Source organism: Pelecanus crispus, chromosome 2, assembly GCF_030463565.1.
Source record: "Pelecanus crispus isolate bPelCri1 chromosome 2, bPelCri1.pri, whole genome shotgun sequence".
NCBI classification, from domain to species: domain Eukaryota; kingdom Metazoa; phylum Chordata; class Aves; order Pelecaniformes; family Pelecanidae; genus Pelecanus; species Pelecanus crispus.
The window spans coordinates 59,859,927-60,003,467 of NC_134644.1; the positions used below are offsets into that span (position 1 = coordinate 59,859,927).

The 143,541-nt window shown below is 42.6% G+C and overlaps 3 protein-coding genes across 8 annotated transcripts; 2 read left to right on the forward strand and 1 right to left on the reverse strand.

Moving 5' to 3' along the window:
* Positions 1 to 381: 381 nt before the first annotated feature.
* Positions 382 to 25,999, forward strand: STK17A (serine/threonine kinase 17a). The gene is made up of 7 exons (XM_075728242.1): positions 382 to 572; positions 8,744 to 8,956; positions 15,981 to 16,125; positions 22,858 to 22,984; positions 23,715 to 23,763; positions 23,883 to 24,062; positions 24,884 to 25,999. Exons 1-7 carry the CDS (start codon positions 382 to 384, stop codon positions 25,215 to 25,217), a joined length of 1,239 nt encoding a protein of 412 aa, XP_075584357.1. The 3' UTR covers positions 25,218 to 25,999.
* A 9,332-nt stretch (positions 26,000 to 35,331) lies between these two features.
* COA1 (cytochrome c oxidase assembly factor 1) lies at positions 35,332 to 59,727 on the reverse strand. Of its 2 annotated transcripts, none has more exons than XM_075728244.1 (5): positions 59,598 to 59,727; positions 43,336 to 43,438; positions 40,280 to 40,431; positions 38,295 to 38,371; positions 35,332 to 35,637 (listed from the first exon to the last, which is right to left on the reverse strand). In XM_075728244.1, the coding sequence occupies exons 2-5, from the start codon at positions 43,427 to 43,429 to the stop codon at positions 35,550 to 35,552; spliced, it is 411 nt and encodes a 136-aa protein (XP_075584359.1). In that variant the 5' UTR covers positions 43,430 to 43,438; positions 59,598 to 59,727; the 3' UTR covers positions 35,332 to 35,549. The 2 variants fall into 2 exon arrangements, with proteins under 2 accessions (XP_075584359.1, XP_075584358.1); XM_075728243.1 differs by lacking the exon at positions 59,598 to 59,727 and adding an exon at positions 43,711 to 43,797.
* Positions 59,728 to 92,069: 32,342 nt separating this feature from the next.
* BLVRA (biliverdin reductase A) lies at positions 92,070 to 132,883 on the forward strand. Of its 5 annotated transcripts, XM_075705689.1 has the most exons (8): positions 92,070 to 92,183; positions 94,225 to 94,268; positions 118,675 to 118,802; positions 120,581 to 120,700; positions 121,343 to 121,440; positions 122,868 to 122,975; positions 123,712 to 123,877; positions 129,671 to 132,882. In XM_075705689.1, the coding sequence occupies exons 3-8, from the start codon at positions 118,684 to 118,686 to the stop codon at positions 129,942 to 129,944; spliced, it is 885 nt and encodes a 294-aa protein (XP_075561804.1). In that variant the 5' UTR covers positions 92,070 to 92,183; positions 94,225 to 94,268; positions 118,675 to 118,683; the 3' UTR covers positions 129,945 to 132,882. The 5 variants fall into 5 exon arrangements, with proteins under 5 accessions (XP_075561804.1, XP_075561806.1, XP_075561807.1 ...); XM_075705691.1 differs by lacking the exon at positions 94,225 to 94,268; XM_075705692.1 differs by lacking the exons at positions 92,070 to 92,183; positions 94,225 to 94,268 and adding an exon at positions 97,641 to 97,660.
* Positions 132,884 to 143,541: the final 10,658 nt, after the last annotated feature.

Genomic DNA, 143,541 nt, shown 5'->3' on the forward strand with positions numbered 1-143,541 from the left:
CGTCACTTCGCGGGAAGAGGGTCCCCCGCCCGCCCCTCGCGCCCGAGGGCCGCCAGCAGGTGGCGCTGCCCAACCGTCCCTCCGGGCGCCGCGCGGCGCCCCGCCCCCCGCTGCCCGCCCTGCCACCAAGGTGAGGCGTTAACGGGCGGGGCGCCGCGCGGCGCCCCGCCCCCCCGTCCCTTCGGCGCGGCGCGTGCTGCCCAACCGCCTTCCTCGAGCAGCGGCCGCGGCTGGCAGCTCGCCCCGGAGCCTGAGGGGAGCCCGGCCCGGCGGAGAGGCAGACCGAGGAAGGAAGGAAGGAAGGAAGGAGGGAGGGAGGAGGAGGAGGAGGAGGAGGAGGAGGAGGCGTCGTCCCCCCTGCTGAGGGAGAAGCCCCGCACCATGAGCCCCGAGGAGAAGCCGCCACCCAGCCGCTGCCGCGATGACCGGCCGCCGCCACCGCCGCTGCCACCTCAGCCCGCTCCCGGCCGAGGCCGGCGGCGAGGCGGCTTCCTGACGGAGATCCGCACGCCCATCCGCACCGAGCCCTTCCAGGAGCGGTACAGCCTCATCCCCGGCAAGGAGCTCGGCAGGTGAGCGCGCTGCGGGAGGCGTAAGGGCGGGGGGCGGCTGGCGCTGCCGCCCCGTCCCCGGGCTGCGAGTGTTCCCGCGGAGGTGGCGGAGGGAGGAGTCGTCCCGGGTCCCCCCCGGCCACCCCGCCGGCTCGACTCGCCCGAAGCGCCGAGCGCAGGGCATGTGCCCGTGGCGGAGCCTGCCGCTCGGCGGCCGGGGCGGCTCGGGGGGTATCGGTGCCTTCGCGCTGCTCTGCGTCTCCTCTCTCGCTGCCCGCCTCAGCGCGCTGCCGGCAGGCAGGCAGGTACCAGGCGTTTTCGCCTGCTGCCCCTTCCTCTGCTGCCCCGTTTGAGGAGAAGTAGATGATGGTGGGAGCGGGGAGCGAAGGGGACCACTGCCCTGTCAGAGCTAGAGCCGCCTTTAGTGGCATCCTTTGCTGGCCTCGCCCTGCCGTGGCTCAGCTCCGAGGACGTGCCCATGGCACTGGCCGGGCAGTGTTTGGCTTGGCTGGAAGGGGTGCTGGGAGGCAGCTGTTAGCGCCGCTGTACCCCAGCTGCTGGCCGCGGCTGGTTGTCCCTCCTTCTAGCGAAGAAGTCATCCTCAGCCCTGTGAAGCTGGCTGGGAAGATACTGCGCTCTTCCTTGGGAGCCGGTGTGGAGCAGAGAGTATTGCTCTAGATTTCCATTGGAGATGGGAAACCTGCCCGGTTTTTTTGTTGTTTGTTTTTTTTTTTTTCCTTGAGCTTTGTAACTTGTGACATGAGGAAAAACAAGTCTAGAGGAGACTAGTTTGTGGTAGCATATGCTTGAGAATAATCTAATGGTGAAACTTTTCAAAGAATTAAAAGGCTGGTTAAAAAACTTGGTTTTGAAAGCGACTCCACATGTAAGGTTTAATCACTGTATAATTTCAACACCTGACTGATAGCAAGCAAGGTTTGAGGCAGAAAGTCTCATTTTAAAAGGTTTTTGCATCTCAGGAACTATATATATGGAATTTCAGCACCACTAAACCAATATTTTTGTCTGAAATTGTCACTTATGAAAAGAATGAGGGTATTCTTACTCACAGTCACATGTGCTTTTAGCTAAAGAGTATTCAGATAAAAAAGATTAGATGAAATACCACAGGATACACGGCAAGATACATTCCTTAACGTATATTCTTTTGCAAGTTATGCTAGCTGGGTAGCTCAGTTCATACAAAAACAATCCCTTTGGAGCTGAAGAGGAAAGAGGAGTTTCAAAGCAAACGTAGCTGCTGTAAGTACCTCTAACAAACTTTTAGGTTGTCTAGGTGTCAGCTTAATGCTCACTTAGTAACTCTGATGTACTAATAGAAGAATACCTGTTTAAGCATAGCGGCCTAAAGCATTCACATGGGAAGCAGGTGGGAGAAACATCCCATAAAGTGAGAAAGCTTTTTTAGCATGATGTGACCACAATGTCCAGAGGCTGGAAACTGAAGGTAAGTGTAGGCTATGAAACAGCCTAAACTCTAAGCAACAGTCAAGAAGATGTAGGAACAGTGTAGCACAGGATGTCTTGGTATCACTGCTGCTCTGGGTTTTTTACTTGAAGATCAGATGACTTTTCAGAAAATATTTTGCAGTTGTGCCATGGAGTGAGAGCTTCTCTTAGAGCTGGGTGATATTTATTGGCGTAATCGGAAAACAGGCTAGATGAAGCTTCCTTTTGGCACACAAAAGTACAACTGAAACGATTAATGTTACACTATGAACAAGAATTAAGCACTACAGCAAATCTTAGTCTGCAGTTTAAACAAGTAAATCTCAGCATGGCTTTTTGTATGGAGTAATTTTTGACCAGAACTACATTTAAAGATGACCTTTGCATGAAGGTTGTGATTTTGCACTTATAGTTATGTTAAAATGAGTTCTAAGTGTTTGTCAAATTATGTGCAACAGTTGCACATAATTTGGTTCAGACTACCTTTTTGTCTCCTCAACTTCACAAATGTTTTCACTGTCTTCTCTCTTAGAATATAGAAACCTATGCATTTGAATGTGTGTGCTTGGGTTTTTATTCAACAATGTTGAATGCTTTTTTTACTACATTTTGATTAAAAAAAGTGGATACTTCAGCCATTAAAAACAATTTTTTGGTAACTCATTGTGATAAAGCATAGGTGGTAAATGGAAAGTCTCTCTGCCACTCATAACTGTCTGTAATTTTATGGATAATGTATACTTAGCAGAAATTGTTTCACTTTCATCTGTTCATAAAGTGTGTAAGTCTGTACTTATGGGTAGAGTTTATCTTTACAAAGGACTTGGTCAAATTAGCACCCAGGTATGACAGGTTTCTGTCTCAGATGAAAAGCAGTCCTTGTGCACACAACAGTCTATTTTAATTCTAAGTTGGTAGCTGAATTTGCTAATGAAAAATGTTTATACACTCTGTATTCATCCATCCTACTTCCCAGCATGAGGGAAACAATTTAAAAGCTGAACTTTAGATAGAGGTTTTGACAACAACAATATTTGTATAAATTGAGTTTAAAACTGACAGCAGGGAGAGAAAAGAAAGCAGATTTAGCACTGTTGCTGAGAGTAAGGCTGCTGTATGAACTCAGCAGGTTTGTGTGCTCTTTGGCCCCCGATCGACTCAGTCAACACAAATATGTTGAACTTACCATGGCACTTGGGGCCTCTGTTCTCTGTTCCCTTGTCACCTATGTGTGGAGGAAGGAATATGGGAAAATGTTGAGGTGGTGTAGTTCTAGCAACGCAGGGAAGGGAGGTAGTGGGGCTGCTGGCCCCTGGTGGCATGTTACAGGTGAAAGTCCTGGGGAAATATTGCTGAAAGTCATAGATGAGCCTGGGAGGAACCTGGTCACAATGTCACTGGAGGGACTTGGGAGCAAAGCCATAGGAAATCAGGCTTCATTAGTTCCGCTCACGGGGAAAAAAAATGCTTTGAGAATGCAAAGATTATGTGCTTCAAAAGGCTGCTGCCTCATTCAGTAGCTGAACAGGTATTTGCAAGTCTATTGAAATACAGCTGCTAGGAAAACCAGGTTAACTTAGGAAAAATACCAAAAACTTGGTTATAATGGCTATTCTGGAAAGGAAATTATTTTAAGTTGCTGAAGATCACATGGAAATGGCAGGGTTTTTAATGAAATGTTTTAATAAATGAAATTTTGGGCTAGTCTTCACAGCCTTATTCGTTTTACTCTCTCAAAATCAGTATGGTCTCACACAAGTCTTTGTATGTGTGATGTTTAAAATCAAACTTACCTCTGATGGATGTTTTAAGGGTGCTACTTCTCGTGAACTCACTCAGGTGTGTTTTCAGATGGCGCTACCTTGAGTTAGATTACTTTGAAGTAGTGTAACCTTTGCTGAGGACAAGACACCAATTGCTTAACTCTTCTTCCCCTAACCATCTGTGCTTAAGCCATAATTGTACTGTAAAATGGGGAACAATATATTTTGTATTACCTAGAGCTTCTTTAAAGAGTCTAGTGTAATTGTATTTAGTTGCTTTGCTCTTTTTCCTCAACAAAAAACTCCTAACTAATTGCATACAAAATATTACTAGACTCTTAGTGAATTCTTCAGCTCACCAATGGAGTATTGCACTTTTTTTTTAACATAAAACAAGCTATGTACATATTGGGAATCATCATTTGTGTACAGAAAATAATACTCCTGTTGCTAGGGCTGGGTTGGAGTAAAGCATAAGTGACTGGCCTTGCTTTCTTCTCACTTGAAGGTAAGTCACCTTAAATGATTGCTCTAAAATAAGCAGTCTTCTGCTAGCGAAATGTATGCAGTGCATACATGTAAATGTAAGTCAAGTGCAATTCAGTTGATTCTCCTCACTCCCAGTTTTTTGTTAAAGCAGACAAGCTCATTCTCCACCCAGAGCTAAGAATAACAAGTATTTTAATCATCTGAGGAGCGTGAACAGAATAAGGAAATATTCTTTATTTCTGACTAGTGACCTGGCTGTAGTTTCATGTGCAGATAACCCATGTCTTGAATTCCTCCCCGCCCCCCCCCCCCCCCCCCCCACCCCGGCATGAACTTGCTTATTCTCAGGTAGCTTTCAGTAATGTGCATCTTAGTGGTACGTGACTCTTGTACAATTTTGTGTGTCAGTAAGAATGTATATACTATCACACTTCTGTCCTCAGCTGCTCTCTGCAGTGGCACGGCTAGGGTGAAACAGTTGTGGAACTAAGTGAAAGTGGAAAAGAGGTGAAAATGAAGAGTTGCAAGTAGTTGGTTCTACCTTTTGAGAACAAATTTATGTGAGTAAATTATTCATGAACATCATGGAATCCACATACCTTGCTGTTTGGAAATAAAAAATTTTAGGGGAAAAAACCCACACTTTAGAAAAATTGTTTGATATGAGTTACTTAACAAATTGTATATAGTTTTGTGGATCTCAGAAAAGTTTTCTGCACTTTAGAAAAAGCAAATACCTTCACAGGAATTGCTCTTATTCCTGCATTTGTAACAGTGACAGGGGTTTATAGGTCACTTTAAAAATAATTATTAAAGTAAGCTTAGTTCTCTGTTCTGAGCCTATGACCACCAAAATTAACTGGTGTGACATAAACGTTCCTGCTTATCTGATCTGACATTTGACTTGTGAGTTGAGGTTTTTGCTTTAAGCCATAATGTATGCCAGATGAAACAACGCTAATTCTGTTGGCAGTCTGAAAAGATGACATTGAGCTACTTTGTAATCAGATATGATTTATCTTAAATCATAATTCTTGAATGAGACTCTTGTGAGGACTGAGAACTACTTCTAGTTTTCTATTCATATCTCCCTTCAAAGCATTTTTGTTTGTGGTTGGATGACTGGTAGTCAGTTTTTAACTTTGGAAATGCACATTGTTTCCTCTCAAAATTGTTCTTCGATGCAATGTTCTCACTGCCAGCTCTTCTCAATATAGCTGAACTAGCAATGCTCTGACCTGATACTATTTTCACTATTTAATAGATTTTTTTTTTTTAATAAGGAGTTCTGAAAAGCAGGGTTTTAAGAAAAGCAAAGATGAAGCTTCATGGAATGTGTACTTTATGGGAAAGCTTGTTTATATCTGTCTTTATCTACCATTCTGTCTCTACCAAAAAGAAATTCTTTTATCTTTTGGTTTAACCATACTGTGGACGGTATCTTTGGATCTTAGCTCTGAAATTGTCTCAGGCATGAATGTAGGTTGCTGCACAGTAATTAGTTCTCTTAGCTATAAACATCAGGTTTGTCAAGATTGATCTTTCTTGGGATTGTATTAAGAAAAGATGAGTTCTGCAGACTGTAGTTATAATAGCTCTAATTGTAGGTATGTCCATAAAGAATCCGGGAAGAATTCTTGGTCTTAAACAACTAAGAACTAGTATTTGTCAGCCAGCTGAACTCCCGTGTAACCTGTCCTTTTAATTACATGACCTATCAGGCTTCTGGCCAGCTCAGCTAAACAGGACATGTGTGGCCACACACAGTGGTGGCTCTTGCTGTTTCTTCCTGGCCCCTGAGTGCTGTCTTATTTCCATAGTGACTATGTGTGATGAATTGGCAACATTGGTACTCATTAGGCTAATTAACTTGCTTCCAGATAGATTTTGTATGTAATGCAAGACAACACTGTGCTTCTTGAAAGCTGTACTACAGAGATTTCAAACTTTTCTAAACTACTTTCTCTAGGTCCTTCACTGGCACAAGAATTAAAAGCTTTTGACTCTGCACTACAGTGACATTCAACCAGAAGAAAACTGTGCATTCAGAGACTGTTTAAGAAAAATAGACAAGGCTGAACCCAGGGGTCTAGGTTTTTGGTACAAAGGCTTAGCATCTACCAGGTATTAAAATAACTTGCTGTTAAACGGCTTATCTGTTAGTCTCTTGAGTTGTCTGTTGGGTTTTTTCTTATCAGCATAGTCGCTATTTTTTTTTTTTCCTGTGCTGGTTTTTTTTTTGGTGCTAAAAACTTCAGCAAGAATTTTAACACTTTGGATAAGTGCATAGATTTATATTGTACATGACTCATACAGATGCATGTCTTCATTTGGAATAACTTAAAATCCTTTCCACTGGCTACATAAGGAAGGTTGCTCTCAGTTGTGGTTAGATTGCAATACTGGAGGGATGTTTATACTTGTAGTTTCAACACTAATGTCACAAACTTCCTGGAAATCTACCTAAAAGAAACAGTGTCCTTGCAGTATTTTTGGGATCAGGAGCATCATTAGTGCATTCCTATGTTTCCTGATGAGTGCTCTCTATTATACACATTTGTTATTTCTTCCAGCATGGTTTTTGATAGATGTGTACCAGGCACCTAGCAGGTTGTTAGGCTTTATTTGAGGTTTTACGTGTCTGTTCCTCCTGTGGTGGTCTGTGGTAACTCTATAGCGATTAACTCATTTTATAGTGATCTTTTGACCACACCTTCCTAGTGCTACAATCGTATAATTATTTTCATGCATTTGCAAAGCAAAATTTGTCTTAACATATATATTAGTAATTAAGAACTTTCTCCCCAAAAAACTGGATTCAAGGCATTGAAAGCATATTCTTATTGTTTGTCTACCTTTACAGCCATCTGGGCTGTGCTCTGATCTAGTCTTAATACCTATTGTGCTGTAGATAATATGTGCTTATGCAAAATACTACTCCTAGAGGAATAACTGTGGCTGTATCAGTGGTTAGAAGTCAGATTATTTTAGTGAGATTGCCTAGCAAATACCCGCTTTGCGGGTGCTTATTTGACTTAATTCATTTAGACTGGATAATTTTGAAACAAATGCCTATTAAAAGTAAGCTGACCGCAAGTTCTTTTAGCAGTTACATTTCATGGAAATGTAAGTGTGGCAATAGGTTAGGAGCTGTGAGAGTGAAAACTTTGACATGAGCTGAATTAGTTAATTCTGTGAACTTCAGCTTGGAGGTAGGAGAGGCAAAACCCATGTAATTGTATTCCAAACCAGATGAGGACTCTTATTTTGGTTTCAGCAACCCTACAACAAGTCAAGAACTTAAATAAGAAGAACCTAAATAAAGATTTCCCAAGCTATTCCTGCAGCTTTGTAAGAAAAATTTTACATATAAATAAAAAAGATTGTTTTCATGAATATTATACCTGTATGATAAGAACTAAAAAAAGATTGCTATACTTCAAAGTATGAGAATTCATCGCTGCATTAGATGACAGATATTAATAGACCTTTTCAGGCTAAAAATCCGTACTGTATGAATGGAACAGAGTGGAGCAGGTGGCATGGGACTCTATTGCAAGGAAGTTCAGAGCAGACACTTCGGTCCAAAATACTGTGGGGAAAGTCTTCTGATGTAAGTGCTGCAGTGTGGTTTTAGCTAGCCTGCTGGCTTGGTGTAACTTACCAGTTGTATGTTTTGTCAGAAATGATGCTCATTAATGTGGGTTAAGCACTGTGTTCAGTTCTGCTCAGTGTGTGGTTGTATTTGCATTATCATTGTCGCAAAAATGTTGTTAGAAAGCTTGATGTTGGCTGAGCTGCTTAATTTTTTTTAAATGATCCATGTTCCTTACTTATACAGTGAGACTAAGAATAAGGGATTTTGAGAACTGTTAAACAGCAAAAAATTCTGGCTGTTATCATTTGAGACATACTATGGTGAAAATACAAAGTGCCATCTTTGAAAATGCAGAGCAGAGTCTGGATATTGCATGGCAAATGGAGCACAATTTTGAGCAGTTACTCAGTAAGAGTGCTGGTTGCTGCTGCCTTGAATATGGTGGGATACTTTAGAAAAGAATAGCTGGACAATTACCTAGGTTATTGTTACGTAGTCACAGAGAGCGTAAATTGCCTGTACGCTTTGGTTTCTGCCAGCTTTTTTAATGAAAGGTTTGAGGATACCTTAATCTTGCAAACTAGCACAGCTTGTTTATTCTGTATTTTTGAAATCCATGTTCCTTGAATTGATAGGGGTTTTTAAGCCCTTATTTTTAATGGAGGTTAAATTACATTCTGGCTTGTGATGTTCCTGACTTAAGTGTAGAGATTATTGCTCAGCAAGGTATCCTTCTAAATTTAGAACATATTTTAAATGTATTCATTAATAGTGATTTAGTTCAAGTTTCCTGTAATGTTAATCTGTAAGGGCCATACTAATGTTGTCACTAAGGGACTTAATTTTAACTTAAAATTCTTCTTTCATTTCAGAGGAAAATTTGCAGTAGTGAAGAAGTGTATCCAGAAAGACAGTGAAAGAGAGTTTGCAGCAAAATTCATGAGAAAAAGAAGAAAGGGCCAAGACTGTCGGATGGAAATAATCCATGAAATTGCAGTCCTTGAGCTGGCACAATGCAACCTTTGGGTCATTAACTTGCATGAAGTTTATGAAACTGCAACAGAGATGATTTTAGTCCTGGAATAGTAAGTACTGGTAATAATTCCTGAATAACCTTCTGCAGTATTTGCTTAAAACTAGTCATGTAAAAATACTGTGTGTCAATATGAATAATGTGAAAAGATTTTATTGCTTGCTTGTTACACTTGCTTGAGTTCAAAAAGAATTACTAAGAAAATCAGTATTACAAGAAGTTATGTGCAGTCTTGTAACTACTGCAGATTATAATAAACTTTTCCAATTATGTAGTATCTTTCAAAGCTGAACTATAATTTGTGTAGTTAAAAAAACTCTTTAGTGAAATATGAACTGTGTACACTCCCTGCTTGTAAAAGAGGAGGAGGAAAGAAGCAATGAGTATCTGTTCAAAAACTGAAGTTTATTTCCTTGACAGTGACAAAGATGGGCTGAAATCTGTTGGGGTTTTTTTACCAGTTACGAAAAAGGTATTGAAAGCAATGTCATTGTTACAAAGAAACTATCAAAACCCCCTATGATCTACAATGAAAAGCTCTCTAAATCATTATCTTTTGGGGGAAGGAAAAGTGAAAGAGGATTCAGATCTAGGATAGTTTCTTTGAAATGACATTTAACTTGTGACTCTACATTTGTCTGTGTGTTGTTAACCCCCCTTGAGTTTGTCCAGACGGGAGCTTTTGCAGCTGTTGTGACTGTTCATCTAATACTCCAGTGGCTTAGATATTTGATGTCTAGGTTCCAAGAGGCAGCTAAATGTTTGTTGCTATTGAACTCTGTTCCTGTTCAAGCTCTATGGATTTTAAATAATTAGGAGAGGAACAGTGAGGCTTGATAGTTCAGAAGTAACTTAACCCATCTGCTAAGATAAATCTAGTTTGTACAGTTCTTTTCTTCCTTCATAACAGAAATGAATGGTGAGAAATCTTGTGTCCCAATCTGATCTTGTTTAGAAGTCAAAAGAAACTGTATCTTTAAAGTTCAGTAAAATGGAATGAGACCATGTCTGCTAAGACAAACTTCCTTCTAGAATACATTTTTTCAGCTTCACTGTGCCCTTATGGAATTCATGATTTATGAAATATTCAAGTATCTGTTACAATGCAAAAGTGTGACAGAGCTTCTAGAGTTTTAATTGCTGTTATTGAAGACTCATATGCTTTAATCACTAGCAGCACAGATCTAACTAGAATACAGTCTAAATTTCTGGATCCCACAGGGATATAACACGAGTGATAGAAACCAAAACTTGATATAAGCAATGGGGTTTGTGATAATTTTAATGCAAAATTTCTAGTTTTCTCTTAGAACTCAGTTCTCTTACAACTGCAAAACATTTTTAATCCAAGGTATTAACTAGGTTGTTCAGTAGTCACCAGGCTGTTCAGTAATTAGCAACATTATTTTTTTTATATGCATCAGTCATACCTTGTTTCAGATAAATAGCTGTGCGTTAGAGTTGTAAATTACAAAAACAGTCTTTCCCTGACTTCAGCAACTCTGTCTGCATGCTTCTTTAATGTCAGCATGTTCCAGAGACGTGTTGCAACAAAACGGGTATGAATGTTACAAATTTCTGACATTCTGTATGCAGAGGATTAAAGAACTTATCTAGACTGCAAGCTTCTCTGGGGCATTCCAGTTTCTATTAAGCTTGATAGTCTGTGTGGCAGATCTTTATCTTGGGAAGGCGGAAAAACAAATACTTAATTGTTGGCCACTAACTTCAGCAGATAAAGTTTTAAAGTTTCTTGTCTTGATGTTGAATCTGTCATAAGGGGAGGGGGGCAACTAGACCTTTGCCTTCATGAAGAGAAATACTAATGTCACATGGAGTGTTGTCTTTCAAGCAGTATCCGTTTTTGACTGAAAACAAACTTAAAATTGGCCACTAACTGTTAATATTAAGTTCGGAACAATGGGAAGCAATGAGGCATTACAGTGTTGGCTTCAGCTGTAGGATAGCAAACTGGTGGCTGTCTGCATCCACCCTGACAACAGTTTCTGACTTTTCTTTGTTGGCATGAGACTTCAAACAGAGGATTTAAGTAGGAGTTGAGGGGGTAAGTAAGTCTGAAGGGGTAGTATGTAAAGCCTGGAATTCATCTGTGGGTCAGTTGTGTTTCTATACATGACTTTTTCCAATTTCTTTTGAAAGAGAGCAACAGAGCATCTGATGCTTAAGAACTGGCATTTTTTATGTGTTCCTCACCATATGTTTACACATCTATGGAAGGGATAGATAGTGGGTCGGATATTAAAGAAACCTGGATGTGTAACTTCAAAATCTAAGCTGTTAAGTGTTTTTCTGTGAAGAGCTTCTGAACTGAGTAATTACCTGCCAGGGTCTTATGTAGATATAGTAGACTTTTGTTATGGTTACTTTAAAAAAGAAAGTTGTTTTTATCATCTTGAAGACATGGTCAGGGTTTATTTGATGTACTGGATGAAGTGGTTTTTTCACCTATAGTTATTTGGACCTGGATAATGTTACTACTTATATTGTCTTGGATGTTACTTATTGTCCTACTTACTGGAGGTGTGACTGGTTAAAGTAGGAGTCTGCTGGCAGGAAACAATTCATTTGGCATGGGATTCAACAGACAGAACATGTAGCAAAACCACTGTAATCAGAAATAACTGTGTTGTTCCAATGCTTGCATCTTGTCTATAAGAGGAATTAACAAAGTTGTTCTAGATGGCAGTCTCAAATCAAGACAGGAGCTCTTCAGAAAGTTTTAGGGGACAACTTCTCAAATGGTGTTAGTGACCTTTTGTTTGTGTTTCATTCAGTTCTTGGACTGCCTGATCAGAAAGGTTAAGGCAAAAAAAAAAAAAAAGTTGCATTTGTCTGAGAACCAAGAACTTAAAAGAACAGTATCTACAACTTAATGCATTTGGATGCTTCTCTTCCCATATGTCCTCTCATCAGATATGGATTTACAGTTTTCTCAGTCTTTGGGGACATTGGTATGTTACAGTAGCCTTACACTGGAAAAATCCTCGGTAAATTCACTTGCTTGCTTACTACCTAATAGTATGCCTAGCCAAGGAAAGGGGGGTATGAGTGTCAACAGTAGTGAATGTGAACTTTGCTGATAGTGTTACAACCACCTTGGTGTGATCTTCTTCTAATATAAGCTCTGTGTACAGAAAGCAGATGAGTTTCCATTTATCTTCCAAAGATAACCCTTTCAAGAAGGGCATTTGACAGAGCACAAGATTCAGGAAGTAAATTTTTGGCCCTTGCAGACTGTATATGGTCTCACTCGGCATTTGAAATTAAGTGTATTCTAGGAATTTGTTATCTACATATCTATACTCTGAGGATTTGTACTTCTGAGTCTTTCAGAAGACTATTTTAATGTCTGATCCATTAAAGCTGGGGGAATGTTTAGTTTTTTCAGATGCACTGAAATAGATTTGTTCAATCTTTTTCTAATGATATGCTAAATGACTGTGGTAGTGTATTGTAAGTGCACTTGAAAGAAGTAGGATGCTGAATTCCATACAGTGCATTGTTAACATACGTTTAAAGAAGATAAGCAGTCTCTGCTGAATTTAAAGTCAACATAATTGTAACCAAGATTAATGCTCCAGACTTCCAACTGAACTTCTGTGTCATTTAAGCTCATAAGCAGTAATGAAATGTTAGCATGCTTTTCATTGAAGAAGAGCAGTTGGATTTCACTTGAAACTATAGCAAAGTTAATAGCACAACAGTACTTTCATAAACAAATAGCTTAAAGAATTCTGGTAGCTTTTAAGTTTGGTAAGAATTCGTATGTCTTGCATTTTTTCATACAACGAGCTAAGGGAGTGTGTACTAGAAAAATAATGTATTCTAAGTAACACTGGATTTCAAAATGTTGTGCTCTTAAATATTTCCTTATCCAATTTTTTTCAGATTAAGATGGCTTGTTTTCCTAAAGACTTTCTTGTCCTAAGGACAATTCTTTGCTTTTATCCCCTAGGAACATTTTCTGTGGAGGTGGGTGGGGGTGCCTAGTGGTTTGCAAAGTTGTTATTTCATAATGACTATTAGAAAAGCTACAGCTTAGTGGAAGATGTGTTCTCGGAGGAAAAATGGGTAAATGTTATAAACACTGGGGAACTCCTGGTCTGCATGTATACAGAAATCATACTAATGACATACCCATAGTACTTCCCTAGCAGGTATTTTAATCCCTTCTGGGTTTTGAATTCCCCCCCCCGCCGAACTCTAGCTAGGGAATACAAAACAACTGAGTTACTTGGCAAAATTTGGCATAGATGTGCAGGAGAATCATTTTGAAGTTAATTTTGACATTGTACTTCCAACCACTTGTGACTAGGTTGGCTCACAGCTATCTGACTGTTTTGCTTAAGGGAATCAATTAAGGTCACTCCCCAGCAACAATACATGAAACAGTCTTGCAGTAACAAATTTCCCCGTGTTCTTGTAAAGGGTTGCTAGTTACTTGTTTGAATATGGTAATTTTTGGATAGAGTGAATTGTCTGGAAGAAGTTGTTCTATCTGCATCCTAAATAGCAAAGTTGATTGGAAAAATTAAACATGGCATGTGAAACCACCTTTCCGTGTGAAACTTCTTTGTAAAGCTAAGTATATTTGTCTATGGTAGCTGAGAATGGCTGTTTCATAAGTCATGAAGTGGGTGTGTATGTGTAAGGGCTGTATTTGCTTGTCTTGCTCTTAAAAATGCTGATGAACCTAGGCATCTTCAGAAGTACTGGGAGGTACTTAAATACCTTTTTTTAAAAAAAAGTTTCCTGGATCGAGGGTTTTCTCCTGTCATATGGTAGTGCAGCCTCTTGATTTCAGTGATGGGACATTGTGTGCTTCCACTTTCATTGCCTTGACTTTTAACACATTTAACTTGAAGTTCTTTAAGTGTATTATTAAAATTCTAGGTAGCTTACATTTTTAGCTTGGTGCCTACTTCAATGCTAATTTGTTTATTAGTGTGACTTAATTGTAACAGGTGTCTACCAAATAGATATATAGCAAACAGGGCTTTATATGGCCCTCCCCATTGCTAATTTTTCAGCTGGGTCTATTAAAAATGAAGTGTGATCCCTGGTTGACAACAGCAATTTTAGGGTATAAATCCTATTTCACGTAGAATTAAATAGCAGAAGTACTGTTTTGCTTATTGTAAGTGGCAGAGCTATATCAGCAAAATCCCAGGGTTTTTGCTGTAAAACACGTCAGTAATTTTGGTAGTAGATCTTATCACTATATGTGCATTATAATTTACTGCTACAAGGAATTAAATTATTCTTCCAAGTAACATATTATGTCATTCTTAAAGTAGAAAGTTTTTTGATTACTGTAGACATTTTTCTGTCCCCATCTTGAAGATCAAATTTGTGTTGCTTTTTAAAAGAATTTGTTTTAAAATATTAGAATACACTATCCAGTGTCAATTTTTAAAATGTAATTAATACCTGAATCCTGTTCAAAGCTGAAATATTACTTTTTCCTTGAATTAAATAAAAATATGCCAAAGAAAGATGTGATAGAGTGTAAGGCATATGCAATTTTTCTAAAGGAATTAAGTATTAATACTCCTTTGATGAAAACTCATTTTATTCTTGAGTTCTGTCATCTTTGATACAGGATGAAGAAAAATAATTATTTAATAGACTTTTCTTTTTTAAAAAGAAAATGTTAGTTTAATAAATCAAATTGTACTTCTGTACCAGTATGCCAGCATATAGAACAGAGATACAAACTCTTTAGAAAAAGTTGACATAACCGTCTTTTAGATTCTTTTTGTTTGTAAGAAAATCCACATGGAGAATTTTAAATAACAGTAATGAGAACATCTGGGAAGGCAAAGAGTTTTTATAAACCATGAGGCATTTTAAGGTAGTAGGACTATAGCATGACAACATGAAAAATTGAGTATATTGGTGTTCTTTTTCTGGGCGTACACAATCCAAATGCACCACTTCCATAGAACTCTGATTTGCTGTTACATCCTTGTTGAATATGCCTCTCTGTCTTCTGGATTGCCTAGGTAATATAATTTATTAGAAAAGAGCAAGCAAAAGCAAAATAGATGGCTATGCATCAATAAAGATTAACGCTTGTGCAAAGTCAGGTTTGGCGTGTCACAGTTTGGGGTAACTGGAGAAGATACTGTCCTCAGGGGTTTCACCATCTTTAACTAGGGGTTGATTATAGAATTTCATGCAGAACAAAGCATGTATGTGTTGATTCCATTTATACATTGCTAAGTAGTAATTCAACAATCCATATGCAAAATGGACCCATTCTTATGCCCATTCTTGTTTTAAGATGGAGTGTCTGCTCTGCTTATTTTACCTTTGATGCTACATGGTTATGTTGTAAAACAATTTTAGTTCTCCAGAGTTGCTGCTATACAGAGATGGTACTACATGTGGCTTCAGCGTACTTTAAAAACATTCATTCCTCTGTAGTTACTGGGTTTTTTGTTACTTTGTTATTTATTTAACCATACATAAACAGATGATATGGAAGCAAGCTGAGAGTTAAAATTTTCAAAAGTATTTTCAGATGAAAGTTATTTAGAAACTTAATGCATCCCTGTATACTAGAGACTTCACAAACAATTCAATTATAAACTTTACATTTAGTCAATTGAGTATGTGCAAAGAGTTTAGTGGAGGATTGGGGGTGGAGCTGTTTTGCTTTGTGCTTACAAAGGCTTACCTTGGCCAAATTTCCATGTAGTTTCACTGGAATGGCAAAAGGCACATCTTTTATGTAAACACTGCCCTTAAACAAATGTGGCACTCATCTTACAGCATAGTCAGTAGTGTTTCCAAAATAGTCCCCAAAATTTCTGAAGTATTCATATTCTCTAACCTAAATGGCTAAGATCCTTGCTTCTCTCCAACGCTGCCAGACTGCAGAGAAGTCTTCCTAGGCTGTAAAAGCTTGCCAAATGTTTAATAATTAAAAATATCACTATTGGATGCTACCACCTGCTGATCTTGCTTACACTAAATAAAATAGTGTGAGGAGACCAAAATGGGAGCTACAACTTAGTCTTTGAAATAATAAAATTCATATTGTTCCATAGTGCTGCTGGAGGTGAAATCTTTGACCAGTGTGTGGCTGAAAGAGAGGAAGCATTTAAGGAAAAAGATGTTAAACGACTTATGAGGCAGATCTTAGAAGGAGTTTCATTCTTGCACAGAAATAATGTGGTTCATCTTGACTTAAAGGTAAGATTGTTACTGTATTTTTCTCATTAATTTCTTACCTGCTGACTTCCTTACTGGTCATATGTCATACTAATGTTAATTTGTAATTAACACAGTTTTTATCTAGTTATTCCTCGAACAATAAAATTCAACCTTGGGGATGCAGTAGGCACTAGGGTTGCAAGCCATTTGGGGAGTTTCTATGATTATGTCAAATATAAACTTCATTTGATTAAGTGAAATGCAATGAATTGAAAAGTGGATTTGTGTTGCACCTTAAATTGCAAATGAGTACTTTGGGTAAGACCTGACTCATTTTTTAAAGTGCAGTGAAACTGTCTGGGTATTACATGGCCATTGAAAAGTAGGTTTGTTTTGTATTGACTTGAGTTTTAATGAAGCAGAAGGATGGCAGAGACACTGGTAGTATAAAGTGTAATGTTTCAGAATGAAGTGTTCATACAGGACTGGTAAACACTATATTGATGTGTTAAATATATTTATAACACTTCAGTATTTTTTAAATTACTGTAAAATGTCATTTACTGCCAAACAGTTGGCCAACATCCTATTGGTATATCAATTATCATGATTTACTGGAGTAAATATTTTTTTCTTACTGAAAAATAGTTTTGACCTTAGAGAGAGAAAAGTACAGTTGCCATATATGAAATCCAGAGTATTGCTTATGGTTAAGAAGGGAGTTCAAACAGGGATCCAGAAAACTATCATCTCCCATTGGCAGCAAGCTGCAATTAATTTTCTTGAGCTTCCATCCATACACTCATGGAAGATGCAATTTGATCTCATGTTGAGGTTGAACTACTTTATTATTACTCAGTAAGGCAGTATAAAAAGTATCTTGCATTAAAATTTTTGAATTCTTTTTTACATGTCCAATTCCCATATTTACTAAGTATGTAGTAAGTCACTACATGTTTCTTCCATTCTGTTGCTGAGATCCTTACTTACTCTCAGTTGTATTTTGGCAGTAGTGCAAAGCTACCAGTAGATTCCAGTATCAAGCTGTACATACTTAATCTATAACCTAGCACATCACACGCCATTCATCAGTTAAAGCAGATGAGTAATATTTGCACACAAATACCTCACCTGCCTGGTTTCCCAAACATTTATTCAAATTATTGCTGGAATCCTTTAAAACTTTCTGTAGCCCATTGATTTAGTCATACATATAGAATATTAATAATTGTACTAAAATAATTTTTAGCCAGTGATGTGAGAGTAAGTGCTCAGAAGGCCTAAAAATGAGCAGTTAGAATTCCTTAAGTTCCAGTATGCTTACATGAGATACTCAGTGTCTCTACTATGGTTGGCCAAAAATATTTCCATTGAATTTTCTTGAAGCAAAGTGTGTAAAATTAACACATGTATTTTGTGGACAATATGTATTCATATATGTTCGTAGTTAAAGCTGTGGTGTTCCTGAGCACTATCAGCTGGGTATCTGTAATCAGAAATGTGTTGTGCTTTGACTACAGTACTTTTCTCAGTGGCAAAAGTAGACTGGGATGATGATTACAGCTTGCAGACAGGTAGCTTTTTCAAAGTTCAGAAAAAGCTTACTTAAAAACTCTTTCCAACTGATCAGAAAACTTATGTTACAAAATTGAGCATCTCCTGTCTCAGTGAAAGATCCATCATTGCTTTGCTGGCTTATAAAACTTAATTAGCAGAGCACATTATCTAGTGTTTGAGTTTAATATGTTTAGATGTTACTGCAGTGTGCAATGTGTTTTTGAAAATTGGATCTTAATAGGAGTCCTAATTACAGTATGATTACTTTCATGATATATGAGACTATTGGTCTTCTGCAAAATAAGGTTTAGGAAATTCTTCAGAATATTGGCAAATAAGGATGATTGAAACTGTAAGATTAAAAATGGTGACTTGTGAAGATTGATTGACCCACATGCCTTGCAAGACTTCAAAAAAAGGCCCATTTTTCAAGGAACTCAAAAATTGAAGTTGGGTGATGGTTTTGGCTGCATGTTTATTAACCCACTGGCCTCAAACCATCTTCTGTTGTATAATATGGCTCATGCTGCTTTACCTAGTGGCTTACAGCACCATGGAATTTACTAAATACTTAGTTTTGGGGGGAAACAGTTGGAAGACTTGTGCAAAGTGTACTGCTGGCAGGCAAGGTGTTCGCCAATCTCAAAGTTTACAAATACTTGCTAAAATGTTTTCCTTGTGCTATTAGCTTCACATTTGGGTCTCTAAAGGTTTCCCTTTCGTTTGTCTGGTACAAATACCTTTGGAAAGGTCCATCCAATGTTCCTATTTTGCACCTTCAAAAAAGTCAGGCTCTGTGCCCAGAAGAATTTAAGTCAAAATGGTTGTCAGTATGTGATTGTCAGCTTGCTGTTGTAGTTTTGTATTATAAATCTAATTAACCAGATCCATGACTCTGACAGCTAGCTTGCTTTAGCTTTTGTCCGCCCCCTTAACAGATGCAAGATTTTTCCTACGAGACTAAACACTGCAGAGCAAATGGAGTATTTTGATGTAGCTTAGCAGGGTTGCCACCTGATCATTTCTTTCCAAAAGATGGCTCTCCTGAAAGATGGTTGAAAAATGATCGGATTTTGCTATTAAAAACAAGCCATGTAATCCAGTTGTGACTTGGAGAAAGAGCAAATATAATGCTACTGAATGCAAATTAAGTATCACTTGACAGTATTGTGTTGATGCTGTTTAATTTGCAGGGTGTGCATAGATTGTAGTCACGAGTCTTTCATCTCCTCTTAATGGTGCATAAAAGCTGCAGAGTAAGGGAAGACTCCTGTCTCTGTGTTTTCATTTGCTGTTTGACTTGATCTTGGTGTTTGGTAAAAGCTTAAAGTAGTTGGGAATGGAAGAGAATTTAAAACAGTGCAGGGCTGAGGAAGGACTAGCTGCCTCTGTTATACAGTGGAGATAAGTAAAGAGCCTTACATAGCCCTGGGAGAATGACTGCTCCAAGCAGTGCTCTCCTACAGTATATATTACTCTGGCTATCCAACAGACAACTTTTCCCCTCCTTCTGTTTTGTTTTCGAGATTTTGTGTACAGTGAGGACAACTAGCAAAATCATTGTTTGAAATTGTTATGCGTGTCATTTTACACCAATATTCAGAAAGCAAACTAATGCAATGACAAAAGTGGCCTGTTACAAGAACGTTACAGATTAATTTTCTCAACCCACCAATCCAGGTGGATTAAGGTGGAATGTTTATTACACAGAAGTGTGGTATTAATAGAAGTGGAGTATTCCTTGTCTAAAGGAACACCCAGGAAACTAAGAAAAGAGTTAAAATTTAAAATAATTTTTCAAAGCAAAAGAACAGTTTAATCTGGAGTTAAAACCTTTATAGCAATTAGAGCAAAGCTGTTTATTAATAGGCAGGCATAGAGTAGCCAGGTTCTACAGAACCTGTAGATTATAGCCTTATTTCTTAATTTGAGACTTGCATTGCTTATTTTGGGGAATAAAGCGTGATGCCAGTCTAATATGTTCAGTCTTTTAGTGACTGTTGCATTTTTTCCACTTGTACACATGCACCAAAACAACCCCACCCCCAAGCAAATTCTGCTCTTACTTTTCAACTGCTTAAAGATATGGGGGTCCTTTAACTTTTTTTTTTTAGGGCAAACTTATCAGCCTACTTTAGTATCTTTACACACAATGTAGCTGGGCTATCCCAGCTGTCTGTTTTTTCCCGTTTCTGCCCATTATTCCTTGGATAATTCTTGTCTTGTCTTCTAGGGATCTGATTTTTCTTTTTTTACAGTATCATAAAATTAGATACCTAACTTAATATTGCAGGTTAAGGTGTGGCATTGATTAGTTTAAAAACATGACCTTTATTTTGCGTCCTTAGTCATATTCTTCTTGAAACCAACTAAGGATACAAGAAATATTAGGGCCAAAGGATCACAGAAACTTCTGGAATAATGGCAAATTTGCAATATACAGATTTTGCCGTTATGTAGTCAGTTTACAAGATTCCAAAACCTGCTGGCAATGTAGGGTTGAAGAGTGTCCCATTTCACTAAGTACACTTACTACAAACTACTCATGTGATTTGCAGAATAAGTTTCTAGATGAGAACAGATCTTTGTATATGTTGCCTTACTTTGGACTTTGCACTGAAGTTCATAGTGTCAAGAAAGCTATGCTCTTTTTATGTGACAGTAGTTTAGCCCAATTTAAGTGAAAAATGTAAGGCTGGTTAATATTTTCATTGGCAAATGATGTTTTTCACTGCTATTGCTCTAACATGATGATACAGGTATAACCAACATCTCAAATTCCTAAAGCCCGAGTTTCTGATTGCTGACAGTATGCCTCGCAAAATACAACTTTTTTCTTGTTTTTATAATCTTGCCAAAGGTACCTGTTTCTGGCCATGCTAACGTGATGTTGGGCTAGGCTCACGTGGCCACATCATGTGGTTTCTGTGCACATACCAATCTTGTAGTAAAGTACATCCATTCAGATTGTCCATTTAGGCAGGATTTTTTTCTTTTTATATTTTTCTTCAGTGCACAACATAAGAGGATCTAAGCTGGAACCTTTAAGCCTCACTGCAGTAGAGGGGGAGGTTTTTAAATGTTGCCATTTGACGGTTTTCTTTAGACATTTCATTACTGCTTGATGGTAAGAGTGAAAGGCTCTTTTTAGAACGGCTACCAGGAGAGCCTCTGGCCTGCATCTCTCTTGCCTTTGTGGGCTAATCAGCATTAGGCAAACCTAGATGTATTATATCAGTGGAAAAACAAGAGAGAAACAGCTTTACAGATGCAGGAAAATTATCTTCCTTTTCTTAAAGATTTAGAGTAGTTGTGTCGAGCCGAAAAATATGGTAAGTTCAAAGCTACAGCTTCTTTAAGGTTTTCATGCTTGTGTTTAGCCTGTCACTTCACTTGAACCCCATAATGATTCCTTAAAAGATGAGAACGACTGATATTTTATTATTAATTGATTTTAGGTTTATGACTCAATTTGTACTGTAGACGGGGTTTTTTCTGCATAGGTGTGTTTTGAATAAGATTGTGTTTTAAAAAAAGACAATAAAGACTTCTGGCAACTACATTATCTACTAAAATATTACAACACAGGGCTTAAGGGTTTCACAAAACATTTCCATTAAAAACTTTTCCTCGTTTAAATATAGAGAACAAATGCTTTTCTCATGCTTTCTGTTTGCCTCTTCAGAAAGTAAGTACATCTCTCACTGGGAAGAACATCTGAGAGGCTAATTAGGGAGGCATGGTCAGCATTTTTGAGTGTTTGCTTTTCTAATACAAATACAGAATAACAAATGTGAACTATAAAGCATATGGTAATGCGCAGCTCCAAAAGTCTTTGTATATCCACCAGATCCCAGTTTGTAAGCAAAAAAAGAAAAAATAAGCTGTTCTTAATACATAGATTTACAAACAGAAAATAGATTGACAACATCATGAAGTTAGTTTGAAATACCATGGTTTAACTTTGCAGGAATGAAAGAATTTGCCTATCTTTAGGTCTTGCAGCAAGGAGAACTGACCCAAGGTTTTTAAAATGTTCTTGCAAAGCTTTATTTCTGTGTTCAAAAGCAAGGCTGTTGACATGAAAGCATGCCTTCATGATTGACTAGGGGATGATGAGAGAACGGCTCAGTGATTAGGGAAAAAGTATAAATGTTGGTGTTATTCCGGTTGGATTATCAGTCGGTGGTTGCCGCGATGTTCTTGCTCTTTTGCCCTCCTCCCTTTTCAACCACCCCAATGCAAGATGATCCAGGTTCTCAGTAAATAAAGGCTTCTTCACTGTCACGGAACTTGTGCTCACCAGAGGCATGAATGTAGTGTCAACTCTCAGTATTACCATTTGGAGAAGTTAATGTTAGAACCCAATGTGATCATTGGCCTGGGGGCAGGGAGGGTCACACCTTTTTTTGGCAAGGATATGCTTCAGTTAAAAAAAAAAAAAATCTCTAAGACCTGTTGTCTAAAGTTAGTTTTCAGATTTGTTTTTCTTTAAACTGAGCTAGCAGTCAAAGTAGACGGTAAGGAACTTCTTAATGACCACAAAGTTGCTTTGAAGGATGACAGCCAAGATCTAGTGACGTCAGAGCAAACAAGTTTATCCAAAGGTGATGCTCTTAAAAACCTGTTTTTCAGGCTGCTGTATTTTTTTTAAACTGTTCTTCAGTTAGTATTCTGTAATTCAATTGTTTGTACTTTGAACAAGATTGAGGTCGGTTGCAACAGACTTTCTTTAAACAGGTGTAGTCAAAATAGTTTTATGTGTTCAGGTCTTTTAAAATGATTGGGTGTTTTTGGACACCCTTCACCAGGAGGTATTTTACACCGGCTTTTGGAAGGAAGCAAGGAGGAAAGGGGAGTTAAGAAGGTGATATGAAGGACTAAAGATACAAATATGGAGGTATTTTTATGCTATTATTAAATGATAGCTACTGGCATGTATTTTGTATGTGTTCTAAGCTAATAAAAATAGAAGTCTGATTCTCAGCTATAAACAGAAAATCCTGCCATTCTTTTTAACCTACGTGTCTCTTCAAGTTCACCTTGGAGGGGTTTACAAATAAATAAATAAATGATCCTAGGTATCATGCTTGTTATGGAATGCATTATTGCTACTCATGATCTAAAATATAATTATTTTAGATCAATATGCTATATGGTGTCATAGACATTAGATCTGGGTGATCCTGAAAGTCTCCTTCTTTTGTTTTTCAGCCCCAAAATATTCTACTAACCAGCAAGTCTCCTCTGGGAGACATTAAGATAGTAGATTTTGGCCTTTCCAGAATAATGAAGAGCAGTGAGGAACTAAGAGAAATTATGGGAACTCCAGAATATGTAGGTAAGTTGTTACTATATGAGTGATGCAGCCCTGAGGAGGGGACTGTCCAGGCTTTGGGGGAGTGAAAAGAGAAACTACCTCAATTTGGTGAATGTCAGGCTGGCTGCATAGTTACTGTGCTGAAAGATCAGATTATTACTTGGATGTGGTACTGCTATAAAAGCTAGAACTGGTCAGCTTTGCCAGTCTAATGAGTGATAATTGTGTGCTTGTGTTGAAGATGAGTACACACTTCAGATGGTTCTTGCCAGTAGCGATAACAAGTATTGGATTAAAAGTTCAGAATTACATGTCCAGTCTCTGAATGTAATATTGTAGCTTCTGGAGGTTTGTATCCATTTCATTTTTTCAAAAGCAAATCATTCCAGGCCTTGAAAATATCTTTAAGTTGTACAATATATCTTTATGGGTATGGGTTTCAGTGCTGGAATATGGAATGTTGGATATTTCTCATTTTTTCCATAAGAAATTTGTATACAGCTTCCTTTAATTGGGAAAGAGACTGGCCTGGCTTCTGAAGAAGACAACAGAAGGAAAACAATTTGTTCTACTTAAAACCAGTGAATGACAGTAATCACTTAAATAACTTGAATAGCAATATCTGTCTCAAAAGACTATCATGCTTCAAATGGCTTATTAAGTTTTACCACATACCCATTATTGCACTGTATAACTACAATGTAATGTCTGCATATGGCAAAAAAATAGAACTTTTTTTTCCTCTGACTAGCTCCTGAAATTCTGAGTTATGACCCGATCAGTACAGCAACCGACATGTGGTAAGCTGAACAAATACTTTACTGGAATGGGATTTTTAAAAACAAAACAAAAAAAACCAAACCCAAAAAAAAAACCCCAACCTAAAAAGCTGCTTTTCTGTTTTTTACTTTTACTTTAGGAGCATTGGAGTACTGGCATATGTTATGCTAACAGGGATATCACCTTTCTTAGGGGATGATAAACAAGAAACATTCTTAAATATATCTCAAATGAACGTAAGTTACTCTGGAGAAGACTTTGACCTCATATCAGAGTCTGCCGTGGATTTCATCAAAACTCTGCTGGTTAAGAAACCTGAGTAAGTAAAATACACAATTGTATATGCTAAAATGTCTGACTGGATTTATTTTAAATGTAGCAAGTGCTGGCATTTTCATTTTTAAAGTATAAGGGAACTTTGATTATTCATATTTCATTGTGCTATTACTTTTCATGTATATGAAAGGAAGTCTTCCATTTCCCTCCAAACTTGCATATTCTGAATGTGTCCAAGTGTTAGTAATTAAAACTCAAATTCCTTTCAGAAAACTATATATGAATTGTAGCATGTGGTAGAGTATACTGACTTTCTTTACAGGTACCTTGCTGATGTCTTTAAAATGAACTGTGCTTTGAGCCTTTTATTCTTGATGAGTTGGTAGAGTACCATACTCTTTTCTGGTTCACTAGTATGCTTTTCTCAATGGGCAGCAAACTGGAAATTCCAGGTCTCAAAATAGAAGAGGTGTTTTCTGTGGAACTTCACCAGTTCTTCATGGGGCATGTCAACTACTGAAATTGCCTACTGCTTGTCTGTAGGAATACTTTAAGAATGTGTCCTATATTAAAAAAAAAAACAACTGTATAAACTTCGAAAGTTGATTGGCAACATGGGAGCATAAACTGTGGTATTTAAGGACCTATGAACTCTGTTATTTTAAATGTTAGCAGTTCACCTCCTTGGGCTGCTGTTGTCCTTTTTGGTAAAAGGTAGCTGCTATCAGCACTTTTTTTTTAAGTTCTATCAGTCAGTCTTTAATACAGTCATATCCTTGGAATAATTTGTATGGATCTCTTCTGCAAGGTACTGAATTTCAAATTCATTTGGACATTTATTTTAACACTTTCCTCACTCTGCAGGGACCGGGCAACTGCTGAAGAATGTCTTCAACATCCATGGTTAGAACAAAGTGATAATCCTGCTTGCAGGGCCTGGAATAAGAGTACAGGAGGGGAGACCAGTGATGTCACCCAGAAAGATGCAGATTCTGTGTCTGAAAAATCAGTTGATGCTGAGAAGACTGAAGAGGAAGAATCAATAGTGACAGAAGAACTAATTGTAGTGGCTTCATATACGCTGGGACAATGTAGGCAGTCAGAAAAAGAAAAAGTAACTGAGCAGAAAGCCATTTCCAAACGATTTAAATTTGAGGAACCATTACTGCAAGAAATACCAGGAGAATTCATTTACTGAACTGTGTGGAGCTTCATAGCTATAACTGGAAGACAGTGTTTTCTACTAAACAAAAACATAGCCAAGCGAATTTCTGATATGCAATAAATGTTCTAGATAAAAGAAAATGTTGATAAATGGCATCCAAGGAAAATGTGCCAAGTTTTTGATTTCATGGAACAGATAAGATTTCAAATGGCTGACAGGAATTTGACAAAGATAAAAAGCTTGGTTTTGTTTGTAATTTTTATTTCTGTTTTTTTTTTGTTGCTTGATAGCAGTTTTTGTTAATTGTTCCAGTGTTCTGGAGAAGTTGACATTGGAAGTGTTTCAGTGACAGATGTCAAGAGGAGTATTTTAGGGTATGTTTTGGCATTTAATGCAAATATAATGCTGGGTTTTCCACAAACATGTTTTAGCACTCCTGACTTCAGTGGAACTATCTACTGATCTAAAAATTGTATGAGAGCAAAATTTGATCAACTGGTTTGACGTACAGATTTCAAAGTTATACTGTGTATATATTTCTTTGTTTGCATCAAGTCAAAGACCCAGACTCATCTAGCATATAGCCAAACAGTGAGCTGCGCTTCTCTAGGAAGAGATGCACATGTCCCACAGGTAAAGAACTCTGTATCAGGGAATGATTCCAGATCACAGTGGTGATACTTCTTTATTTGGGAGCACAGTAAAATCCCACTTTGGGAGCACAGTAAAATCCCCACCTCCAGAGGGTGAAGAATTTGCTTAAGTTAGTCACTCTTGAGAGCCAGAAGAGATCACTCCTGTCCCCTCCTGTGTTGGGTGAGATGTGCTAATAGAATCCAGCACAGTGTGACTGCACACTGTTGGTGAGTGGAAAAAGGAATGACAGAGGGGCTGATGTAGCTCTACTGAAGTTACTGAAGTTCTCTCCACTGACTTCACCATGTTAGATCACACAGTTTGTCCAACTAATGATAAATCAGCCCTCGATTCCACCTCCCCCAGAAGCCAGCTGGGGTTTTACTGGGAGCATGAGGTCATTGCTGCCTTCTTTCTGTTCCTCTAACCGCTGCTTTAAGGAAGAAAGAAGCATCCTTAGGCTAAATTGCGTAACCTTGTTCGATATAGCTATCAGATGAGGAAGAAGATACCGCTTCTGCAACAATGAAGCACAACTCGTACCTCATGCTTCCCAATCATTCTCCCTTAGACACTTGGAAAAACAGCATGTGTATGATGGGGCAGAGAGGGATTAGGGAGCTGTATGGATGGGTCATAGTTCTCAGTGGACATGGTCCCTCAGAGGACAAACCTGGGACCAACTGGGCATCAAAATTGACTGGTTTTTGCAATGTACAGGTCTGAGGGTCTTGGACTGAGTCCTAGTTTTCTAAGAAATCTTTCATATTGATGCTGTTCCAAAGTTAATTTTTATGTAATTGAAGTTTAGTACTATTATATTGCATACTGTTAACTATTTATTTGGTTTCCTTATGCTGTTCCTTTATAATAAACCCTAACAAAAGTTTTCTTGCTATAAAACAAGGAATAGAAACTCTTAAGCTAGTTTTTCCTTTTTTTCATGTTGCTACAGACTTTCCTCATTTCAAACGTACCAAGAATGTTCTTACTCTTTTTAGTGAACGGGAGTTCAGGGCTCTGTGCTAATATTACAGTTCCTCCTTCACACAGAAAGTAAATGGCTTACTAATAACACAAGCAGTACTGGGGTGATCTGATTAGCATTGCTGTAAGGGTGGGAGAAAAAGCGCTAGTGAAGAAGAAAACTGAACAAAAAGCAGTGTGACACTGAGCGGCACAAAGAGCATTTTTCCATAAGGCTTCATTGCAAGTGGTCTGGTTGCCTTCATGTGAAGCCACATCAGAACAATTGCACCTAAATTAAACCGTTCTCTCAGGCTTCTTCCCCTATGGAATTATGTATTGAATATTGATGTAGGTAGGGCAACTTCTCACTCCTTGAAGACCTTCATATAAGAAAACATCCAATAGTACTTGAATAATTGAGTTTGGATGTGTTTTACATTGTAATGCAGAGATGCCTTTCATACTCTGGAGAAATGAGTCATTTGCTGTTTTTTCCCTCCTGTAGACAGTAACCTGCAGGCTCCTACTGAGAAGCTGCCCTGCAGGATTTTCTGGGATGGCTCTGGCTGCCCATTAGTAGAAGTTAAAGAAGAATCTTTGACCCAACGGAGTAGTTGTGTTCTCTGGGCATTTCTGGAGGTGGACGGTAGCTGCATTACTGCATGTTTGCTGACCCTACCTACAATGCTGATCAGTTTCAGAGTTTTTAAGCATGACGGTACTCTTCATGGGCATCTTGCTTTTACTGTTCAGTCATTTGCCCAAGACAATTTGCTTGGGGGAGGCACATCAACTTACGGAATTCATTTCTGCAAGATTAAAATTTCTCCCAGCTTCTGCCACTGCCATTTTGACTTGTTTTCACATCCATACTATCTTGCTTTTACTAAGTTGAGCAAAGCACTGAGGTTGAAGCATGTTCACATCCCACCCTTACAAAACAAATCTATGTTGCCATATCTGGAGGCCCAAATGTGTAATAGCTCATGGTTGCTCAAAGCAAATAATTTGAGGGACCTAGGAGCTGTTTCAGTTCCTATTTGTAACCACAGATCATTTCTCAGGTGGGGGTTGGTACTAAAGAAAAAGAGTAGATGCTGAGCAGCATACATTTTGTCCTATATTTACTGTTTTTAACATATGACAATGAAGCTTAGCATGTATAAATGAACTATGTACTTATTACAAGGCCAGTTTCTCTTGAATTGGCTGCTTTGAGACTTCAAGTGGGCTGCATTTCTGTTTAACTTGTGCCTTAAGGTGGTTTTGTACAGTGTTTTTTAACATCATTAAGAATTTATATAAAGTTGTGAAAGTTTAATAGTATAAGTTATATACAAGGCATCTTAGATTGGCCCTATAATCGGAAAAATTGTCTGTAATGTTTAACTGCAGGACTATCGGCCAGCCCCACACACTTGAAGCTATTTCTGTTCCACTGTAAGTGTGGGTAAAGTCGTAAATGAGGTATTCTTGCCCTGCACTGTAGAAAGGGGCTCTCGAGGCTGATGTTTTTGAGAGGCTTAGTTACTAGTGAAGTAACACATTAAGACTGGGAACAAATCACTAGCTTGTGAAGAAGAGCTGTTTTTTTCTGCAGCTCCATGAATACAGAGGACCGAACGTACATATGCAGTTCATCTGAAAAGCTGCTTACGCCTTAAAGTGTTTGTGGGAAGGGGATGGTTGCGGAGAAGGGATCAACTCCTTGGACCTTGTGGGCGATGCTGTCTCAGGCCCTGCTTTCCAGACCGGGCACCTGCTGGCTGCTGCTTGCTTGAACGCAGGGGAAGCTAAAAGGAATGGAAGTGCAGATGTTCTTAGAATTGTTATTTCTACGGTTCTGATGCAAGAGATGTGAACCATATCTATAGGTGGGGTAGGTGCAGGCCTATGCCTCTGTTGCAGTTGTTGGAATAAACAGCAAATGTCTAGTTGAAAGCAAAGCCTTGCCTCCTCTTGTCTTGTTGCTACATTCACCTCTCTAAGCAAGAGGTCATAGATTTTATAGTCATTACAGTAAAAGGTCTATAAAATAATCCTTTGGGGTTGGTTTGGTTGTTTTGGTTTTTTTTTTTTTGTCCAAAGCTGAATTTGCTTTGTGATTTGTCTCATTTCTTACATCTTTCATTTGAGGGTCCCTAAATACAAAAGAAGGGTGAACTCCATCTTGCAGTCTACCAGGTGAATCTTGAGAGCTGTTTAGGTAGGAAATGCAAATAAAAATTAACTGCCTGTTCTCCACTGGTGGTGCTGGCCAGGGACAGGGAGGAAGGTGGGCTTTGCACCAAGATTTTCCATGGCTTAAGATCTCTCTTGGACATTCCAGGTGCTGTTCTGGAAGACAGTTTAACATTTTAAAGAAATGGTGCCAGTTCATTGTACTTCTGATAAGGTGTTTATTGTTTCAGGAACTTTACAATAAATGAAATCTTGTTTTCTGAACAGCTGATGGGTCTGTTGTTCTTCATGCATTGGGCAACACTTTAAAACATAATAATTTTAAAAAAAAAAAAGGTAATCTTTCTTCAAGACAGCATTACTGATTTGGAACAGAATTCCAAAAGTTACGCTAGTTTGGTACAGGATGACTGCATGGTGACTGGAATCAATAGTAAAGCTAGAGTACAGTGCTGCATTGCACACTACTGCAACTCAAACCCTTCAGTGGTTGGGGACTGTACACCTTCGCGCTTGGCTTTGAATACTAGCTAGAAATACATCGCTGGAACTGGGTTATAATATGTTAGGTGGAGTCTCCTGTTCAAATGCCCTTGCTTTTTTCCAAGGACTTCTGTAAAGTTATTTTTCTCAACACCCATATTAGCAGGATTACTGATATTTTCATTTTCTGAATTGCACATTTGTTCAATTTGTGCAGCATATATAAAATGCACCAATAATCTTTTCCACGCTAAAGCAATAGGCTTGCACTGTAGAGATCTTCACAGTACAGCATTTACAGGTGTTGAATTAAGCTGTCATTGGGATGAATAAATATAGTCATCTTATCCATGTAAATATTCCTTTTTTTTTTTTTCTTGGTGTATACTAAACCTAGAAATATATTGCCATTAAACTTAGGACTGTTAACAATTTTAGATGTCTGACAGGTGGGAAGTGACCTGCCTGAAGATGTGGGGTTTGAAAGATGGTATTTAAATGCCAAGGAATGGTGTGCAATGCAGGACAGCTATGCATCCAGGGCAGGGTGAAGCCGATGCAAATCAGCATTAATCCAGGTTTAACAAATCATGCTGAAAAGCGTGCTCCGAAGCAGTGAAACTTTAATATCCCCTCCAAGGTGTACTGTGTCCAGAACTGTGTTATTTGCCTGACGTGCGGAAAGTCAGAGCATTGACTAGATGCTGGGTGAGAAAAGTATTTCCTCTTCTATGGAAAGGCATTTCCTCTTCTAACACTGCTTAATTTCAGTAATTGTTGCTGTTACAAGACAGCTGACAACTGTATAGCTCTTTAAAAGTAAAATATTTTGGTTCCATAAAAATACAACCTGGAAGCTTTATAAAATGGGGGGGAAGTCTATTTGGGTGTGATAAAAATCTCAATTAAGAAAAGGTTCGGATTTGTCGAAGTGAAGCAGAGTGTTAGGACCACAATAGTTACTGCAAATTAGGAGAGGAAAGGGAACTTAACTACTTGAAGGGATTATCTTTTTTCCTGTAAACACAGAGACCTTAATTGCCCTGAGTCTTTGCTTGCTTGTGCAATCAGAACCACAGCTAAGCTGGTGATGCGTTGAAATCAGTGTACCCCATCTCTTCAATTAATTTGTAATCCCAGCGTACAGACTGAATTACACAGGTGCCTTTTAACTTATCCTTACAGGAAAATCTCCTGAGCTGTTGGGGTGTCACCTTACCCACTGCCACCTTCCAGTAGCACCCTGTGAGATCCAGCTGGTCTGGTTGCCTGATGGAAGTTCTTGTCATGGGCCTTACCAAGCAGAGAGGCAAAGGCTGTCTCTCAGAAGTTATTGAATAAAGGAGCTTGCTTCTAAATCTTCTAGGAAAGCTAATTAACAGAAACTGCATTAGATTGCGATTCTAGTGTTTTTATGTACTTGGTGCTATGTAAAATGAACCAACGGTGTTTAGCCAGCTGTAGAGCGTCTTCCAAAGCAACACCAAGAATGTGACAGGTCCCCACCGCTACTGGTGTTACAGGACTGCCTGGGCCATGCTGCAGGGAACGTTGTAGCACATTTTGCAGAAAACATGCGGGAAAATGATTTTGCTTTGACAAGCAGACAAGATGCAGGTAAAGGGCGAGAAAGAACTGGATGCATCCTCATTTCTAAATGGGAGGTGAATCCAAATGACTAATGTTCCCTGTGCGATGCAAGATACCTGCCCAATCTAGGAAGTGAACTGACAGGCCCGTGGGTTGGACAAAACCATATTACTACCTGGAGAAATACACTCAAAAGGGAACACATAAGCCTGCTCAGCCTTTATGAAGCTAGTGCTTTTACAACATCTGGTTTTACATAGCCCCTGTGTGCTAGTCAGGTCCAACTCAAATAGGTGCAAACATTGTAACAGTCTGCTAAGCAGTATTTGTTGTTCTTCAGTTGTAAATTAAGTTCTTGCCCTGAACAGCCTGCTGCCTTGATGGTTTCCTTGAGGGTGGTGGCTGCCTGGCAGAAGCTATTAAAATCAAACTAGGGAGTAAGAAACAAGCACGCAATCCAGCAAAGGTCATGAAGATGATGGTTGTTTTAACAACACCAACAACTGGAAAAGGAACTATGCAAATTTTCAAGCCAATTTAAAAGAAATTATTTAACATACTAAAAATGATTAAGATGATTAAAGCATTGCAGCACCTGTCAACAAGGCTGAGACACCTGGGACTGTCAGCCTGGAGAAGAGAAGGCTTGGGAGGGATCTTACCAGTGGGGGATAAATACCTGTGGGGGAAGAGTAAAGAGGATGGAGCTGGGTTCTTCTCAGTGGTGGCCAGTGGCAGGAGAAGAAGCAATGGGCTCACAGTGAAACACAGGAAATTCTGTTTAAACATAAGAACAAGCTTTTTTTTACTGTGCGGATGGTTGAATGCTGGTACAACTTGTCCGGAGGTTGTGGAGTCTCCATCCTTGGTGGTCTTCAAAGCCTGACTGGACGCAGTCCCAGGCAATCTGCTCTAGCTGACCCTGTTGTGAGTGACGCAGTTGGCCTAGATGATCTCCAGAGGCTCCTCCCGACCTTAAGCATTCTGTGATTAGAAAAGAATGGCTTTCTAAAGGAGTTTAACTGGTTTTTTAGGGTCTTTATCAAAAGATGAAGATTTTCTCAATAAAAATGAAATGATTGTCCAGACTGGTATTTAGTGACATGCAACACAACATAATTACAATTAATTAGTGCTTCAATGACCTACTAAAGTTAAATGCAACCTAATCTGCTCCAGCATACCTTAGTGGAAAAGACTGCAAGGGGCAGAGGTATGCCCAGGTGCCCTCTTGAAGTTATTTGGGCTTTCAGCAGCTGCTGGTGGTTTCGAGACCTTTGCCTTCGTCATTTTCCTGGCATGCTCCAGCTCTCTTGGCTGCACCCATGTCCTCTCTGAAAGCAGCCGCTGTGGTGTATTTAATGGGAGTCATATGGCCAAAGCAGCTTGGCACTGAATGCACCAGCTTGCTGCCTTTTTTTTTTCTCTCCTTTGAATATGTGCATCTTATAAGAGCTCAAACACAGAGAGGAAGTGGCTTCTGAGGCTCTTCAAGGTCAAGAGGTAAGAAATTCTGTGTTTACTGACTATTAAGTAGTAAAACAAAAGTAGGGATTTGAATGTGACTTTCCTCTTGTCCCACTCCAGTGATCTGCTGGCTTCCAACTCCACCTGTTGCTTTCTTCCTTCTCCAGGTTTAAAGATTTGATTTAGAGAAACATTGGTATGATATGATGATACTGCCTATTCTCACAGCTTTGATGAGCCCATGGGTTGGTTAGGATGATCAGGAGTGCCTGAAGTTAAAGGGGTGCTCTGCTAGGTCTCTAGGGGGCAAGTAAGAGACAGAATTTCTTCACAAGCTCTGCTTCCCCCAACCAAGGCAATAAAATCTCAAGTGTTTCTGGTGAGGTTTGTGTGTGGGGTATCTCCCTCAGGCTTTGGATAACCAGGGTTAGAGCCAGGCCAGGCAGTAGTATTGTGGTGCAGCAATTTGTGAAGCCAGACCAGGGATATTGTGTGTGCCAGCTCAAGAGACAGGAGTGTGGTGAGCAAGCATTGTGTTGCAGGCTGGGCTGAATGTGGCTAGGTTTCCTGGACATTTGTACATCTTGTAGCTACTACAGGTCCTAGGCTTACTAAGTGCACAGTGATGACAAAAGGCAGGTGTATGGCAGTGTGTGCTAGATACTCCTAGCACAGACATAGGGAAGGGACTGAATGGGCTGGGGTTGCTCTCCACAGCACAGATTTTTTTTTTGAGATTTGTAAGAATTCAAAGCTGCAGCTAGGGAAGTGATAATTGATGGATGTGAAGTGGTGGATTTGGCTTTTCCTTGTCAACTGTTTGATTCCTCACCAAACTTCTTCAGTGACCAAAAGCCAGAGTTGACCAAGCTCTGAGAGACTGGGTGGCCAGGAGATCTCCACATCTCCCAGGTGGTTTTCTTGCTAGGTGGGCTGCAGCAGTGTAAGGCTAATGTTTTTTAAATCACACGGTTTGTATGCTGTTTTGTAAACCAGCAGTGATTTCAATCTTAAAGCTGGGACATGCTGGCTCTCCTTGATTCATGCTAATCCTTCCCCTGGCATGGTGGGCATTCATACAGGTTGGATGAGGTCTCACAGGTGCTGTTCATCCTGGCAGCTCTTCATGAATCCCAAACTAAAGCTTATTGACTTTGGCATTTGCTCTTCAGACTTGTTCAAAAGCCACCTCACCCAGTTTGCTGGCTTATTGTCAAGCAGGAAAATGCTCACTGGTCTTTAACGATTCTTTGCTCCAGCTGTCCCTTCTCTATCTAATACTCATTACTCTTGAAAAGCTTTGCATTGCCTGTGCCTTTGGTGGATTTCTAGGACTCGGTTTTGGATGTTGGGGTGGAGGGAGGGGAAAAGGGAATTGAGTGTTGTAAGCTCTGGCCTTTCACTAGCTGCATCTTGATTAATCTGCTCTGAATAAATTCAAGATACTCTTTCTTTTGGATGTTCTTAGTGGCTTGCATATTACTTCAAGGCAGGACAGTTACTTGTGTCTCTTCACCATCTCATGCTGTTCCTTAGGCTTTGCAATTTGTTTGAATGTGCAGTTTTGGTGTGGGGGTGGAATTTGGATTGTTTGCTTATTCCTCAACTTGCTCCTGGTGACAGGCAATTCTCTACCTCTGTTTGTTGAGCTGCTGCATTGACAGAATGAAGGCACAATCAAAAGCTCTTGTTGTAGTCTGACTGAACTGTGGTAGTATCTTACCTGTTCTGCACCTCCTGAGTGCTTTCCTCCCTAAGCAGAAGTGGGAGAGTGAAGGTGCTCTCCCGAAATTGTGTCAGGCAGTGCTCTTGTGAAACAGTGGCTTCTTCTGTTGCATCGACCTTCAGTGTGAGCAGTGTGAGTAGCAAGCCTTTTCCTGGAACTCGTAAGTTACAATGAGTGGCCTCTGCTATCTCATGAGGCTTTTAATGATGTGAGGGTGCAAATCTACCTGATACGTGACTTACTGTCGTGGTTTAGCCCCAGCCAGCAACTAAGCACCATGCAGCCACTCACTCACTCCCCCTACCCCGATGGGATGGGGGAGAGAGTTGGAGGAGTAAGAGTGAGAAACACTCCTGGGTTGAGATAAGAACAGTTTAATAACTGAAATAAAATAAAGTAAAATAATCATAATAATATACAAAGCGAGTGATGCACAATGCAATTGCTCACCACCTGCCGACCGATACCCAGACAGTTCCCGAGCAGCGATCGCGGCTCCCCAGCCAACGCCCCCCCCCCCAGTTTATATACCGAGCATGATGTCATGTGGTATGGAATAGCCCTTTGGTCAGTTTGGATCAACTCTTCTGGCTGTGCCCCCTCCCAGTTTCTTGTGTACCTGGCAGAGCATGGGAAGCTGAAAAAGTCCTTGACTAGCATAAGCAGTACTCAGCAACAACTAAAAACATCAGCATGTTATCAACATTCTTCTCCTACTAAATCCAAAACACAGCACTATGCCTGCTACTAGGAAGAAAATTAACTCTATCCCAGCCGAAACCAGGACACTTACTCATTAGCAGTGGAGGGGACTGCTGCTGAGCTTCACCTTTGCTGCTTTGTCTCTCCTGCTTTAGGACACCTTGTTGAGAAATGGGGGAAAACCAAAGCAGCAAGGGAATCACTTTGAGAAGCTGACTTAGTCTTCTAGCCATGACAGAGCAGCCCAACTGTCCTGACTTTGGTCTGCAATTGTAGAAAAGCTCAGTTTCCTGGCAGTTTGTTTCTTTATTTCAAATTCATAATACCAGTACACACAGGGCATAACATATGACTCCTCTGGAACAGCAAGTCTTTTGCAATATATTTATTTTAGGCTTCTGCTGAACACATGAATAAACCAGCAAAAGAAAGAAATTATGACAATGATGAGGTCAGTCTTAGAGAGAAAATGGTCTTGAGAGCACCCACTTAAGTGAAATTGTCATTTGTGACAACTGTGTGCATTCACAGACACAGCAGGATACGTTGGATTAATGGCTCCTTCAGCACAATGGAGGTGGAGAAGCAGCTGCCTTTGATTTTTAGCCTTCTCACACACCGATGCTTTCCACCTGGGAATGGTAAACTGGAATATTCTGACCATCCCGCAGTTTCAAGGTGACATCCTGAAGGCACCAGCTGACACAAACCAAAAGAGATTTTTAACTTGTTTCAATCACTTTTGATATAGTAGTAAAGTCAGTGTAGAAGCAGCTGGCATGGAGAAACAAATCGTTCCATGCATTCATTGCTCTTAAAAATTCTCTCGTGTGTTTTAAAACTTGGTTCGCAAGTGCCAGCTTCTGAAAGCTGTTTTCCCTAATAGCATAGCACAGCTCAAATTTAAAGGGCTGGGATGCGTGTTCCTATTTGTTGCAACCCAAATAAAATCCTGCTAGCTATTTTCAGACAGGACATTCCTCCCCGCAACCCGGTGCCTTTCTTCCTCTCCGACCTGCGGGCGCATTCCTTGCTTCGCTCTTCTCCAGCCTTGGAGCCAGACTGTGTTGCTAAGGAATTATCCTGGCTTGGAGGAGTTTGAACACTGCGCAATCACTCAATGTGACTGCTGAAATCCTGATGGGGTACGAAGGTGGTTACTCGGAAAGGGGAAACTGCATTTGTTGGAAGCTGAGGGGGAGCCTTTTCCTTCCTCTAAGCTCTGCTCCAAACCCACTTCTGTGAGACTGCTCGTGCTGCTTTTCCAGCTGGGAAGGACTATTCTTCCAGGGTACTAAGACAGGAATTTTTCAAAAGCTCCTGGCACTCACCCAGCTCTGCTTTTGCGGGAATCGGTGCCAAGTACGTACAATTAGGTAATTAGGCTGCCGCACCTCTGTGTGATGGCTCTGCAGCAGGGCTCTTCCCTCACCAGCCCTCCGCCTCCCTCTGACCTGGGACAAGCAACTGCCTCGTTTAAAATAGGGCTTGAAGAAGCAACTGCTCGCTCCCTACAGCATGGCCTGGGGTCTCGGCCCTTCCCTCCACTCACTTCGGGGCAGGCAAATGTCACTTTGCAGGACTGGTGCCTCGGCTGCCCTTGCTCCTGGGCACCATCCCCATCCCTGTGCTGCCTCTGCCTTAGCAAATGCTCCCTCCCAGGTGCAAACCAGCTCACGCGCTCCTAATTTCCCTTCTTTTAAGTTGCCCTCTTTTTTTTTTTTTTTTAATAACTACATAAATAAATAACCCTTGATGGACAGCCTGCTCACTCAAGAGTCTGAAGCATTTCCATGGCTTGGGAGCCTCAACTACTTTTGCAGATAGAGCTCACCTCCCGGTGCCGTTTTACTGTGTCTGTATCGGTCTGGTTGCCTCCTGGGTCTCCACTGCAAGCACACACGTGCATGCTCAGCAGAGCCCCACCAGAATGGCCCGCTTACATGTTTGTTACTTCTCTCAGGGATTTCAGGAGCTCCTCTTTGTGGAGCAGATGGGAACAAGCTATTTTACTCTTAGTTCCTCAGCTGGGTGCAAGGACATTAAGTCCTGCCTCAAGTAGAGCTGTGCACAGGACCCCACATATAAGCCAAGATGGTTGAGTCTGACAGATCTGTCTGCCGCAAACCCTTTTACAGAAGATGCACTTTTTTTTTTCCGCTTGAGTTTGTAGATGGAAATGTGTGGAGAGCTCATTTTAAAACAAAACTCAGAGAGATTATGTACTTCAATTAATGCCGTAGTTTAACATCTTGCAGTTATCCTCACAGTAACTCAGTCAAACAGGAGTGAACTGTTATTTCCCTCCATCTGTGACAAGGGGATGAAGAGGAGTGAGGAGATGAGAGCCCAGGTGCCCAGGGAAGCGTAGGTGTGCAAGAAAGGTGGCTGGGGACCTCTGGGGGTATCTCTGGTCACGAGGTAGGAGGCCAGGTCTGGCCCTGAGCCTCTCAAGTCCCAGCCTAGTGCCTTCCTCCCATTGTTTTACACCTTACTTCCCATAGCTGTCCAGAAGAGAAATACAGTTAAGTCATGCTCATATAATTATGAAAAGAAAACATTACCATATGGCTGGTGGCAGCTGAGCAAAAATGTTGTAGCTTTGGGTTTCTAAATAGAGCTAACAGAAGTGCCTAACAAACTCTGCGAACAAGTACATGTGAGGAGGTTTGCATCTAATGAAATTTCCTCTTTTGCAATGGAAGACGGACTTTTGAATTCATGCAGTAATTCTTTGCTCAGTTCTAGGAATTGGTTTACCCATGACAAGAGAGGCTTTCAGGCTTCAGTATTACAAAAATGTAAAGTTGCTACTATATGATGTGGAGTCAGAGCATCCTTCTACTGTAATACATCTGTTCTAGCACTTTTAATTATAAAGACTGTGTTTATTGGATAGCTTGAAAAAAATCCTGCATGAATTTTAGCTCACCTTGACAGGCTCTGATGTACTGTATAAGATAATTCCCCTACTGCAATACATGATACTAGTCTACAGTTAGGACTACTATTCAACAGCCTTGTACCTTCTTGGGGAGGAGGGGTGGGAGGGGACAATATGTTGCCTTGGCTCACTGTATTTGTATATATACTGAGCTATAGTTTGTAGAACACATTTCACACAAATGAATGGCTCATGTTGTTTTGTTTGTATTCATAGGGATGAATTCAATGTATTTATCAACTAATTTACATTTTTGTCATAGTAACAGTAATAACCTTTCACAAGACCTTCAGACATGAATTTTCTCTTCCTTTGTGTGCATGATCTCAGCAACACAGATGACTAAAGCAAATATCCTGCCCCACTCTTTCCTCCTACCTCCTTCTCTCTATACATTTCTCCCAGTACGCACCATTGACGGGAGTGGTCCATCTCTGAGTTAATATAGAGGTACCCCGCTGATTTTGTTCCAGATACTGGTAACTTTATCTGCAGATGTAAAAGTATGTTAAGGAGTCAGTGAAGCATGTTACTGAAATGGATATTTACTCCTCCTACAGTCAAAGACACAACACCTCCCTTTTAACTTAAACCCTAATTTTATTTTTTTAATGTATTTCAGAGTTTCACTAAGCTTTTCAAGTGGCTAACGTGTGCATGGCTATACAAGTATGCCTGTTCTGCCACACATTAATCTCTCTCCGCTGAAAGAATGTACTGTGTTACAGCTGCAACCCCCAGGGAAAACCACTCACTCTCTGAAATATTTATGAGCAAACACCTTTCCTTACCAGAATGCATGGTGATCCAGAGGTGACCTGCACTGGGCTAGAGGTTCCCATAACCATAACAAGCCTGTAGGTTGAGATCCTCTACTGGTCAATCCATTAACATGCATCGAGGCAATGAGATGTTCAATGATTTTTCTCAGTGTCACAAATTCTACCACTCAGCTGTTTAACAAACAAAGCTAGGAGCTGCAGCACTGACCACAGCTAATTGCACCTGGTCTAACATTTGAATAAAAGAAATGTCTCAAGCATAGTGTTTGCTGGTGGTACTGCAATCACAAAGGGAAAATGCCAGGGGTTCTCCAGCTGGCTCAGTAGGCAGGAGCTAGGGATTTTGTGGAGTCAGGAAATTGATCTATGATATAATCATTAATGATGATTAACTAGTTTATTTCATGAGAACATGAATGCTCCTGAGCATGGAGAAGAAAGTTGGTGGTTTGTGTCCTGGGTGAGGTTGGCGGAAGGCAGGGTTTGACTTCACCCTGAGTCACCCGAGCAACCAGCATTCTTAAAAGGTGACACAGGAAAATGTCAGTAGGACAGGTTCTTGTCGTCTTTTCAATCAGTATAAAGAGGTTGTGCTTTTCCCCCACGTTTTTGGCCTTAGATATGTTGCCTTGTAGAATCTCTAAAACCTGGGAAATTGAGAAACCCTTTGGCCTAGGGTATCATGTGGGTGAAGCCTGGCTGGAGCAAGACGGAAAGTGGAATTTTATGAGAGTTGGTTAAAGGTTGATTTTTTTTCTTGCCCTGACAGCCCCCCTTCTGCCCCATCCCTTACTGCCCTTGCTTGGTCCCCAGGACTCAAAACTAGTCACTAGGAGGAACAAAATTATTAAAATGTGATGAGATCCCTCAGTGAGTTGCTCAGAGAGGTCACTAGGGACACTTTGTGTCACCAGCAAAACTAGGGAAGAGCAGCCTGGGTTAGCGGGTGAAAACACTGATGGCAAGTCCTCTTCAGGCAGCAATCCAGAGTGGAAGTGGACTTGTATTTGCGAGGTTTGCCTCACCCCAACCCTGGGCTGACACAAGGCAGCCTTGTGCAATATTTCAGCACCCAGCGCAGCATTCTGTAGCCACTATGTAACCCCAGTGCTCAGCCCCACGCTGGGCAACCATCCTCTGTGGCACAGACTTACAGGTGCTTTTAAAAACCATACCATTTGTGCTGTACCACAGTGTAGCTGGTGAGCAGCTATAAATCTCTGTTCTGAATAAAGCTTTAAAAACTAGCATGGGACATATCCGGGGAGAAGAGGGAGGCAGCTGCTATTTTAAAGATGGATCTTGATACATTTCTGAAAATCATTTTGTGGCTTACAGTAGCAGGAGGGAGATCGACTGACTTGGGAGGTCCCTTGGCATTCTGTGATGTGCCCATATAGCACAATGTGAACACATTGCTCTTGTTGTTCCTAGTCCCTCACATTAGAACACAGATGCTCTGGAAAGCCATTCCTCTTCCAAATCAACTGGCATCCTGCCCTACTGCTTTCCAGTGCCCTCAAGTCACTCGTGACCTGCTGAAAATCTCCTAGATGATCTCTTGTCACCCAGCGCCTTGGGAAGCCACCCTGTGATACCACCTCCCCAGCGTTACCTGTGCTCTTTCTGTGTCCACACGGTTACTCCCATCTGTCAGTCGGATGTTGTGAACTTTAAGAGGTGGGGCGCCCAGGGCTTCCAGGGCATCGGGATTGCTGTTCAATTGCTCCAAAGCCTGCTGATAATACTGGGTCCTGGCAAAGCCCTCTAGGTGAGAGAAACAGGGTAGTGAAGAGACTGTCCACTTAAAATGAAAACATAAATAAAAAAAAAAAAGAAAAGACATTTCCTCCAGGCTACCACACCCTCCCTGAAAAACACTCTGAAAATATTAATGAGGAGAAATCTGGCTAAAGGAGGAAACACACCCTTATATCAGAGAAGTAGTGCTGAGCTGTAACGTTATTCAGCTCACTTAAATGAAGAGGGCTCTGAATATAGCCTGTTCCATACTGGTATACAGTTCAGCTTATGGCTGTGTCTCCCTGCTTCTCATACGTTTGTATGTCATCTAGAAGGAACAAAAATAAAAATTTAAAAAAAAAAAGCATAAGGATGAATATCTGAAAATGTTCTGAATGTAATTCAATTTTTTTTTAAGAGGCACAGAAAATACTTTAAGAACAGAGGATATTTTGCAGATACTGGTGTGAGACAGGAACAGCTGCCGCTGCTGCGAAACTTGTTGTGGTCTTGGTACAGCTTTTCAAGTGGCAGCCCTGAAACTGCAACTCTACGTTAAAAAGGAGGGACAAAGAAGCGCCATTAGAGTTAATGGTCAAGCAGCAACAATAGCACAGTAGACTGGATGCTGCAGTGTTGGCATATGGAGGACAATTGTAGCAAATTGCTACTTATCAATGTCTGGTTACTATCTATAGTGGGGAAATGCTGTCCATTGGTGACCACTGCACAATGCAGAGCTGTGAGGCTGGAAATGTGCCGACCCTCCTTATGGAGGCAGAGACTTGCTTATAAACAGTTTTAAGGCTTGCCTGCTGAGATTTCTAGATGTGCTTCATGCCAGCCTAACTTCACTCGCTTGACATCAAGAGGGGCAGAGTTAAGCTAAGAGTGTGCATGTGTGAAAATCTTACTCTGGCAACTTTGCTCTCACCTTCCAAAGGGTTTAAAACAAGGTGTAAGGTTTATTTCCTGGTCTCTTGCCTGTTGGTATTACTCCTGGAGCGTGAGGCAGAAGGATGCTGCCCCCTCTCCCTAATTAGAGGCATCTCCTGTGAGCAGGCAGCATCCAGTTGGCACAGAAACAGCTTTGCTACGCTGCAGCCTGCCCTGGTCCTCCCTGGCCCCCTGGGCCATCCTAAGGAGCTCCAGCAAAAGTGGTTGCAGCACGTGAGCACTTTATTGCCTATGGATCATGGCAAGCAGCCACCCAAACCACGTTAAACCTATGTTGTGCTCATCCTGCAGGTTGGAGGGGATAATGGGTTCAGGTTTCCTGGTGCTCCTTCTCAGCTGTTCCTTGTTAGCATCTCGTGCAGCAGACATAAAATGCCTGACTAATCCATTTGTCCACCCATTTTCAGTAAGAGAGCTGAAAGGATGCTGGGGTTGGCTGGGGAGACTGCTCCCATGAGGAGGGTGTGGAGGTGAAGAGAATGAGTAGAAATAGGATTACCTGAGTGTTTGTACAAGCTTTCACAGAGACCACATGCATGCAAACTTTCCTTCAGCCTGAAGGAAAGGAAAGGGAAGGGAAGGGAAGCACCCCTCTCCCCCTGCTCCCACCACTATGGAAGCCACTTGCTCCTCACAAGTCCCAGTATGGGCCAGTTCTGTGCACTGGGATAACCCTGGGCACGAGCCAAGGGAGGAAGGGTCCCAGTGTGGCTCCCCTGTCTGTTGGAGGCTACAGAAGGCCATGCTCTGCAGCAGAAAGTGTCCTTTCAACAGCCCAGCTGGCTTATCCACACGTCACCGAGCTATCAGACAGCTACCGGGCAGCCACTGATATTGCAAAAGAACAAGAAGTTGTGCCACTTGATTGCACAGCTCAGTGATGCGGGGAACGAGCCCTTTAACCTTCTGTATAGCACAGGGGGTGACGACTTCTCCCCTCTCCCCCTTCCCCAAGATTTCTAGATAATAACACTGAAGGTGAAAATGAAAAAATGCTGATGTCCTTGTTAAAGACCAATTCAGTATTTTAAAGCATAACAGGATCGTATATCTGTCATGTATTCCAGAGCTTGAGGGCATGAGCTGCCTAAGATTAAAGCCTGCTTTCCAGCCTTGTCTAATTTGTTATTAATACCTGTAAAATGAAGGGGAGGCTTCAGAGCCTATCTGAGGGCTTGAGGAACAGGCTTGGGTACACTTTTCTGGCAGCATCCTCTGATATAAGGGTATGAGAAAAGCAGTATCATTTGGTAGTACCAGCAAGGGAGAGGCATAGGGGCAAGAGGCCTATAGCACCCCCCAAGAGGCAAAGACTATTTCTGGTCTGATGCTAAGTATCTAGAAACACTTTTAGAAAAACTAAATATCTACCATTTGGACTAATAATTTGGATTCTTGGCCAAAGATGTGTAGCAACTAGAGCTGTCTGTAAACAGCAGTGGCACCTGTCTAGCTTTTCTCTCCTTGTCCTGGTCTTCTCAGTGCTGAGTGCTCTTATCTGCCCTTCATTCAGGAGAAACTGATGATGTCTTAGCACTTCACAGGCGTTTTGTGTTTAAGGGCCAGCTCCACAGAGAGATAAAACTGCTAGACTTTAATACCTTCTCACAGATGGTCCTCTTTTCCTGCCCAGTTGTAAAATCTCAGTAAGAAACGAAACCTGCATTACTGCCTAAGCTTTCACTTCATCCTCACGAACCCCCCCCCCAGAAACCAGACTTTCTCCTGACCACAGCAGCCTGCTTCCTATGCAGTACCCGCCTCTGGAAATGCATGCAGCAGCGCTTGGGAGAGCAGCAGCCCTGGGGCTGAACAAAGCAGAGCCCACAGAGGCAGAACCCAGAGGCTCAGCCACGCTTCCCTTAACTTCATCTGCTTTTCACATCTTGCATGCTGCTATTTTCCCCGCTACACAAAAGCAAATGAAAAGGGCAAAGGAGAAATAAGGTTGCTAACAGCACCAAGACTCACTTTGCATAAGATTATACATCACGATGCATCCCCCGCCGCTGAACAGTCCCATGAAAACAGCCATTTGCTGCAGTTTTCTTAGAGCAGCTGGCATTTTTCCTCCCTGAAAAGAAAAAGGGAAGACATTTGTTGTAAAAGAAGAAAGCTAAAGGGTTATTTCCCCCCTCCTCTTCTTTCCTAAAAGCCCTTTCCAACCAGGCCTGAATGAAAGCACAGTGCACAGGCATCGGGCTCTTGCTCGCTGGGGCCCCACCGCGCGCCCAGAAGGAACGGTGGTGAGAACAGAGCAAACCAGGGACCCAGCCGGGTTGAATGTGTTTATTCAACTTCTTTTAGCGATGCCACCACTTTGCTAATTGCCGAGAAGAAAATGACCTCCCCGGTGTGGCCGGGGGCCAGTGCCGCAGCATATTGTCGCAGGGGCTGCCGGTGCCTGTGCGCTCGCGCGCACACTGCAAGCATTCAGGCTCCGGGGGCCGGATTTCTCTCTCGAGTAAACTCCTCTAAAGTAAACACGCTCGTGGCAGGGCTGGATTTGGCCTGGAGTGGTAAGGGACAGAGCCAAGCCAGCACTGTGCCAGCAAAGATAATGGAGCCAGGGTGTGTGTATATTCTGTTGTGTTGTTTTTCTCCCAAGCTGTGGATAAACAGGAAGGCTCTTGCAAGCTATTTTTCTTCCTTCCTGCACCACCCCAGCCCAAGCTTGCCCTTTTAATGAGTCACAATTTTGGCATTTGAATGAATGACCCAGCAGAATGAGAAACACCTCTGAGAAAGTTGATCTACTGAACAGTTCCACAGTTTGGGTAAGAGGGGGACTGTGTGGCCTGAAGAGCCTGAGCTAATGCTCCTGCCCACTGCAGGTTAGTAGGAATTGAGCTGAGTCGTCAGTGGGGCAGAGTAGCACGTTGCTTCAGGCTGTGGCAGGATGGGACTTGACCAAGCATCTGAGTATCGGCTTATGCTCTTGCTTCTCTCACAGCTGGGATGGTAGGGAGGAATGTTCTTGACAGCAATTTAAAACAAAACAAAAAATTAGCAAAAGGCTGCCCTTTTTGATGTAGGCACATAGGCATCTGAATACTTGGGAAAGCTGTATGGGATTTCTAATCCCAAAGGCTTCACATCTCGATCCTTGTGCCACGATGGTGTGACTTAAATGTTATGCTCAGCAAGAGCTGGTTAATAAACCAAGGCCCAAACCAGTTACAGAAATGTGACCTGGGCAAGGCCGTTTGAGTCCTGTTGTGAAAACCACCTCTAGCATCCATCAGGTATGCATTAGTCAGGTATTGCTCAGCCAACCACTACAGTTTAGAGAGGGTGGAGAGGCAAATGTCAGGACTCCTTCCTGTCGTGGCCGGGTCAGGGTGACATGGGCAGCCTCCCTCTGCTCACTGCTCTGCTGACATGCCCATACACCATCTCTTGCGTCCTCTAGCCCAAGGGAAATGGTAAATGCAACCCAGGTACAACTTTCATCCACTGCCCTGTTGGCACTAGCGTTCAGTCGCAATGCATGCTATCCCTTAGTTGAAGGCTTTCCTTGATTTTAAGAGCTCTTAATATTTACTGTTTAATTTACTTCAGATTTATGGATGGCTAGTAATGGTAGCAACCCAGAGAAGCACATGGCTATTACGTCTGCTTTATGCCCCCAAAATCCCCATATTGTGCCATTGGTACAGTCAGTCATCATCTCTCTCACTCCTGATCTGTTTCTCTGATGAGTTTTCTTCTTCGTTTCCCCTGGGGAACTTGAGTGGCGTGAGAAGTTGCAGCAGAGGAAGTACGAGTGTGTTTTTACAGAGAATCAGTGGCAGTCATTTCACAAGGACAGCGACAGCTTTCTGCTCGCCCGCTTGTGTTTGCAACTTTCCTTAAATTGCAATTTATAACATTATTTCCTCCCCCTCAAACTGCAAAATCTGATTAATAACAGCTTCCCATAAGATCTGTCCAGCCAGGAGGAGGATCCAACACCAACACCACGTAATGGGGAGAAAAACAAAAGGTGGTAAATCTGGAGAGCAGATCAGATATAACAGGCTGTGACCTGCGGTATTTGGTTTTGCCCCTTTCAAAGTTGCAGCCAGGCAAAATTTGCTTGGTGTGATGAAATTCAGGGTAATTGAACGCAAATGTCTGGGGGTGGGGGTGCTGCCGGCAGTTTGCTGAGTAAAAGTGGGAAGACGCGGAACTCTTGCACCAGTGAGGAGGTTTTGACCAAGGCTCAGGGGACCTGCCGAGCAAAGGGAGGAAACCAGAGGCTCTGCAACTTGCTGTCAGCAGGTTTGAGGTTTGTTAGGTCTCACAGTCTGCTCACACTCAAACAAAGGGGATGGAAAGTAAGAGGCGCTTCGTGCTGATCAGTCACATGCTCGCGCACGCTCTCATCACCGCCTCCGCTCGCAGCAGGTCAGTGGCTGCAAGTGCCCCGATGGTGCCGTGCTGAAACAGTGCCATCTGGCACGGGAGCTTGGCAGCTGAGAAATGGTGATCCCGGCAGGCACTGCTGTCCCATGCAGTGGTCCTGGCTGCTCCTGATGTGTTGCCCCTGCCTGCAGCCATCGCCCATTGCTGGTCCCACAGAGGCAAGGATGTCGGGGGCTGAGGCACACCCCGGTTGCGCAGCCTGCACCGGCTCCGCAAAGGTCGTCATTGCCATAGCAGGGAGAATATCTCTGTTGCTTGCTTTCGGTCACAGTGGAAAGCCTGCAGGCTGGACCACCCCATCCCCAGGCTAGCCCTTGATGCTCTCCTCCCACTTGTTTCTCAGCTGTTTTCCCAAGCAAGTCCTATGACAGCATGCTGCGGGAAAAGGTTCAAACCTACGCGTTTTAACAAGCTCCTCAAGACCTTGCAAACCTTCTCTTTGATCCCACAATTCCCTGTTAGCATCTAAAAGCAAGGACAGAGGTGTCCTTGGAGCCCAGTGCATCCTTCACAGGGGGGCTGCTGCTCCCCTTCTCTGCCATTGTGGTCCCTTGTGGCATTGATGTCTGGATATTGCATCCAAATCCTTGAGCATCCCTCAGCATGCAGCTGCTGCTGACTTCTGAATGATGATACTGGAGATACTAGTGGTGTCAGCTTGCGGAAGACCCAAACATAGTAAGGAGCTGTTGTCTGCAAGGACTCATCAGTAGGATTTCTGCCCTCTGGCCAAATGTCTTTGCTGCTCCCATCTGCTGCTCTGCTAAGTGCCATGGAGGTGGCTCACTAGGGAAGGGAAGCAGAGACATGCCCAGAAGTGTGCCTCCTGTCCTGGGCCTTTCTGAAAATTACTCACAGCCTGCAAAGCGTAGAGGCTATTAAAGGGAAGGGCCAAACCGCCTTGACTTCATTTGCCACAGAGGGAGTAACTGTAAGACAATGCATTCAGGAGAATCTTAATAGATACAACGTGCAATTGCCTCCTTAGGAGGCAAGTTCATGTTGCTATCTGTGGTGGAGATCTCCCCTCAGAACCTGTTATACCACTAAAAAGTATGCAAGTCAACTTGTGGAAAACCAGATTCCTTCACAGTCAGTAATTAAAAAAGCACAATTTCCAAGCTACACTGTTCTGCAAAAACATCTTTTCCCCCGTGCTATTTGCAGCGGTAAGAAAGATTAAGTGGAGATTAGCACACACAAAACCACTGAGCCTACAGTTACCAAAAGAAGAGACATTAAATCATCAGAAGTAGTGTTCTCTAAAACCAAATATTAAAGAGTAGAGCTTCCTAATAAGGGTGATGTTCATCTTGTGCCTTGAAAATAGTAAGATATGGTGGAGAAGGTAGTATTCAGGCTTGATTTTGAAACTAAGCAGGACTCAGGCAGCTAACAAGAAGATTTAACAAACCCAGAGAGGTGGAAGACTCCCAGGGTCACATGTGAAATGGTGGGTTACTGCAACAATAGAGTCTGGTTTTAATTAGACTTTGTTTTCTCCACAGAGGATCTCCTAAAAATAGGCTGGGCTGAAGAGATTCTCCCTTTTTTCAGCAAATTCAGACTTCCCGTTTTGGTCTCTGAGCTTTGTGTGGCAGAGGTTGGTCTCGAGCATCTCCACCAAAGGCAGGTAGGGGTGAAGCAAAGGTATTCTCACTAAGCCACAAATACTCATTTTATTTGCCTCAGACCCAAGCAAGGGAGCTGAGTCTGCAGTTTCTTTAGGGAAGGCACGTCCTCTTCCTTCTCCTCCTCCTGGCACTACCAAGCTCCCTCCACCAGCACCTCCAGTTTCTGGGTGCTATTGCAGACCGAACAGCAAACAATAATATTGCTCTGAAATCAGAGAGAAGCAACTCAATCCATGCAAACTCAGCCTGATCACTGCTGGCTATCTCAGTTTGGGCCACTGTATACCCACCTGGCCAAGACAACATACTGCCCGGCCACCAATACAAGCCGCTGGGAGCCTTTAAACCACTTTGAAACACTGTAGTCCTGAGGTGTCATCATGACATGCTAAATATGTGTGACAAAAGACTACTATTAAGTTAAAACCTATCAATAGGCCTGAACACTGACCTGAGCATCTAACTTCAGGGCTGGAACTGTTGCCTAACCCTTCTGCAACAAAACTCTCCTTGGGCTGGTGGGATTTGAGTCAGCTCCAGGTCCAGCTTTTCTGCAAGCCACCCAGGTAGTCACGGAAGTCACAGGAGATGAGGCAAACTACACACAAGCACAAGCACACGCTTGTATTTCACATTCTTGCTCTCTTGCCCATCCATCGATCTTGTAAGATCCATAAGGCATCTGGGTGTGAGACAATTTCTATACTAATAACATGCCAGGACAACATTTTAGAGACAGCTTCTTGACACTCACTGTCTACAAAATACCTTCATTACTGGTACTGTCACCAAAAGAGAGGACAGTACAGCAAAAGTGTTACGACAGGATCATCATTTCAGCATGTTATTTTCCTCTTTTTTTCAGAGAAATAGTCTCAAGATACTATATACCTCATTTCTGAGAAATAACAGCACAAATTCTGCCCCTGACAGCATGTTCAGAAATACCAAAGACTTTGCATGTATGATCTGCTTTCACCAAAACCTCAGAAACTTGTAGGAATGAAGTTTGCTTAATTCGGTCAAAACAGAAGTAGGAGTAATATTCCCCCCCCGCCCCGGCGCAGTGGTTCTTCTCCAGATGCACTGAAAGGGCATATTTTGGCATTTAGGGAGGTAAAATACCTTTACAGTGAGCTTTGAAATGGTCCCTTCCAGGGTCTCCTTGTGGATCGGTTCCTAGAAACGTGTAACTTGCTCCGGTTAAAATGCTTTGAAGGGACAAGTCTTTGTATGAGGAAGACTACTGGCAAGCCAGGTAACTGCGTTAAGTTTATTTTCTGCCTTTGCTGCTAGCTAATTAACAAGGAAAGTGGAACTAGTCAATAGACTGATTAAGGACCCTAAACAGCCACCTCATTCTTGTAGTTGTATCGCATCTCCTGGGACACGCTACAACGCAGGTAGCTTGCTCAGTTAGTACAAAGCCTGACATGGTGCATACAGATATTTGAGTTTCATTTCCTTTTTCTCCTCTCTTCCGCGCTCTCATTTGCACATTTCTATATATTTATATATCTTCATACATCTCTTGTACTCCACTGTCACAGACTACTACCCCACGTGCTCTTAAGCTACAGAGTCTCATCCGGTGGGCTCGCCTGTACCACGTTTCTTTTCCTCCTGCCTGCCCACCTTCAGCCCTCTACGTGCACTCTTCCCCTGCAGACTATTGCATCACCACAGTGCTGGGCAGACAGAAACAGTGGGGCCACCGTTCCTGTTGCCCGAGGAGCCTTCTCCTGCCATCCCTCAGTTTAGCCCTCTGTGAAATGGAGTCTGTCTTCCTAACTGTGGCTAATGAAGGCAGGTGCCTAAATCCTTTTTTTGCTTTTCTCCTAAGTTGCAAAGATGCTACAACCTCACTTGTTCAGTCTTTTTGAAGGCCAGGCTCCTGTGCCGGCCAGTTCAACAACCAACTCCAGATCATCCTCCAAGACAACTAGAGCTGCTCATGCTTTGTGCTGGAGTATGAGGGATATCGCAGAAAAGGCACGACTAGGGCGTGTTATTGGAGAAGCGGGATAATTATACCTACAGTGTGACCCATTTTTGCTGTTATTGGAGCATGGCGTTATAGGTTAATAATCTGTCATTAACATCCCTAATTGTATGTTTCTGTAATTAGACACCACGGGGGGGGGAGGTGTGAATGTTCTCCTTTTGTGTTTTAGAGGTGGATTGCAAAGGATTTAAGAGTAAGAATTCATAAGTAGAGTAAATGAAAAAGTTTCATCCAAGGTGCAGGAAGAAAAGAAGTAGTTTACAGTTTTAACAGTGAGTGGTTTACCTGAGAAAACTATAGGACAGCTTCTTGGCTTCCCTGCCGCCGGGAGTGAGGTCATACGTGCTGCAATCCAAGGTTCAAAAGAATTGCTCTACACTGTACCCATGCCTCCCCACAGCATGCGTCACAGCCCAGCTTCCAAATGGGCACGTTAAAAGAATCACATAAAGAAATAGCAAATATAGTCCTTTGAGTGTCTCTTGCTGTTAGGATGAGAGGGAATAGCCCTCTGTGCTTAGCAGGAGCTTAGCAAGAAGTAGACTGTCAAGCCAGGGAGGTTTTCATAGTGTGATGTGTATTTTCTGTATATAGTTTCCTAGAATAGGTTCACTGAACCTGCAAGGTTAAGTGATCAGTGAAGAGTGCCAAACCATTTCTCATGGAAAGATCAAAGAGCTTGCAATGCTTTCTGTGCAGTGGTAACTACTTGGCTCTTGCCAGTCTGTGGGCATTTATCTGTGTCCAATACATTAATTATGCCAAAGATGCTGACAAGTTCTCAAAGCCAAAAACAATGACCTATCTAAAGTCAACTTACTAAATCCCGAGATGGGGAAAAAACATCAGGAAACACAAGGAATCTGTAATAACCTTCTTGGCTAACAGGTCACATTTTACCTTGTAAAGAGAAAAGAAAATGGTCACAAAAGTTCATAGAAGTACTGCAGACGTCATTGGGCTAGAAACTGTACATGGCTATGTTAAAAGTTAGTACCTGCCTGGAAGTTTACAGTCTCCAACTCCAATCCTGATAAGGCTTATGCCTGTCTGTAGTCTTACTAGCTTCAATAATATGATCCATATGCATGCATTAAATAGGCACGTGGTAGAGAACGACCTAAAGGAACTGAATGCCAGGGGAGGCAGTCACAGGGAAAAAAATGTTTAAGGCAGGAACATAGTGTAAATCATATGATGCTTGTTCCCTTGTGTCTGCTTCCGGAAATGAGGGGGTAAAAGATGTGATCTGTTCTGCCATGATCAGCATGGAGCCCAATTTACAAAGCTTTTAAAAATATCAGCAGAGATGGGAAGGTTTGCAGCCCTAAGGCCAAGCATGTTGCTGATATAATGCCTTTTATTATATAGTATTACAGCAGTACATACTTTTGGCACTTCACAAATACCTTGCTCTTATTCATACTTCCTACCGAAAACCAAAAATAAATAAAACGCTACCCTAAATCCCCCCAGATTCTCAGATGTGGTAAGTTTATTTCAAGTGCCAGTCTTCACACCCTCCCCAGAAGGGCTCCTCCTTCAGCCAATGCTGACCCTACCCTTCTTAAACTCAAGTCCCTTTGAAATACAGCAGATCAACACTTAAAGCCTAGGGCTTTGAGGAACACTAATTACTTTCAAACATCCTGGACACCTGGATCGTTTCCAGAAGTTGGCCCTTGCCCATATGAGCAGAACTGGTTCAGTATCAGCTAAATCTGTTAACACAAATTAAGATCTGGGGAAAAAATAACCTCAAAGACTTGTGACTTTTTAATAAGTATTGAACACCAAATCAGCACAAGACCAACAGGGATTCTGACCTAGAAACTTTCTATTCCCAGAAAGGCAAAAATAAAAAAAAAAAAAGAAGTTATGATGGGAACCATTAAAAAAAGAAAGAAAATAAACTCCCACAATACTTGAAGGTTTCTGTTCAGACAGAACCGGCTTGTTAACTTATGCACAGAGCTGGGCGAAATGGAGATGGAGAGAGCAAAAGGGCGAAGGAAGTGGTGGAACCTGCCACACGGTCTGCACGTGCAGCATCTGAGTCAGACCTTTAACTTGATCTGAGGAGTAGCTACTGATTTATCCATCCACCCTTGGAAAAAGGAAACGATATGCTGGATGCTCACAAGACAGTTGGATGTGAATCAGTTTCTCTTCCAAAAATTAGTCAGGGCAAGAGGAATTTCAGAGAACAGCTGACTGCAATCCATATTTTCCTCCTCAGAACATGTGTGGGAAAAGATTTGAGGGAAAAAATCTCCCTCTGTTTAATGCTTTAAATGATGTCTCTATTTTATTCACTAAATTGTAGGTCCTTCTACAGCTCCTGTTAGGGAAGGCAGGGATTTTTTTTTCATTTTGCAGAGCTGTGGCAGAAAAATCACAGAATGACTTCACAGGAAGCCTGTGCCAGCTTGGGAACTTGGTCTCCAGCGACCTGGGCTGTGTCCCTGCCCATGCACGATCCCCTCTCTTAGGCTAAAACATATCAGCCTAGACAGGTTCAACGCAACTCCAGGGCTGTTTCCAACAGCGAACCTACATTTAGGGATACGGGGACAAGCTTCTTCTATGGAGCTACAGCGTAGGGCTTTGTCCAGCAAGGAGGTGTGACAGTCCAAGAGCCAGACAGAAGCACAAACCACACTTCTACATTCTGTTGATGGGTGAGATTTTTCAAAACATCAGGTGCTTTGTGTGTGTTCAACAGGCAATACCTTTACAGGATCACTGTTTCCTGAAAGTGCTAGGATCTTTGAAAATTAGGCTGCTTTATGGCATTTTCAAGACACACCCTCACTACTATCTTTCAAACAGGGCTGGTAACAACTTCCATTATTTCCTCATAAACTTACTGCTACCATAATCTTCAAATACTTGTTAGTGGGGTTTGTGGATCAAATGCTAGATTACCAAGGACTAAATACAATGAAATTTGACAAATGTGGCATTCACGAGACACATAGGTGTGCTGTGATCCATTAGAAAAGGAAACAGGACCAGTTAGCGGGGAACCACTGCTGCTAATGACGCTGGCTGGGATCCATGCCCACAGACTTCTTAAATTGAAGGCTGCAGAGGAAAGACTTTGCTTTTGACCACAACACACACACATTTTTCCGTTTGTTTTTGTTTTCTCATCGCATGCTACTCAGTTCTCTCTTTGTGGGAATTAGGAAGAGTGATAAAGAGATACCATCGCTTTTATACAATGTCACTCCCAGGGACCTCTGCTTAGACAGAAAAAGCCCCTACTCAGTGTTACTTCCAATTTAGCTGTGGCTTTTGCAGTTCATACAACACCAGTGCAGGCAAAGCACAAGACGGTGCTCCCAGGTTTCATAAGCAGCTGAGAGACTGACTCACTGTATCACTGTGGCTAAAACCATAAACTTAGGGTGTCTCACACATGTAAGAATAAGTGACTAAACACTTCCTGGTTCCTACTTCGCTGGCAGATAGTGACATTTAATGGCTGCAAGATGCTCTGACAGCTTACGATGTAATTTTACTTAGGTATGGAATTGCCCATGTGCAGTACACACATGTTAAGAGGCACGACAATGTGTTCCAGAAAAAAAAAAAAGTATTTTGCAGCCTGGCACAGGGCATGTTGTAGGACCAGCAGAATAATTACAGCAGCCACAGTTGGCACTTATTAGAAAACTAAAGAAGCTGTTAACAGGTCATTAATAATCTGTGACTACCTGCCTTAATAGTATTCTTCAGTCGACAGGCATGAGGGTGAGGGGGTGGAGGAAACGGTCACACCTTCTTCTAAGTCACTGTAGAAGGCTGATACCCTTATTTTTCATCACTTTGTAATCTGCTTGTTTACTTCCCTCCTGGGGTCTCTTCCGACTGGCTGTTCTCTCACTGCTAGCTCTCACACCAAAGGACTGCAAGGCTCTTGGCCAGGGAAGCCTGCAGCCACACTTCCAACAGCCTGTCCCAGGGGAAAGCCAGCCCTCTCTGCTGTGTCCAGCCTGGTAGCTGTCTCCCTGCTGTGCAGAGTTGCCTCTAAACACCTCTCCTGAGCGTGTGCTCCTACTTTTGAAGATTATTTTGTCTGTGAGGCATCCCTGTCCATTTACAACATGCTACGATTTGTTCTCTCACGTCTTGCTCCTTGCCTTCCTCGTGTAGGCAGATGGTTGGAGGAGGAGAGAAAAGCAACTTGTTTCCCTGCTTCTTCAACACACGCTCTCCAGAGCAGACAGATGCCTTAAAGTCAGATCCAGGGCATCAATTCATCTTTTGGGTTCAGCTGTAGCGTATAAAGCATTTGCTGGCTCTGGTCTAATGCTTTTTGACATTGTCAGGCCCCCTTCAGTGAACTACTGCCTTGTAACCAACTTGACAGCAAGTATTGTTCTATATTTATTAATACCGTACGTGCTATCTTCAAACTGACATGTTCCAAGGCCAGGCATCAGCTGTGCTCGGCTCTGGCTTCAAAAAAATATTCAGACAACAGCACAGACCTCCTGCTGCTAATAAGTAAATAAATAAATAAAACCATGCCTTTACCATGCTGCTGCCACACCTTTTTACCCTTTCAATCTCAATTTTGCAATAATTTTTTTTCTTTTCCCTGGGGTCTTAAAATTTGAAGTACGCACTTCCCTGCACCCTCCCCTTTTTGGCTTCTTTAGGAAAGGGCTTTTTTTTCCCCAGTCTTCTTTCAATTTATTCCTTTCCCTCTCTTTTGGATGCAAACCTAAATTCCAGAAACTTGAATCTACATAAAAGTTAATTAACTTCAGGAACTGTTTTTCCTTCTCTTTTTATTTTTATTTTTTTGGAATGCAGATTTTTCTTTTTTTACTATAGCCACTGTAATTTTCTATTATTTTTAAAATGTTCAGCTTAATGGGTTATGTTTACTTAGTCAATAAGCTGATGATGCCCATGACAGGACCAGAAGTGTTTGGTTAGCAGCAGGGAGGAAAAAAAAATCAATAACTCCAAGCATTTGGCAGCTTTGTGGGCAGGAAATCATTTGTATTCTCTGGTTTAAATCAATGACCTTCTTTTCTTTGCTGTTCCAACAGGAAATTATAAACTCTGTGAACACTATTTGCATAGTGCCTTCCGCAATACACTTGTATATGCCTAGGCAAAACAATATGTTAACCCCAGCAGTGCTTCTCTTAGGTCTTCGTTAGGGAAACCTGGGCACTTTAGCACAGAGCTTTTCAGCTGGAGGCACTTGTATTTATTAGAAGTGGAGGCAGAATAGAGCAAGATGTGAAAAGAGCTCCTTCTCCACTTCCAATGGCACCATCAAAAGATGAAGGCATTATTATTTGATAACAGGGTTGTCTAATGCAGAGTCTGAAAAAATGCCTTCTTTGTAACTTGGCAAGATGTTGTATTTTCAGCATGACAGACAGCAACTTGCTACTCTGACATTAAAGCTGCAATTGCACTTTTGTACCTTGCTTGTCAGGGTTGCTCTAATGTGCCAGGCAGGTATGGTTTGAAAGTGCTGCACCTTTGCCTGAACTCAGCTTAGCATTACAGAGTTCATGTTTGTGAAAGTTTCAGCCTCCTCTATCCTGCCCTTTTGCTAAATGCACTTAAGGAAGAAAAAGAAATTGCCACCTTGTCTTGCCATGCTGATGGGAAGCCATTCCAGGAAGGGGATGTTCTGAGAAAAGGCAGTGTTGAGCCTGGCACTGAACTTGCCTTCTAACTTCTGCTGCTGCCCACCACTGCATTAAGTCCAGTTCAGCTATTTTTTAGCATGTAGGAGAGCTGGCATTCAAGAAGACAAGCTAGTCACAAGAGATGGAGGAGGTGTGTGACCCTTTTTTCTACGTTTCCCCCATTGTGATCACAGTGCAGCCCCAAGGTCTGGGATTCTGGTCAATGGCCAGAGCTAAGTGTTACAGCTTGCAGTACCAGCAACTGGCACTGTAAAGCTCCTGGACCTAAGTACCCCTTGATGTGCTTATCTTCATCCTGTGCAGGAGAATGACATGGTAAATCAGTCTAAAAACCATGATTATAAACTCGGAAACCACCAAGGCCTCAGTAGTCTGCACTGAAATGAAATGTCATAAAATTCAGGCATCCAGATTTCTCTGCTTTGCTTTTGCACATGACAAGTCCTTTCATAGCAGTCCTCAGCATCCCTCCTGTGCTCCCAGTGCCACTGGCACAAAGCTGTAGTCATCAGGTGATACCTGAAGTATATTTATTTGTTATGTCACAGCTCTCCCTCCCTGAAACAAAAAGGATAGACATGTTACTTGGAGTGATTGAAGTGGAAGTAGTATGTAATTCTTGCACTCCTGCTTTGTTTCTATTAATTTGCCAGATGTAACATTGACCATCCTGGCCCCACAAACATTTCATTCTTTCCCACTGCAAACTCTACATGCTTGTTGGGGTCCCTTCCAGAGCTCCTGGCTGCTGGAGCACCCTTTGCATTTCTAAAATTTGCTGTTCCTGATTGAAGGGAGCCACTAAGAAAATGAGGTGCCTCACTTTCTCACTGACAAGAGACCAAAGCAGCATCACTGTATCACAGAAGGGTTGAGGTCAGAAGGGACCTATGGAAGTCACTTTGTCCAATCCCCCTGCTCAAGCAGAGTCACCTACAGCCAGTTGCCCAGGACAATGTCCAGACAGCTTTTGAGTATCTCCAAGGACGGAGAGTCCACAACCTTCCTGGGCAACTTGTGCCAGCACTTAGTCACCCTCGCAGTGAGAAAACGTTTCCTAATGTGCAGGCTGCACCTCCTGTGTTTCAGTTTGTGCCCATTGCCTCTGGTCCTGCCACTGGGCACTGCTGGAAAAGGCCTGGCTCCCTTTTCTTCACACTCTCCCTTCAGGTATTTGCATATATTGATGAGATGCCCCTTGAACCTTCTCTACTCTGAACTGTCCCAGAAAGCAGAGTGCTAAATCAAAGGATGAATTGGGTAGCTATTGCTCAGTTGACTTTCTTCTACTGAGTGGGTCAAAAGCAAACGTGCTTTTTCTTTCCCTGTTGCTTTTCTTCCCTCCCCACACATACATCTCCTAAATGTCATGCTGTCACCTTTTCCCGTTGAACACCATGTACCTGGAATCTTTCCATATCACAACAAGAAATGTTTTAATCTGGAAAGATGTGCAAATAGAATAGCTCATGCCAGAAGTATGAACTGGTTTGGTTAGTTTTAGGCTTTGGACCAATCTGCGAGTGATTTATGATTACATATGAATAAAACATAATCAGAAACTGTGGAGTGATAGTGGTGTATGTACAAAGAGGAGAGCTGCTCCTGTTACACGTGGGAACGTATGGGCCATAATCTAATTCTTTTGAGGTTGTGAAAGGTGTGCTATGTGACTAACTCATTTCACTAATATATGACAAGCCAGTTTCATAATGGAAAAAATTACTTTCCTAGATAATTTGTTTTTTAACAACTTATCATAGTTGTTACCCTCCTAAGGGTGTATATTTTCCACTATGCAGAAAACCGGTATGGAATAAAAAATGCTGACAGACCCAAAAACTGCATTTAGCTTCAAAACAGAAATTTGTGGGTTGTTGTTTTTTTAATATATATAAGCTACGGTCTTTGAGGTTTTTGCTCAGAAGACAACCATGTGTTTCATGTGGCCTCTGTTTACAAAAAGGAAAATATAATTCTTTCTGGGGAAAAGAAACTAGATTACACTGCAGGAAAAGGAGATTTAGTGCTGCAGTGTTCATGAGTACTCAGATGGAAATTCAGCTCAAGAACTCTGTACTGAATTTAGGGCACAGATTTATCAGTTTGCTCTGTTCTTGCATTGCACTTAAACGTACTGCTCTATTCATACTGAATTAAATGGGGTTTTCTGTAGAGGTAAAAAGCAAGACTCACTCTCTTTTAAGTTTAATACAGGGTAATGACTTTGCTGACTTCAGTAGCATAATTCTTGATTTATACTGCTATAAGCAAGAGTAAAGCCAGATTAGGAATGTACCTCAAAGTGACAGTATTCAGATGTGTATTTAATCTTCGTTAAATGAAACATTTGGAATAAAATGCACTATTCACTGCTCTTACCATTCTCATTGTAAGTGAACTGTGAAATAGCTTGTGGTATTTTTTTTTTAACCTTTATAACATTAGTAATGAGGACCCATAGTCTTCAAACACTACTATCCTCATGTGACGCTTCTTCAGTGTAAATCCAATCACTTTAAATGAGGTATAACCTGGTACCAGAGAAGACAGAATTGGCTAGTTTATTGTGTGTATGTACAAACAATAAGATAGCAGAAGTAGCTGATAGATATACAGAACTAAAATTTACCAGATCTGCTCCTCTGCTCAAGACTGGCACAGAAGAGGAGCAAAACTTCCTCCTTTCCTGCCCTCGATACTCAGGATCTATTAGACACACCCTCAAGTGTCTTATTTGTTCTTCTCCACTTGTGTTGGCCATTCCTTTCTAACAGGCCTTTCTCCTCCACCCAAGACAAGCAGCTAGGCAAGCAAATGGTGCTATACCCTGGCTTGGAAGTTCCTATAAGCATGGGATTTTCCCCTGGGGATATTTTGTCTGGGACGTTTTATGATGCAAAGGTCTTACTGGAAGAAAGAACTGGCCCTACAAGGTCTGGATGCCTTGCTGAGAGATGAATATTAGTTAGTATATATAATATCCAGTACTGGTGGGTAAAGTGGGAAAAGTAAGAAGAAAGCAACCAATCATTTTTACTTATGCAACAAGCTGCACTCCTCTGACTCTGTTTTCCCCCAAATCTGCTTGTTAACTATGATTCAGTATGTGCTATTTGTGCTTTATGGGACTAAGAATCTAAGACAGTTTATTGGTGAAAGTAACAACTTTCTCATTAAACATTAATGGCAATGTTTTAATCAGTCCCAGGGTTCTGGTAGAAAGTTAAGTCTTTCCTTCAATAACCAGCAGTTACAGATGCAGTAAGTGTTAATAACCTAATAGGAAGTAAACTAAGCAGGCATACATTCCATCACATAGAAAATGGATTTCATGTAGCTTTTTGATGGACTGTTCACACTTTAAACCAAAAAAGTGGTTGATTTTTAATATGGAGAGCTGGGCTGTTAGCAGCACCTAAAGCTGCAGCCCCATCATGTTGTTTACCATTTATCTCGGACCTGATGTTTAACATGCTCCCTGCTATACAATTTGAAGCTAAAAATGTCACCTGGTTTAGCGGGGAGGGGAAGAAATTCAAATGGGAGCAGCAACCATTCTCAGACTTTTAACAACTGTGCTCGGATGCCAAGAGAATAAACATAAGAAATCACGAGAGATTTAAATAGCTTTGTTTCTGATACGAGCTTTTCAAGCCACAAATGGACTTTTATAAAGAAGCAAGAGTATGCATGGCAGTTATGTGGGAATGGGAAAGGGCTGCCTATGTGAGTGTGACACCAGAAAGGATTTTAGTGGGAATAGCAAAGGAACAAAGTTTTATCAAATGCTGGCCTAAAGTCCAACTGGAGCAACCAGACAACTTTCATCTCTTTGCAAAAGGAGAGCAGACAGTTACACTGCCCTTCCTCCCCCATCTCTCTAGCCACCAAGGTTTTAGTTGGGGGAAACTTTATCTTAAATGGAGCCCAGCAAATTGCAAGGAAAACCCAAGATGAGGTTTTTGAAAGCTTGCTGTATGTTTAGGGATAGAGTTGTCACTTTGATCATTAACATCGCTTTCTGATCCTTGTTTTTCTAACCCTAGTAAAAAACAGTAGACTGCCACTTTATTCGCTTAAGTAACTGGCCAGCTTAGGAGATGTCTTCTGCACTTTCCAGTTTAGGAAGTAAACTGAAGTTGCACAAAGAAATCTTGAGCTTTTGTCATGGCCAAGAAGCAAGACTGGTTTTGGCAGTGGGCAGGACTTTTCCAGTGGTCCACTGCAGTTTTCTGGCCTCAGCACTGCTGTAACTGAGGGAGTTCTCGAAATGCAACCCAACATGAGCACAGTGCTAGTGTGTAGTAACAAGGCCCCATTTCCTGTAGTTTTAGTACAACAGGAAGAGATCTGGCAATATGAGTGTCAGCTACACAGCACTGTGCTCTAGTGATTTTTCCCCTGGCTTGGTTTAAAACAGTTGTATGATACGCTAATAACTATAATTATTTTAAAATCAATCATGCAATGGGTGCAGGCTTCTGAGGCCTGACTTACCTTACTCAGATTGAAGCTCAATATCTATGGCTTGATTTTTAGGCAGCTGAGGAAGCAGGGAGTGTTATTTGTCCTGTAAAGCACTTGGCATAACAACAGGCTTTCTCTTGCCACTCTTCCAAAACGGTGGTTCAAGATCACTATCACTTGGTAGCCTCAATCCAGCTAAAAAGCTCTCCTGACAGCTCTTATCCAGACTCCACCTAGAACAAAAGAAAAAATGCAAAGGAGTGGGTATGTAGCAGAGGCAGAGGAAGAATACTCAGACATTCCTAAGGATTCAACAGGGTCCCTTAACCTTCCACTCCAAGACAACATCTAGTGCTGTCAGTCCTACTGCCTGTCTTTTCCTTATAATCAATTTACAGTAAAGCCAGAAGTTAGCACATTATATTTTGACATGCCAGCAGACCCATCAAAAACATTAGGGATCTCCTGCAGCTTTGTCCAGCCTTATTCACAAAAACCTTATGAAAATAACCACACGCTCTTTTGCACGAAACCATGCCTGCTGGCTGTCTGAACAGTGCTAGCAGTATTTGTAAAAAGCAGGTAACAGACCATGTATTTCAGTCCTGCAACTAAATACAATTTTCATAATAGACATTCCTCCTGTACAGCTCTTCCTCTGTTGGTAATGAATAAATCTACAATAGTCCATGTGCTGGGACTTTTTGTTTACCAGTTTATCCAACTAGTCTACCTGAAAACAGATACGGTCATTCTCCTAATGGCACTTTGCGTTTACCAGTCTCTGCACATGCAGCATTTTGCTCTGTACATGCACCAGGAAGAACAAAGTAGAGGAGCTAGTGTTTTTAAAGATGAAACATTTCAGGCTGCAGCCAAGATCTTTAAATTAGTAAGCTCTGTGAGAAGTGGAATAAGAAAACCTGGGATCCTCCAGATCTGGATTTCTTGGAGTCTCCAAGGCTGACTGAGAGCACAGTTCCCTGCAGCCTCTCCCCTGCAGAGAAGATCCAGACCCTCTTCAGTACCCAACCACCTGCTTCCACAAAATTCTAATAACTTCAGTATCTCAAAGACCCTGTGCCTCTCTGTCAGATCTGTTATAACAGGGAGGGAGGTTCCCAAACTGTATATACACAGATGTGGACACATGTACAACACACATGCCAAGAAAGTCATTTCTGTAGGAAACCAGGCTGAAATATGTGCAAGTCAGTCAATACAAAGCCAGGCAATTTTCAAGACAGCTGTTAAAAAGCTTGTTAAACATTTGCTAAACTCTAGGAACTGGACTGTGTGCTTGTAACAGAACTGCATACCACGGCATCCCAACAGCAGCTTCTTGAGTACTCCCAGCATGCAGGAGTTAATGTTACAGTATCACCATGAACAGCCCCAACAGAAATGAGACTTTCATCCATTGGTCGCTCAGCCTTAATTAATAGGACACTTTTCAATTAAACTTCAATGACATCTTCTGAAAACAAGTTTTACACCTACTATATTTCTTTTGGACAAAACAGTCTGCTCAGCTGTATTCCCAGCTGTACGTTTTGTTTCTCCCAGCCTGCTGGCAGCCGCAACTACTTAGAAAGAAAGAAAGTTATGTCAACCGCTAGGATTTTCTACAGTACATATTACATCACCTTTCCTGAGAAACTTGTCTGAGCAGATCCCTTTTCTTGCTTTCTTCTTTCATAATGTCCTTCACATTCCTCTTTCAATATTTGTTGTTCTCTCTGTGGAAGCTCAGTTGCTGGCATTTTAAGGAAAGGTTACATAGCGAAAGGGTCACTAATGGAGCTTTTTTCTTCTTATCCCATGCTCCTAGAAAGAAAACTGTAGTGTGTGGCACCTTTAGAGAAAGGTTTTCCTTCAGAAAACCTACAGCATTCATTGCTGGTTTCAGAACAAGAAAAAGAATCTGGAGCATAAATTACCTTGACCATTTTAATTCTACCAGTGAAGAAGTAAGAAGGAGAAAGAGCAAAAGACAAAACAAAACAAAGACAGCAAATTATGCTCTGGTGCAAGTAGAAAGCCAGATCCTTAAATTTTACCCACACCCCTGATACTTAGGTGACTGTGCCCCTGATCAAATTGCTCTGTGCCTCTGCTTGCTTCTTTACGAGTCCTAGTCCTTATGAAATGGCCGTGGAAGTCAACAGTCATATGTCTTTCAGAATGTCCTCTAGATAAAATGTACTGATTGAAGTCTGGTCCAGAGACAACTGAAGGTGCTGGGAGCCTGCCCAATTCAGTCCACAGTCTTCAAAATAGGCAACATAAGAATGAAGTATGTTAAGTCTGGGATCAAGATTTTGAATAAGCTGGGAATGGAGCCTAGGGAAAAAAAGACAACCATTTCCAACCTTAGGTGTATAAACTTGGATGGCTTAATACACATGCTCACCAGCATAAACACATGCACACACGTGTGTGAGCTGGCACATGAGATGGCTTCTTGCTGTTTGCTTATGTGGGCTCTTTTACAGTCCCTCATTGCAGCAAGGCAGTGTGTGCAGTAGACTGGTACCGTCCCTTGTAGGGCATCAGCTCAAAAGCATGGTAAGGATGCTTATTTTGTCTAAAGCTAAATGGCTGAACATGAAGTTGGGAGGTATCTTCTATTCAAATGCAGCTCCTTCTTCTAAACACAGTAGCTCCCACATGATCTTCTTGAGTAGTATGAGTCTTTCTATACAAACAACAGAAAATCTAATTCCCAGTCTAGCAAAGGAAACACAGCTGAATGAACACTGTTAGCAAGGGCAAGCATATTACCTCCGCCTGTTCAAAAGCCCACTGAGGTTGAACAAAATCTTTTCATTAGCTGTAGTAGAGTCTTTATTACAATCCATTTGAATGATCTGTTTAGGATTAAGCATTTCTTGGAAAACACACTGCTTTTACTCCTGGAGTATTTTCCATTCCATGGGACTTGGTAACGCTTCAATTTAGCAAAATGCTGAACGATCTGTGTCATGTTTAACATCAAGTGTAACTGAAGCACCCTGTACCCGGCAGTAGTGTTCTCTGGACCTCTGTTTTTTAAGGGATCTGTGAACAATCAACAGAAAAAATGCAAGCAAGCTATTTTAATCAGGCTTAAATTTAGTACAAATAGGTCCTCATCTTTACTGGGAAACTTTTAAAGGACACAAAAAACAAACAAAAAAATAATTCAAACCCACTGTGCTTCAACAGCAAAATCATCTAAAAATTAGCTTAATCCTTTTAGGATCAGCAATCTGGGCAGATAACTAAAGCAATGGATAATAAAATAGCCAAGCACTGGGTACCCAGTTAATGCATCAGCATGCTGTTGATGGTATATAAACAATGCTAAAAGAACAGGAAATTATAAAAGCAGAAGGCAATACTTTATTTACTGTTCAGCTGGGATTACTGCTTAGGAAGTCACTAATACACATTCATAATGAATACTAGAAGTGAGCGCAGGCAGAAACTTGCCTTTTACCCAAATGAGCATGACTAGTGCTGAATGTTTCTCTTACTAATCTTTCTTAGAGCCTGAACTTCACTTCCAGAAAGGCAAGATTATTTGGGAGGTACCGTTTTCACACTTAATTGCAGAATCATACATATGGAGCTCTTCCAGGACCTCTCTGGGTTTTGGTTTCTTCTCAGCGGAAAGAACATGAAAGAGTAACAAGACCCAAAGCACCTGCTCCAAACTTGGTTTGCCGACCTGACAGTTGTGTGTTGGATTGGGAATTTCCTTCTCTTTTCTGGAAGGTAGAAAAGAAGAGGGGGGGGAAAAAAGGAAAACTAGCCCAAAGTAGTATTCTCTTGTTGTTCCCATTGATCTGTTTAGGATTTTGTCACTGGCCTCTGCCAGACCAGGAAAGGCTTCAGTGTATGAGAAACAGCACGAAGAGATCAGATTGGAAGGGGATGCACCAAACGAGTGGATGCAGTATGGGGTCCCTGGCATGGCCACACCCCTCCCATGGTACAGTGTGACCCCCCTGCTCCTTTTGACAGAAACTGCTCACAAGACCACATGAGTACTTTCCCACTTTTCCTGTCTTAGGAGTCTCAGGTGAAGAGGTAGCTGCCTCTTGCCAACCGATTGGGAAATGTTAGGCATGAGGTGTGTCTTCCAAAAGGTCTGAATCAGGATTGCAATGCCCAAGTCAGACGCCTGAAGTGAGGAGGCAGTCTCAATCCAGACTATCCTTTCCCCTTCCTGAAATGCTGAAGTCGCTGATTTTCCCACTTGCCTTTTCAGTTGCTACGGATTTCTGTTAGAAAGGGATGATACAGTAACTTAATTTCTAAAGCACCAAAAATGCTACAGTGAGACATTCAGATAACGCTACTGAGGAGCGCTTGGTGATACATACAGAAGCCCCATGTAGGATGGGCTATCACAGGTAAAACCAACTGGGTTAGTAAAAGACGGGAAGCTGTGACTTCTACAAAGAAAAGGCAGACTCAGGACAAATGAAGGGACATGAAATAGGAAGGGAACTTCTGACCATACTTTGCCCACTCCCCCTCCTTCCATTTTTACCGCTTTCCTCCCACTCCATCCCTTGTCCTCCTGCCCTTTTGCAAAAATCCAAAATGGCACTGGCCATGTTACAAGTACAGAACATTTGTCAAAGATTTGTCTCCTCCCTCTCTGCATGAACTAATCATTCGCAGCAAGCTTTCTGGGGTGATGAGTCAGTGGCACAAAGAACTGACAGATTAGATGTGGTATTTATTTTCTTCTGCTGTTTTTAAGCATGGCAGTCTCCCCCATCCACAAGCATAGAAAAAGGTGTAATCAAACATACTGCAGCTGGGAGCTTTAAGGATAATGTCTGCAAAACCTGCAGCTTCCAGTAAAAGCCTTGTATTTTTTGTATTCTTTTTTGGTACCAGGCATTGCTGGATGTTTACTCAGCGACACACTGTGTTAAAAGTTGCAACATTCATCTTTAAACATTAATTATCAAGGCATGATTGCTTCAAAAATCCACTGCCTGAGGCCAGGGCCTAGGAAGTGGAAAATGTAATTTCAGAAAGAGATGAGAACAAATGCTGAGCCTTTTAATTGCAGGTTAGTACAAATGACTAACAGTAAAGTAAAAATTGTTTGGATGTATTTTTGTTCTGAATGTCAAATTCAAAACTTAGCAGTAAGTTGCCTGGGGTTTGTTTTTTCCCCTCCACTCTTCTTTTTGTAAAAGTCAGAGAAGCTGGTGAATTTTGGAGAGGGGCAGGAAGTGCACTTCTAAAAATTCAGTTTACTAGAAAAAAAAAAAATTACTAGGTTGGAACAAAAAAGAAAGAGACAAGGCTAAACGATGCACACAAAGTCAGACAATAGTTGCAATAGTTGCTGGACAGTTACTGTGCTCATTTGGAGTTTCATTTCGGGATGAAGGCTGCAGTGATTCTCAGCATCTATCTCCACCTCCCTCAGTTCTACTGAAATCTACCTGGAATTACCAAGAGTATAACAACAGATCGGGCCTGTTTCATCACGTGTGGCAACACAAGATTAAATGCTGCTGTGACTCAACATTGCCATATTGGGTGTCCCAGCCTGAAGCCAACAGAACCATTGCAAAAGCAATGGCATCCTCACCTCCGCCCTTCAGGCCTTGCTGCTGGCAGACTGGGCACACCCCTCTGTGAGCACCTTTGCAGGGCATCAGAGGCACTTCTTTTTCCACAAGGGTAGAGAACTTGTTTATTCTAGCCCCCCCATCACTCCTCAGCGTTGGCCATGCCTGGGAGCACACAACTGATGGGAGATGTAACTCATGGTCTGGTGGGCCTGAGGCTGGTTTCTTGTGTGACCATAGGAGAAATCGCAAGGGCAGGGTCTGTGATGGTCCTAAAGTTGCAGTTAGGAACCAAAGCCCAGAGGCCAAAGAGACTCCAAATTATGACACATCTTTTCTAATGCTGACATTCACCAGGAACCTCCAGTTCTGCTTCTGGGTGTGCTCAGAAGCACTTCTGACCTCATAGCACTGAAGAACTTGGTGCCTGCCTCTCTAGGATTGAGAAATGGCATGCCACTTCACTACCAGAAGGGCCTGATCCACTAGGTGTATCCAAAACCTGCCTAACCCATCATGTTTCATCCAGAGGAGCGAAGACAAGAAGATGGTGGCGATGATAGTGCTTGTGTCCCATCTCCTCTCCTCACTTGCTTCTAACAGTTCTCTACTGAAAGCTTTTTCCCTGTGACCTGGGAGATCTGGTTTCAACACACTCCAAGTATGTTCTGTTGCTGAGTCAGTCTGCACCCTTCTGTTAAATGGGGAATAAAAGACCTTCTTTACCTCATGGCCATTCTCACCAGGTCTGTACTGCAGACCCTTGCCCACAAGCCAGTTTTTGCGGATGGCTCATGACCACACTGTTAAGTTAAGGGTTTGCTCCCCACTGAGTAGGCTGGCTGCACAGTGCTCAGCTCACGTCTCCTCTGATGACCCTGTAGCTAACAGTCGTTATTTTCTGTGCATGGGCCTGGTGGGCTTTCTTTCAGTTCAAAGTATGGAAAATACTAACAGGTGTATGCTGCAGGCCAGCAGAGCAGTGCTGTGTCAAAAACATTCCAATGCCAGAAAAAATTGTTGCGTGCTCTAGGAAAAGGACGGGTGAGGGCACAAATTATGCTATTGCCTAACCTGGAATAATGCTGAAGCACTGTCCTTCTTGAAAGAAATACATTTGGTGTCTTCCACATCTATCCAGTCTGTCTGGAGCAAACCCTGGAGTGAAGTACAGGGTTGACAGCACTCACGTTTCCCCTTGGGGATACCAACTATTTGTTCCAGAAGAGAGCTCAGACACTGACGGCTGCCTGACATACTGACCACAGGCAGTATGAATGACCAGGAAACCCGTCCCTGGAGCAAAACAGGAGTGCGCCAAGCTACTAGTACAGACACAGCATTTTTAAGCAATCACTGTTCTACTTCAATGGGGCCCATGAAGTTCAGGAGGGGTATCTCTGCTGAGCTCACTCTACTCAGACAAAGCACCAAGCAGAACATCAAAACCAAGTGAAACACAGTGCTGTACAGCAGCCCTCAGTTGGTGTGGTCAAGTAATGGCAACATTCATTTTCTCACTATTCCTCCCTCTCACACTTTCAAATAACCCAGGTTGGTGCTACATTTGTAAAGTGATGCCTGGAAGTGTGCAGGGTAAGACTGGGGCTTGCACTGTCTCCCACCCTCCCCTCCTTTGCCAGCGATCCAGTGACCAGTTTCAGTTCTGTTTTATCACAGGTTTGATGGGGAGACTGAGAGGAGTCTCCTGTGCCTCTGCCCTCTTGAATGTCACTGCTGCTCTACGGAAACCCAGCTGCCACTATGTTTCCCTGACCGCCTCTAAGATGATTGTCAAGGACAGAAAATATTAATTAAATTTTAATTAATAAATTGAATACTGTGGGGTTAATTATAGCTATTTAGATGGAGTGTATAGGATTTGGAGGTCCTACCTTCTGGTGTTTTTGCACAAAGTGTTGCCTCTTCCTCTAAGCTCTAATTAGCTGGCTTTTTTTCTAATAGCCAGTCTCCAAATGATTGCTCAGTAGCTCCCATTTTGTTCCTCAGCAGCAGTTCTCCAGCACAGCTGCTACAGAAGGGAAGCAGCCCTGCAATTTGCCTTGCAGGGAGCAGGTGATAAAGAATCTATCAGAAGTGGTGTAAACCTATAACATAAAAAAAAAGAAAAAAAACCCAAGAGGCCCAGCCCCTATCATTGTCTAGCAAGGGGACTATATAAGAAACAAAGGACATGGGCAGAAATAAGAAAGAACAGCAGCATCTGAAGCTGCTGCAAGGTCAAAAATCTTCTCTCCATATGCAGCCCTCTTGTCCAGCTGCATGTTCTGCCTTCCTGCATATGCATAATGCCAAGAGTCATCAACAGCAGACAAGCACCGGGGAAAAAGCAGGCTGTTCCACCACAAAGTCAACTGCGCAACTCGGAATAATTTCTCCTCTACTCCTTATTTTCAACCTACACGTTTCCTCCTTAGTGGTAAAACCTTTTTTAAAATTTAAATGGACTTAATTATCTGTATTTTAAAATCAGTTACTTTTAGCCACTCAGTGTATAGCTATAAAGAGCAAGGGTCCTTTCAGGACACTGTTTAACTAAAGGCACACAGTAAACACACTGTGGCCAGATATCAGGAGTTTATTCTAGCCTGCTTTTCAATTTCATGCCACTAGATGCAAACTAATAGCGCCTAAGAACCAGCACAGAAGAGAGCTTTGGGAGTTTGGGGGTTATTTTGGACATTGTTTTGTTGGGTTTTTTTGCAAAAGTGATCAACACGATCAGCAGACAGCCCACTGCCTTCCCTCAAGTATCTTGTCCTGCCCACTAGCGTTCGCAATTGAATGGCTGCCATGGAGGGAGCGGAGAGCAGTGGCTGGAGGATGAGGACTGGCAGTCATGCCGCAGCTGGCAGCTGGCCTGGTGCCTGCCTTCCCCTTCCCACCGCAGCAGCTGGCTCTGCGTGGCAGGCACAGGAGCCTGGTTTTGGTTCCTGCTGAGGTGAGATGGGGTGAAGAAAAGAGGGAAAAAAGATACTAGCAATAATGCTAGTAAGGGAAAATGGGGATAGACTGGCCAACATGGAGAGCAGGATATCCCCAAAACCCAGCATGGATCCCTGTGGTTTCTGAGGTTGGAAAACCGTTGCCTAAATTAAGAAAGCTATCTTCCATCTCAAGTAAGGAAATGTAAAAGCCAGAATCGCTCTTGCATAAAAGCCTAACTCATTTGGCTCCTCAAGCGTGCTTGAAAATTTTATCCACTCTCCTTTACAGCAAAACGGTTTCACTGCCCAGGGGTGCTGAGCTGAGGGCTCTCCAGCACCAAGGTGTCTCCTCACCCCCCACTTTGTCTGAAAGCCTTGGATTACACCGCCAAAACCCTGCTCCAGGTCTACCTTTCACAGCTGCAGAGATTCCCCTAACACAGAGAACATAAAGCACCATCTCTTCTTTTAGTGTTTAGAATTGTGTCACCTGAGAAACGCTTGCCAGCATGTGTGATAACTCAACTGCTCGCACCAATACACGCACATCTAAAAGAGCAGCAGTGCCCACGCAGCACGAGCAGCTGCTGCAAGACATCCTTTAAAAAAGCAGCCCTGAATCGTGTCTTCAGACGAGCTTTTCCCCACTTCAACAGCAAAACTGATTTTGTAATGAGAAGGTAAAGATCCCGCTGCTTAAAGCTTTTGCTCCTCCCGAGGCTCAGTTGCTTATTCAAGTGGCAAGATCCCAGTCACACCTATGATTATTGGTCACCCTCACGCCGGTCACCCGTGGGCTCAGAAGGCTGGAGCCAGGCAAGGAGAGCAAAGACTTGGCTGCAGGCTTAAAGGGCTGAGGGCCTTTAAGGAGGCTGAGCCCCCGGATTAGCGAGGCTGTTCCCAGCCGGGGCGGCGGTGCCCGCCTGGCTGGGGCCGGCCGGCAGGCGGGCAGGGAGGGCTGCCGGCAGGCCCGGGCTGCCGCTGCCACCTTCTGGACACAAGAGCAAGCGTCGTTCGCCTTCCCCTTGGGATGGAAGAACACTAAGGAAAGTGTCTTCATTTCACTCCCCAGGCCTGCTTTTTTGGTTCCCCCCGTCTTTTTAATCCGTCATCATGTAGCACAGAATTCGGGGGGGGGGGGGGGGGGGGGAGCAGCCCCAGCAGGGTGGCAGCAGCAGGACCCAAGAAGGTTGCACAGTGCATCCCACCTTCTGCAGAAAAGTGTGCACCACAAGTTTGCAAAAATGCTCCCTCCCCTTAGCATTTCCTCTTCTCCAAACATCTCTGAGAAACAGCCAAGCATGGGAGAAGTAGAGACAAGACAGTGGCACTCATCTTGTGATACCTGCGCATTTTAGGCCAGGGAGGAAGAGCAGGGGCATGCAAGGGCACCCTGGTTAACACTAGCGGCACTGTATCAGGGGCTCACAGGCTTATTAATTTCAGCAAGGACTAGCCTGTGGGGAGGGGTCTACTGGTCTTGCTGTCCATTAGCTTTAATGGCCATATGTGAATGCAGACATCACAAAGTCTTGCCATTTATGTCAATGGCAGTCATGTTCTCAGTGGGAATTGTCCTCTTTAACATCCAAACCACAAACTGTTGAGCGCGGTTACACCACAGGCATTACTGAGAGCAAGGCTAAGGTTAGAGAGGCCACCTCATTCTGAAAGAATCCCAAATTATATCTCCGTGGACAGCAGCTGCAGTTCCACCTATTTCCTATAGCTGCAGAGTGGGACCCGACCACTGTCTTCCAAGTGGCAAACTATGCATACACTCAACACAGCCTCAAAACTGGCTCGCAGAGTAAGCTTGGGAACAACTTTTAGTGCAGAGAAATGTCTCCGAGGAATGGTTTAAAGAGCACAATTAGGAGCAGCAGACCAGGAAAAGCTGTGAGGTTGAAATGTCTGACTTGGTAGAAAGCAAAAAGAAAAAAGGAGCCAAAAGGAAGAGCTATGGAGACGATGCAGAAGGCAGGCTGCAATGAAAAGTTGCCGGCTGCAGAGCGCAGCGGTGCAGGACTCCTCACTAAAGGCTTGTTCTTCTGCTCCAAACTAAGATGGAACTTAAGAAATGCGGAGTCTGAAGCTGTCATATGCTTGCAGCAGCTGCAAGCATGCAGCATCTGAAACAAAAAAGGCCTCAACTTAGTGGCAGCTTTTTTAGGGATTACGGTAACATGAGACAGTGGCAATAGAGGCAATGGGTCATATGAAGTGCACAGGTAATGAAATGTGGTCCACGATGGGAACTTAAATGTTCTAAGTATTCTATGGATGCTGCTGCACTTCTATACTGCAAATTTCCATTTCAGAGACTGGGACTCAGCAGTGATGTGGAGTCAGGCTGAAGGATCCATAAGGCAAACATACAGCAGTGGTAGGGCAATATATTTATTTCAGAAACATAAGGTACTTGAAATATTTTTTCATTACATTTATTTTAAATCTGTCAAGCCTTCACTTAATACACACATGGCTTAATGATAAATACCAACCGTGTGGCGATTAAAGCCACACCGCAGCTTTGATATTGCCGTGTTGCTATTATGCAACCCAGTTTCAGATGCTGACCCATCTAAGTTGTCAGTTTTTACACTTGGACTCCACTTGTGTTTAGTTGCTGCACAGCTGGCCCAAATATATGTACTGTTACTGCTTGTTTGTGCAATGGCTTCACTGGATTTCTTTTCATGTAGATTTATTAAAAATAGCAATAGGCTATCTTCCACAACGGTGTAATCAGAGTAACTGATGATAACAGCAGTTTACTTGTGTCAAAGCATCTAACTCCTACTGCTGTTAAGTCTCAGCTCCCATAGCTCTCCAGGAAGGATACGGACAACTCCAGCCTAAAGTAAGTTTCAGCAGGATCTGGGATTCTCAGCTCTGCAGAAAGGGATTCATAGATGCGCCTCTCTCTAGCACTGGTACTTGACAGTGTTGTATGCTTTATAACAAAGGGGGTCAGTGAAGTACTTTTACTCTCTTTGGCTACTAGACTGAGGAAATAGCAAGCTCTCTATTTATAAATTTTATAATTTCCGGCCTGTATTGATTTTAAAAGCATCTTTAGCATGCAAGCAGCTGTTTAATGCATTTTGACCCAAAAGCAGGGCATTTGCATTAGTATTCCCACTAGAACATTTGTCCTTTCGTGTCCATGCATTAAGGCCCTGTTTAAAATCTGTCCATGTCCCTAATCTCTCTGGGGAGCTTTCCCTGAATACTCAATGCTAGTCCACAGTCTGTAACAAAAGAGGGAGGGGGAAAAAAGAGAGAGAGAACAGTATTTATGCATAAAGTTCAACAGCCTTTTCACGTAAAAAACATACGCACACACAAAAGCACCTCAACTACAGAGCCTGGCATTTCCACAGCAAAGATCTGACAGCGTGTGCGGTTTTTCAAGTTAACTAATTTACAATAAGGGCATAAGGCATCTGAGCTCCAGATGCACTCATTCAGGCAGCCAAGGCCATAAATAAAATGGAAAGAATGCTCTAACATGGGTTTTACAGAGATGTGTTGAAGGTCCAGCAGATGGATTTTGCTGTCTCAGCTTTTACCTGTGTAACAAAGTAAATGCATAAAGCTGCTTACTGGCTCCTTCAATTCAAAACCTTTGCATTTGCTCCCATATGCTCCCGTGCAGATACGGCTAATTTAAACAATGAGCAAAATCCTACCCCCCAGGGAAGCTGATGGCAAAACTCCCGCTTGGCTCCAGCAGGCCCTGAGTGTTGCTCAACATAAATGCAATTGGCTGAACTTGACTAACAGCATAACCAATACTGTAATCAAATTTGTGTTTTTTCATCTATAAATTTGCCACCCTAATACTGCTCCTGGTGCTGCTGTTGCCCCACGGTTCTTGCGGAAGAGGAAAACCAGCGACACAGCTGCCGCCACCGAAACTGGGCTTGCTGTAGCCTCAGCCGATGCTGACAAGCAGCTCTCTTCCATGCAGGGGTGAGACATCCTCTCCTGAATTAGGACAACGTATCAAAACATTTTGTCATACCATTAACTTTGTTTTGCTCAATCTACGCGCTGTTCTAACACAGTTCTTATGAAGTAGAAAACTGGAATCCTGCCCTTGAAATCAGGTAGCAGAAATTTCTCATTTTCAAAAAAGTTTGCCAGTTGAGAAATTAGTTTTTTCCCCTCACACAGAGATTTCTTCATCATCCTCATCATCCATTCTAGCTTTCATAAACATCTGAGTATTCTTTCTGAAGCCAGTCTGCTGTTTGGGCAGATGGCACGGAAATTTTACAGTCCATTTCATTCCTGATGTCTACAGTTAATGCTAACTGTTAATAATGGGATACACACACGGATACATATACAAACACACAAGCATATACAGACATGCTAAGAGAAGAAAACATTTTTGACATGTTCTGATAAGGGAATTAAACTGGTGAAGGCAGATTCCTGAGCTCAACACATACTAGAAGTACGTCCCCAAAACTGTGTATTTGGCTGATTTAGGAAAAATTGTGCACTGTGAACAGCTAAGCAACGCTTCCTAGTTTAGTATTTCTGGAAAATCAATTCCTCTGTGTCTCTCTTAAACTTTACCAAAATACATCTGCTCACCTATACTACTTAGTTTTAAATATAACCATTTGGGTGGCCGTATTCAGTTTGGCGTCTGTGGATGGTCACTATTTCCCACACTTGGCTCTGATCTGCAGGTCTCAGATCCTCTTGCCAGAAATACATGTGGCAATTTAAAGGTATGTTTGACTCATTCCATTTCATAACCAGGGAATACTTTTTTCCCCTCAAGATTCTGGAGATGACAGGGAGAGGGACACCTAGCCTGGGACTCCCTAAGACCAAAGCCTGCATCAGGAAGAAGCAACACGGGCAACTCCAGGGATGGGAAGCAGAACATGCAGTATGGGGAACAGGCACCAGGGGAGTTGCCAACTAATGCATGGCTTAGCCATGGTTGGGTATGTCCTTCCAGAGCCTGCCTTAAGAAGCAACACTTGACCCAAGCCACTCTTACAACCTGGGCTCCAGTTGTCTTTCTCAGTACCTTGGCTCAGTCCCTCCCCACAGTCTCCATCCCTGCCAGCCCTCAGGAGCACCCCTGTCATGCACCCCTAGCTTCCAGTCAAAGCACTGCTTTGTAATACAGCTTAGGGAAAAGACGGAGGAGGAAGAAGAGAATAAATGTATTTGAGGACCTATGACTCAGACTAACTGGAGAATGCGCTTAAAGCAAGTTTGTTTCATCAATGGCAGTGCTCTGCTGTTTGCTTTACCCCTTTTAGACTGGGTCATCCCAATTCTTTTTCTCCATTTAATGGTGACATAACTAAGTGGCCAGGAGGAAGCTGTCTCACCTATCATAAAAGCACAGTGTGCAGTAATCACAGGAGGCTACTGTTCAAGACAAAGCCATGAATTCCACTTTTAAGAATGTGCTGGGCTGTAATTCTGAAGAACACATTTATTAGCAAACTCCTCTTTTTATAAGCCGCAAATCAAGACACAGCTCCCTTCAGCGCTCGACCGGCTTTATGAATCATGAGCCCTGCAGCACATTGCCATGAGACTTTGCTTTAGAAATAAAATTGTTTGTTCAACAGCAGAACACCCCAGTTCAGCCTTCTCTTTCCACAACTGCTCCTTAGTCTCAAACCAGAATGAAACAGCTCTGGAATCAACACATGCACTTAATGCCTTCTCAGTATCTACCAGATTCAGTATAAAAGCATCATGGTGAGTTTCTAAGGCTGACATCTGCTTAATTAAGCAACATTTCCAATATCTGGCTACTTTGCAAAACTAGGCAGCTAAGTAAAACAGGTCTAGCACAGAGTCAGTCATGTGATTTTTTTTTTTCTTTGGGGGGGGTGGGGTGCTAGAGGTTTCCCAGATATCCCTTATTTCAAAGCAGGAAAAAAAACAATGGCCAGCTCTGTACCAAACCACAGGTCAACAGATTTCAATGGTCCAAGGTTAAAATTGGCCTCCAGCTAGCTGCACAGACTTATCCCACAGGTATTAAACAGGAAACTTTTAAAGCTTAAAAATAGTTACAGTTATGTGACTTATTCTTGTAAAAGGATTTTTATCATGAAGACTAGAAGCTTTCCTCCTTTGAAACGTTTGTGTTTGACACTTCCTGTGTAGCACAGCAAGTCTGTTTTTCTCTCTTGCATGAGCTGTGGGTTGAGTTTTGTTTTGCTATTTTGTCCTTTTTTCTTTCACAAATCGAACTGTCAGCAGCATGGGAAGTAAATCTGTAACTGGGACACGTAAGAACTCTCTTCTGAGACTGCATCGCTGCCTCCAGTAAAGTCACCCTTGGAAACAAGAGCACTTGAGAATATCTTAGCACACAGTGAAAGGCTTTTTGCTATGGTTTATTTAGCTGAAAAGGAAAAATATAATTCAAGTAAAAAACCCCAGAGATTAGAGATGCTAAAAGTATGTGGTCTCTGTTGAGCTTCCTGCTACTGCAGGCCACAGCCTCTAAAGAGCACTGTGTTTGAATATCTGCTTTGGTGGGGACAACGCTTTTGGGCTGGGAGATAAACCTAGTTTTCTTGGACTGATATGAAAGCTAAACAATAATATATGTTCCTCTCCTAGTACCACAACCACTCCCAAAGCTAAGGGAGTCCAGCCCAATACCAGAGGGCCATGGTGAGCACAGCTGGTTGCTACATGAATTTCTTTAGCCTGCTATTAACTTCTTCCTCTGCTCCTTACTCACTGCCGTGTATCACAGCTAGTAGCTGTACTCTCCACATGTCCAGCCTCCATCCCCAGCAGATCCATCCCATCTGTCCCCAGATGCCACATCTAGCCACCACTTCCCAGGTGGCCCAGTTTACCTAACCTTGATCTCCTGCTGGGCCCCGGAGCCTATGTCCGCTGTCAGATGCACCGCGCTCAACCAGCCCAGCTATATAATTAGCAGCGCAGCTGCACAGCCACCAACCTGCCAGTACGCATGTGGCAGACCACTTCTTGGCAACTATTAATCATATATTGCATAAGAAACAGGCTAGTCTTTCCACTCTGGAACCGTGTAAAGGAAATAAAAGCTTTTGGCCATGCAGAAAAGTGAACAAAATGAGCGGTAATTAACTCTTATGACTACAAAGGCTAACAACTTCGGCACTTGCAAAGGGGATCAGAGGCAGCTGAGCTGAGAAAGAACTGTAGCAGAACAAGTATTTGCCTGGGAGCAAACACTGCCAGAGTGCTTATTTTAGAATGAATAGTCATGTTAGTTAACTAGAGCTAACTACTGAACAAATAGCTCACGTTACAGCATACTGAGGTACGCTAGATGCATCCTTTGATCTACTGACTGACAGACCTACTGCAGTGTTCTTTTCTTCAGAAATTGAAAAAATCTTCATAGCTGGTTCTGGTTTTTGGTACAGTCTTTTCACAGATTAATAGGAACGAAACTTGCATGAAAAAGGAACCTAAAATGGATTTACTCATTGCAGCATGAGATAGTTACATGCAGCATGAGGACGAGGTTTGCAAAGAAAAAAAGAGCAACCAAATTAGAAGTTTTTTCTGTAAATCGACACTGTGACTGTTAACCGCTTACTTGTATCTCCATCAGGACAGGCAAGCTTTGGTACACTACATGCCCTTGTCATTTCTGACCTTTTAATACAACTGCAGCCTCTCAGCATCAGGATTTGGCCTGCTGTTCAGTGGCACAGTGTAGCCTGCCACACCCTATGTGCCACTTACTTAAAATACCAGTCTGGACAATGAAATGACTGCCATGGTTTTCAAGAAGTAAGGGAAGAGAGATGTTTTTTTGGGAGTGTTTTTCAAGGCAGACAAAATTCATCCCGAAAATTACAAGTAAAATGTGTTCTGATTATCACCATGCAAGTAAACACACCTCGTTTGGAAACACACATGAATTGATGAGTAAAAGTTTTGTTTTTACATGAACTGCTTTACACTGATCATAAACTTAAGGGATTTGACAGGGATTAAAGATTCACTTGTCAGCTGCTATGTCCTTTAATAAGCTTCTTAACATCTATACTGACAGAAGCAGCATGTGCCCAATTTAGCAAACCAGGCTATCTCTGTCCAGGTTTCACTGCAGCTCTGGAGGCCTGGAAAAATGCAGTGAGTCTTCTGCCCCCTTTAGGAAAATAACCTACTAAAGAGATTTTCTTCAGACCCAGCTTTTGTGGAATGGACAATAAAAATATTAACAATTTCCAGGAGCCGCACAAAGTGTGTGTGTGGCTCTTCATGCTCTACTGAGGAGAAATTCACGTACCAAAACGCCATGTTGTGTTCTGCTATGTCCTGTTCTCATACCTCCTGCCTTAGTTCGGGTCCACAGCAAGCTTCTTCCTCAAGGCTTATTCAGCTCTGTCAGGATGGCTTGCTTGTAAAGCACCTGACAGCAGCTAGAGGTTCTCTGCCACAGGCAATGCAGCCGCTGACCGTCTAACCCAGCCAAGCCATCTTAATCCCCGTTTAGCACGCTCACCTGTAACATGGAGATGAAAAAATTCTTTCACCTTTCCAGCTAAATATTTTTCCACTTTATAATTGGTACACTCCTTAGGACAGAGGGTCAAACACATACTTATCCAGAACCAAGCACAAAGCACCCTTTTCTTTAATTCTTTGGGGTCTCTAGCTAAGAATCATCCCCTAAGATGTTAAACAGCCTTGGTTTAACAGCATTTTTAAAGTTCAAACCAACTGTGAAGCAGATCAGGCAGATTCTCACTTTGGGCCCTTAGGTTTACCTGGTTTCCATCCTCCTGTCTTTCTATGCTCTGGGCTATTCCAGGCAAGTTTCTTGCTGGTCTCTTAACTTGTTTTGTGCCATCTTACACTGCTGGAGCCATGCAAGTAAGGAACTGTAATAACAACACTAACTGCTCAGCTTTGACAGGACATAGCTATTTTTACTGGATTACTTTTCTGGCACAGCACTTAAAGCACCAAATTATTTGACACCTGTAATTTTATACTTGGAATAACACAAGGTATTCATACTTCTTTTGTAATGTAAGATAAAAGCAAACACTACATATGTTCTCATTCCAGTGCTGCTGTCTGGCAGCTATTTGCCTAAGGAAAAAAAAGTACTGTTACGTTACAGAATGTGTGGAAAAGTAAAAGCTATGGAAAAGAAATCATTAAAATAGTTAACTTATTCCCCTGCTAGCACTAGACTGCTCCCTGCAGCATGTTTCAGAGAGTTTTGTCCAGTCTGGTTTTACAAGTTTCACATTACTTTCATTTATATCTTTAATACAGCGCTGAGTCCAATGCGGTTTGGTGCTGCTTATTTTCCTTGTCTTTCAACTAGAAGACTCAGTGCTGGACCAGCTGTTCATATAGAGTCGGCTCCAAAACTACTGAAAAAAATCTGGACTCTTTCCACTGACTTCAACAGGCTTTGGATCAGGCTCACGAAAAGACGGCGAATACATTTCATGTAAGACTAAGCAGGTTACAGTCAGCAAAGTATAAAGAGGATTAGCTGTGTACAATCCAAAGGCATATTACTCTGCATGCTTCTGAAACAACTGGCTAACACACTTTCGCTTTCACAGAGAGAAAGGGCCAGATTCATTTCTGGTGCACTGCCACTAAGTCAACGCCACCATGCCAGGAACAAATCTGATCTGGAATCTACCCAGTTAGCCTCATTACAACTGGGATTTTCCTACACTGGAGGTGAGGAAATTTATTTTCTAAAAATGCAAAACCAATAAGCAAATGCTTTCTGCTTTCCAGTTGGAGTTCAGGTCTGGAGACCCGTATGGAATAAGTATCAGGACAAACACAATGGGTTTTGTCTCTTTCCTCTGTCAGGAAAGGATGGACCCTCTTTCTTCTTCAGAACCTGAAATGGGTCATATCTGGTTTAAAATACATATACTTAGACCTTCACTTTCTGTCACCAAAACAGATGGGCAGCCCCAAACTGCTAATTTGCACGTATTTTACAGAGCACTGATACTTCAACACACACCCACTGTGTACGCTTTGAGTGCATGACTTCTGAAAGCTAGAACGCCTTTTATCAGGAATTATTTTATCAGTGGGGGATTCATTCTGAACAATACAATCACATGCAGACAGTGGTGCGCAGTTATTCTTCCCACCCTTTCAGAGTTCACAGCAAACTGTGTCAGTTAGTGATGTTCTTCAGCTGCTGAGCATGCTTTAATCAACCAGAATTTTTTTTTCTGTTCCCTCTGTTCCCTGCGGACAGGGGACTTCATGGCACTGCTTTGTTGTACGATGTGTACAGTTATAACCTACGCTAAAAGTATGCCATTAATGAATGAATGCTCTGTGTGTGTGTGAAGCAGATGAGAAGAATGTTTTGATCTTCTGTGCTCCACCACTGTGGCAGACGGATGTCTAAATTGTTTTATTAATGCACTGAAGTCTTCCATCATTTCTCAAACAACGCTGAAGGAATAATCAGAATTTCATTGTGTTTTGATTTTCTGCTCTTCCAGCTCAAATCCAGCTGCATGTTACACGGTAGGGAAAAAACTGATGGTTTTTTTTTTATTATTTATTAATTTTCCAGGGGTTTGGGAGGAATATATCATGTGCTTGACTCTGAAGCAGCCAACAGAAGCTTCTCAAATTTCTGTTTAATTTCAAAGCATTTTCCACACAATATGGGAGCTGTATTTAGCTTTAGGTACAATTTCGAAACTAGTTCAAGGGAGCAAGACAAGGGATTCAAAGCTTTTTTTTGAGGATAGCTTAGAATCAGAATAAGCATGTTTAAAAAGCGTAGGGTTTCCTGAACATGATGATAGCAATGCTTTTAGCCTCCAACATATAAATAGCTGGGGAAAAACCAAATAATTCAACTGGTTTGAGGCCACAGAAGCATATTAAAGAAAGTCTATATGCAATTGCCTGTAAGACCATGATGCAGAAAATCCTTGATAACCCTTCCAAAAATATGATTGTTATGTGGTCGTGTGACAAAACCTGTGAATCCACCTAAATTTCCCCAGATTGAATGACACAGCTATAAATGACAAGGGGGAGAGAAAAACAGGCAAAGTAGGCCCTCTGTTCTGTGAAAGAAAGAAATCAAACTACTGCTCCACAGGCAGCTAAGCTGATCTAATGAGTCACTGTTGCAAAGTGCGAGGTCAAGTCTCTCTATCTCCCAGCCTCCCAGCTGCACTTGCAGGAGCTTGGGTACTCCTCTGATCTTTACCTTACATCTGTCATTTAGTCAGCTGATTTACCTTGCTATTCCAGAGAAAGCTATCCACCTTTCTGCTATTTTTCTTCCAGGCTAATAGGTCAAACTGGCTAATGGAGGCATCCAACACATGCCAGAACCAGCGCAAGGTAAGCAGCAGGATGACTAAAAGCAAGAACCACTTGCAAAGGACTGGGGACTGACACCTCTTTCTTCTGGCAGTAGCAAACTGTGAAATTGTCTTGGGGTGTCTCATGGAAGCACTGCCTTAGTGCAAGGACTTGTCATTAGAAGGGAAGGGGGAATCAAAGGGATTAGTGGAACAAGTATGGGTCCTGATTACTTGCTTTGGAGGAGTGTGGATATAAGGATGCAAACTAGAGGGGTAGGAATCCCATATGTCTGCAGAGGATTTCATGGGTAGAAAAAGTACGTGCATATGCAGCAGCTGCAGCACACCCAGGAGCCAGGGGATGTATAATCTATATGCAAATAACTGTGTAGTTCCCCCATGAAAGCACGGGGCTGACTGCACGGTCTTAGTAGCTGCACAATATGTCTACAGCAAGTCTGCCATTTCTGAATATTTCTGCACTTACTATGCATGACTGGACAGCACAGCACACACACAGAGCTGCTCCTGCTAGGCTGCTTCACGTTCTGGAACTGCAGTGCATGCTCACAATGCCTATGTCCAGAGTTTCCAGACATGCAGCAACTAGTTCAGTGTCTGCTCCCTACAGCTACTAGACATCCGGAAAGCTCAGACAAATTTATGAAGTCCTCAAAATCTGCCTAAATGTGATTTCCAGGCGGAAACAGTAAACGTGTCTGGGAAAAGGAAGCCTGCAACATCGAGAAAGTTCTTCACTACCTGTAGAAAAGCAAACATAGGACAACAGAAGTTTAGGAATGTCTGTTCTGAACTGAAGGCAGGGCTGGAGCTCAAGTCTCAGCTTCTTTACCTGTCTTCTCTACTGACTTGATTTACCATAACTCCATTTTACAACAAATTAGAGAGGACATGCTTTCACAGAAAGGAAATATGAGAAGTGTCTTGCAGTTCAGCTTCACAAACGTTCCTGTTATTGTGGTCATTACAAAAGCTGCATAAGGAACTTACTTCAGGTCTAGACACCCGTGAAGAAAATAACTGTAAACGAATAAGAGGCTATGCACTAATGTGAGAATCCACCCTTCTCTCTCCTGTATATGGCGTTGGCTTATAAAATTAATTACTTACATACCTCACAGAGATGCAATACTTAATTAATATTTGTTAAGTGCTTTGAAATTCTGATGGAAGACATCATACTAGTGTGGATTATGACTAATACAGTGTACAAGTAATGCCAATGGTGTTGCTCAAGCAGAATGCTGGAAGGGTGTGTATTCAGTTTCTCATTTAAAAAGGGGAATGGAGATGAAGAATGTCAGGAAAGCATTTTAAAACTCGGTTATCCTAAAGGAAAAGGGACAACTGGGGAGGACAGGAGCTAAAAGAGTTTTCAGAGGAATTTACAGTGCAGCGTGCATTAACTCCTGCAAAGTCAGGGAGTAAGTGCCTACAGCAAAATCCTGGCTCCAGTCAAGTACACGGAAAATGTTTCACCAACTTCAGCGAGGTGAAGATTGTTAGCTTTTCTCATAATTTCCAAGAGATGCATCCAGCATCCCATATGCAGGTTTGCGTCTTTGCACGGTTGCTTGTTTACAGTTTAGGTTCAGGAAATAACCTCATCAAGCTAGGGCATGCTCGCCATGTAAAAGCAACTGCTCAGCTTCTAATCATCTTTCTACTACATCCCACATTTGGAGTAAATCTTTCCATTCTGTTAATGAATTTGGACCTGAGCTACCTATTTAAGTTGGTGGCAAAACTCCAATTAAATGAAGCAGTGTGGAGATCACTGTAGATTTTGTAATAAAGATGGGAAGAAAACACCCTATGTTTAACAGTGGTTGTAACTCATATACACCCCTGGAGTTCAATTCATTTACTCAGAAGCCTGTGGAATTTGTAATTAATTCCTGACTGGAAAAAAAAGTAAGTAACAGAAATTCAGGCAACTTTTTTTGCAGAATTGGTCCCCCATACCTAGTAGGATAAAGACTGGGAGAAACATACTCCTGACCACTTACGGGTAAGGCAGAGTTAAAGAGCACATTTTTCAGTGAGAAGCTTTGCACCTGGGAGGCTCGAAGGAGAAAGGCTATAAAGAGTAGCAGGTGATAGGCATCAAAATTTGAGAGAAGGTACCTGGGAGCTTCTAGTATTAAAAGGATTCATTTTACAGTAGCAGTCTACAACTACTTTAGGTAGGAAACTAAGTGAAAATGTGCTAGGATACAAGTTTTGTTTGTTGTTTGTTTGTTTTGTTTTTTTTTTTTTTAAAAGGGTTGAAGCCTGTTATTTGTTGTAAATGGGGCTCTTGGTAAGCTATCACTTGCCTTTTTCCAAGTGGTGTGTGATGGCTTCCACTGAGTATCTCCTAATGCACAGGGAATCTTAAGAGGTACTATTTGTTGTAGACCATCTCTTAAGGTAGGCTTTCCAACTATGCCACATGTAGAAATGTTGTACTACAGCAAACCAGCACTTCTAAAGCAGCTTTGTGTCCATGCAATTGGCTAGACTGAATGTAATGATGAAGTTGCACATAGCAACTTTGCCTCTGCTAGTATGCTGTATCTTTCTAACTGTACTGCAGGCTCTGAAGCATGTAGCATTTTAGTTTTCTCTCAGTGCTTGTACAGCTGTGTCCACAAATGTACATATCCAGCAAAACCCAAGGAAATGTTCCTGGATGCCAGGATTAAGCTTAGATAGCTGCAGCTCTAATAACTCACATGCCGTTATCTGCTTTCTATTTAACAGAGGATTTTCATAAACTTCTTGCAGCAGCTCATGCTGTAGCTGTAAGTGCTGACAGTTGCTTTCCAGTCCTAGTGGAATAAGCAACATCATTCTTCCATCTAAACTCACTAGTCAAAATGGGTTGGTGTATGACCTACATCATGCTGCAGCTCTCTGGATCCCAAGGAGGGATGATGCTCAGGGGCCAAGGCAAAAATTTGAGCCTAAAGCTTTTACTGACTAGAAGTTAAATGCCTGATACTTGAGGTCATGTGAAAACAGTGCCATGTCACTTGTTTAGACAGATAGGCTGTGTCTCCTTCCTCTGAATACTGATTAATAACATACTTACTGGACAACCAGCCTGATGAAACATGGCAAATGTTTCTTTAGAGTCTGCCTTTATTATGGCTGGAGATAATAGTGAGCAGGCAGCATGGAGGAAAACCGAAAAGATATTCGCTATGTATTTTTGAGAGGTCTAGTTCTGCAGAGGGGCCAGAAGAAAATGAAACAGGAGATCAGAGTATGCAAGGCTGTATGTATTTAAGTCAAAGACCTTTACTTAGTGATGTCTGCATTGAGCTGACAAGACCTGAAGGACTTTTTAAGACAATACTGTTCCTCATTTTAAGACTTCAGAAAAAACACAGTGCTGCTAAATAAGGTATTTCATGGCTTGTTCTCCTCACTGTGTGTGCATCTGCATTCTCCTTGACTTTTTACCTGGCTAGCTCTGGCTTTCTGCTACTTTTTTCCCCAGTAGGCTGAACAGCAGCCCAGCAGCAATCTCTAAAAAACCACACCTACTTGAAAAGCATCTGAATTGCCTCTAAGTGCATCTAATCAAGCTTAATCACTCTTACCTAGCATGCTTTCCAGAGTAGGTTCTTGGAGTTCTCTAATCTTCTTAGATTTCTGTGCCTGGTTTTCAAGTTAGCACTACTTTCATGGTTCTCTTATGCCATGAACAGTACACAAATCCCTGCTTTACTGTTAATTTGTGTCTCTGGCAAGACTTGTATTCCTTCTACCTACAACCTGCAAAAATTAACTTGTTAGGCAGTCTAGTCACCCTGTATCTACAAATGTCTCTGCATTCTGAGAATCTTGTTATTTTCTCTTACCTCGTAAGTACCCTACATACATGTCCCAGCCTCAGGTGAATGATTTTTTGTTACATTAAAATGAATGCTGTTCAGATGAGCATGTCTTTTCAAGTAGTCTAGATCTCTGTGTCCCATCCTGTGTTTACACCTTCAATTTGTGGTGTTCATCAACACCATACAACCAGTTATAGAGACTCCTGTAGTGTGCTAAAACACTGGAAAGCATTGGCCTGAGGTCTTTTGGACTGTGTTAGACTGCTGTTGGATCAAGCTTCCCTATGGATATTCCCGTTCCTTACGGGTCTTGCTTCTGGAGGAGTTCAATATATCAATTTCTAATTATTTTAATGCTAGACTGATCTCTCTTATAATTACTGCTGGCTGTATCTACATCAGTAGTAAGTACAGCTCTGTAAATCAAAATACCTGATGCCGAGTGCTGTGTTTCCACTATGTGGGGTTTGTGTGTGTGTGTGGTTTGTTTAGACTAGATCTTGCCTGCTCTCATGGACTTTCCCACCTATGAGTTGTGGAGTGTCGGGCATTCTCCCGTGGTGCAGCCTCTGGTGGTCCATCTGAAAACCTGAAGTTCAAGTCAAAGTGCAGTACATGGAGACAATGTGCTTCAAAAGCACGCTCTTGGCTCTAACTCATTTAACACCTTCAAAGTGAGAATCTATACCAGTGCTGGAGCATAGATCAGCACCTGCCAGACAGACTGGGAGATTACTGCTGCCATTAATGAAGTTAATGCACATCTGGAGAAGGCACACAGGGACGTGGAAGATTTCTATCTCTTTGTTAGTTAATGGGAGAAGCTTACAAAGCCATTTTTCAAAGCAGACAGAGCTACAGATATGAAAAAGGAAAACATTCCCTGTTCACGTGCCTCCAGTTTGATCTATGAGAGGTCTAATAACATGATGGCAGAATCCTTTTTTAGGTAATGGATAATTGAGCTTACTATGTTTAGCACAGTGATCACATTCATAGCAGGAATGACTTTTTATTTGGTGTAGGGAGGGGTGAGAAAGGCAGGGCAAAACCCTCCAAATTATCTGCTGTGTATTGAGGATATGCAGAGTACTCTGAGACAGCTCTGGAAACATGGAGCATGTATTTTAGCTGGTGGTATGCAGTGCAATCACTTAATGAAAATATGTAAATACCAAGAAAAGCAAATTACTCTGCCCTGGGGGAAGAGGCGGGGTTTAAATACAACTGTTATTACTGCTGTGCAGTTGTTAAACAAAAAAATACCCCCACCACCCCACCAGATGAAAGTATTCTATCACTTAACTAAAGACACTCTAATACCAGAAAGCATCCCTGAAAAACACTTAAAAGCAAATATCAGTATAAGTAGCTGGTGATGCTTTTAAAGTTGCTCACAACAGGGAAAAGACTAAGAAGCAAGACTGAACTGAGACCTGGAACTGTGTTAGTAAAATTTCAAGTTTTCTTGTGTATCAGGTAACTTTTCAGAAGCACACTCCCAAATAGTTTCTGTTCCTTATGATATGCTGAGTAGAAAAAAGTGAAGACTGCATCTTCAAGATGTTCGCTCCCACACTAGCTTTATGGTCATGTAGCTGCTGCTTAATTCCAGAAACTGAGAAACAATACAGCCTTTTTCTGCAACCTCCTCAGTTATGCAAAATCACAGCTCAAAACTGTAGACTGAATCACTAACAGCATTATAGACAAATAGAAAAATCCAGCTAAGTCCCTTTTTTTCCCTTTTCCCACCCCCTCTCTTGAATATGCAAGCATTTCAAGATTAAGAGTTCACACACATCAGTTGTTGACTTCTGTTTCTGTAGCACTTATACGGTTGGGAGTCAGACAAGTGGTGAGGAGTCTGCACGAAAGTAAGCTAGAGCTGATGCAGCCTTCAGATTGGTATCTAGAGCTCCCTCCTAATTCTCAGAACAACCACAAATTGGGCTGCCACCAAATCATCCTCAGAGCTGCTTTTGAGGGCTGTGCTGCAGACCAGGTAAGGTAGTACAGGCAAATAAGAGAAACTGCTGCACAATAACAATGCTTGCATGGGGCTATGTTGTTTAACAGATAAATTGCATTCACCTGTGCTGGCTAAACTGTGGCAGGTATAAAAGAAAGGTCAAGTGCCCTAACAGCCATGTTGTTAGGGAGGGCATACCTGGGCCTGTCTCTTTGTGTGAGCTCCAACCTTAAGGTGCCTTAAGTGTAGTGAAAACAACCCCCAGCATCATCTCTTCCTCCTGCTCAATTTTATGTTGTGGTCACAGCTGCAAAGGTAAGGAAGTTGCTTTGCTCCTTTTGCTTGTCTGGCATTGAGTCAAAACCCAGAAGTTTGTATTAGAAAAGCAGCCTGGAAAGTACTGTATTAACAGACATGCAAAGCCTCTGACTTCTGGGGAATAAACAGCTTTGAAGTAAAATACATGCAGCAATAATCCATGCACGCTTCATTAATTTCAGAACTGCAACAGCAAAGTGCTACTTAGAAAAAGCTGTAAGATAGTAATGAAGGGTTTGGGGTTTATTTTCTCTTTTAATCCCAAAAGCTCCTTATCTCTATTCTCCATGTTCTTTTCATTCAATTTACAGTAGTCTAAAGCTCATCTAACAAAAAAATTACACATTAAGTTTGACTAACCTCTTTGCCTCCCATCTTGATGAGAATCCTTTCCTCCTCAGGGGAATAAATGCAACAACTTTAAAACTGCTACGTTGCTTGTTTAAGATAACTTTTCTTTGCACTTTGTGTTCAATGGGATTTGGCTGATTTTTCGATATTTCAGCACCTTAAATTATTATGTTGAGATAGTGAGGGCAGCAATTCTTGTCAAGTCTTAACTGAGACAAAATGATCGCTAGGCACTAAGCTGCCAGAAAGGCAGTATTTTGTTATCTGTGAACATGCACGCATCTTTCTCTACCACACCCCCAGTCAAGTTTGAGAACCCTTAACATGGGCTACTACACGATATGAAACATCAGTTTACTGCTCGAATTTGAGTCAAACCTTAGACTCAAAACAAAGAGTAGGTGCAGTTTAGAACTGCATTTAAGTGCAGTTGTGAGTTGCTGCTGGAAGGGGTGCTCATACCCTGTTTCCCTCCCTTCTGCTGGACTGTGCGTCTGCAGTGTATGCCATGTCTAGAAAGCCATGATGCACTGCAAAACCGACTTTCAAAAAGCCAGCTGATCCCTAAACCTGATAGAAGAGGTACAGCACGATGTACAGCTGGGTAGTGGAATAGGGCCATCTTGCTGTCGTAGCCTGCTATTACTCCAGCCTGAGCCTGGCCTAAGGGGGGAGGCTCTTTTTTTTTTTTTTTTTTTGGTTTCAACACTTCAGTTTATCAAAAACTGGCTCTAAAAGAAGCAATCCAGCCCACTCTTATACGTCATGCTACATGCCCCTTTCTTGCACTTTAAGAGTTCATGTGAATCAGCAGAAAGTAATTGAGTCAAAACCAACTAGGATGGGAGGCAAGAGGAACTAGCCTCACCAATAAGAAGGGACAGGGGAAACCTTGTCTGGCTTAGTGATGAGAGTAGTCTTAAATTGGGGAGTTTCAATTTTTAGAGAAAGAAACATAGCAATTCATAGTGTCAGAATATTAAACATGCTCAAGACAACTTGATCACTTCTCAAGTTCTACCTGAATGACAAAGCAAATCTACCTGCAGTTTTCTTACTTATGTGGATGAGCTACTGCAACTGACTTGCTTTATGCTTGCCCTGCTTCAAATTTCCGCTGCCACTGGGTTTTCCACAGCGCAGAGACCTGCAGGCCTGTGCCTGTTTTAAACTGTACCTTAGCCCAAGGGATGTTATCTGCCACAGCCCTCTGTGCCCATCGGCTGTGGGGCAGAAGCGATGGCACCCCATGCCTCCTGCACCTCAAACCCACCCACGTGGGAGCTGGCAGCACTTTCTCGGGCAGCACCGTCTCTGGAAATAGTATTTAAGAGGGTGAAACCAGCTTTACAGGAGCAGGGCTTTAGAGCAGCTTGAATATTTCTGTGGATCGGGATTTGTTTGTAGCTTGCCAGATAAATTCACCTCGCATCCCACTTCTAAAAGCAGGTGAGGCGTATTTAAAGTGCAATTACTGTTAACATGGTGCTGCTAATCGCACTGTGAGACGATGTGTGTTTTAATTACCGCACTCGTTCATCCTCTTACGGCTCTAAGGCTCCTTGCTTAGCAGGCCTGCGGCCGCCGCGCTGCACAGCTTCCCTCACCGCGATGCCACCCGGTTAGTGCCTCTGTTTCCACCCCTACCGCCTCTGCAGGTGTCTGCTGTTCTCCGCAGTCACCGCTCCCCTCACAGAGCCGCCGGACCTGCCCCGCTGCAAACCCACCCCCGCGCCCCCTTCCCGGCCCCGCGCGGGGCCCCCGACTGCCCCACAGCCCCCTCCCGCGCCGCGGCCGCCATTTTGTGCAGCGCCGAGCCCGCCGGCGGACGCGCGGGTGGGGCCTCGCTCGGGTGCCGCGCAGCCCGCGGGGAGAGGGCGGTGGGGGCCCCGCCCTGGCGGCCGTAACCGCGCCCCGGGCTCGGCTGCCCCTCCCCACTCACGGCAGCGGCGCTCGGCGGAGGGGTTCACGCGTGGGCCCTGGGGGCCGCCATTGCCGCGGCCTGCGATACCGGCGGGGCGCGGCAGGGGGCGCTGCCGGGCGGCGCGGCGAGCGGCGGAGGGGTGGGGAGGGGAGGGGAGGGGAGGGGAAGGGAAGGGAAGGGAAGGGAAGGGAAGGGAAGGGAAGGGAAGGGAAGGGAAGGTGTCGCGGAGGCGCCGGGCCCGCCTGTGCTTAAAAAAGGGGGTGTTTTCTCAGGGTGCCTCTCCTCTCTCCTCCGGGGCAGGGTTGGGGGTTTCCTCGGTCTGTGCCTCGCCCCTTTCGCCGGAGGTGGCGGGTGTCCCCCAGCCGTGGCCTCGGCTGTGGGGATGGGTTGGGGAAACCTGTGAAGAGGCGGCTGCGGTTCCCCGCCCGCTGCCATGCCAAAGCGCAGGCCGCCCCGTAACCCAAATCCTGTCGGCTCCGTACTGATAATCCAAAACACACCTGAACTTTCTGCCTTGTTCTGAGATCCGCTCTCTTTTGTGGCGTGTTATTTTTCTAGGCCAAGCCCCAAACCAAGGGACACCATAAAAACACCCTTACGCATTAACATAAAATTGAAAACCGGGACAGAATTTCTGTGTCTTTCTAGCAATCCCCAAAGAAAACCCTCTAGATCTAATCTGATGATCTGATTCCATCCACCGATACGGATATTTAACCTAATTACTGCTGTCTTTAGCTTATCCTTTTCATTCCAAACTTATCCCTCATCATTGTACCGCATCAACTGATGTCCCTGTCAGAGTTTATTTAAGCAGGCTGTCCAGAGCTGTCACTGAGCTCAGCACTTAGGCTGTAGCATTTATAAAGTGTGCGCGAGTGCTGCTAGACGACAGGATCCTGAGCCTTGCCTCTCAGTTTTGATTCATCTGAAATTAAATGATGAGTGTACCAATAATTTCAGAGTGTGCTCCGCTGCTGTTTCTTAGTGCGTCGTACCTGCTTTGATATTTATTGTATGCGCTTCCTGGCTGAGGAGTTGAATCAGGAGTTCTTCTCGGGGCTGTTGCCAAGTCATGTTTGTTCTCTTATCCAGCTTAGTTTCCAGCTTCTTATTTACACTTTTTGGCTACCATTGTGATTTAGTGGCATATTATCTGCTATTGAATTCTCCCCAATAAAACTGTTTCTTCCCATGGAGGGCTTCTAGTGGTTGCCAGTCAACTCCTATCGTCAGAATGATGATTACATTATTTTGCATTGCTTAGTTGTTCCTGACAAAATAATTGAGCAGCGAGAGGTTGCTAGGTTGTAGCTGCAGTTAATTAATACATCTGCTTCAGCTTGTAACAGTCGTCAGACTGGGGAAGGTGAGAGTGGGGAGAAACATGGCATGGAAAGACAATCAGCAGAACAAAACGATGTGCAGATATGACCAAAAAATAGACAGTGAGAAATACAGGACAAAAAAAGGGGGGGGTGGCCCAGCCTAGCGGGAGCTCTTTCTACACTCTTAAGAAGCCCTGTTAAGAGGCTGTTTTGTATGCAAAGCTGCAGGTTTTTTAACCTCTCTTTCCTCCTGCCTTTCCACTAACATCCCTTCCTTGTGGGAATCTGTTGCCTTTACCTTTAGGGGTGGTCTGACTCCTACATAGCTAATTACTCTCTGAAAAATCTATTTCATACGTTTTGGACCTGAAGAAGGATTTTGTACCAAAAACTTGTCTGCAGTTCCCAGCTGTGCCTGTGTTGGCCTAACTACCCCTGCAGGCCTTCCCCTTGTAATTTTGCAATGATGAAAGCTATATACAATATCCGTCTAATTTTGGTGAAGTTTTATTGGTATTGAAAGGTACTCGTTATTTATAGATACTGTCTCTGCTATTTCCATATGGAAAGAGAAACAGACTGTATAAGACATTGATACACTAGTAGAGCTACATCCATGCTGGGGGCTATTTGCTGCTGGTTCTTCCAAGGTTGGCATTTCCCCCTGCCCACTGTCACCACCCTGGGGACGCTTGCTTCTCTTGCCATGCTGGCCGCTTACCTCTCATGGCCACAAACGGCTGCTCCAGAGCCCATGTCTCGTTCCACCTCTGGAGGAACTGCTCCCTCCACCCCCCCGAACCTTGACCGAGTCTGGAGTTCAGTTAAATGTTGGATTTGTTATCTAGCCACCTGAATAAATGAACAAACCTATGGCAGAGTGAGCGCAAGGCTGTATATAGGGACCAAACAGCAAGTAGTTACCTGACTGGTTTAAGCTAACCTAACTCCAGTGTGGTGGAAAGAGGCAGCTGTGCCCTCCTGTTTGGCTGCATGTTGCCACTCCCACCTGGTTTTGGGAGCTGATCCAGCTGGAAAGCAGTGGGGTTTTTATTTTTTTACAAGGTTACTTACGAGATCAGACAGGTCCCACGTCCTGTAGAACACGTGGCTGTACAAATGTGATCACTGTTACTGAATCCAAAGGCTCTGAGTTACATCTGCCTCTAATCACTCCCATATGCATTCTTTCATATGTTCTGCTATTCGTTATGGTTTCCTCTCTTGTACTAATTGATTCATTACTTTATGCTAAGCATACAGTCACGTGCTAGTCATTAGCAGTCCCATATGTTGAACTCATGACGTATATCTTTACATGCTGTATCTCCTGGTCTGCCAATCCTCCTTTATGCAATACCACACATGTGTTGCAGACCTTCATTCATGCTTTGATGGACTTTAAACTTCCTGCCCATTAGTCTTGTATGTAATTCTTCAGCTACTCTCTGGTGCTCCTCCTTATTGCAGTTGTGTAACGACTGTAATTAGAGCTGCTGATATGTAGAACTGTGCATTAGCCTGTGGTAATATGGTGTGTTTGAAAGGTGAAGGAAAGAATTTTGAAACATCTCATGGCATATTTGAAACATCCAGCATAGCAATGTCAGCATAAACCCCATGTTCAGAAGAGGTTATGTTAGACCACGGAAGTTTTGCACAAGTTAAAACTTCATAACTGCCTCAGAAAATGTGGCTTTGGAAAAGCAAATGTAGCTGAGAAAGGCCAAATGACTTCCTGAAGTCTTGCTGGTGAGGAAGTTAACTGGTCAGAAGAAATGCATGAGAAAAGATGGAAAGATGGTGTGTCACTCTTACAATCCCAACCTGCAGAATTTCAGGAAAAAGAATTTCAGGCATCTAGAGCTGCATTGAATTTTTAAGTTTTATAGGAAGAAGACAGACTACTCAGGGTATTGCTACTTACACATAGCATGCCCCAAGATTTGCCAGAAACAAGTTGAATTGAACACACTCGGGTGCAAAAAAAATAGTTACTGATTTCTCCAAAGTTATTTCTACTTTACGCCTGAGGTGACTAAGTACAGAATTTGATCCTTTGTACCTGTAGTCCCAATGTGACACAGTTTTAGGTTCTATCCTAGTCTGTGAATGCCCAACATCAGCATGGTATAGAATGATCTGTGGAATTCAGACCATCCTCATTTCATATGCTGTTTACTGCAGGAACTACTGGCCTGGGGGAAAACAGCAGCACCCTCCCAGGCTTTAATTTTCCAAGCCCTGAATGCAGCAACTGAAAGTCCTGTTGCATGTAGATAAGAAACGGCAAGTCAAGAGGCTGGGAGTAAGATCTGGGTAAAAAGTGACTCACCAAGGAAAAGCTGGTACTTAAGCACAGTATGTTGTGGGCCAGGAAGCAATCCCTGTAGGAAGGGAGACAAATAGTCTTGAGTAAGAGCTTGTGTAACACCTGGCCCGGGCTGTCCTAGTGGCTGCTTTCTGTGTACTGCCTGCTTGGGCGAAGCCAGGCACAGAACTATTTCTTTTCCATTTGGCACTGCTGAAGCTCCCAATTTCCTGAGCGCGGGCTCAGCCTGCAGCATAAACCCTACGGACGCAGCTGGGCTGACACCAGCACCGCTGATGTACCCGGCATCTGCAAGCCATTGCATGACTGGGCTCTGGGTAGTGCCTGGCTGGGGTGACCGCTGCGTGGGCTTAACCGAGCTCTTGCACGGGTCCCCAGGGAGGTGTCAGCCCCTTGCTAGCCATGTGCGGCTTTCTTGGGGTTTTCCAGGCGAAAGTTCCCCGCCTCAGTGCCTGTGTCAGTATTTCTGCTGCTGCAGCTGCTTTGGCTGTAGCCCGCCCCTATGGTGTCCTTATTGGATTCCTAGCCAAGGGGGTGTTGCTGCAATGATAGCAACGGGGCGAGCGGTGCATTGATATGCCGGAGCTGCAGAGTGTTGTGTAAGAAGGAGCTGCAGGGAGCGAAGGAGAATTAAACAGGATCACGTTTCTCCTCTGTGAGCTGAAGAGGTTAGTGACTATTATTTAATCCCTGCTAACTGTAATTAGGATTTGGAAGCACCGCTTTCGTCTTCTGACCCCCCTCCGCATTTCCCAAGATTGCTTGCCACCAGTGTTTCCCCCTCGGTTGTGAAGGAGTGGGGGAGTCCTGCAAGTCACGTTATCCTAGCTGCTCCAGAGGCACCCACCACACTAGAGGGGACAGGCCAGCACTCCGGGAGGGGGGGAACAGAGAGAAAGAAGAGAGAAAAGCCATTCGTTTGGAAGAATGTCCAAGGCGCAGTGAAGCAGAGTATTAGCTTGTAAATGATGGGGAAGTAGCCAAGTAGCATCACTGGGTGGCCAGAGCACTGTATGGTGAGAGCGTGAGAAGTTATTTTCAAAACCTCTCCTACAAAGTGTCTTCTGGGCTTGTTTTTTTAGAAGTGCTGAGCTTCCTCCAAATCCTGGTAAAATCCATGTTTACTGCAGGTGTTTGACACCCCCTTCTGAAACAGCAGACCATTAACCTTGCTGTACCTCAGTTTGCCCATGTGTAAAGTGGAGATGAGAATATTTTCCTTTTGTAAAGGAATGTGGTGGGGCCATATTCCAGACAGCCTTTGGTGGGAGAAAGGTGATTCTTATGTTCTCAGATACGGTACAGAATCCATGTGTAAAACACATTGACACTTTATTCATAATTACTTTATGCTCTAGTCACAGCTACCACCAATCTTTAACTATCTCACAAACACGCATGCATCAAGGCTCAGTCTACCCACAAAGAAAAGACAGGCTCAGCCTTTATGTAACTCTCCTGGCACCATGCGGAACTTCTGCGTTGGAGCCTGTTCAAAACAAAACAAGCTAGTGTTAATTACGCAACATTTTACTGAACTGATTTTGTGCAAAATCGTTTTTATCAAGCTCCTTGCGTTGGCTTGCCAAATTAATTTTCCTGGAATGAGGATAGTCATTCAGCTGTTGGTTCTCTGACTACAGATGTGAACACAGAATGACACTGTGCCAAAAATGAATAACATAGTGTTATAGCATCTTTCTGTCATTTGTGTTGGTAATTGGGAAAATAAAGACAAATCTGTTTCAATAATATAAATCCAACTTGAAGTTTAATCTTCACAAAATAAAGAGCAATAGATAAATATTTAAAACTATTTTCAGCACATATATAAAAGCCTTTGTTAAAGTCTTCCTAAAAACTATTGTCGCAAGCAGTGCACGCAACTTAGATATTTAATAACTGATAGTAAAATATTAATGATTGACATTCCCATGATTCTTACTATTGGATTAGGGAACTTCCCTGAGGAAGGCTGATGGTTCTGGACTTGTCCTCCTGAGTTTACATGCACATGGGCAACATACTTTTTTTCTAATACCAACCTCACAGTTTCTTTAGACAGTGAATTGAGTTACTGATGGTGAGCAACTGGAGTTTAAGTCAGTGGAGTATGGTTTGTGTTATCCTTAAATGAATGGCAATGCTTACTTTGTATAGCTAAAAAGGAGAATCAATCTTTGTAGTTTTCAACTTCTTATTTTTAGTGTCCTCATTATTTTCCAAATTGTAGTTCTAACTGGATGTTTCAACACCCACTCCCCACCCCCCCAAAAAAAAACCCCAACAACCCCAAAAGACCACCACATCTAGCTCTGAGAGACTTCATTTTAAATGTCAAAGGGCCAAACTTTTTTTTTTTAAATTAAGAACGTCTGCTGTATCCACAGACTTCAGAAACTAAGCTCAGCAGATGAGAACAGGATGAGAAAAGGGCCACTTTCATCTCTGCACTAAAAATGAATTGTCCTTGTGAAGATTAATGGGTAAATTAACTGGCCAGTTTTTGAATTAAAACTGGAGTCACTTCCCATCTTGCACTTGAGTGTCAGGACTTCAGTAAAATGCAGAAGTGGAATGGACATTGGCATTTTTGCTTTTTGATGATGATTCTGAAGTGACCTCATATGGCTTGTAGAGAGGATATTGCACTGTAGGTTGTGCAGATTTGTTGTAGGAAGCTTCAGTGGGTGTTTTCCATTACCACAGGTGTGGTCCATTGAAGCTCGCTCTGTGCTGCCATCCTTGGCTAGGTAAGCACCAGTCAGGCAACAGCAGATAAACAAACCAAAACTGGAAAGAAGTGGAGAAACTAACAAAAAGAGCTTGGATAGATGTGATAAAGCAGGGTTTGCAGTGGGAGAATAACTCCCCAGGAAAGGAGTTCCTGTGTTTGACGAGGTGGTACGGCAACATCAACATATGCAGGACTTAAGATAACTCGTTCACCTCTAATTTTCAGGCAACCATAGATCTTTCTGAAGCATGCGGGTAATGCTCAGGGTAGTAAAAGAAATTACGTTATGCTTGTGCTGCACCTTATTAAGCGAGGCGTCAAAAAGGTTACTTCACTGAGAGGGGAGGGAACTGGACTTAGGGAAGAAAAACAGTCTGAAAGGCAAGGCACTTAGCAGTTTAATCCTGTAGTAAAAAAAGTAAAAAACAACCAAAAAAACTGAATGTATACATGCCCTGTTGTAACTTAGGAGAACAAAGGTTGCTGAGGGCCTGTCCCTCTCCTCTGGAGTTAGCCTTGAACCGTGGAAAGTATTCTTATGCATGTAAGGCCATACTGTTTGGCTTACATCTTGAAACTTTATAAAGTAAGTGCAACTGTAATAAAAATATAAACCTACATTTGACCTGTTTCTCCTCTACTAAGCAAAACTACTTGGCTTTTTGTTTAACTGAACTTAAGCGTTCCCTAGACTAATGTTTGCAACCCAGACAGAGCTCTACTGTGCTAATTAGAAAGCATTGCAGAAAACACACCTGACTGGGAAAGATAATGAAATGCATTTGCTAATCCTGTTATTCCAGATGAGTGCAATCCACCACCTTAACAACATGAGTTCAACAATTAGCATGAAAGAAGTTTCTCCTCTTTTTTTTTTTTTTTCTTTCTTGTTTCTTCTCAGTATAGCATTATAAGCCAGTTCGAAAAACCCTGTTTGGGGCAACTAGTATTCCTGTTATAGTAACTCTTCTAAATGAGAAATTAAAGGCTGTACTACACTGGGAAATAAAGCAAGCCATTCTCATGGCTCAAGTAATGTTACTGTGTTTATTAGCTTTCCCTCTTAATGAAATGTGTAGGCACAAAGGGATCCTTATTGTCTTGTCGTTACCTTTGTTCCGTGAATGAGAGGAGATGAAAGCTGCCAGAAAGAATATGGAATTATTAAATAATCCCATAATCTCTCAATAAGAGCAAGAAGTAGTACAGGATGTGAGGGGAAAAGTTGAGACCACGGTCATTCTAGCTGAAACACCATGGATGTTTTCTAGCTCTGCTAGAAACTATAAAGCTTTGCGAACCTTTCTGTTGCTAGGGAGAACAGCCCTTAGTCAGTATTTACTGTCTTTTGCAGGCTCCAACACAGATTAGCAACAGAAGACTGGTTAGTCTGTTATTTGGTGATGAATTTAGAGACTGGGTGGCTTGCTTGTACTTGTTTTTGGAGTAATTTGCTAATTTTTTCTCAGGCGTTGGACAGTTGTATGCATCTGGAAGTAGGATCAGCGTGTTTGTATAGATCTCTAGGTTTAGTCGTGGTGACAGGTACAAATATATAAAGGACTGAGATTATTTTGTCCCTATCGGATTCATAAAAGTTGGAAGGAAAAGGCAAATTAGCTCCTGACTTCTGTCTTCTTCTAAAGCTGTGATTCTCTAGTGGCAAAAATCTGTGAGGAACTCGCAGGGAAGGATAAAGATGGATTCTGTGCTGGTGACAATTCACTGTTAAGGGATGAGGCTATAAACTGTGGTACACTTCTGGCATTGGAGGTGACCATGGGCTTCATCCACTTTCACTGTTGGTGTCCAATGTAAGACAGAGTAGGCCTGGTTTTTACATTAGCATGGAGTACTTGAGTTTGCAGTCTGAGTAACCTGGAACGCAGTCTGTTAGAAGCAGCCCCAGCATGTCGTAGGTTTGTCATCCAGAAGTCAGGGTAACCGGTACTGGTGGCTGCTGGAAATACATGTTTTTCATTTGGAGGTTGTAATCTTCTCACATTGTTGTCCCAAAAAGGGCTCGTTTACCCAGTGTGCAATAAGCCAGTCTTCACACACTGAGACGAGATACTGTTTTATTCTCAAAAGTTGTGCAAGTTTGGGTGCTAGGTGGTAATTCCACAAAGCTAGCACACCTACCAAAGTTTTCTCTAACTTCTGTACATTACAGTTAACACCCCACACCTATCAACTACATAATCATTTAATTAGCTAAGCATACTTGTCTCTTACTGGTTCATATTGTCTTTGCTTAAATTTAAAGCTACAGTATGATTTTAACTTACTATGCATGCTCAAGGAGAGCGTGGGGGGGTAGTCTTTCTAGTTTTTAATTGAGTCAGTGGTCACAATCTCCCCTTGCCGAAATTACCTTTCCCCTACTTTCCTTCTTGGCAGATCCTTAGAAAGTCTTCATGGTTTACTAGTCAAGACAATAATACATCACCTTATATCCTGTTCCTGGACAACTTGTCATTAGCAATCTATTAACCAAACAACGCATAGATAGAGTAGGGCTTTACAATGGACACTTTATAGCAGCATCAATTTTAGATAATTCCCCCCCTTTGAGACTTATCGAAGTTTAATTCTTTGACAAGTCTCACTTCCATTTCTTATAGCTAATATATGAGATTGAAATAGTTGTCTAGCAATCAAACTCCTCAACTATCCAAACATGACAGAAACAATTATAATAATTATTGCAAAAATAATTACATTCTGTAATAAGCTTTGTAACCATCCTGTTAGGGAGAATCCAAAAGCATGCAAAATCTTATTGAGCCATCCTGTTTCCATTGCTTCACATCCAAAGTCAAAATTCCCCAATCCAAAGGGGAAGATGCCAATTTTGGTAACGGTAAACATGCTTTTATCTGACTAACATTATAGATTCCCCCAAAGGATTGTACAAGCTGTAAGATTAAATTGCCATGACTACTATGAATGTACTGACAAATCAGTAAAATCAGCTTCATCATGATTAGATCTATTCACTCCTGATTGTGAATCCTCCAAATACAAATCACTGTTACAACCCCCCCCAAAGTAATTAATATTATTATCACTAAGAGTCCTTTCTTATATCTGTATAGGTGAGAAAGAGTTAACTTTAATGTCCTGTTTCCCTAGGAGTCCATTGTTTTTGTTCCGGAGTCAGTGCTTTCTTAACTCTTGTATAATGAATCCAGGAGTCCACTCTGTCCACTTTCACTGCAGTGTTAGTCCTGAGTAAGACTGTATATGGTCCTTTCCACTTCTCCTTTAGTGGCTCAGCTTTCCAAACCTGAAGGTATACTTGATCTCTTGGTTCAAAAAAATGCACTGGAGGATCCAATGGAATTGGTGTTCTGCCCTTAGATATGTATGCAGTGAAGAGAGAGTTCTAACCATAGATGAAAGATCGTAAGTATTTTATTAGCCGTTACATGCATTTGATCTGCTTTCCCAGTTCAATTTATTGAGTAGGGTCTGCCATACAATATTTCAAAAGGGCTTACTCCTACCTTAACTTGAGGAGTAATACAAATACACATCAAGGCTATGGGCAAAACCTCTACCTATTTTAAATGTATCTCCTGACATAACTTTGCTATCTGTCTTTTTAATGTTTGATTCATCGTTTCTACTTTCCCACTAGATTGAAGTCTCCAGGGGCTATTTAAATCCCACTGTATTTGAAGATTCCTTGCAACTTCTCTTACTATTTCTGCTATAAAATGAGGACCTTTATCCAAAGAGGTGCTTTCAGGAATCCCAAATCTTGGTATTACTTCCTTCAACAAGTTTTTAATCACTTCTCTAGCTTTTTTGTTACGACATGGGAAAGCTTCAGGCCACCCTGAAAAAGTATCCACCAATACTAAAAGATACTTATATCCTTTACTTTTAGGTAATTCAGAAAAATCAATTTGCCAATGTTCTCCAGAGAGATATCCCTGGTTTACCTCTCCAGGTGGAGGCTTCTTTTCTGTTTTAGGATTGTTTCTTCAACAAATTCGGCACTGTTTAATGAGTCCCTCTGCATATTGTTGCATTCTGGGTCCAATTGCATACCTTTTAGTACTTGAGACTAATGCATCTGCTCCCGTGTGGGTGTCTCTATGAGTTTCTTGCAATAATTCTCTCATGATTGGGGCTGTAACTATACATTGTCCATTGGGTGTTGCCCACCATCCATCCTGCGTTTTATTACAATTCAAAAGCTTAGCTAGCTTATCTTCTTTTTCTGTATACCTAGGAACTTGCATTTTTGAATTTATGATGGGGATCAGAGCACCCAGCACTTTACCAAAGGATACTCTTCTTGCTACTTCATCAGCCTTGCGATTTCCTTTAATCACATCAGTTTGTCCTGACAGGTGTGCTTTACAGTGGATGACTGCCACTTCCTTGGGCAAATTAACTACCGTTATCAACCTTAAAATCTCAGTTCCATACTTTACGGGAGTTCCTGGAGAGGATAATAACCCACGCTCCTTCCATATCGCTCCATGAGCATGAGCTACCCCAAAAGCATATTTAGAATCAGTATAAACATTCACTCGCTTTCCTTGGGACAGTTCCAATGCTCTAATGAGGGCAATGAATTCTGCTTTCTGTACAGATGTATTTGCTGGAAGTGGGTTAGCCTCCACCTCCTCTTTTAAAGTCACCACTGCCTATCCAGCTTTTCATTCTCTTTTCAGGATGAAACTGCTGCCATCTGTAAACAAAATCCAGTCTGGGCTTTTCAAGAGAGTATCCTTTAAATCCGGCCTACTGGAATATACCTGTCCAATAGTCTGTAAACAATCATGGGTTAAATTTCATCACTGGAAATGGGCAACAATGTTGCAGGATTCAAGGTGGTAGAAGTTTTTAGGGACAGACCATCCTGTTCAACAAACACAGCTTGATATTGTACCATTCTGCTAGGAGATAACCTATGATGTCCTTTCTGCTCCAAGACAGTTAACTCTGCGTGTGGAATAAACACAGTGATTCTTTGTCCTAGGGTTAGTTTACGGGCTTCTTGGATCAACAAAACTGCAGCAGCCACTGCTTGAAGACATGCAGACCATCCTTTGCTAACCTCATCCAGCTGTTTTGAGAAGTAAGCAACTGGCCTCTTCCAGTCTCCTAGTGTTTGAGTTAGGATTCCCAGGGCCACATGCATTCTTTCATACACATACAGAGTAAACGGTTTAGTCAAATTTGGCAATCCCAGGGCTGGCGCTTTCATCAAAGCCATCTTAATATTGTCAAAACCATTTTGACATTCAGGGGTCTATTGCAAAACTTCCTCTGGCCCTTTCAAAGCCTCATACAATGGTTTCATCATCAGTCCAAAATTTGGTGTCCAAAGTCTGCACCAGCCCGCCATACCCAGAAATCCTCTTAGTTCTCTTTTTGACTAGGGAGGGGGAATTTGACATAACGGCTTCCTTTCTTTCAGTTCCCAATTTCCTTTCCCCTTGAGAGATTTCAAATCCCAAATAAGTGACAGTTTTTTGCATTATTTGTACTTCCTTTTGTGACACCTAGTATCCAGCCAATTCCCAAAAATTTAATAAAACTAATGGTCACTGTTTTACATTGTAGTTCAGTATCTGTTCCCAGAAGTATGTTGTCCACATATTGCAGACGAGTAACGTAAGTATTCTTACCTTGCCATTGTTCTAATTCCTTGGCAAATACATTACCAAACAAAGTAGGGCTGTTTTTTGAATCCTTGTGGCAGTACAGTCCAGCAAAGTTGTGTCTTCTGTCCTGTCATTGGACTCTCCCATTCAAAGGCAAATAACTTCTGTCTTTCAGTCTCCAATGGGATACAGAAGAAAGCATCCTTTAAATCTAACACAGTAAAATATACATTAGTTTGTGAAATGGAGGATAACAGAGTGTAGGGATTGGGTACCACCGGATGCACATCAAGTACAATTTGATTAATTGCCCTTAGATCTTGAACTAACTGATATTCTTGCAATTGAGGTTTTTTTACCAGTAATATTAGAGTATTATATTTCAATTGACATCCTCACAAAAGTCCACGTTGCAAGAAATTGTCTGTCAATGGTTCTAATCCCAGTCTTGCTTCTAATTTCATGGGGTATTGTTTCCTTCTTAGCGGTTTAGCATTGGGTTTCAGTTCCACTTTTATCAGTATAGCTGACTTCACCCTTCCAGGTGTTTTTGTGGCCCATACTGTAGGAATAACAACATCCAAAATTTCTTCTGGTACTTGAATCTCTTTCTCATGTTCATTCTGTAATAGACATAACTGAGCTTTCCAAGCATTATTCTTTGGAATGTTTATTTGAATTGTATTTTTAGAAAAAGTTATTTGTGCCCTCAGTTTATTCAGCAAGTCTTGACCTACCTCTGTACTGGGCATTCAGGCATATACAGAAATTCACGTTAAAATTTGATCTCCAATTTTACATTCCATTGGCCGTAAAAAAGGTCTCATTTCTCACTTTCCCATGACTCCAACAATAGGCATAGAGAACTTACTTAAATGCCCCTTACAACTATTTACTACAGAATAAGTGGCTCTGGTATCAACTAAAAATTCTACAGTTTCATTCCCCAGCTGAACTGGAGCCAGGGGATCTGCTGGGAAATTGTCAAATTCACCCCTGGTCCCCTTCATTCAGAATCATAAGTTCCCATCATCAATAAATCTGCTTCTGGCACCTGACCCCCCCTTTGCTGGTATTTGTACTCCCTTTCTTTTTGGACATTCTCTCTTCCAGTGTCCTTCCTCTCTGCAATATGCACATTGATTGATCCCAACAAGGTTATTACTCACAGGTTGAGGCAGAGGCATACATCCACGACCTCTCCTTCTGTTTATTGTCACTCTGTAACTCTTGCCTCCTTCTCTTTGAGAAGCATTTACTATTGCTGCCAACAAACCAGGTGACATCTTTCTGTCTTTTAGTTTTTCCCTTTTTTCCACCTCTTCTCTGTTATTATAGACCTTACAGGCAATACTTATTAACTGGGCAATAGTTGTATCTTCTGCACCATCCACTTTTTGTAACTTTTTCCGAATATCTGGTGCCAATTGGCCAATAAACAACATATTAAACATCATCCTATTACTATCTTCATCAGGATTTAAATCCATCCATTTTCTAGCAGCCTCACATAGCCTTTTGTAAAAGGCTGAGGGATTCTCATCACCTCCTTGCTTTATTCCATATAACTTTGAAAGATCTTTTGTTTAGGAACCCCATGTTGTATCCCATACAAAATCGTTGGTATTGTTTAATCATTGATCTTCCCACACCAGTACTGGGGACCCAGTCTGGCTCCCCTTTTGGCATAAATTGTGCTGGGTCATCCCTCGCATTTTGCCTTTCATTTTCCTCATTAGCTTTTTCCAACACCGATCATTTTTCTTCTGGGGTAAAGAGGGTATTCAATAACGTTTTAACATCTCCCCAGGTAGGATTATGATTTAGCATAATTGTCTGTCCTAATCTATACATCTTCTCATGGTTCTCCCTATATGATCCTACTGACTCCTTCCAGTTCAACAAATCTGAGGTAGTAAATGGTATGTGTACATACACAAGCATTCCCTCAGGCTGTTGCAAAGGAGCTGGTATTGCTGGTTGCTGTTGGGACCTTGTTCTCCTTGATACTGGACTAAAGGTGTCTGATTCCTGGGAAGTCTCCTGTCTGACTTCCAGGTGTCCATCATCATCAGTATTACTATCATCACCCAGTCCTTGTTCCTTTACTTTAGGTTTTACAACCAACAATTGCACATCCTCTTCCTCATCTATTTTCCTCTGGCACCCCCTCCCAATATCACAGGCAGAACAACACTTGTGCCTACGGTTTTTCTGTACACTCTCAGCTAACATAATACTACTATTTACATCATCTATTAATTTACATTTTCTCCTAGTATCATGACTATTTTGCAATGCAAAAAATAAATCAACATATGGAACTCCATCCCACTTACCATCCTTCTGCAAAACAACATTTACTGTAAAATAGTATTATAATTTAATGTTCCATTTTCAGGCCATTTCTCTCCATCCTCTATTTTATACCTTGGCCACCACTGACTACAATACTTTTTCAATTTTTCTTTATTCAGTGGATCCCAACCAAATTTTTCCCAATATTTCAGGATGCATCCTAAAGGAGTACAAGGGGCACTTCTGTAGAGGAGCCAGATACATATTATTTCCTAGGAAATTACTTTATCCAGCACTTCATACACTCAGCCTCAATTAGCATCTACATGTAACAAGTATCCTACTGCAGCGGTCCTTTCATGGAGCGACTTATGCAGAGGTATTCAGACTCAGATTCAGATTGCTCCTCTAACAGATTTTCCCCTTTTTCACAATATCTCAATTTAGCATTGCACCTTTGTGTCACTTACCGCCCAACAAGGAGATGAGCCGACGGAGTCCCCTGAAAACTATTCCTTGTGCGCTGGAGTCCAGTCAGTCCAGTACTCCCTGCTGGCTGCAGCAAGTCGATCCGGGCCAGGCTTTTCAGCACGGTCCCATCTGGGTTGCCAAAACTGTTGTCCCAAAAAGGGCTCGTTTACCCAGTGTGCAATAAGCCAGTCTTCACACACTGAGACGAGATACTGTTTTATTCTCAAAAGTTGTGCAAGTTTGGGTGCTAGGTGGTAATTCCACAAAGCTAGCACACCTACCAAAGTTTTCTCTAACTTCTGTACATTACAGTTAACACCCCACACCTATCAACTATATAATCATTTAATTAGCTAAGCATACTTGTCTCTTACTGGTTCATATTGTCTTTGCTTAAATTTAAAGCTACAGTATGATTTTAACTTACTATGCATGCTCAAGGAGAGCGTGGGGGGGTAGTCTTTCTAGTTTTTAATTGAGTCAGTGGTCACAATCTCCCCTTGCCGAAATTACCTTTCCCCTACTTTCCTTCTTGGCAGATCCTTAGAAAATCTTCATGGTTTACTAGTCAAGACAATAATACATCACCTTGTATCCTGTTCCTGGACAACTTGTCATTAGCAATCTATTAACCAAACAACGCATAGATAGAGTAGGGCTTTACAATGGACACTTTATAGCAGCATCAATTTTAGATAACAAAATGGCAACAGCTGAGCAAAACTTTGATTTTGAAATCTATTTTACATTTATTTACTTGCATAGTAAAGTGGAATAGCTATCCTTGCACTTAGGCCAGTATTTAGAAAGATAAGACATACTGTCTGTTCTTATATGTGTGGCACCTGTAATGAAGCCTTAAGACTAAGGGCTGTTGAATAAATCTTTTCAAAATAAACAGGTCATTTGCCTGACTCTGCTTACTGCTTAAAAATAACAGTATTTTGACAGGTGTTTCCAACCCAGTCCTTCCTGGATAGGTCCTTGTGACAACCAGCCTGATCTAGTAATATTTGCAATATAGACACAATGAAAGCACAGCAAAAGAGCCATAAAAACATCCATTTATATGATAATATAAACAGGGCTTAAAGTGGGTTGATGGCAACTGGTCCTCTGTTTTAGGGGAGAGAGCTTCACATCCTTTCTCCTCTTGCCCTCTGAGCAGGGAATGTGGCAACGTAATTCTCTGGCTGCTCTGAGCCCAGTTTTCCTGTTAAGACTCCACCAGAAAGGTTGCTGCTTTCTCAAGAGGGCAGAGATGGGAACACAGTCTTTATTTCCTGCTGGCTCTGAAGAAGGCCTAATTTTGCACCACGGAAATGCATGATGCACTTTTTTTTTTCAAATGCAAGGTCAGCAGTTTTCACCTTTCAGAAAAACTGCTGGTCCACTGCAGTTTACCACCATCCCTGTCAATTGGCTGGTGCCTTCCCAGCATCAAATGTCTTATAATATCAGAAACACAATTTTCCTCTTTTAAAACCATGGGAAGGGAAGTCTTCCTATCCTAGATGCTGCTAAATTATCAGCTCCTAAGGAAGCGTGAAGGTGCTAATAACCCTGGAGATTAAGTTTCTTTTGGTTAAATGACTACTAAATGAGGCTTCAACTCTTCGTCTTTTGCCTTTGGGATCTCATACTGCCATGCTGACAGAGATGGCCTTTTTCATCACGGGAATGATCATGAGCAGGGAGAGTGATGCAGTTGCCAAGTCACACTCCATCATATTTGAAAAGTCATGGCAATCAGGCATAGTCCCCAGTGACTGGAAGAAGGGAAACATCACGCCCATGGCAGGGGCGTTGGACTAGATGATCTTTACAGGCCCCTTCCAACCCAAACCATTCTGTCATTCTAACAAAAAGAAGTTCAAAGTACATTCCTTTACAGTGTGCTCATTATTATTATTTTTAATTTTCAGCTCCTGCATCACCTTATTTTTACTTATATGCCTATCTGGAATAAACTTGCCTATTCCAGACTGCAGAACTAAAATCCATGTGGTCAGGAGGAAAAACCATCCAGCCTGACAGCAAGTGTAGTCAAATGTCTTGTGACCTGTAAGTCTGGCTCACAAGTCATTGTTTGAACACACTGCCACACTCTTTCTCTGACTCAATTTAATCTTAACTAAAGCCAATGGATCCAAGTGGACTTGGAGGACAGATCATTGCAGACAGTTGTCTACTGAGGCTCCATTGCTGCCTTTATCTACACAAGTCTGACCATGGGAGGGAAGAACAGCAATTTATTGTCCAATAGCTAAGGCAGGCATCTGTAGAACAGTGACAACTTACAAATATCCATGTGTAGTGTTTGTGTTTATGATACTCATGTAGGATGCCTTGTGCTTTCCCTTTCTAATGATAAAAAAAAAGATAATTTGTCTAAAGCCCAGTTTGTGGAGAGGCCACAGTCATGCCTGAGATGTGAATGACTTAATAGAAATTAGTCTTAATATAGTGCGTTGTTGTCCAAGAACCTCAAAATGATTTGTTGAGTTATGCTAGCAGAAGGTAAGGAGGAAAGAAGGGATTTAAACTGAGATTTTTAAAAGCTGCAAGGCTGAATAAAGTAATGAGCAGGATTGCTGTTACATTTTAAAATATCTTTAATGTTACCATTGGTAACATAGGATAGTGGTAGTTAAGTACAGCCACTCCCTTCAGAACTCAGTGACCTCTTTGGTCACTTAAAGGGATGGTGCAGTTAAGGGCATGAACTTGAGGAGGGGACAGAGCTCTTACCTTACAAGAGTAACTGTTCAATCACTTCACCAAAATATTGCAGAAAAAATCCAGTGGACTGAGTATTGTCTGCTCCTGAACCTTTGCAGTAGGTGTTTTAGTTGTTGCAAAGTTAGGTGGTTGTGCCGATCCTGCTTTTGATAGGATATTATCCATTTGTTCAGCCACAGTTATTGTAAATAAAATTCTGGTCCACATTAAGTGTATCCATTTGGCAGAGGAGATTCAAAGAGTGATACTTGGTTGTTTTGTCCCGATTACATGGCCGTGCTGGTTCTGAGTAGGTTGTGTATTTAAAATACTCCTCTGAGCAGGCATTCAGCTTCGCTAAAACCTTCAAGCTCCACATCTTTGAAGGCAGATTATGAGGAGTAAAGGCTTTTTTAAAGCCTATTCACCAATTATAGTTACCTTTACAGAGATTTTGGTGGTGTCATGAGTTTTGTAGGCACTGCCAGAAGCTTCACCAGTCACAAACCAACAAGATTTAACAAGGTATGTAGAACCTACAATGCCCATAATACACTGGCACAATCCATCCTGTGGCCTTCTTCAGCTAATGTTACTGCATGGACCCAACCAAGTCATCATTTTTAATGTGTTTTGTATTGATTACACGTACATGTGCAAGGTGGGAATACCTGATCTAGGAGTTGCAATATGTATTCATTTTTCTTTAGACATGTTTTTAATATTAGTAGTTGTTGGAATGGCTTGAGCCAAGTAGGATCTTCTGCTTTGCTTGTAGTTGGACTCAACTTGATGGCTGGTTTTTAGGTCCTTTTGGAGACTTTTTGGAACACTAAATCTGGTGATGGCAGATCTGTAAAGAGGCAGACAGTTGTGAATAGGAACCATTTTGAAGGTCATTCTTTTGCTTGTTTGTCAAGCCTGAGCATGAGCCTGAGTGTGTCAGGCTCTAGGTTGGCACACTTGGAGGTTCAGGTTTAGGCATGCTCAGAGCTGTCTGACTGTACAGGCAAATCAAAACTAGTGGGTAATTTAGCCATCTTCTTGGCATATAAAACTACCTCTCTGCTTGTAGAAATTGTAGGGTTTGTTGGGGGTAGACCTAGGAATTAGAAGGGGAGACATGGCGTTTGCTTTTGCAGTGTGTCTGGTTATACACAAAGAAAGCATTGTTGTTCTTTGCATGGGACCTAATGCGCAGTTGAAGTACTATGGGAAATATGCTTTTACAGCATTCCTGTAACCTTGTAAATTTTTTTTCAATTAACTTCCTTATCAGTATGATTTAAGTAGGCTACCAAATGCCCCCTCTAGTGGCTGATATTTTGCTAAAGTTGTTTTCAGTTTCTTGGGACGATGATGAGTAGCTTGTCAGGACTACTTGACTGCTAAATCACATTGAATTGCAGATTGACTCTTCATGAGAGAGCAGGCTAGTGGCTGGCCTGTATGATCCTTGAGTGTTGTGATGCCCAATAACATGAAAAATACTGAGCTCTAAAGTTAGGAGGGATTTGAGTAAACTCAATTGTTAATCTTCATTCAAGAGCTATTTTTTTCCTACTCTCAAGCAATTGCTGCCATTGGTAGATTTCCAAAATTTAATGGGAAAGGAGAGTATCCATTGCATTTTTCAGGCCCTACTGAGGAGTGGTAGACTGATAAAATGACAGAGGTTTTCACCATTACAGGCATCATTTTTAAGATTACAACATTATGCAAAACTTTATCTACTTCCCAAGTTACTTTGATCTAGTTATTAAAAGAACTTTCTGTCACTCTCAATTTATTTTAGAAGGGTGAAAACATTTTTTTCTGGGGTAGGGGAAGAGAAAGTCAGCTAAAAAAACCAGACTTGTCTGACCAGCTACAATTTATGTGTATATTATTTGCTCAGAAGAGAGTATGGGGCAGGCCCTGGTCTTACGATTTACCATCATGCTGACAATGGAAGCTGAGGGTTTCATCAGCCATGGTAAGCAGTATCTTTATGGTGACCGCGGCATGTAGCAGGAATGCTTTTTATGTTTTGGGAATCCTCAAAATAGGTCAGCCTGTCATGAAGTGACCTTTAGTGGACCGGAAGATAGGTATCATCTATTGGGTTGAGTCCATGAAGATATTTAAAGACCACACTTGTGGCTGGATATGTGTTCTGTTCTTGTGCCTACTAATTCTTACAGTAAACAGCAAAAGCTCTTATTTCTTAATGTAATTGTAGGAGTATTCTCATTGATATCAGTGGGATTACTTGCAATTAAAGCTAAGCATGGATATAATTCCTTGTAGAGTTCAGGTCTCAGATGAATTTAACAGCAAGAGAAAGGAAAGAAAAAAGATACTTCTGTGTCATGCATTATATGGCATTGTTTTATATAGTTACTTCAATACAAACCTTAGTTAGAGCCACCTTTTCTAGATGTCTGATATGTGTGGGATTTCCTACAGCAAAGGAGAGAGGTTGTAATTATACTTACTTACTTACATTGCACTTATCATCAGTAGGTCTGAGAGTACTTTACAGAAGAGAGAGATTTCCCCTGTTCTGGAATTGGGAGGCCTGACAGGGAAAGGGGATGTGATTTGCTTGCTGTAGGTCACCCAGTAAATTTCTGGGAGAAAGCAGGAATACAGCCTGGAAACACAGCTTCCCTGCTTCTGCCCAGCCTGGTTCTGCATTCATGACACCCTCTGAAGAATAAAATTCTTGTAGAAAGGACTGCAGTAATTGGCAGGCAAATTCACGGGCAAATGTAGTAATTGAGAAAATATTTCAGAACATTTTTCCGTAATTGCCCATCATCACTTTAATTTGTATTACAGCGAAGGCTTGGAAGTCACTGCTGTCATTAGAGTCTACCTGCAAAGCACTCGTGAGTCTATCAAGTGAGGTGGAGAAGCTTCTTCTCTTGGTAGGTGACACAGCGAAAACAAAATGAGCAGCATAGGGAGGTGTCATGGTTTAGCCCCAGCCAGCAACTAAGCACCACGCAGCCACTTGCTCACTCCCCCTACTCCGATGGGATGGGGGAGAGAATTGGAGGAGTAAGAGTGAGAAACACTCCTGGGTTGAGATAAGAACAGTTTAATAATTGAAATAAAGTAAAAGAGTAATGATGATAATAACAATATAATAATGATAATAACAATATACAAAGCAAGTGATGCACAATGCAATTGTTCACCACCCGCTGACCAATACCCAGACAGTTCCCGAGTAGCGATCGCTGCTCCCCAGCCACCTCCTCCCCCAGTTTATATACTGAGCATGACATCACATGGTATGGAATAGCCCTTTGGTCAGTTTGGATCAACTCTTCTGGCTGTGCCCCCTCCCAGTTTCTTGTGCACCTGGCAGAGCATGGGAAGCTGAAAAGTCCTTGACTAGCATAAGCAGTACTTAACAACAACTAAAAACATCAGCGTGTTATCAACATTCTTCTACTACTAAATCCAAAACACAGCACTATGCCTGCTACTAGGAAGAAAATTAACTCTATCCCAGCCGAAACCAGGACAGGAGGGAAGGGAATGTACTGATATTATTAGGCATGTCTCAGCTCTGCGCCCTGTCAGCTACACCTCGTGATTAGCTCTGAGTAAAGTTTCCCCAAAAATGCAGGTATGGATAAGTAGTCCTCCTATTTTTTTTAATGAAACATGAAAAGTTCTCAATTTTAAGAAGTGTAAGAGCACAAAACAGCAATGTCTTTGTATGAAATAGGTGTAAGCAGAGTCTCAGTAGTTAGCGTTCAGCTGATTAGCTGTGCAGAGACTTTACTCTGGTACCTTTATTGTTCTGCAGGGAAGCCAGGGGACACGGTTCAGGGTCCATAAGGACCTGGCAGAGTTCAACTCTGTGATAGCTTTAGTATTTACACAGGCGTTAAGTCAAAAAAGTGGTGGAGGACATGTTTCATGCCATGTTTTTCTTTGAGTTAGTACCATTTTTAGCTTTACTTAGCTTTTCTCCAGCCTGTGTTCAGGCACAGACTGGTACATAATCCCATGCAAAATTAGGATCTGTGAATTGCTGATGGTTCCATACCATAGCTCATTTTCCCGAGTGCTCATCTAAAATCGGACTTTACTCCAAAGTAATTGACAGTTGCTTGTTAAAACACTCCTCTTCTACCACCATGGGCAAATTCACTTTCAAAAATGGTTATAGCACATTAAAGCCTGAAAGAAATTTTTGGGACTGTTCGTGCCTCTCTGCTTTAGTCATATACTAATTAGCCACATACAAGCAGCCTTTTGGTTGAAGAATAGCTGTGATGAGGCTGCAGTTATGTGGGGTTGTTTATTTACCCACCAAGAGCTTCAGAAGGCTCTCTGTAATTCATTCCAGAGTAGTTCCTGGAAACTTAACATTAGAAGTAAGGGTTTGGTTTTTTTTTTTTCAAGGGGATATTTTTTATAAAACAAAAAGTGGAGCCCTTCATGTCTTCCTCTTAATTTTTTTCAGGTGCCCCAAACAGGCTTAGTTCTTTCCTGGATAGTTTCAGCCTTAGCTGTGTAGGTATATCCAAACTCTCAGAGTTTCAAACAAAATGAGCCTGACTGAGGACTTAGCTTCTCTACACATCTCTGGGACTTCATTTCAAAAGTCTTATTTACCTTTGTTATTCCTCTTTGGACTAGCAACCAAATCCGAACAACAAAAGGTGGCTACAGACAGAGAACAGGACAAAATGGTCATTCATACCCATGCATGTACGTCACAGCACTTCTGATTCAGTCCTCCACAGGGTGGAATATGTCATGTATTAAAACCAGATCTTCAGATTCTTCCAGTACTTCTCACAGTTTTCTATTAGTTGTGTGAAATGTTTTTGCTGCAAGTATGGAGTTGCAGGCTGTGGAAAGCAACCTCATTGTGACAGGAGTCTGGACTGTTGTGAACTCTGGAGTTAGTAGAGTTAAGTTGCAGATGCATGTTTGACTAAAATTTTTCCTTTCTACTTAAGTATTAATGCTGGAGACAGTATATCTGTTACAAGTGCAGTCATTTATAATTAACCATCACTGTATATAGTAAAGGTGCTTGTTTGGCAGCTGTAACACAGCATCTGGCCATATCTCAATATAACTATATCAACATCAGCTTTGGCAGCCAGCTGGAAAACCAGAATTTAATCAGAAAGCCTGGGGAAATAAGCCTGCATATAAATGTAAACCAATGCAGGTGTATTGTTCAAATGGCATTTAAAAGCCAGGAAGAAAAGCCTGTGCTGGCTGTTTCCAAGGTACAGTGGTGCCAGTCAGGATGAGAGACTGTTTTCTGCCGGCAAACCTCTGCTAGAGTTGGTGCCTCGAATGTATTACTCACCTCCCAGGGCCTGTGTGCCTGCTGGGAAACTGTGGCCTGGGCTGTAATAGCCGGAGAGATGGGTGTGAGAGATGGAGAGATGCTGGGGAGGGTTCATACTTAAGACCGTAACAAACAGCTCTCAAGGAAAATGTATGTGGTCGCTCTACAACTTCTAGGTGCTGTTGTTTTCCTCCGAAATGTGGAGACTGTAAATGGTCTTGGCAGGTTTTCGAGAAAATTTCTGACTCTCATTTTAGTTCAATTAATATTTTAAAGAGAAGTAACGAAGAGAGTGTTGGGGGTTGCCTTTCTGACTGTCTCTTTCTTGCAGAAGGACTTTGCTTTTATCTCTAGGTTGCAGCTCTAGGCAGAGCAAAACCACAAACTGCTGCTCCAGTATGTTAGCATTCAAACAGTTGTTTTCTTTGCCTCCATTTCTGTTTTTCCTTTTTCTTCAAGTTCTGCCTTCAGTTAGGATTAGTGAAGTCTTTGTTGGGTAGAGAAGTCTTTCTCTGCTCTAGGCAGATTTGTCTTGCTACCAGTAGACAATATGAGAGTAAGATGTAGTGGCACAGGCTATAACATGTACCAACACCCTGAGTACAGCATCTGCCAGGGCTCTGGCTATTTGAAATCAGAGATGTAGAGCTGGAAGGGACCTCAAGATTTCAACTTGTTTGATTTTACAGTGACTGCTGCTGTTTGTCCAGTGTTCCCCTAAAAAATTCTGTTGAGGAAGATGCTGCAACCCCGATCTCAGGGCTTTGCTGCCATAAGAGAGAAAACATTTTCTATGATGTATAATCCACAAGTCCGCTGCAAAGGGAGCTCTGGAGAACTTGCTCGGTCTGGCCTGGTTTACATTAGGGGAAGACAGCGGGTTGGATCCGACAGCCTGAGAGGGGCGAGGCTGCGCAGCTCCACGGCCCCTGGTCCAACTGGTAGTGAGGCTAAAAACGTATTCCCAGTCAGCAGACGTTTACAGAGCACATGTATACACCACATATATACACTTGTACGTGGCCAGCCACACAGACCACAGACGGAGCACTCACACGAACACAGACAGCACCAGCAGCCAGATCATCTTGCCCTCTCTGGCTGAGCAGGATGGAGGTCTGCTAGTGAGAAAATATATATATATATATATATATATGTACATATATACAAGGTGGATCCCTCCAGCAGCTGGACTCAGATACTGTCTGCCCAGTAGCTGCCCCTGAATCCCAGTCTGCCCAGTTGCTGGCCCCTGGCCATATGAGTCCCCCTTTACTCTTAGGAGCAGTGGGAGGTAGCTGCGAGGTCAGTAGGGATCATATTGTATTGTATCGTATTGTGTATTTTGAAGTGGCAGGAAGGAAATGACAACATATGTCAGCACTCAGGTTTGGTAGAGTTGTAGATTTAATGTAAGCAAAAGTTCTGACAGGTATAGAAGAGGGTGCTGGAGAGAGTGAAAATTGCTGAAGAAATGAATGAGAATGAAATGGTTCAACTGTTGAGTATGCAAAAGTGAACTTACCTTGACAGCAGTATTTTCAGATTAAGTACTGATCTGCGAGGGTTCTGCTAGTCTTAAGATACATGTGGCAGTAAAGTGGTAGTCATTTGAAGTAGCACACTTAAAAAGACCAGGCTGGGAGTCCTTCAGGAAAGACTCCCACATCACCGTTGTGCTATTGCAGGTGACATTAATTGCAAAAATATTTTGATTTCACATATGAGTCACTAATTCATACCTGTGGGAACACGACTTTGAAAACTGCAGAGAGAATGCACAAGGCTTACTGAAATTTTCTATATATCATGAAAGAAGGTACCCTGTAATGTCTAGATATGCTATGAAAAATTTTCCTGAAGGGGAAGAATTCTTAAGTTCTGTCTTTTATCTTGCCTCTGCACTGGCTTTGCATGGCCTTAGCAATGTTGCACAAAACAGAGGTAAGCCTCACTCCCTAAAGCTTACCTCTGTGAGTGTTAGCAGTTTTGAGACGTAAGGACTGAAGTTCCACTGTGGTTGCACTGGGGAGGAACACATTTGCTGGGTGACTGATCCCTTTGGGCATTTCCTGTTTTGTTGCTGAATATTCCTGTTTTACTGCTAAATTTTGCAAGAATACTTGGCTATAGAGCACTCTTTTGCTGCAGAGTAGCCTATTCAAAGGAGGAAATAAGCAGCACAAGCACAGAAAACTGAACAGAGAGCAGAAGGGTGATGGGATGATGATATATTGGTGTAGGATAAATGATCATCTTCAGCTAGATGCCTTTCTTGGGTCTGCTTCTCAGTGTCATGCAGGGCTCATCTCTCTCAGTAAGAGGAGCCACTTGTTCTGGCTGTCAGTTGGGAAGAGCTCCTGCACCAGTCGGTAGCTGCCATGCTCCCCACCCCAGTTCAGAGGGGACCCTTGGTGGGGCTGGCAGGGTTGCCTGTGACCAGACCAGGGTGGTTGCTGCTGGGCAGTGGGAGGCACTCTTCAATCACAAGCCGTGAGCATGAAGGATATCTCTCTCTAATCTTCTCACCAACCCCTTTCCTTTCATATGGCCAGTTAGGAAAGGGTGGAGAAAAATGCTTTTGGACACTGGCTGATGTATTTGTTATATCACATACTGTACAATTTTTCAGTACGACAGGAGCCAAAGTTCAGCAGCCTTGAAAATGCCTCTGAAATCTTTTTGTCAAAGCTTTAACCGAGGTCACCTATCTTATGGAAGGCAGGCACAGCAGTTTATGGTTTGGGCTTCCTCTTTCATCAATTTTGTACTTGAAAGATAACTGTAGCTGTTATACTAGTGTAAAGATTTGAACTAAGGAGTAAATTTTCATATATTCATCTGTGTACTTGAAAGATAACTGTAGCTGTTATACTAGTGTAAAGATTTGAACTAAGGAGTAAATTTTCATATATTCATCTGGACCCGTAGATGAGTATTGTCTGTTCTGCTCTTACCTGGTTCATGACAGTTCAAAAACCATGTAATTTACTTTTCTCCCTGAGCAGCTCCAGGATTTGTTGTGTGAATAAAATGAGGGTAATAAAAAGTAGCAGCAGGGATGCAGATGTAGTGATTTTTCTCTTAGCTACGTGCATAAGCAAAGGTTCTGTAATGTACATTTAGTAGCTGTCTCTTTCTGTGTGGATACCGTATTAGCTTGCAAACCCTTGACCTGGACCGAATGGCTGGTTACTATGGCAACAGGTTGCATAGTAACAGGTTTTGTTCCTAGGTTGAAATCATCTTGCTTCTCTTCAATGTGACTTTTGGGGAGGTCAGAAGTTGCTCATCAGATGAAACTAGGAAAGTTTTTCAAAGGAGAGGCAAAAGTGTTGGTGTTCAGCAACCTGAGCATCTGCTGAGAGATGTTCTTTGCTCGTGGCAGTGGAAAAAGGTAGTTGGCTCCCCCACCTTGTCCACTTCATTGAAGTGGAAGTCAGCAGCTCACCAGAGGAAAAAAAAGCAGTTCTTGGAAACAAGATGACTGTAAGAGCTTTGGGGGAATTTGTCTGCTGTGTGACTCCTGCTCCCAATCCCGCTAAAGGCAGTAGGCAAATATTAACAGCTTAACACTCCAGTAACCTTGAAAATTTCTGAACTTAAAGTAAGCCTCTGATCAGCTGCTGTCCAGCTGGACTGCTTCTAAAACCTCTGCTGACCTGGTCCGGATTCACACTGAAGCCCTTTATAAATCTAAATTTTAAAGAATGACAACCATACACTTCAGAAGAGCAGTTTTTTGGCTTTTTGATGGCGCTGCTTGGCAAGATCCTATGGGAGACTGCCCTGGGGGGCAGAGGGGCTGAGGTTGATCTACAGGGATGACTTCCCTAGAGCACAGGTGCCCCACTCCAACATGCCGCAAGCAGAGCCAAGCGCGGCAGAAAGCTGGTGTGGATCGGCAGGGGCCTCCTGACTGAGCTCCAACACAGAAAGAAAGTGCACAAGATGGGAGGGACTATCCAGGAGGGACATAGAGGCAGTGGCCATGCTTGCGGGGACAGAGCTGGGAAAGGCAAAGCTCAGCCAGAGCTCAAACGAGCTATGGGAAGGGTTTCTCTGGGTACATTGGCAACAAAAAGAAGGCTGTGAAAATACGGGCCTGCTGCTCAGTGGAGCGGGGGTGAAGGAAATTAAAGGTACTTGATGCCTTTTTTTGCCACAGCTTTCACTAGTAAGGTCTGTCCTCAGACCTCCTGGGTTTCTGAGTCTGCTAACAGGGTCTGTGGGAATGTAGCATTACCCACAGTAGAGGAAGACAGTGATATAGCTCTTGAGCTAATTGGATGTACAGCAGCCCTGGCACCAGACAAGGTTGTCACGAATGGGGGTTTGTGAATCCTGCCCATTATGTTAATTTATCATGAATGAGTGACTTTACACAGTATAATTTAGTAGCAGTTTAGAATTTACTTGTGACAAATTGCAGGATTTGATTGTGATATTTTAATAGCACTCAGTCATCAGTGATTAAAACAGAGTGATTAGACAAAATCAATCAAAACAGCGACTTAGTTACAGATTCGAAGATGGCAAGGTTCACTCTATTACTACATGAAACTGCATAAAGGAAAATTAAGTTACACTGAGTTGAAATGATTCACAGAGAGATTGTATATACAGGGGATAAGGAGGACCCTCCTGTTGAGTCATGAGGTTCCGAATAGACCCCCTTGCTTTCTAAACTCCTTCTCAGAGAAGAGTCTAGTTGCAGCTAAGGCCAATCTTAGTCTCAGACTTGGTCAACAGTTTATGTGAATAAGGATAAATCAAACATCTACAGACTGCTTAAATTGATTTACACATGCATATACACAGACATGAATACATATATATATATGTATATATAAGGTATACCTGTTAAAAATTCCCTTTGAGTTCAGTGAAATATTCACATCAAATGCCTTGGCATTTCTCAATGGGCGAGGGCTGAGTCTCAAGGAGTGAAAGGTTTCAGCCCAGGCTCCACTGTCAGTCTTTGACAGTGGACCTCTGGTTTTAGCAAACTTTAAGAGTTTGCCAGCTCTGAGAGGCGTCCCACTCAGAGGGAGATGCTGGTACAGCCCGCTGTAGTCCAGGAGAGCTCAAATGGCCTCAATTTAGGACTGCTGTTTATAGGATTGTGAGATGATTGGCTTTAGTCATCCATCTGAGCCATGATCTGGGTCAGTAATTACTGGAATTCCAGTAATCATGGTACTGCTCTTTTTTCAAGGCTGCCAGGTAACTGGTTGTTCTCATTCCCTGTCTTTGTTTCATTCCTGCCAGGTAACTGTTCTCACTCCCTGCTTCAACCATGTAGGAATTCTGGTACAATTAAGGGGCGCCTAATTGACCAACTCACTACGCAATGGTCGTGGTCTGGCAGGAATTCCTGAGATAAAAGGTGTGGGGGGGGATGCACCACCACAAGGTACATCCAAGGGTGAAGAGGGGCTTGGTTCATGTCACTGTGAAGCCACTTGGCGATCAGGGGAGGTTTCTGGTGACTGGAAAAGGGCAAGTATTGCGCTCATCTTCAGTACTGTTAAATGTCTTTATTAACCACCTGGACAATAGCGTGGAGAGCAGCTTCGGCAAGTCTACGGATGAAATCAGACTGGGGAGAGCGGTCAGTACACCAGAGGGGCCTGGGCAGGCTGGAGAAACAGCAGACAGGAACATCATGAAGCTCAGCGAAGGCAAACAAAGAGTCCTTTTTCCAGGGTGGAAAAACCCTGTGCACCAGTACAAGTTGGGGACTGCCTGGCTGGAAAGTCAGAAGTGCCCTGCAGGTGCTGGTGAAGAAGTTGAACCTCAGGCCACAGCATGCTCTTCTGGCAAAGAAGGCCAAACATGTCCTGGACTGCATTAGCAAGACTGTAGCCAACAGGACCTGGCTACATCTGCAGTGCTGTGTCCAGTTTTGTGTACCCTGGTCTGAGAAGTAAATTAAATACAGGAACAAGTCTGGTGGAGAGCCATCAAGATGGTCAGGGGGCTGGAGCAGATGATGAACAAGGAGAGGCTTAGGGAACTGGGTTTGTCCAGGCTCCAGAAAAGAAGGGTAAGGGGGGGTATTATTGCTGCCTACAGCTTTCTGATGGGAGGGTATAGAGGAGCTGGAGCCACACTGTTTTGGGAGATGTGCTGTGAAATGGCGAAAGGCAACACAGGAAACTCTTGAGTAGATACTAAGATGAAGTTCTTGCTGTGAGGGTGGTCAAATGCTGCAGCAGGGGTCCTGGGAGGTTGCCAGATTCCCATCTGTGGGGACAGTCAGAACTTGGTTGGCATGGCCCTGGTGCGGCTGAGTGGGGATTGGATTGGGTGACCTCTAGGGGCTCCTTCCAGCTGAGATCATTCCGCAAGTCTCGGTCTCTTTTCTCTTTGGCCATAGAGAAGAGCGAGTGTAACTGGGAGCCCAGACCAGCACTCTGCCTGTGGGTGGAACTGAGAATGTGTTGTGTGGTTATGTTACCCTCCTTTCCCCCTCTCTCTCTCAGCCCTATACATCTCTCTTCCCTGGTGAGCAGTGTCATCACGTTATACCTCAAATATTTGGTAATGACATGTCACTGTAATCCCCCTAGAGAACTCTTCAAATATTACTCATTTCTTCTTTAATATTAAACATGCCGCTGGGTGTTTTACCCTTATACCCTTTTGGCATTTATAAAGTAAGCAGAGTTCAGCACCGACAGGAAAGTATATGTAGGTAGGAGCTTATAGAAAAACAAAATCCAGACATGACATGTCATTGGCTTTATTTTTTTTTTCCTTTATGCCAGTTGATATAATTTCTTAGCAACTGTCAACCTCTAGCACTGTCAGAACAGTCACTTACAGCTGTGCTGCTGCACTGTGATCCCGTCAGACAAGAGGGACAAGGGGGAGTGAAGTGGGGTTGTCCATTTGTCCATTTAAGTCTTGGAAGAATTTGAAGGGCTGCAGCCAGCTGGTGGAAGCAATAGAAAGAGTTCACTAGGGTGAAGGGATCGGCAGCGGCAGGAAAGAGAACACTGAAACGGAAGAAACAGAGTTTGAAGTGATGCTGCTGTGGAATGGAAGGAACAAAAAATGCAGAGGGCCTGACTTGGCTTGGCTTTAGGCTGTTTTTCCTGTAAATCTTAAAGTTATTTTACAAAGCGTTGCTAGTCCTCAGGGTGGTGGAGAGTGCAGGTTTAAAAGGTTACACCGGTTGCCCAGTGCTTCCGCAAATCAATGGCAAATCATAAAACCAACAGAAGAATTTATTACCAGTGACCCGGCAGCCTGGCCAGCAAGCGCAGTACCTGGCTCGTCCTCCATGTGATGCAACCGTGGTAGGAATGTGCTGTTGGGAGATGTAAATCTTGAGGACATGCCTGCTTGTCATTAAAGAGATGACAGAGCTTTCTTCATGCATGGAAATGTCAAGCAAGCATCTTGACCAAATTATCAGATGGTTGGTTGGTTGCATCTTGACGTTGTAGGACATGCCAGCGGTTACATGGGGGAAGAAAAGATGCTCTTTGCTTCCTGTCCCAAAGTATTCTGGCTATGCTGCTGTGCACTGTGAATGTCCGTGTGGCAGCCCGGAGCAGGCTGTGCTGCAGACGCTTAGGAAGTCAGCAGGGTTTATATAAAGCTCTGCTGGGTTTCTGGAACTTTTTGGCTCCTTTCCAGCATGGAAGTGGCGATATAAATAGAAGAATGTCTCACTTTTGAAGTCTGCCTTCTATTCACGGAAAGGAAGAACTTTGTGCCGGAGCTGTGATATAATAGCTTTTAAATACAAGTCTCAATACCAGTCCTATGACAGGCTTGACCACATTTCAATGGGATGCGAGTGAGCTCAGTAGCCTATAGCATCACATCTCTGTTAGCTGGTTGCTGACATCTGAATAAGGTTTGGCTGTGTGAAAGCAGGGTTCAAGAGTAATCCATCCTCCTACCTCCCCTCCCAGCTGCTTGTGTCCCCGCTAAAAGGAAAAAAATGTTGCTTTTCTTTTTTTTCCTTTGGTCAGAGTAACAAAATGTTTGGGACCGTGGTGGTTGGAGTTGGAATTGCTGGCTTAGCACGGATCCGAGACTTGATGAATCCGATGCCTTCCAGCCCTTCTGAGCACCTGAAACTCTTTGGATTTGTATCCAGGTTAGAAATTTCATCTTAGCATGTTTAATATGAATATTGTAACATCTCTTTCTTCCAGTGCACGCACCTTTCCATGTGGAGGACTATTATTTGAGGGGGCAGGGGATGAATATCCAAAGTTTTATATTTCTCTTATAATTAAGGCTGTCTGAAAAGGGAAAGCTTATGCAAATATGCCTGTCTTTCTGAGTGGCAGCTAGGAAATGAGCACAGAAAGCTTTGCAAGAGGGAACAAATAGATTACTTTAGTGAGATACCTTGCAGAAGTGACTAAAATAAAAGCTGAGAGACGTTCTTGCTGCAGGATCTGTGTGATAAAAAGAAATGCAATTCTGTCTGACTGAAATTTCCTGTAGGTTTGGGATGGTACAGACAATAATTATACTAATGAGCTAATGTCTGTGTGAAATTTATAGAAATGTTTAAAAAACATAAGATGTTTTACAAAGTTTTTAAAAACTTTTTTTTACAAAAGCACGTGTTTTAACACTGCAACAGTTTAACACTGCAGTGTTTTAACACTGCAACTTCATCCTAAAATTCTTTTTTTTTTTTAAACCAAATACCGAACCTGTAGATGTCTTTAAGAAAATCTCATCATTTAGTACATACAGTAAGGTTGCCTCTTGGAGAGCAACTTTATGGGTTTTCTCACTAGCTTGGAATCATGGAAATTTAGCAAGACTGTGTTACGCATATACCTCCATGTGAGCATTCCTGCTAGACCGTCTGCCCCATAACAGCAGAGCATAAAGGTTTTAAATAGTTAGGCAGTACATGTAAGGATCTCAGACTGTGAATGTATTTTTCCAGCTATATTTAAATCATGCAGTCAGGGTGGTTTGAGACTGAAAGGACCTATTAGGTCATCCAGTTTATCTCACTGCCAAATACACTCTTGGTTCCCTGATGCCGTTGCTAGTGCTACAGCTAGCCTTGAACAACACTGAAGATTGGGTTTCCACTACTTATGTTGAGAAACAGTGCTGTCAAAATGCATGGTTCACTGGCAGCTTGCTTGGATATGTTGCCTTGCTCTTTGCATTCCAATCACATACAGACATTACCTGTCTGCTTTCAAGTCACGCTTGTGGCCTACCCTCATGCAGTCTGTCACCTATCCTAACACTGTCAAGGTGTCTGCTCCAGTCTTTACTAATGCAAAGGGCTTTTGGGGGGAGTGTGTGTGTTTCATTTTCAGGTGGAAATGTGCTCAGGGTGGTGGCCAAAAGAGCCTTCCCCTTGGCACTGACATGGTGTGTGTGTTTCAAGATATGAGCCATCGTAGCCAAGCATCTGCTTTGTCCCTCTCCTGCTTGTCTGTTCTTGGTGTAGTTGCATGTGGCCCTGCCAACTCAAATGCTTTTGCCCATGTTGTCCAGCATGGTGGGGAGTTCTCCCATAGGAGCAACGTCCTCTTTCAAGTCACTCTTTTAAAATGGCTCTTTCTTAATGATGCATATTAAAAACCAAAACAAAACACCAAAACAAACAAACAAACCTCCAAAAAGCACTTTACACAGCAGGACAGTTTCTGTACTGATACCACCACCTAATACACTGACACAACTGTTTTCTTCTTTTGTGCGCTCCGCTCCACTTCTGTCTGTTAGTGCCTATGCCCTTCCTAGATTACAAGCTGCCTTTGTTCTACACTGGTTGAACTCACTGAGACAGTGGTCCATGGGAACAATTTCTAAGTGCTGCTGCACAGCATGCAGTTTTGAAGAATGGGCTGTGATGGTTATGCTCTGATTGTATTTATGCTAAATACGCAGGAGAAGTTTTGGCAATATTAATGAGGCCAAGCAGATTAGCCTGGAAGATGCTCTAAGAAGTGAAGAGATCCATGCAGCCTTCATCAGCACAGAGAACAGAAGCCATGAAGAAACCATCAGGTATTTTGAGATTTTTTTTTTTTCCCTTTTCCCACCCTTTCCCCTGTTATTTAGAAGCATAGAGGAGATGTGTAAAGCTGTTGCAGGAGAGTATGTGGACACTGGGAGAGACTGCCAGACTAGAAGCCTGAAGTGAATGATAGCGAGTTCCCTGGAGTACCCAATAAGCCCTGGAAGAGACTAGGATTTAAGATGCATTAATTTCCCAAGTAATTCCAGTTGCGTACCTCTAAGCCTGTGTTTGATGGACAGGCAGCTTAAAATAGGATTCAAAGCCTTTCCTCACAGATTATATAGAGGAAGGGCACTCCAGTGCCCCGCTCCACTGCCACACTCCAGCCACTCAAGTGTCTGGAAGTTAGAAACTGCAGTGCTTAATGCTGCAGCATTTTAGTGACTTGCTGTAGGTGAATGAGGGAATTTTGTGGAAAAAGGAGAATTAAAACCCAGCTCTTCTGGTGTTTAAATGTGTGATGTAGCCACCACACCATCCTTGCTAGGAAACTTGCCATTTATTTCTGTTACTCTGCGTTGTGCATTTCTCCATAAGGGCTGACTGTGGGAATGAGAAGCAGCTTGCACTGTGGAGAGAGATGATTACAATGATATATTTTTTAAAGACTGATCTTGTATGCCTTTCAGAATGTTTTTGGAAGCTGGGAAACATGTTCTTGTTGAGTACCCCATGGCTTTGTCTGCCAAGGCGGCCCATGAGCTCTGGGAGATGGCTGAACAGAAAGGTAATGGCATTTGTTCTCAAGGGTGTAAACAATATTACCTGTTTGGTAGCACCAAAGGCATCAAACTCAAAGGCAGGGCTCCAGTCTAGTATTAATCATGACATACAAGGGAGTATGCCTGTCTCAGAGATGTGTCAATCTAGGATTTAAGGTGTGTGTCAGTGGGGAAATGTCACAAATGTCAAGGCTAAGGGTAAGGTACATTTGCCCTCACAAAAGCACTGGTCTCTGCTTGTGACACTAAGAATGCAGTTAGACAAGGACACTTCTGTTGCAGTGATAGTAAAGCACTTAATGAGCATAGCCATTGGACTTGTGCACTTCCCCATCCTCTCTTTCCCAGAAAATAAAACTGGAAACAGCCCTCCTAGCTTCTAGTGTTTGTGATGTGCTGGTCACACACAGCTGCTAATGATATTGTAGACCAGCAAGGCATCCCTGTCTGAAAGACGGCTTGTCTCTAAGCAATGTCTTTATTTCTGGAAAGCATGTGGTGCCATCCCTGTGGTGCCAAGGGTCAGAAGGTGGCAGTTCAGTTGAGGCCAGTGGGGATGTATGGGGCTGCAAGGAACAGAACAGTGCTGGGCAGGAGCAGAGTGCAAACCATTTGGACAAGCTGCACTATTTATACCACTGCTTCTTAAAAATTTCCTTCGTGACTTTTGTCCTAAAACACCGGAGGTATAGGATTTCTGCTTTGCTGTTTCCCTGTACCAACACCACTTACTGCCTTGTTGCTCACCAGATGGCTTGCCATTGAGCAGAATTTATGCCTCTTCTCTTGAAGCAGCAGCAGTTACTGTCAGCAGCCTAAATTGACCCTCCTGGAAACCTTCCAGAAAAATGCGTATTGAATGAGGGCCACATTCAATGTGTATTGGATGGCCTCTATTCCAAAGTAGCCCAATTAATTGCAATGGAGGGAGGTACTCCTTAACATATTGTTACAACCTGGGTCTGAGTATTATGCTATTTTTCCCCCCTACTTTTTCTTTCCTACTACCCTGGGAGGAAGAATGCAGAACAAGGAAATGTGAGGGGAAAGAGGCCAAGAATTAATCTGTCTTTTACTCTGAAGACTCATGTTCCAGCCTTAGTTGGGTATTGGGTTTCATTACAGAGTTTCTGTTAAACATAGTGGTTACTGTTCCTGTAGTCTCTATGTTTATTGTTGTTATTATTATTGTCTCCTGAAAATCCTTAACCCAGATTGATGCCTCGGTGCAGGGCCCATGTTTGGTTTTCTTCCTGACATCATTTTGTCAGCCATGTGTGAGAACATTTCTAAGTGAGGTCCCACTGGTGGATGGTGAAGCCTTTATTGCTTAGATGCGCCTTTGATTCACACAGAAAGCTCTTATTTAATCTGTCCTGATTTTTGGTGTGTGGGTTTTTTTTGTTTTGTTTTGTTTTTTCCTTGATGGCAGATAAAGTACTCCATGTGGAACACATTGAGCTTCTCACTGAAGAGTACAAGCAGCTAAAAAAAGAGGTGGCTGGGAAAGACCTGGTGAAGGGAACACTGCATTTCACAGGTCAGTAGCTGTGGGGAAATCGAAGTCCATCTGGATTTGTCTGCCTGTTCCACAGGGAAGCCAGTCCTTCCAGGCTTCATTCAGTCCTTTTAGATGAGAGTCTGTCTATAAACTCACTAGAGACACAGGTATCAGTTCTGGATATTTCCATGAAATTACAGAACTGTCTGGAAAGCACCTTTGCCTTAACAGTTATCTTCTATGGGCTGTTGCTTTGCTCATCTCTTTCTGCTATCTGGTAAGAATGCAAGCCCGTGCCTTGTTGTATGGAGGAGAGCGCACTTCTTCATCCCTTCTGTACTTTGGTGGTAGTGACCAATTTCTCATTCAACTTGGTCTCAGAGAGGATGATGAGCTCTGAGGGAGTGTCCCAATATCTGGTGGGGACCTTTAGTCTTCCGTACTGGTGTTTGTCCCCAGAAGAGCTGGGAGAGATTTTCAAGCCATTGTTTTCTCCTTACTTTATTCCCTTGTTGAATCCTCCTGTCCTCAACATGTCCTAAAGGGTTTGTTGTATATGTACTTTGTGCAGCCTTCTCTGTCATAGCTCACTAACTGATCAATTTCAAGGTTGACCATGTTTGTTGACTTTCCTACTCAGTTCATCCATCCGCTCGTGGCCTTTCTACACCCTGATCTCTAAGCCTGCAACACTGCAGTTTCTTCTGCCTTTTCTATGCAGAAGGCATTATTCTCTTTTCCCAATTCTCAAGACTTTCTGTTGCTGTTGCACCAGGTAGCGTCCTCGATGAAAACAAAACAGGATTCCCAGCTTTCAGTGGAATTGCCCGACTGACTTGGCTGGTTGACCTCTTTGGAGACCTCACTGTTACATCTGCCACCAGAGAAAAGCAGAAGGATTATTCCAGAATGACTGTTCACTTTCAGACAGCAAACAAGAAGTGAGTAATGGCCTTGGCAGCAGGTGAGCCAGGCTCCTCAGGTATCATCTGCAGGAGTTCTGCATCCTCTCTTCCTCTTGTGGAAACAGAACAGGTAGATGCTTGCATGAAAGCATATAGGAGAAACAGACCTGAAAATGCTTCCTATAGTAATCATGGTAAGAAAAGCCACCACCAAACCATGTCTGCTGAAGAGCACGAGGAGGTTTAAAAGCTCTTTTCTGATGTCTGAATGTAGGAATGGGCCCGTAATGCATTTACTATGCCCAAGACTGAAAGACCCTTCTCTTGCACTCTGAAAAGCTGTTCGAGGCAGGATAGTTTTTGTTTAGCATCAGACATTCTAGCTGTACCTTGAAAGCTAACTGTTCTTTAAAGGTTGAAAATATATGACTGTTGAAAAGGTAATGCACTAGTTATAATACTTAGCTTATAGCCACTATAATGTTTGTGCTAATATGTAGTACTAGCTGGAGGTTAAGAGAAAATTACACATTTCGAGCAGAAGTATAATAAACTACTGAAAGGCCAACATGCAAAGTTTGCTCTTGACTAATGCCTGATCTGCAGTCCTAAAGTTTCCTCGACGCCCCCCCCCCCCCCCCCCCCCCCCCCTCCCCCGAGTAGGAGAACAGCGCGTTGCCCATTTCTTGTCTTTTTGCTTTTGTTGCATGAGTGTGTCAGGCTGAGTGAGAATCCAGCAGCCAGGATTACTTGTCATTTTTTCCAGTCACTACACTATGATTTTCTTGCAGAAAATTCTTTTGATGATGATTTTACAATAATGAGTTTGATCTCCCTTTTATTATATGATAGCAAGAGCCTTGCTATCAAATAGCATATTTTTAACGGCCTTGCTATAAACCAGTATATTTTTAAATATTGTATGACCATGAAGTAAGTCATCAGTGTTTCATACTGTGGATTGAGAACTCAACTTGGTCCAAAGTCAGGTGGTGTATTTTGCTGGAAACTCTCTTCTGGGCTGTCCGCATGGAGGTCATGTCCTTTCAGTTAGGTTGAAGTTACAACAAAAATTCACTGCATGCTATAGATGCAATTTGAGAATTGTCTGACATGAAAAGGTACAGAGAAGTTACCCAGCTCTATATGTTTCCTAGGAGGTAGGAATGGTGATGGAACAATTTGTTCCTTTCCCTTCACTCCTATTTTCCTGTTTTTCTATGTAGCACACTCTGCCTTTGAGACAGATGACCCTCTCATAGGCATATGACAAGAGGCAGATGAGAAGACTAGGGAGAGCAGGGGAAAATAAGACCCCAGGGGAAAATATTCTGGCCTATCTTCGTTTGCAATAATTACCCTTTTTTTGTTGCACTTATACAGCTAGAACACTTAAAACAAAAAAAAACCCCAATGAAAACAAAAAAGAAAAACCACCAAACATGAATGCTTACTTCTTTAAGAATTTTAGATAAGTGTTTAGTTAGAAAAGTAATAACCTGAAAGACTAGCTATTTGGGGAGTGAATAATCAGGGCTCATTTGAGCTGTTAGTTTCACCGCAGGTCATGTTAGGCATTTTATCAGCCAGTCCTACAAAGCCCACTGCTGTTTGTCGTGGGATTAGCATCTTGTCTTAGCAGTCTTCCTCTCTCTTTAAAGAAAACATCATTTCCAATTCCTTTTAAAAGGCAGTTGTGAGAGGACAGAACTCAGCATACAAGCTCTGTTTACCCTCTTAGCAATGTGCCAGTAACACGAGTAGCTGTAAGGATCTATATAGAGTGAGATTTTGAACTAATTCCAGCAGGTGGAACTAGTGGGTGGCTTAAACATTTCACTGGCTGTCCTGTCTCCTAGGTAGCCCTTAGTGCTATGTATGATATTTGCTAGATACAGAACCATTTCTGGATTTCTGTTTTTTTTCTGCTCTACACTGCTAACAGATACCTGCTTTTCTTAGCCCAATGCTAACTATTTGTATGGGTCAGTAAGTGTTTTGTCACCATGAGCTTTTTAATGACCTCAGGGACAGTCAGCTTTATGCCTCTGGGATAATTTACGCCAGCTGGAAAGTTACATAGCGTTCCTGTATTCTGTTCAGTGGCAGGGCCATATTTCCTGCTGACCTTCCCCTGTTGACGTCAGTGGAGTTACAGCAGTAGAGAATTTGGCCCACCCTCCATCAAGTGAAGTTATGGCCCAGCAGTAATGGTGGTGGTGTTACGGCTCTTATTTGCCCAACCTTTATTTTGCTGAAGGATGGGAAAGGTCTGCATCTTTCTGGAGAGCTATCCCATCCTTTTTTGAAAGACATGAATACACTAACCTTGAGAAATCAGGTTAATTCAGCCTATTTTCTGCCTTGGAAAATACAGCAGGTGCAGAATGCAGGAGCCTGTGTTCTGCTTGTTAAGCAGGGATTTGTGCAAAGGCTGTAGTCTGTCTCTGCTGCATAGCCCGCACTGGCTGCTCATCTGTCTCTGGGTGGATTTTGGAGGTGTGCATTAACGCCTGATGCCCAGCTATCTGAGAGATGACCTCTGCCTTTGTTGTGTTTCCAAGACGGTTGAGCTGACAGCCTCTGCGTGATAAAACACTGAGCAATCCAGGAAAAGCCAAACCTCTACTGACAGCATGGCTGGTTTGGGACTGCAGTTCCTGTTCCAGGATTACGGAACATGGATTCAGTAAATGTCAAAAATGAATTTTTAGTGCAAACTGATGAGTTAATGACTTGGGCAGCATCTCTTTTGATGTTAACTAGGGGTAGGGGCTAATTGTCTAATTCCTATCCAAGGTAAGGTAGCCCCTTTTTGATTGCATGGTAAATAAAAAATATTGGCATTTTCAAAGCGTGAATAGGAAGATGTTTAAAAGAAATTGAAGACATTTTCTGAACACATATTCTGACAATAAACATTTGAAATGATGTTTTTGTTGAGATCTAAGCTTACAAAGTCTAATAAAATAGCTTCAAATTGAACATCCGTAAAAAATCATGTAATACATGCTTTCTGCAGAAGTTGCTGCATAAAATATTAAGCTGAGTGGACCCCTTTCAAGCATGAAACCAGCTTAATTCTTCTGCAGGTACAAAGAGTGTTCACTTTGTTTTGGTTTATTGAGCTAGCACAGTCCAACAGGGCCACTCATTTGAGGAAACAGAGAATCAGAAAAACAGAAAGTCTCTTCCAATCTCTGAATAAAATATAGCTAGGAGAGCTCTACCAGTCTGAAATCTGGACAGACAGAATGACCATAGAAAGTTGGGGTAGTTCCTTCACTGCAGATAGTGCTTGCTTTGTAAAAAGTCAGTATAAAAGTGGTTTGTTAACGTTTGGTTAAACTTTCTTTTTCTTCTTTAACTGTCCAACATATTTAATGTGGCTTTGTTCAGCTACCAAAAATGCTGGATTTGTTGCTTCTAACACTACTAACGCTTCTAAATAACTAACTACATCCATAGCCAAATAATACTTTGATACGAATCTTTAATGAAAATGGTGACATTATCTATTAAAAAAACCAGCAACCCTTCACAATTTTCTGACAGAAGATACAAACCTGTTTCTTAAGCTGCAAAATTGCATAAATAATGTGCAGATTTGCAGCATACGTGTCTTTATAGCAAAAAAAAGGAGTAATTTTCATGTAGAAGTTGTTGTTAATTAAAAATTAATATGTTTTGGTTACCAATGAAGTAGAATCAACCTCTCATTAGGAAAACAACCAAAAATCCAATCGCAAAAGAAGATAAATCTATTAGTAAACGCAACATTTTCCTGCTCACTGATCTAAGTCAGTCATTTTAATAATCACTTTGATTAAATTCTGCCCGCTCTGCATGGTGGTGCTTCTGGTTCAGTGGCTCCCCCAAGTCAGAGCAGAAGGCGGCATACGCTTGAGCCTGATCATTGGTGTGCATCTGCTTTAGATCACCCCAGGGAGGTGACCCTACATTGACACTGTCTGTTTTGGATCATATTGTGGACTCCCCACTATTATGGTGGAGATCTTTGCCTATGCCTGCCCAGTGGTTTCTTCATACCTGCCTACTCGAGCTAAAGCAGCTTTGAATAACAGTGGCCTGAACCCTCTGTGGCTGTTTGCTGTCATAAGAACATAAAAACAGCTCTGTCTAGTCAGAGCAAAACCCAGCTTGCTCAGCGGCTTGCCTCTGACTGAGGTCAACAGCCGGCACCTTGGGGAAGGAGGATGAGAACACAGAAAACACCGGGTGATATGGCCCTCAAGCACTCTTCTGGCCTGCAGTGACATGTATCCTTGAGACTTCCTGAAATGCGTGGTGGCTTTGCATTTATTAGTCCTCTGAGGATTTTCTTTGGTGCATTCTTGCAGGCTGTGATTTGGGTCTTTTTTTTTTTTTTTTTTTTTTTTTTCCCCCCCCCTCTCCAGTTGTTTTATTCTGTTCAGTCAGGTTCTTCTGGCCATGCTTAATTTGTGTGTGTGGGGGGGGGGGGGTGGCAGTACAGGTGAGCAAATAATAATTGATACAATGATGTGAATATAGAAACTGGATCCTAAAGCATAAAAGATGAGAGGTGCAGAATCATTAAGCTGAGTGCTCTGCAGAAGGTGTTCAGGGTAGATTGACAAGGACTTTCTTTCCAGATCTAATGATATTGGTGATTTAATGGGCAGTACTTGGAGACAATTTATTCTTCCATGCTATTGATGCCCTCATAATTTGTGAGTGGCACAGACTAAAGTGGGCCATAAAGGACTGTGGAAGGGCCATCAATAACAAACTAAGAAAAATAGTGTGCATCCTCTAAACACAGGCAGTAGTGAGTGCTGATGAATGAGCTGCAGAAAGGTAATGGCACAGTTTAGGCAGTTGACAAGAGAGCAGGAAGGGAGGATCGTGGCTGTGGCTGGTGCTGAGGACCATTCCTCAAAGCCTCTGCAAGCATTTGCAGTGTTGGGCCAGGGAGTCTGTTAAGACCCCTGAAGTGATGCAGTGTGTCCCATGGCTCCTCTTTCCTCAGCCAAACTGGGAAGCTGGGGAGGAAAGTGTGGGGACCTGTGAGCCATGCCAGTCAATAGCCAACACCACCAATGCTTGGCCTGGAGACTGTGACTATCATGTTGGCATAAGACAGGACTTGGCTGTGATTAAGAAAGACCTGCCTGAGAGTCTGTGTTAGCTGAAACAGGCAAAATTGACATCTTCTGATGTAATCTGTAAGATCAACTCAATGCTCCCAGTGAAGAGAAAGAAACGTATTTGAAACATTCGGAGAGTATGGAAACTAGTGTCTGCATAAGTGAACTTGCCATCTGTCCAGCTCATCCTAAAGGGGCGGTGTTCAGCTTGCACACTAGCACCTGGGTCATCATTATGTACCTGAGTGATGTAAATTTATTCTTGCTGGAAGAATGACTAGACATTGAAGGCCTTGTGAGTTTAGCTGTGATTGAGTCATGCACAAAATATTTGGATGTTTAACTGCACTTTTCATCCAAGTCCACAAACACACACATTAAACTTCCTTCTTCCCTGTGAGATGGCTAGACATTGCTGGCTTCACTTTGTGCATAGGGAAGACAAAACTGGGGAGAGCTTAGATGGTATGCTGAAAGTCATGGCATGAAAGAATGGCAGAGTTAAGACTATTACCTGGTGTTCAACTCTGTAACCACAAGGCATGTTGGTCAGAACATGTTACCTGAATATTCAGTGTCTGAAATTTAAAAATGGTGCATTTATTAGGGCATTTTTTGTGAATGCTAAGAAAAAAGCATAAACCAGAACTGTTGATTCCGTTTCTTCATAGTCTTCTTTTTCTCTGATCCTCCACACTAGACCTCTGACTTGGATTGAAGAAAGGGGACCAGGGATGAGACGTGAGAAGAAAATCAACTTCTGTTTCACAAGTGGTTGCCTGGAGAACTTCCCTCAAGCCCCAAGGTCTGCTGTGGGCCTTTTCATGCAGGATCAGAACCTCTTTGCCAAAAAACTGCTGGGCCAGGTATCCAAGGAGGAGCTGGCTGCTGAGAAATGGCGAATTTTGCGGTGTCTTGACCTTGCTGAGGTGATCCAACAGCACTGTGAACAGCCAGAGAAAATCTCTTCCTGAGACTGCTCTTAGGGAAGGAGAAACATGGCAGATGGGAAAGCTGTAGGGCTAGAGCTCACCGTTGCCATCAAGCAGTTGCTATTTCTGTTTCATTACATTTTTTTTTTGACTAGCTGTGATTCCTAGGCTCTCTGGGTGGGCTGGAGAGCCTGGCCTATACCCTGTGCCTTCTGGTTTGCGCCAGAACAAAGCAACAGTACCCTGCTCCAATGCATTGCCGTCCTTCCAGGCAGATAGGAACCTAGCAGCAACAAGCTTTCCTGTGATTCAGCTGGAAATGTCCCTGAGAGCAGATCCTGGAGGACTGCAGATACTAGATGTGTTTTTCTCTCCTGAGGATTTTTTCCCCCCTCTAGATACGTCTGAAAATGAGATGTGTCTCATTTATTAGTATTCATGTAGTATTATCTAGAAAGAAGTATTAGCTTGAATGAAGTTCTAGGTGAGTTTTCCACCTCTTTACTTGATCTGCAGAACTTGTGCCACCAAAGTCCTGATCTTTTCTTCCAGATGCCCTGAACTGTTCTGTGTGTTTACTCTAATTAGTTGTTGTGCCTGTTTGGGTTTTTTGATTGGTTTTTTTTGGTGTGGGGTTTTTTTTCCACATTGGAAATCATCTACCTTCAAATAGAATCTATACTGGTATCAAACCAGAATAGAAGAAATATCTTTTCTCTTGATAGATGCCATGTTGAGTTCACTCAATTTCTCTGGTGCCCTGTGCCAACATAGAAATATTTTTCCAGCAGAGATTAGAACAGTCCATTAAACTAACACATTGCCTGCCTGCTTTCTACTGAATCTAAATATTTTTCTTTTTTTGCGCTGGAAGCAGCGTATTGTCCTTCATTTGTGTTCTGTATCTAATTCAGCATGTGAATAGATTGCTAAAAATAATATACATCTTGCCTTTAAGAAAAAAGATAACTAATGCACTCCTGGAAACAGTGAAATTCATTAGAAATAGTGATAAAATTAGAATAGAACTGTAGAAAATGGAGCAATTAGCCTGTGGGGATGGGTCTTTAGCATTTTACAGTAGTCCCAGGGTCATGTATGAAGACATTATCACTTCCCTAAAGAAGCATTTTAGTTTTAGGAGAAGCCTAAACAGTGCACAAAACAATTAATTCCTCTGTTTGCCTTTTACTCTCTAATTACAGCATCTGTTGGTGCTATATTAATAGAGCAGCAAACTTCAGTCTGTGCAGTTGTTCTGTCAAACACAGAGCCATCATTTCTTTTCCACATTATCACTTGGGCAATTTTTTAATAAGGGAGCATATATGTTGTGAATGTATACATAATTACAGCCACTCAATATTGATGGAAAAAAGTCTTCTTTTGGGTAAATCATGTTCATTGAGAAGTTGGGTACAGCTCAGTTAATTGCAAACAGGAAAGGAAAAACTGTGTATTTTTTCCCAAATCAGTCAGATTTTAGGAGCAACTGGAGCTTGATATGTGAATGAACTCTGCATGTGAAATTTGTTTAAATCTACGCTATCTATTGGAATCAGTGAAAACCCTCCTACTGACTTCAATGGATTGAAATCCATGTGGGTTGGCAGAAGATTTGAGCAGGCAGATCATGCACTTGTCCACCCAGAAGGACACCTTACTGAGGTGGCACTTCACTCACAGGGACTTCTTTACCAATGTGATGGACGTTGCCTGGGCATATCTGATGCTGTATAAGGGGAAAAAGTGGGTTTGTGGCAAAATGCAGGAAGTCCATCAGAATGAAATTAGAATCTGCTGTGTTTATCTATCTGCTATGTATGACAGCACATGAGAGGTCCTGTTTCTTGACAAACTCCTCAGCTGTGAATATGGGGTGAATACCACTTGTTTACATGCTAATTCACAATGGGTAGCTGGGGAGGGAGGGCAAAGGGAAGGGCGATTCATGGTCCCCATCTATAGGCATCAAAATTAGCCACAACGTCTCCCTGGGCGTGCTCTGCAGTTGCTGGTGAGAGCAGTATTTCTCTAAAAAATGGGGAATAAATTCTTGGGAGCTCTGCAGAGCAGCAGTATAACATTGTGCAGTGAATCACCCTCTGTAGAAGCTTGTTTCTATAGAGAGAGCCTGGGGAAATTAGCTGGTTAATTTGAGCTAGGGGAGGCAGATCCCTACAGCTGGATATCCTGCGCTCTCCTCCATCCACTTCCCATTCCTTCCAGCTAACCTGCTTGCCTACTGCTGTCTACCCTGCTCCTGGGAGCTTGCAGCATTCAAATGGCCTTTCCTTCAGCCCTGTGAATTTGCTGAGGTATGATGATGGTTTGTATATGAGAGCTACTGGATGTCCAGCTTCAAATGTACTTATTGTTTAACCAGATGTCAAACTCACCAATAAAATATTGGAGCTCTTAATAATTCCTTTTAGTTCCGTTGTCCTTCATTAGCAGTTTCCATTGCCTGTGCTGAAAGTGGCTCTGTCCCGACTGGTTCTTTTCCTCCCTTTCACTCCTCGAGCCCTGTGAAATCCTCCCAGCAACTACAGGCTATCCTATCCTAAAGCCCTTAGCTTTCTCCCTCTCCTGTTTCAAAGTTTTGGATACAGGTGTGGTGGGGTTTGTAACCTTATCTCAACTCATGAGCCCTCCCACAACATTCCTGCCCTTCCAGTCCTGTCTGACTCCTGCCCAGGTGTACTGGCAAGTCTAAATCTTGGTTGTATGCTTCCAGTTTCCGATTCAACAACTGGTGTATTTGAGCAACCTTTTTGAATCTGCTAAGTAGAATCTGAAACAGGTATTGAAATGGATTTTCTTGTGGTTTTAATAAACTGCTTGTGGTGGTGCATCCCCCTCCCATTCCTCTTTCTCTTCAACAGCTTTACGATCTCAGGAATTCCAGGCCGCCGCTTTTGTGTAGCGAGTTAGTCAGTTAAGCACCCCTTAATTGTACTAGAAACTCCTACATGGCTGAAGCAGAGAGCAGCCCTGTCCTTATCAAAATCTTCGTATTATGGCTAACGAGGGGAGCAAGAACAAACAGCTACCCCTGACAGCCTTGAAACAGAGTGGTATCATTGTTACTGGAATTCCAGCAACTACCGATCTGAACTGTGGCTCAGGTGGAAATTTACTGGTGATTAAAGTCAATCATCTCACAATCCTATAAACAGCAGTCCTAAGAGAGGCCCTTTGAGCTCTCCTGGACTGCCGCGGGCTGCAGCAGCATCTCCCTCTGAGTGAGACATCTCTCAGAGCCAGCAAACTCTGAAAGTTTGCTGCAAGCAGAAATCCATTGCCGAAGACTGACAGTGGCGCCTGGGCTGAAACCCTTCACTCCTTGAGGCTCAACCCTCCCCCATTGAGAAATGCCAAGACATTAGAGGTGAGTATTTCACTGAACTCGAGGGGAATTTTTAACAGGTATACCATTTTCATATATGCATTCATGTTTGTGTGTATGCATGTGTAAATCAGTTTAAGTAGTCTGTAGATGTACGATTTAATTTCAAAGTGAGTCTTATACTGCTGCCTTATCCTTATTCCTATTAAACCGTTGACCACGTCTGAGACTAAGAGTGGGCCTAGCTGCACCTAGACTCCTCTCTGAGAAGGAGTTTAGAAAGCAAGGGGGTCTATTCTGAACCTTGTGACTCAACGGGACGGTCCTCCTTATCCCCTGCATACACAATCCCTTTGTGAATCATTCCAACTCAGTGTAATTTAATTTTCCTTTATGCAGTTCCATGTAGTAATAGAGTGAACCTTGCCATCTTCGAATCTGTAACTAAGTCACTGTTTTGATCAATTTTGTCTAATCACTTTGTTAATCACTGATGACTGAGTGCTATTAAAATATTACAATCAAATCCTATGATTTCCTACAATTCTAAACTGCTACTAAATCAAACTGTAAAGTCATTCATTCACAATAAATTGACATAATCAGCAGGACTCACAAACCTGCATTTGTGACACTGCTTTATCATAGCAGAAATATTGCGAGGAGAGCTTTTCAGATACTATTTTGTCACAGCTTGAACCCAGCCAGTTTTAGAGATTCAGAGGTATGAAAAGGTAAGCATAAGGTGAGACATGGGCAGGTTGGTATATCATGTTCTTTGGAGATAGCTGCTTTTCTACTCTTCTACTCTTTCTACTACCAGAAGGCCAACCACCTCAAGGGTGTGTATGGCTTTGGTGGATCCTCTTGCACCCCTCCTGGAAAACGTGTGCTGTATTACCTCTTTGAAATGCCTGTACACCAACACATGCAGCATGGGGAATAAACAGGAAGAATTAGATATCTGTGTGCGGTCGCAGGGCCGTGATCTCATTGCAATTACAGAGACATGGTGGGATGACTCGTATGACTGGAATGCTGTCATGGATGGCTACGCACTTTTTAGGAAAGACAAGCCAGCAAGGTGAGGTGGTGGAGTTGTTCTTTATGTGAGAGAGCAACTGGAATGTATTGAGTTCTGCCTAGGCATGGATGAAGAACAAGTCGAGAGCTTATGGGTAAGAATTAAGGGGCAAGCTAATATGGGTGATGCTGTTGTGGGTGTTTACTACAGGCCACCTGATCAGGAAGAGGAAGTTGATGAGGCCTTCCACAGACAGCTGAAAGTAGCCTCACAATCACAGGCTTTGGTTCTCATGGGGGACTTCAACCACCCTGATACCTGCTGGAAAGACAACACAGCTAGGCACACACAATCCAGGAGGTTCCTGCAGAGCACTGATGATAACTTTTTGACATAGGTAGTGGAGGAGCCAGTGAGGAGAGGTGTGCTGCTGGACCTTGTACTAACAAACAAAGAAGGACTGGTTGGGGATGTGAAGGTTGGGGGCAGCCTTGGCTGCAGTGACCATGAGATGGAGTTCAGGATCCTGCGTGGAGGAAGCAGGGCAGTAAGTAGGATTACAGCCTTGGACTTCAAGAGAGCTAACTTTGGCCTCTTCAGGGACCTGCTTGGAGGAATCCCATGGGTTAGGGCTTTAGAAGATAGGGGAGTCCAAGAAAGCTTGTTAATATTCAAGCATCACTTTCTCTAAGCTCAAGATCGATGCATCCCTACGAGTAAGAAATCAAGCAAAGCAGGCAGGAGACCTGCATGGATGAGCAAGGAGCTTCTGGCAAAACTCAAATGGAAGAAGGAAGTTTACACAATATGGAAAAAGGGGCAGGCCACTTGGGAGGAATATGGGAACGTGGTCAGAATATGCAGGGATGCAGTGAAGAAGGCTAAGGTCCACTTGGAATAAAATCTGGCAAAGGATGTCAAGGACAACAAGAAGGGCTTCTTCAAGTACATTGGTAGCAAAAGGAAGACTAGGGAAAATGTGGGCCCACTGCTGTATGAGCTGGGTGCTCTGGTGACAGAGGATACAGAGAAGGTGGAGTTACTGAATGCCTTCTTTGCTGCAGTCTTTACTGCTAAGGCTGGCCCTCAGGAATCCCAGACCCTGGAGGTAGGGGAGAAAGTCTGGAGAAAGGAAGACTTTCCCTTGTTTGAGGAGGATGGGGTTAGAGATCATTTAGGCAAACCGGACACCCACAAATCCATGGGCCCTGATGGGATGCAACCATGAGTGCTGAGGGAGCTGGCAGATGTTATTGCTAAGCCACTCTCCATCATCTTTGAAAGGTCATGGAGAACAGGAGAGGTGCCTGAGGACTGGAGTAAAGCCAATGTCATGCCAATCTTCAAAAAGGGCAAGAAGGAGGACCCAGGAAACTACAGGCCAGTCAGCCTCACTCCCATCCCTGGAAAGGTGATGGAACAGCTCATTCTGGATGTCAGCTCTAGGCGTGTGGAGGAAAAGAAGGTTACCAGGAGTGGTCAACATGGGTTCACCAAGAGGAAATCATGCTTGACCAATCTGATAGCCTTCTATGACAGCACGACTGGCTGGGTAGATGAGGGAAGAGCATTGGTTGTTGTCTACCTTGACTTCAGCAAGGCTTTTGACACTGTCTCCCATAACATCCTCATATGTAAGCTCAGGAAGCGTGGGTTAGATGAGTGGACAGTGAGATGGATTGAGATCTGGCTGAATGGCAGAGTTCAGAGGGTTGTGATCAGTGGTGTAGAGTCTAGCTGGAGGCCTGTAGCTAGCAGTGTTCCGCAGGGGTCAGTACTGGGTCCAGTCTTGTTCAACTTACTCATCAACAACCTGGATGAAGGGACAGAGTGTACCCTCAGGAGGTTTGCCAATGATACAAATGTGGGAGGAGTGGCTAATACACCGGAAGGCTGTGCTGCCATTCAGCAAGACCTGGACACGCTAGGGAGTTGGGTGGAGAGGAACCTAATGAAGTTCAACAAAGGCAAGTGTAGGGTCTTGCACCTAGGGAGGAATAACCCCATGCACCAGTACAGGTTAGGGGTTGACCTGCTGGAAGGCAGCTCTGTGGAAAAGGACCTGGGAGTCCTGGTGGACAACAAGGTAACCATGAGTCACCAATGTGCCCTTGCAGCCAGTGGAGTGCATTAGGAGGAGTGTGGCCAGCAGGTCAAGGGAGGTTATCCTTCCCCTCTACTCTTCCCTGGTGAGGCCACATCTGGAGTACTGCATCCAGTTCTGGGCTCCCCAGTTCAAGAAAGACAAGGAACTACTGGAAAGAGTCCAGTGGAGGGCTACGAAGGTGATTAGGGGACCGGAGCATCTCTCTTATGAGGAAAGGCTGAGAGCTGGGTCTGTTTAGCCTGGAGAAGAGGAGACTGAGAGGCGATCTTGTCAACACTTACAAAGATCTTAAGGGCGGGTGTCAGATGCTTTTCAGTGGTGCTCAGTGACAGGATAAGGGGCAATAGGCACAAACTGAAACACAGGAAGTTCCATCTGAATACGAGGAAATACTTCTTTGAGTGTGACAGAGCACTGGAACAGGCTGCCCAGAGAGGCTGTAGGGTCTCCTTCTCTGGAGATATTCAAAATCCACCAGGATGCAATCCTGTGCAACTTGCTCTAGGTGAACCTGCTTTAGCAGGGGGGTTGGACTAGATGATCTCCAGAGGCCCCTTCCAACTCCAACCATTCTGTGATTCTTTCTGCTGGAAATCACCCTGCTCCTGTGGGATGTTGTAGGAGGTCCATTGCAGTACACTTCATTAACTCTGCCTGATGCTATGGAGTTGTTATGGAAAGTGCTGTAATGCAAAATGCTCCTACGTGAAAGAGGGATGCTCAGGTTGCTGACACAGGCTGAAGCTTGTCTCTGACATATGAGAGTCATGGAGTCACCAACTGCAACACACTAGCTGAAACCTGGAAGAGGTGGTTTGGCCCAAAGGCCTTTTCAGAGGGCTAGAGATCAAGGGAATGGAAAATTTCCAAAAAGCAAAGAAACTAGCTATTGGTATGAGGACTTGCAAAGCTGTGTGGGAAAGAAGGTGGATGTGATTTTGGGATCATTTAGCTGACAGCCTGTTCTGTGGGGTCTGGGAATAGAGTCTAATTTAACTGTGTGGTTATTGTCAGGAACATGGGAGGTAGAATGAGGGGAAAGGAAGAGGATTGGGGACACCGCAAGAGCTGCTTGAGGTGGCATTATTTATGAGGAAGATGTCACTGGAGCTCCCAGAGCAGATCAAGCAGACAAGGAAGGGGAAAGGCAAGGGGCGGCAGCTGTGTAGACCAGGGCTGTTTTTTAAACGGTCCTAATATGTCAAAACTGTCTGTTTTAAAATGAATAGTATCTATGGCATCTGAGTAAAACCGTGGGGCTAAGTTACAGAAAGCACTTCAGAGACTGCAGGTCCTCCAGCAGTCTGTAAAGGGGCTAAGGTTGTAAAGACTGGACTGTACATGTATTTTCAGCTGTTACTCAAGGTGTTTGTTTCCTTCAGGTTGGCAGTATGATCTGGGGCCTTGGGTACCCTCACAGTTTGCTGGTGAGTGATTCACCAAAGGTGATCCTGGCTGGATGTCTGGTTCCGTAATAGTGTCTCCACTGAGACTCACAGAACTGTGTGCTGACGTGCTTCATGCAGCATTTACTGTTCTCCAAGGTATTCAGTATGCTCTGTGCAATAGTAATAAACCGTAATACTAGGAAGCCAAGGATCTCCAGTAAAATAATAACTCCAGACTTTTGACAAAGATAGCAAGATACTTGGTTAGTCTCAAGTGCTGCAAGCTGGTATCTGTAGAGGCTGAATTAGATGAGTTTACAGGACTCTGTTGAGAGACCTGTTAGAATTTTTGTTTAAAGAAGGGACGTAGCACAGGCATTATCAGTGCAAACTTCAGCCCTAACCCAGAAGAACCAAACCTTGCAATGGGAAGGCAGGAGATGTCCATGCAGTACAATAGGGTGTTGTACAAAACACCGGAGCCAGCTCCAGTTGAGCTACCTCTAGTATGACAAGGACTGGCTTGTGGTGTAATTTCATCTGGCCAGATGTGCCCTGCTTCTCAGCAGAGCTAGCTGGCCTGCTTGGAGCACTGGGCTAACTCATTAGGCCATGTAGACATACCTGCAGCTCAGTCCAAAGTGCCCCTTTGGCTCCTGGCCTGCCAGCATTGATAGTATCTTTCTCCTGTTTACACTTATCTTTTGGGCAGCAAAGGGAACCTAAACACAGCTTCCAACCTGTAGCTTCTGCTTTCTTTCTGGACCTGGTTAAAGTGGACAGTTTTTGCCTCGCCCTTGAACAAAACATAAGGTTCAGGAGGTACAGGGCTGCTGCATGGTGATGCCCACAAAGCTGCAGGAATCATCCTGGTGTTACAGCTAGCAGAGCTCCGGGCTTAGCGCTTGTCTTCCACGTCCTGGCAATAAACACACCTTACTGGGGCCCAGCTGCATGCAGATAAATAAGGAGGGAAACTTCAAAACAATAATTTAAGTAATAAATACCACCATCAGAAGCTCCAAATAATAGCCTGCAGATATGCATGGTAGCTCTGACAATAAATGCATCCTGGTCTAATAAAAATCACTTATTTAGTCCACATTACTACTTCAGAAAACTTCTCTAAAACTTCATACTCAGGGCATCCGAGATCACATTTAGTGTGAGATGACTTTCTGATATTGCTGCTGCTGTAAATGTCACAACCTGCCTACTAATGTTCCTACCTAACACACCTACTGTATTGTACCATCCTGCCTGATCTCCAGTGAGTCATCCCTTTTCGCCGATAAAGGTTAACTTTCAAAGAACCCAGTAACATCTCTCTAAACCAGCTAGATTACCTCAATGTAGCGAATAGCTAATTCACTGAATTAGGGCCTTCTGATGTTTTGTGCATGGGTGTTATTCAAGTAACAGACAGGTAAAAATAATTATAAAATGCTAGGTTAAACATTAGCAGAAAGTCAAGAAAGAAGCTCAACAGGAATAATGATGATGATGATGATAATAATAATAATAATAATAATTATGATGCCAGGAATAATGTCCCCTTGTGAATAATCTGTCACTTGGGATTTCTAAAACAGTCCAGAAACAAATAGATAAGATGGGGATAGCTCTGTATTAGTAGGAAGCAGTGGGTGAACTACTAGCTCTTCTTTTTCTCTTACGTAATTCAAATATAGTCTGTAATTCAAATATAGCTCTAATTCAAATAGTCTCTTCCTGTGATTTGGGAAGTGACACACTGGCAGTGTTTGGGTTTTGTACTTCATGTATTTGATGTAAGGATTTATAGCTGGTGTCCTAGACTGGGCAGGCAGCAGTATCCTTGTTCTACATGGTTCTTAAGGAGCTATTTATATCTGTCTCTCTCCCCTACAGCAATGGCTCCCCGGCCTTTTCGAAAATAGAATCATAGAATCATTTAGGTTGGAAAAGACCTTTAAGATCATCCAGTCCAACCATTAACCTAACATTATCAAGTCCACCACTAAACCAATTAAGGGTAGAGTAGCAACCCCACTCCTCCTGGCTTGGTGGCTGGATCATTTATAATGGAAGTAAAAACTAGGAATCATTAAGATTGGAAAGGACCTCTAAGATCATCATTCCAATCATCAACCCAACACCACCATGCCCACTAAACCATGTTCTAAAGTGCCACGTCTACCCGTCTCTTTCCCGCTCTGGGGTGGGGGGCTGGGCTGCCCACTCTCTCCCTGCGCTTTTGCCACCTTAGCAAGGGTGCCCTGGTGCGAGCGTCCGCTCCAGAGCCCTTCGCCTAGGTGACTATATACAATTCCCTTGTGAGTTGACATCTCTCCTTTATTCTGGTCCTTATTATTAGCAGTGCTTGTAGATAACATGGCTTTGCAAAGTCTTGGTAAGTTTTTAAATGAGTCAGGACACCTTTTCTCAATTTTCTCTGATGTGAGATTTCATTTTATGAATTCCACTGCCAGTGGATTTGTTATCAAGTTCAACAGTTTTAAGACTTTTCTTTCTAGTACTGATGAAAAATACACATTTATTATAGAAAAGGCCTGGATGCTGACATTTTCCTGTCATTGACTGTACCTGCACTTTAATATAGCATTTTTGCATATGGGGACTGTTTAAATTCCTAGTCTTGTTCACATAGACAGTGTTCATGTTTAGACTTTTTCTTTTACTATGCTGAACTCTATTTGCATCCAGATTTTGAATGTTACAGAACTTTCTTAAAGACCTGTTAAGATGGGGAGTTACAAATGCCTTATCACCATTTTTATCTTATTTTGCCCTATGGTAAAAACCAGCCAGACCCAAAACATCTATGTCACTGTTTCTACCCTGTACGCTCTGATCTTGTCTGCAGTCTAGCTGCAGTGAACTCAGGCAGAATGGGTTTATATGTAGTTTTTCATGTACATCTTGCCTCTCGCTGGGCATGCTTTTTGCTTTGCACAGTGCAATCCACCTCTGCTGCAAACCTGCTGTGTTCTGACATTTGCTCCTTTTGTAATATGGTGTCCTGCTGTTGTACCTTCATCTCTGTGTGCTCATGAGACTGTGCTCATATCTGCTTTATTACAGATACCTGTTTTATTACATGACTGTGCAGGTCATGACTACACACCAGAGCACTCCCATGTGCTGTTACATCCTAAGTTTTTCTATGTTAACTTATCAGCCATTAGAGCTTTCTCTGCTTTTGCTTTTGAGCTTGATTTCATTAGGAGCTCATCTTTCAGCCTGTCATCCCAGCCTGTCAAGGCACAGTCATCTTATTGTCAGCTGTAGCCAGGTTACACACTCATGAATCATCTTGGAATGTCCTTGATTTCACTCATCAGAGAAGCTCTTTGCATGGAGGTGTTTTTCACTGGAAAATAATGAGGTTTTGTGTAGCTCAAGCAGTGCACCTAGGTGGTTTTTTTTTTTCCCTATTCTGCTTCAATGAACTTGTCACTGGAGATGGGGGGCTCTGCAGATATCCCTACCTTTTTCCCTGGTGCGTAGCATTATGTGGGCTACATCTGCCAACAGCCCTGAGATGATTAGGTCTGTTAAGTGCTTGTAGGCAGTCTGTTTCTCTGCAGTTCTTCTGGTTTGAAAAACCATGGCAGGCAGCATGTTTCTTCCAATGGTTCACATGAAAAGCCCTCCGTTAGTGTCTTCTAACATCATGGATTTTGAAGGGAAGGACAGCATAAAGCAAAAATCTTTCCTTATTTTTGCTGTTTGCAAATCCCCTCGCAGGTACTATGCTCTCAGAAATTCAGCCCTGTATATGGCAGAACTTAGCCATGGTGTTTTAGGGTGCAATTTGACAGGCATATCTTAGGCAGGACCACCAAGCACCCATGGCTTGTCCCTGACCAGCTGCCTCTATGCAACTGTGGCGCTTCCATCTTCTACCCCTCCTGCCCTACCTGTTGAGGTTCCTCCAGATGTGCTGCACTGCTGCTGTAGCTGCAGCCCCTTTTCCAATACCTCAGGGTGCATCCCTGAGGTGATTAGTGGGGCCCACTGCAGGGCTGGGGAGGGCTGTGAAGTAAGGAACAGGCAGCAGGAATTCTCAGCCCAAAATCTGGGCAGCAGCTGGAGGGATGAAGTCTAGTGTGGAGAGAAGAGGGTGGTGGCTGAGCTGTTACTCTCAGTCAGCACTTCACCAGCACTCCCATGTCATGGTAGCAAGAAAGAGAAAAATAAAAAATTCCAGTAAGGGGGATTAAATTTTTTTGTGGAAAATAACTCAGAAAACACAGATAACCTTTTTTCCTGGTGTTTGTATATGAAAGGCCCATAGTTGCTCCAATTTTCTCTTGAAAGAGTTGCCAGAACCCAAACCCCACCAAGTGCATCTCTCTATAGGTGATGCCTGGATTTCTCATGTGTAAAATGCCCATGGGTAAAAAGTCCCACTGTAATTTTGCTGCTCTGCACTGATAGGTTTTCTTCATGCAGAGGCACCTTTTTTTGTGCTGAGAAAGAGCCAGTGGCAGGAGGGTTTTTAAAACATGAGAAAACAAAGGACAAAAAAGTCTCATGAGCTCAAGTTTCTCTTGCAGGCAAGCCTACCTTCCTTGACTGGTGACTCATCTTCTCTCAGGACCTGTTGTCATGTTTGGTTTTATGGTTGTTGTCAGGTATGGGGAAGCTGTTTTTGCACTTTCAAGTGGGCAAGGGCTTACACAGGGGAAGTACCGTGGAGCCTTCTGTACTAGACATCTATCTACTACCACAGCTGACATTGTGGGGGACTGGGCTCAGGGACACAGTCCCACATCCCGAGCTCTTGATCTCCTTCTTGATGTCCTACCAGAGGTGGTTTTGAAGGGGCAAGTGTCCATGAAGGTGGTTGACATCAGTCACAAAGGGAAACCTGACAGAGGAAGGCTCCCTTTGTCCCTTACCTCATGTACACCTTCCTCAGATGTACCTTGATTTCTTTTGAATTTTAGCGAAGAGCCACATTATTTTTAGCAGCCACCTCAAGGTGCTCCTCCTTGCCAGCCCACAGCACTCTCTGGCTCTGGGAAAGGAGGTGAGATGGAGGAGCAGCACAATGTGGGGCCCAGCACCACCTCTGCTTTCTGGTGCTGCGAGCAGGAGTTATGCCTCACCCTGAAAGCAAGGGGAGTGGTGGAAACCCACCCAGGAGCAGGGTTTCACCTGGACACTGTGCCCTCTTTTTCTGCCTGCTAAGTTCCTATCAGGTGATCCGCGGTCGTAATGGCTTGTCTTCTGGCTTTGGAAAGCCTGGGGTGGAGAACTTGGAAATTTCCATGTGGGGTGAAGCTCCGGACTTGATATGGGATTGGGCTGGTCACAGTCACTTTAACTTCTGCTTATCACCCTTTGAACAGCAGGATTTGTACCTTCTCTTTCTGACAGCTCTGCTAAAGTCATCCTCTGAAGGAAGAAGCAGTGCGTTGACCAGCTATGCAAGTTTGGATGGCCATGCTGCTGCGTCAGGCAAGTCCTATGCTCTAACAATGCCTTTGGGTAAGCATCTGGGTTTTGCAAGTAAAATTTAAATTAGAGCTTGATCTGTGGCACCACAAATACTACAAAGTACTGAATGTGAGCCTGACTATTTTCTTACTCCACTGTGTGTAGACCTCTCTCCTCTCTTCATGTGCATTTTGTACAGATTCAAGTTGCCAGCCCCGGTACAAAGCTGTGCCCAGTTGTTATAGAGGGTGAGGAGTTATTACAACACAGGTATATGGGAAAAGGATAAAAGAGGGAAAACTAAATAATTCCAATAAAGAAAG

What these genes read in the sequence shown, in the direction of transcription:
- STK17A (XM_075728242.1), top strand. Translation starts at nt 382, where the DNA reads ATGAGCCCCGAGGAGAAGCCGCCACCCAGCCGCTGCCGCGATGACCGG. An exon ending in ATGATTTTAGTCCTGGAATA is followed by an intron (nt 8,957 to 15,980) that starts GTAAGTACTGGT and finishes ATTGTTCCATAG; the next exon opens with TGCTGCTGGAGGTGAAATCT. An exon ending in TGGTTCATCTTGACTTAAAG is followed by an intron (nt 16,126 to 22,857) that starts GTAAGATTGTTA and finishes TTTGTTTTTCAG; the next exon opens with CCCCAAAATATTCTACTAAC.
- BLVRA (XM_075705693.1), top strand. Translation starts at nt 111,944, where the DNA reads ATGAGTCCCCCTTTACTCTTAGGAGCAGTGGGAGGTAGCTGCGAG. An exon ending in CAGTGGGAGGTAGCTGCGAG is followed by an intron (nt 111,989 to 118,674) that starts GTCAGTAGGGAT and finishes TCCTTTGGTCAG; the next exon opens with AGTAACAAAATGTTTGGGAC. An exon ending in GGGAACACTGCATTTCACAG is followed by an intron (nt 122,976 to 123,711) that starts GTCAGTAGCTGT and finishes CTGTTGCACCAG; the next exon opens with GTAGCGTCCTCGATGAAAAC.
- COA1 (XM_075728243.1), bottom strand. Translation starts at nt 43,797, where the DNA reads ATGCTTGCAGTGTGCGCGCGAGCGCACAGGCACCGGCAGCCCCTGCGA. An exon ending in GATGTATAATCTTATGCAAA is followed by an intron (nt 40,432 to 43,335) that starts GTGAGTCTTGGT and finishes TCTCTCACCTAG; the next exon opens with AGGGCTTTGCCAGGACCCAG. An exon ending in TGGACACAGAAAGAGCACAG is followed by an intron (nt 38,372 to 40,279) that starts GTAACGCTGGGG and finishes TTACATCTGCAG; the next exon opens with ATAAAGTTACCAGTATCTGG.